At 43.6% G+C, this 129,964-nt stretch overlaps 2 protein-coding genes and 1 long non-coding RNA gene across 3 annotated transcripts; 2 read left to right on the top strand and 1 right to left on the bottom strand.

Annotated features, from left to right (window-relative positions):
* The first annotated feature begins 1,989 nt into the window (after positions 1-1,989).
* Positions 1,990-3,261, top strand: LOC116356649 (uncharacterized). The gene is made up of 2 exons (XR_004205076.1): positions 1,990-2,101; positions 2,403-3,261. It is a non-coding gene; the product is annotated as an uncharacterized LOC116356649 (long non-coding RNA).
* Positions 3,262-18,007: 14,746 nt separating this feature from the next.
* Positions 18,008-87,656, top strand: st6gal2a (ST6 beta-galactosamide alpha-2,6-sialyltranferase 2a). The gene is made up of 6 exons (XM_020460942.2): positions 18,008-18,245; positions 60,501-61,588; positions 66,671-66,768; positions 68,299-68,400; positions 78,887-79,061; positions 84,952-87,656. The coding sequence occupies exons 2-6, from the start codon at positions 60,595-60,597 to the stop codon at positions 85,197-85,199; spliced, it is 1,617 nt and encodes a 538-aa protein (XP_020316531.1). The 5' UTR covers positions 18,008-18,245; positions 60,501-60,594; the 3' UTR covers positions 85,200-87,656.
* On the bottom strand, positions 80,261-129,712 carry tmtops2b (teleost multiple tissue opsin 2b). Its single transcript, XM_031800336.1, has 4 exons — positions 128,440-129,712; positions 94,922-95,247; positions 91,218-91,451; positions 80,261-82,125 (listed from the first exon to the last, which is right to left on the bottom strand). The coding sequence occupies exons 1-4, from the start codon at positions 128,804-128,806 to the stop codon at positions 81,910-81,912; spliced, it is 1,143 nt and encodes a 380-aa protein (XP_031656196.1). The 5' UTR covers positions 128,807-129,712; the 3' UTR covers positions 80,261-81,909.
* Between the last annotated feature and the right edge of the window lie 252 nt (positions 129,713-129,964).

The following is a 129,964-nucleotide window of genomic DNA, read 5'->3' as shown; positions in this document are numbered from 1 at the left end:
GTGTGTTGTTGTTTTTGTCGCATTGCTTTGCTTGATCTTGGCCAGGTCGCAGTTTGTAAATGAGAACTTGTTTCTCAACTGGCCTACCTGGGTTAAATAAAGGTGTTCTCAACTGCCTACCTGGTTAAATAAAGGTTTCTCAACTGGTCTACCTGGTTAAATAAAGGTGGTACAAATAAAATAAAAACTATAAGTGGCCTGGAACCTCCGCCATCATATCCCCCCCCTCTCCCAACCTTTATTAACCCCCCACTATCCTCCCCCAGTCCCCCCATGCATCTGGGCCAGTCAGACCAGTCAGGCCAGTCAGGCATGGGGTGGGTTGTATAAATGTTATCTCAAGGTCTGCCAGTCTTTTAAAGGCATGCTGCCAAGGCAACACCATGGTTGCCAGCTCTGAATGGGTCTGTGCTGACTCCCATTCTCGCTGCCGTCACACTCGGGTGAGCACGCAGAATGACTCTCTCATTCCACAGCCTTAATGGCCACCCCCAGGCAGCCCTTGGCATCATTTCACAGAGATGCACTATGGGTAGAGATGAGAGGAGGAGAAAGGCAGAAGGCATGATTTCAGTGGTTTGGATTTATGTTCTGACTGTATGTTACCGTGTGTGTGTGTACGTATGTGAGTGAGTGAGTGTGTGTGTGCATGAGTGTGTGCATGTGTGTGTGTGTGTGTGTGTGTGTGTGTGTGGTGTGTGTGTGTGTACAGTACGCCTAGAGATTGTGGTTCCATCGTCCTTCCCAGTTTTAAGGCGTGCTCACACACACACACACACACCACACACACACACACACACACACACACACACACACACACACACACACACACACCACACACACACACACACACACACACACACAGTTAAAAGGCTTAATTAAGATCTGTAAAGGGTTGTGGGGATCAGGCTTGATTTCCAATGATGACATCATCATTATTCAGGATCAGGGGCTGATCTAGAGGGCTTTGAGGTTTAGAAGACCAGGTCAGAGATCAGATCACAGAGGAACACAAAGAGGATATTGAGGTTCAGGACAGAGCTAGTTTGTTAAGAACCTGGATTTATTTGTAAGACCTTTCAAATCCTTTGACTGGGGAACACTCTTCAACAGAGTATGATGGGTGGGAGGGGGGTTCTTCAAAAACTCCCAAGCAGTTTCTGTGATGCATATGAGAGAAACAGAAAGACCAAAGCCACAGTAGGGGTAGACCCATCATCCAGAAATGTAGCTCAATAAACTTTCAAAAACTGAGATGTGTTTAACAGGGGAATCCTTTAAATGTTGTATTGGTTGTATACATCTTCTGTATCCCAGTACACAGCAGTATATGTCCACACAGCTTTTTCCTATAGCTCCTCAGAGTGTGAAAAGGATCTGTGCTGAGCAGGAAGCAGTGCACTGTGATGAAATGCTGAGGTGTGTGAGTGTGAGTATGAGTGTGAGTGTGTGCGTGAGTGTGAGTATGAGTGTGAGTGTGAGTGTGTGTGTGCGTGTGTGTGTGTGTGAGTGTGAGTATGAGTGTGAGTGTGTGCATGCGTGTGCTTCCAGACTTCAGTGGACATTCAGCATGTAGCCCATACCCTATGAAAGTCCCGCCTACTTCCTGGTGCAAGACCCATACTGTTTTTTGAATTTGCTATCAAGATTATATCATCATATTCATGAAAATGGGGTCATTTAAGAGATATGTAAAATTATATTTGTATTTAACTTTACCCAATGCCTTTTATGAAGGTTTTCGATTATGAAAAAATAAACGCAATCGAAAACCTTCATGAAAGGTATCAGCTAGAAAGAAGTAAATTAATCCACAAATGCAATTATAATTTTACATATATTTTAAATGAACATGTTCTCATTAATTTGATAATGTAAGCTTGAATCCCATTCAAAAACAGCATTAGACATGTACCAGGAAGTGCTGGGTTTCAGGCTGGGTTTCTGTACAGCACTTTGTGACATCAGCTGATGTAAATTTGATTGATTGATTGAAGTAGGCGGGACTTTCATAGGGTGTTATGCCAGCTGGTGGAGGGTCAGTGAACTGAGCTGCTTAGCTAGAGATAATTGTTGGTTAAGAATTATAAGGAACAGACAAGTAAGTAATTCATAGGTTTTTGCTGTGTACATTCATACCATTTCACTATATATTTTCATAACAAATACCAGGTCATTTAAAGTCAAGTGCGACCTTAATTAAGATTACACAATTGTTTTCCAAGTTGGCAGACATGGTCATGGGAACCATTGTGCTTAAAATATGAATTAACTACTTGTAGTATTAATAGTGTTACTAAATTCACAGTACACCACAGTTAAATATATGACCTCATCTAAATGTGCTCCTGTCCATTCCCCTCTCCTTTCTACTCCTTTCTAATTCTGCCATGCTATTTCAGTTTCTCCTGTCTCCCAGTAACATGGACGCCTAGTCAGTACTTCCCCAGCTTGGTGAGACTGGTGACCATTTTGGCTCATTATTGTCTGAAGGAGGGCCAGCCCTGGCAGTCTGGAACTCGGGAACACACAGCGGTTTGAAGCCACCAGAGGACAAGTCAAATTACATGGTGGTGTTCCCACACCCACTAAGCAAAACTGGTGGCTTCTCTGGCTGACACCGAGTGCGAACAGGCCTCCTTTGAGTGTTTTTGTGTGTGTGTGTGTGTGTGTGTGTGTGTGTGTGTGTGTGTGTGTGTGTGTGTGAGTGAGTACATTATCAGGTGTGTGTTTTGAGTGTAAACTGTATTTGTACAGATACCCTCCACTGTGTTGTGGTGCTGTTGTTTTCAAAGTGTGTTTAGTGACCCTAATCATTTGTTTCAAGTGTGAATGTCATGATATACACTGTGTACTTATGATCATGTACAGCATGTGGAGGTGTGTTGTTGCCTTGAATTCTGCAGAGCATTGCGATGGGATGGTGGGTTTATAATGCTCCCTTCTGATTCCAAATACAACTATTTCTACTATTTCCAGCGTACCTAATATTGTTCAGACCCAAGCAGTGAATCAGAATGCTGTATGTTAGGTAACCTTGAGATTCCAGAAAGGCATCTAAAATGTATTATACTGTAACTATAATGTGGTATATTTACTTGACCTTGGTTGATGTTATCAATGGTATTTAATGAAAGACCTCTGCACCTTGCAACAGTATAATAACTTGGCCCAAACTCTCCATGCTTTCAGCTCTGTGGAACTGAAGGTCATACGATTGAGGCAGAATTCTTGTCCTCTCAAAATACATATTTTCCTCCATCCCTCTGTTGATGTCTGTTACCTTATCTCTTGTCCCTTTTGCATACCGATATCAAGAAGCCCTCGTCCACGGAGCGTCAGACTGAAAGTCAAATTCCTGTAAATTCCATTACTATCTGGCCCTTCTGCATTCTGATGCTCATTGTGATGTTTTCTCCTCACACTCAAGTGTTTAAAGTTCCCTGCTGCCCCCTCCTTTGGTAATTGGACCAGTACAGTGAAAATACTTGTACAAATGTCTCTAGGTAACTCAACAATGCGTTGTATGTGTAGCACATGAGGATGTGTGAAACCTACTCCTCAACGCGAAGTGTCACCTACTACTTACGCCACTGAATAGCTAGCTTTTTGGATGGCGCTGCCTGGGAAGATGCTTCAGGAGGGTGGTCACCTGTACTGGCAAGGAAGAGGTCCTGGGTGTGAGCTGAATTAGGAGGAAGTTGTACTCACTAAGCAAGCAGCTTGACATCCTTTAAATCAAATCAAATGTTATTGGTCACATACACATGGTTAGCAGGTATTATTGTGAGGGTAGTGAAATGCTTGGTTTCAAAAGTAACACTGTTGGAGAACATGTTTTTACACTTTTAATTGTATTTATTTCAACTTTATTTAACTAAGCAAGTCACTTAAGAACAAATTCTTATTTACAATGACGGTCTACTCTGGCCAAACTCTAACCCGGACAATGCTGGCAGGTTGATGTTGTGCTAGGGAAGTGTCATCCACGTCATGGGGTGGTACTGTAGCAGATGTGTTGTGTGCCACACTCAAAAAAGGGTTCCATAAGGGTTCTTTGGCTGTCCTCATAGGACAGAACACTTTGAATAACCTTTTTTGGTTCCATGTAGAACCCTTTTGGGTTGCATGTAGAACCCCCTTTAGAAAGGGTTCTAACTGGAACCAAAAGGGTTCTAAGGTTCTAGATATAACCTTTTTTCCAAGAGTGTAGTGATTGTATTGGGAGCTGACCAGGGTGAATTTCATCCTTGGAGGGTTAGGGGAGTTGGCACTTGTGTTTGGAGCTGACAAGGGTGAATATCCTCCTGGAGGGTTAGGGTAGTTGGCACGTGTGTTGGGAGCTGACCAGGGTGAATATCCTCCTGGAGGGTTAGGGTAGTTGGCACGTGTGTTGGGAGCTGACAAGGGTGAATATCCTCCTGGAGGGTTAGGGTAGTTGGCCAGGGTGAATTTCCTCCTGGGGGGGTTAGGGGAGTTGGCGAGTGTGTTTGAAGCTACTGTTTGAAGCTAGCAAGTTTGATTGATTGGCTCTGAGGAGTATATTCTCCTCTCATGAGTGAGCTTCTCCACGCTCTCCGCTACTCTGCAATCAGCCTCCATTGTTTTTGTGACCTGCAGGTGCTGATAGGCTCTGAGGGGAGCCAGGCATGACGAGTGGCACAGTGCTCACTTAGGGTAAGGAGTTCCAGGAATAGCAAGTTGAAAAATTAAAATTCATATTTTCAAAATCAAGTGCAAAAAAATGCTCACACTCCACAATCTAACTCTAACACCTTCTATCCAGCCATGTGCATGTATACTGTTCTGTGTGCCTGGAGTTTATGGTCAGCCTAATCAAGAAAATTCTGTCATAACAAACTAGTGACCAGATGAGAGGTTGGTGGTGGCTTCTCTATTAAAGCTGCAATATATCCCTTTGTGGGGTGACCAGACCACATTCACATAATGTGTGCTATAGATATCATTCTGATTAAAAGCAAGTTTAAAAAGTGGTAGATCTGTTCTACATGCGCTATTTCTATGCTTCCCGTACTTAAATGTTTTTTGTTGTTGCATCTTTTACCTTCAGTTTTGTACACCTGCTTCAAACAGCTGACAATACAATATTTTTGGATATGGAACATATATTTCACTGTGGTTTAGATGGTAAAATGATTCCATACACTATACATGCTTGTTTTTGTCACAAACTGAAATTAGGCGAACTATTACGTCACGGCTGTTGAAAGAAGAGGACCAAGGTGCAGCGTGGTCAGCGTACATATTCCCTTTTATTAGGTGATGGCGCCGACAAAACAATACCAAACAACCGTGAAGGTTAAGTGCCATAAACAAAGTTACTTCCCACAAAGACAGGTGGGAAAGGGCTACCTAAGTATGGTTCTCAATCAGAGACAACGATAGACAGCTGTCCCTGATTGAGAACCATACCTGGGCAAAACATAGAAATACAAAATCATAGATAACAAAACATAGAATGCCCACCCCAAATCACACCATGACCAAACCAAATAGAGACATTAAAAGGCTCTAAGGTCAGGGCGTGACATATTAGAATTGTACCAACCAGGAATTGGCAATTTCTGCACGGCTGATCTTTAAATATCTGCATTAAATGAAGGATGTACGGTCAAACGAGATGTAAGAGGGCAGCAGTCCCCTGACAACTGGGTATTTATGTTTGAGGCGAGAAAGAAGATAAAGAGGGAGGGATGAGTGAAAAAAGGAGAGCGAGAAATCAAGTCTTAATGCGCTCAACACACACTAATCCTCTAAGGAAGGATTTGCATTAGTCCACTGCCAAACGCTCTGATGTGTCCTTCCAAAGAACGACAGAAATATAAAGGGATGAAAACAATAAGAGGGAAATATTAGGAAGGACTAGGAGTGCAGGATGGGAGAGAGCGATAAAAGAGAGGGATATGAAAATTGTCATCAACTTTATTTGAAGTCAGAAAAGGCTGCCATGAGACTAACATCACCTGTCACAACTAGTGAAAGTGCACTGCAGTGTTATGGCAAATAATACAGAAAACAACTTGGGTCTAACTTTTAACTTTTGTCATAAAAGGATTTTGTTGTTAGAAGTTCTGTATGAGTGATGCTATATGATTTATTTGACAGCATCATGTTTCCTTTATGATGGATCCACCCCCCTGTAAAGTGCTAATGTTCTTACCCAGGCTGTTTGCATTAACTGACTGTGTTATAATCTCTTTGACATGTTGCTCTGAGAGCAACTTCTACTCTGCTCTGCCTAGTGGCTACAGTAGGAGTTCTGGGGATGAAAGAGACCAGATCTGCCTAGATAATACCTCAGCAATAGGACAAGTAGTGCCAAATAATCAAAGTTGCCTGTAACATATTCTTGAAAAATATAAATCCTATTTGAATAATCTCAACTCTCTTGTTTTGATTGTGGACTAGTGATGGAACTATTGTGTTGTAAATCAGAATACTTGACTTCACACAAAGACTTGCACATCAGATTAGGGCTGCAGAGCCATGACAACTGTGTCACAACAGCAGAGAGAACACGGTGTGTTATATATAGATCTGAGAGGGCCTGGCTGTTGGTTTGTTTGTTTGGAGTTTGGACGTGTGTGTGTGTGTGTGTGTGTGTGTGTGTGTGTGTGTGTGTGTGTGTGTGTGTGTGCTGTTGTACAGCAGATGAAAAATAATCTGATATGCTGAGAAAAACAGAGTGTGTGTGACTGTGTAATATGCGGTCTGTGAGGTGTGTGACTGCTTCTGTTTGTACAGGATGTGACTGCATTGCTGTTGTTGTATAAGTCAAGTGTTTGTATTGAGTCTAGGCGTTTGTGCGTACGTGTGAATGTATGTCTTGACTATTGATGTATATGTGTGTGTGTGAATAGCTGTTTGTGTGTGTGTGTGTGTGTGTGTTTCGTGTGGCGTGACAGAGCTGCTAATTGCTTAGCGTCTCGCTGGTGGAGCTGTAGCAACCGATGGAGACATTCCTCACTGAGGGCCAGTGCACACACACAGACCTATCCGTCAAGCGCTCTGTCACCATGGCAACAACCTACTTCCCAGCGAGCGGCGGGCCAGCGTAACGAAGCCCTTGTCGGAGGAGTATGAGAATGACAGAGCTCTGCCAGGGGAAGGTGTCGTGGTTATTACCATCCCCACCATGTCTGGTTGTGTTAAAAGGAGTGAGGGGGAGGAGAGAAAGAGACATGAGAGAGACGCCAGTAACTGTGAAACAACTAGAAGTGAACTGGAACCATTTCTCCATTATTGTTCCTGGGTATAAGTGTGTTGTGCTTGTGTGTGAGCAAGCCTGTTTGTGTAGATAGAAGTGGACGTGTCCCTGTGTGCGTGTGATTATGTGTGTGTATGTAAGTGTATTCGTGTCTGTGCTTTCAGGAATCAACCTTTTCCCAACTGGTTGTCAGATTGGACTGATTCTGACAGTCCTGACAGTGAGCCCGGAGCCTTATCTGTCAAACACCATGTAACCATTACAGACATTACATCCAGCTTACATCTCACCACCAGCCTGATAATGAGCAAATTACTGAGAGGGATCAGGAGAGAGAGTGTATGACACATTTGACATGTATGTGTGTGTGTGTGCATATGTGTGTGTGTGTATGTGTGTGTGTGCATATGTGTGTGTGCGTGTGTGTGTGTGTGTATATGTGTGTGTGCATATGTGTGTGTGCGTGTGTATATGTGTGTGTGCATATGTGTGTGTGCGTGTGTGTGTGTGTATATGTGTGTGTGCATATGTGTGTGTCTGTAAAAGAGAAAAAAAGATGAAAAACGTGCCAAGCTTAGCCGACTATATCCCACAGATGATGTGATGACATAATAAGTCATTTGTGTAAGACATTAAGATCTAAATGTGTTTATCCTATTGAAATACAGAACTGTATTAGCACCTTGCCTTGATGGATATGAAGAGGAGACTGTTTAATTAGATGGGTATGATGAGTGATTGTGTGTTAGTGTGTGTGTTTGTGTGTTTGTGTCAGTGTGCATATGTATGCATACTGGTGGGGGCCTTGGTAAGGAACACCATTTTCTAATTCAGAGAGAGTAAGCGGGTAAACGACAGATGAACGGAGGTAGAGACGGTGTGAAGAAAAGAGAGCTAGAGAGAACATTTTGGAGGGAAAAGAGAAGGTGACAGAGTAACTGAGGTGGCGATGACAGGAGGAAAGTCCCTAACATTCTGTGAATTGAGAAGGGGTTATATTTCAAATATGTATTTGTTGATTTATTTTTATTTAACCTTTATTTAACAAGGCAAGTCAGTTAAGAGCAAATTCTTAGTTACAATGACGGCCTACACCGGCCAAACCCGGACGACGCCAAAAAAAGAGATTCTGAGAAAGTGTAAAGGATGCTGGGAAACCCCAGAGGGTTCAAATTTGTTGTGTGAAAATTGAGAGCGAGAACAGAATGCAAAGTGCGAATGACGTCGAGAGAAAAAGAAGGGAAAGGGGGAGAGAAGGGGACAGGAGTTGAAGATAAGAGAGAGAAAGTAAAGGGAGAGGGAGAGAGAAGGGGACAGGAGTTGAAGATAAGAGAGAGAAAGTAAAGGGAGAGGGAGAGAGAAGGGGACAGGAGTTGAAGATAAGAGAGAGAAAGTAAAGGGAGAGGGAGAGAGAAGGGGACAGGAGTTGAAGATAAGAGAGAGAAAGTAAAGGGAGAGGGGGAGAGAAGGGGACAGGAGTTGAAGATAAGAGAGAGAAAGTAAAGGGAGAGGGGGAGAGAAGGGGACAGGAGTTGAAGATAAGAGAGAGAAAGTAAAGGGAGAGGGGGAGAGAATGGGACAGGAGTTGAAGATAAGAGAGAGAAAGTAAAGGGAGAGGGGGGTGGGTACTAATTGGTCTTTGGAGAGAGGTGAGAGAGCTAGCCACACACACAGAGGTGTAGCGTTGTGTTTACAGTCATAGCTAGTTTCCAAAGGGTTCTCGTGGCCTGAAGGTTGGGGTGTTTTCACTCTGTAATGACCGACAAAGCATTTGGCTCATTCTCTCTGTCTCTCTGATCTGTGGGAAATATGTGTCTCTAATGTGGTCATACATTTGGCAGGAGGTTAGAAAGTGCAGCTCAGTTGTCCATTTTGTGGACAGTGGGCACGACACATTTGACAACTATAGTTACTTTGTGGAAAGCAACAATTGTTTTTAGCGGAACAGATAGTTACATTGGAGGTGACTACAACTATTTGAATACAGATCTGAGAAAGCAACTACTTAAAAAAAAGATTTGAATACAGATCTAAGGAAGTGACTACTCTTCAGAAACTTTTGGATTTGCTACCTTCAACTAATGGAGCACACACACAATGTCCTATAATATTTCAATCTATCTGAAAGTAGATCATGTTTGATCTACACAAAATGTTTCTATCCGAAAAATCTGGGAATTTCCATTCTCCTGAACAGGCCCCAGGGGTAGATAGATAATCAAGTCAAACCAATCAACCAATGATATTGTGTACAGATAAGTATAAACAGGTTGTGACACTATAGAGGGCTTGTAGTTTCTTCACAGATCACCTACTGTAGCAACCAGACCAGGCGCCATGCTGGAAGACCAGTCAGTCTGTTGGAAGTCCTCCAATCATCCACATGACTTTTTGCTATCACCAGAAACTTTGAAGGTTACCCAGAAAACGGCGGCAGTGGGAGAACCTATTGAAGTAAGTAAATGTATTTAGAAAATGATAGCTACAGGAACTTTGTGTGCAGGCTAACTCAAATGAGCTGCTGATATAATGTAAGATGTAGAGAAATTCGGAAAAATAAATGTTAAACAATAAAACAAACAATCTGTCTGGTTTATATTAGTTTTGCTTTCCGTTATTTAGATCGATAAATGTTAATGTTTGAATTATTAAGTATTTCGTTCTAGGCTATTAAGTTTCATATCTGACTAATTAAACTAACTGTTCTAGTTTTTGGTTCCCGAGTGCCCCGCCTCAGGCTGATGCATCAGCTGAGATGGCATCAATTAGAGGTTAGTAACAATCACGCCTACCTTATTGGCGGTCTATTCAAGCTGACCAGGTCTCCTCACTCATTTAGCTACTGCTTTCTGTTACTGCTACTGCAGCCACCACCTGTTAGGTTCTATGTTCCTGTCGGGGGGATTGGTATAGCTTACCGGGCTCAGGCCTTTTTGAGTTTGAGAAAATGGTATTTTGGAGGATATTTTGTCCTAAAGCTCATCCAATGTAATTGGAGAATTCAATGGGTCTTTAATAGCTGGTTCTAAGTTTAGTAAATGATCATGTATATTTTTTACTATTTTCTACATCATAGAATAATAGTGAAGACATCAAAACTATGAAATGACACATATGGAATCATGTAGTAACCAATAAAGATTTTAGAATCTTCAAAGTAGCCACCCTTCACCTTGATGACCTTAATACCTTCTAGCCTTGGCCACCCCAATCCATTTCTATTCTCTGATTGGCTCAGACATTTGGGCATAGATTTTATTGGTGGCGTGACACACAGACATACACACTCCTACTGCAGGTCCAATGGTGCCTATAACTGATTAGCTAATGTTTCTGTCCAAAGGTCTTCACAAGTTCAGGCCGATGTTGTCTATGTATGATTGGACCCATGTGCATGTCCAGTAGCCTTCACAAGATCAAATATGGCCCAGACCAGTCAAGTCTGTGTTGGTCTACCTTGCCTCATCCACATGGATTCTGCTTACATTTTTTTCCTGTTTTTGCATGTCTAATGGTTAACTTGATGTTGATCCAGCATTGTATATTCACATGGGTTCAGCCTTCATTTTGCTTACACATGTCTAATAATTAACCTTATATTGACTTTACTTTATACTTCAAAGAAAGCAGTATAGGTACTGTAAAATTACCAGAGGACTGGAGATTCTCCAACATAATCCCCCCCTGTGGAACTTTCACAGTTTTGACTGGTACTCTGAACCAGCTTCATGAATAATGAGGAAGTTGAGGTGACTAAACTGCTTGGAGTATCCCTGGATTGTAAACTGTCATTGTGAAAACATGTTGATACAACAGTAGCTAAGATGAGAAGTCTGTCCATAATAAAGCCCTGCTCTGCCTTATTAAAAACACTATCAACAAGGCAGGTCCCACAGGCCATAGTTGTCACACCTGGACTACTGTTCAGTTGTGTGGTCAGGTGTCAAAAAGAGGGACTTTTACAATTAGCTCAGAACAGGGCAGCCCGGCAGGCCCTTAAATGTAAATGGAAAGCTAACATTAATGATATGTATGTCAATCTCTCATGGCTCAAAGTGGAGGAGAGATTGACTTCATCACTACATGTTTTTGTAAGAAGTATTGACATGCTGAATGCACCGAACTGTCTGTTTAAAATACTAGCACACAGCTCAGACACCCATGCATATCCCAGAAGACATACCACCAGAGGTCTCTTCGCAATCTCCAAATCCAGAACAAACTATGAGAGGTGCACAGTATTACATAGAGCCATGACTACATGGAACTCCATTCCACATCAGGTAACTGATGCAGCAGTAGAATCAGACAAAAAACAAACAAATTAAAGTCCACCTTATGGAACAGTGTGGACTGTGAAGAGACACACACACAGGTACAGAAACACGTATACGCACACGGGCGCTATCACACTCACTTTGCAAACACATACATTGTGGTATTGTTGTATGGGCTATCGATGGGCTATCGAACATTTTGTGTTGTGGGTTTCTAGTGGTGTACCTTTCTCTTTGTGTCAAAGTGTTTGTGGAGAAGGTCCATGTAGTTGGTGGAATAACGCTTTAATTCATGTCCATTTGCGTGGCTGGGCCAGAGCACTTTAATTAGGTTTGGTGGAAATGTCCGACAGATCTCAACTCATTAAAAGGACGAAATCGCCACCGCTCGACCTCGCTGCTTTCTCTCCCCCAACTGTGTCTTATCCAGACATTGTGTGCATCCACAAATCAACGTGAATCCATCATATCTCTCATCTGAACTATTTATTTGGGCTCCCGAGTGGCGCAGTGGTCTAAAGCACTGCATCTCAGTGCAAGAGGTGTCACTACAGTCCCTGGTTTGAATCTGGACTGTATAACATCTGGCCATGATTGGGAGTCCCATAGGACAATTAGCCCAGTGTCATCCAGGTTTAGCCGGGGTAGGCAGTCATTGTAAATAATAATTTGTTCTTAACTAACTTGCCTAGTTAAATGTAAAATATATATATATTGCGCTCGGGAGAGCGGGCCATCAGTTATTGTTTATAGTTATTACTGCAGAGCGCGACTTGGAGTTCTCGCTTCAAACCAATTATGTTACATTAATGTTCAATGGTCCATCAAACTGACTGAGATTATAGATTGAATAATTGATAGCTGATCGATTTATTTGCATTATCGTTATCAGGATTATGATGAATGGTTATGATCCTAAATGACTCAATCATACTTTGTATTGGTCCTCCCAAGTGGCTCAGTGGTCTAAGGCACTGCATCGCAGTCCTTGAGGTGTCACTGCAAACGCGGGTTTGATCCATAACCGGGAGTCCCATAGGGCGGTGCATAATTGGCCCAGCTTTGTCCGGGTTAGGGGAGGGTTTGGCCCAGCATCGTCCGGGTTAGGGGAGGGTTTGGCCCAGCATCGTCCGGGTTAGGGGAGGGTTTGGCCGGGAGGGCTCTAGCGACTTATGTTTTGGAGGACTTTTGACTCGACCTTTGCCTCTCCCGAGCCCTTTGGGGAGTTGCAGCGATGAGACAAGATCGTAATTGGATATCATGAAATTGGGGAGAAAAAGGGGGGTAAAATACCAACCAAAAACTAAAATAATCAATGCTTCATATTGAACTGAATTGCTGCATTAATTTATTATGTTAATGATGAGAATAATTAGTGTTATGCTTTGGCTTTTGTGATTATGGATTTGATTGGATACATGTCATTCTGTTTCCTTTGTTATGCTGCACACGAAGAAACTATTCAGTAAATAGATCACTTTGTGGTTAAAGCAATTCCTGCCTCAGTCTCCTCCATTCCACACAGTCACCTGACCCGCGACCACCTGTTCACCCTCACTACTGTCAGTCATCCTACCTGTCCTGCTACGCCCACAGATTCCAATAATCTTTCAGTTTTATTGTTATTCGTCAAGTCAAATGCTGCATGTGCCGCAGAACATGTCTACAGATCCACGTCACTCACTGTATTTAATCAATTTGAAACGGTCATCAAATCTTGCCAGCAGTGGTCAGAGATTGGCTCAACCTATTAAGCATGCCTGCTGTTGCCCATGCATCAGGGTTGGGGTCAATTCCGATTCAATCCCGAAACCAAATTCTAATTCAAAATGTTCCTTAATTGAAAAGCATTGAAAACCCCAACCCTTCCATGTTGACCCCATGCCATGTTGACCCCAACCCTTCCATGTTGACCCCATGCCATGTTGACCCCAACCCTGCCATGTTCTATCTCAAAGCTATCAGACTGCTAAACAGCAATCACTAACTCAGAGAGGCTGCTGCCTACATAGACTAGCTAGTCACTTTAAACAATGCCACTTTAATAATGTTTACATATCTTACATTACTCATCTCATATGTACAGTATATACTGTATCTTATACCATCTATTGCATCGTGCCTATGCCGCTCGGCCATTGCTCATCCATATATTTATATGTAGATATTCTTATTCCATCCCTTTAGATTTGTGTGTATTAGGTAGTTGTTGGGGAATTGTTAGATTACTTGTTAGATATTACTGCACTGTCGGAACTAGAAGCACAAGCTACACTCGCATTAACATCTGCTAACCCTGTGTATGTGACTAATAGAATTTGACTTGATGTTGACCCCAACCCTGACTACTAGATGGCCGGCCATGCATTACTTTTAGATGGCCATGCTACCAAGGACATGATTGGCTATGTCATCACAACTATTCAATCAAGGACAACTACAACTTGTGGGTTAGAGGTGAGGTTAATAATGGAGTCACCTCTCAATGCACAGAAGTTTAAAACCCATGGAGAACATTATAAAGAATGCTATAATCCAAGTCAAAATGCTGTTCCTGGTGTCCCTGCCTTCAGCCCATCTTCTAAGAGCCAAACCAGTTGTACCCAGACGGGTGTTTTGCTTTGTGACATGTTGACTTAATCAGTGGCGACACGCTAAGCAGTGGAAACAGATGGGATAAAATGACCAGGATGACCGCGGAGATAAGATGGCTCCATCGCTATGGAAACGGCTATGCTCCTTTGCGTCGCTAACAGCCCTGATTACAGTGATGGCTGGATGGATCCGAGCAATGACCAGATGTTCAGAGGATGTTTAGAAACCAAAAATGAAGAAGATTATACACTCCCTGACTCCATTATATGAGTAATCTCCAATGGTGAGGAGGAGAGTAATCTAAAATGAGTAGAGTAATATAAAATGAGGAGAGTAATCTATAATGGTGAGTAGGAGAGTAATCTACGATGGTGAGGAGGAGAGTAATCTAAGATTGTGAGGAGGATGAGAGTCATCTAAGATTGTGAGGAGGATGAGAGTCATCTAAGATTGTGAGGAGGATGAGAGTCATCTACGATGGTGAGGATAAGGGTAATATGGAGATGAGGAGAGTAAATCTAAGTATTCCAATAGGAGGCCAGATGCAGGTTCACATGCAGATTCTTAAAGTATTTAAAGCAGCTGGGCCTGGTAAACTTCTATGTTCAAACAAAAGTCTCAGAGGAGTTACTGCATGTTGACGCAGCCACTGCTGTAGCACACTGCAATTACAACAGAACACAGACATATTACCGTGAATAATAAATCACTACACAGAGAGAAGCTGGCCCAGGTACAAAGACAGGGATATGAAGTCTTGATGATTGACACTCTGTACTGTACATATATGGACACTGGCATACCTGGATAAGATGATGAGCACCTGGTTCAGAGCTCAGCTACCTCACCTGACCTAGGGGTACAGGAGGGGGGAGGAGGAGAAAGAGATGAGAGGTTTCAGGATAGCCTGAGGCAACTTAATATGATTTATATCCTGAAACTGCTTAGGCCATACAGACAATTTACACAGACACGCGCTCACACCCAACCCTTATACATTATGTAATTTGAGGTGGGAGAGAATTCACACAGTGACAGCTCAACAGCTCAACTGTGACAGTCTGAGTCATATGCTCTGTGAGTGTTTCTCTGTGGACATCTATGAGTGTTTGTGTGTACGTCTGTCTGTCTGTGCATATGTGTGTGTGTGTGTGGGGGGGGTATTTTATTTAACCTTTATTTAACTAGGCAAGTCAGTTTAGAACAAATTCTTATTTTCAATGACGGCCTAGGAACTGTCTGTTCAGGGGCAGAACGACAGATTTGTACCTTGTCAGCTCAGGGATTTGAACTTGCAACCTTCCGGTTACTAGTCCAACGCTCTAACCACTAGGCTACCCTGCCGCCCCAAGTGGTGAAATCTATGTGTGAGTGTGTGCAACTAATCACGCATTCATTTTCAGTAAATAGATCTGTAAGTGTGTGTATAAATGGATGTTTCTGTGTAAAGGTTGTATTGGTGTATTAGTGAGTTTTGGTGGTGTTCTGTGATTTTGTGTGTCAGTCTTATAGTGCAGCACATCCTCTGTTAGTCTAAGCTGCATGGGTCATCTCTGCTGCTACTATTTATTCATCTACAACGTTTTTCCTATAGGTCATTGCTGTACGACAATATATTTATTTTTATTTAACCTTTATTTAACTAGGCAAGTCAGTTAAGAATAAATTCTTATTTACAATGACGGCCAACCCCGGCCAAACCCAAATATGCTGTAAGCCAGTATACAGTATCTAGTAGGCCCTATACCTGCTAAAAAAAACAGTATTGCTCTCTCTATAAGTCCGTTCTCTCTAAGTACATGGCCAACTGGCTGGCCAGCTTCTCTCTGTATAGCTGTGACACTACATGGCCATCCGGCTAGCCAGCTTCTCTCTGTGTAACTGTGACAGTACATGGCCCAGTACATGGCCATCTGGCTGGACAACTTCTACATGGCCATCTGGCTGGACAGCTTCTCTCTGTGAGCTGTGACAATACATGGCCATCTGGCTGGCCAGCTTCTCTCTGTGTAACTGTGACAGTACATGGCCATCTGGCTGGCCAGCTTCTCTCTGTAACTGTGACAGTACATGGCCATCTGGCTGGCCCGCTTCTACATGGCCATCTGGCTGGACAGCTTCTCTCTGTGTAGCTGTGACAGTACATGGCCATCCGCCTGGCCAGCTTCTCTCTGTGTAACTGTGACAGTACATGGCCATCTGGCTGGCCAGCTTCTCTCTGTGTAACTGTGACAGTACATGGCCATCTGGCTGGCCAGCTTCTCTCTGTGTAGTGATTTATTATTCACGGTAATATGTCTGTGTTCTGTTGTAATTGCAGTGTGCTACAGCAGTGTCTGCGTCTGATGGAGCACAAATGAATAAATAAATCGGGACGTGGAGCCATTTGGACGTTTGACATTTACTGATGAGACAATAAAGTGAGCAGCGCACAAACACACAGGCAGCGGCGCAGGAAAACACACGCCCACAGACAGTTTATATATACACACACACACACACACACACACACACACACACACACACACACACACACACACACACACACGCCCACAGACAGTTTATACACACACACACACACACACACACACACACACACACACACACACACACACACACACACACACACACAAATGAAAGACGAACACACAAACCATAAGTGGAGCTCAAACAAACACACAGGCAGCGGCGCAGGAAAACACACACACACAGACAGTTTATACACACACACACACACACACACGAGAGACGAACACACACAAACCAAAAGTGGAGCTCAAACAAACACACACACAATATACTCAGAAAAAAGTGCACATACACGATATACACACAAAAGCACACACACGATACACACACAAAAGCACACACACGATACACACACAAAGGCGCCAGGTGATGTAGGGGCACCAGTTAAGGTAAGTCTAGGAAAAGTCAGTAAGATACACACACACACACACACACAGGGAAATATTTAAGTTTCCATTTTCTACATCAAAGCGTATTATTATACACTGAATGTACAAAACATTACGAACACCTGCTCTTTCCATGACCTAGACCAGTGCTTCCTAACCACAGGGGTACTAGGACCCCTGGGGTGTTCTTGGCCTACCCACTGGGGGTACTTGAGAAGAGTCATGAGACGTGTCTATAAGGTAGTAGTTTTGGAATTGTTAGCTAGATTACTTGTTGGTTATTACTGCATTGTCGGAACTAGAAGCACAAGCATTTCGCTACACTCACATTAACATCTGCTAACCATGTGTATGTGACACATAAAATTGTATTTTATTTTATTTGACCGTAGGCCTACTGGTAAAATAAACTATGAGGGGGTACTAGGGGCAGAGTAACATTCAGTTGGTAGTACAGTAACTGAAAAAGGTTGGGAACCACTGACGTAGACTGACCAGGTGAATCTAGGTTATCTGCCCTTATTGATGTCACTTGTTAAATCCACTTCAATCAGTGTAGAGGAAGGTGAGAAGACAGGTTAGAGAAGTTTTTTTTAAAGCCTTGAGACAATTGAGATGTATGTGTGCCATTCAGATGGTGAATGGACAAGACAAAATATTTAAGCGCCTTTGAACGTTCCTTTGAACGTGGTATGGTAGTACGTGGCAAGCGGCCTAGTTTGTATCAAGAATTTCAACGCTGCTGAGTTTTTCACCCTCAACAGTTTCCCGTGTGTATCAAGAATGGTCCACCACCCAAAGGACATCCAGCCAATTTGACACAACTGTGGGAAGCATTGGAGTCAACATGGGCCAGCATCCCTGTGGAACGCTTTGGACACCTTGTAGAGTCCATGCGCTACGAACTGGGCGCAAGGTATTATTCATTGTTTAGGAAGGCTTCAAATAAACTCGTGGTTGATCCCAAACACTCAAAGGCGATATATTTCACGCTAGGTTACAACCTCAAAGCAAAAGAGACATCGTGGCTCCGCCCACCACTCTCATGCTGAGGGTGCACGAAAAAGGCTTGCGACAATGTGAGACGACACCGAATGTGCAGCTTTCATGAATCTGATTTCAAACAGCGCTGTGAAACCGGACCACTGCCCGCACAGCTCGGTTAACGGAGGAAAAAACGGACACTAGCCTGCCTTCTAAAACAATGAAGACAAACATATTTCCTAGGTAAGGCTTTAATGGCTCCCCGCAGGATTTGCAGGCAGTTGCTCCTCACGCTTCAGAGCGCGTTGTGCTAACAGCCCCGCCGTAGACTACATTGTAATGACGAGCAGTCAATTGGCAAAATATGTGGCTACAAGAGATTCAGCCAGCGGTCGATTTGGTTTCTAGAATGGACATATAAATGAAACATAATTAAGCAAGAATATTCAGTAGCAAATAAATAGCCTGAACGGTTTAGGTGAACGTTTTTTTTTGGGCACCGTCAGACTGATGAAAGAACCATAGCCAACTGCACCGTTAAAATAGTTTATTTATTTATCCTAGGCTATCAACATCATTCATGAGCCTACTACTTGATAGATTTAGGATCCTTTGGATCCTAATTAAAGCATGCAATACCTCGTGCGGCAACATTGTAGCCAAATCACACATTTAACAGCCTACTTTCCTACTTTGTATGGAATCTTTATGTAAATATTTGCCTGTTCATAGCTGTCCAATTGTATTACGCCTTCCTGTGTTTGACTCATTTGAGTTTAACACAGTACTGTTAGCTCATGAAATTAGACAATTTCATTTATTTAGACTGCATGTTAAATTAGCAATATAAGGTCATAAGTTCCACGCGTGTGTGTGTGTGTGTGTGGTGAAACCCTGTCTGTGGCACAAGAAGTACGTTTGATTAAGGAGGACCATGCCTTTCTATAATGTGAGATTGGAGGTGTCCTGTCCTCCATCCAACTAACGTTACTAAAATCAAATCAAATTGTATTTGCCACATACAGATGGTTAGTAGATGTTAGTGCAAGTGTAGCGAAATGCTTGTGCTTCTAGTTCTGACTGCAGTAATATCTAACAATTAATCTAACAATTCCCCAACAACGACCTAATACACACATCTAAAGGGGTGAATGAGAATATGTACATGTAAGTATATGGATGAGCAATGGCTGAGCGGCATAGGCAAGGTGCAGTAGATGGTATAAAATACAGTATATACATGTGATATGAGTAATGTAAAATATGTAAACATTATTAAAGTGGCATTATTTAGAGTGTATTGTATGAAGTGACTAGTGATCCATTTATTAAAGTTGCCAGTGATTGGGTCTCAATGTAAGCAGCAGCCTCTCTATGTTAGTGATTGCTGTTTAACAGTCTGATGGCCTTGAGATAGAAGCTGTTTTTCAGTCTCTCTGTCCCAGCTTTGATGCACCTGTACTGACCTCACCTTCTGGATGATAGCGGGGTGAACAGGCAGTGGCTCGGGTGGTTGTTGTCCTTGATGATATTTTTGGCCTTCCTGTGACATTGGGTGCTGTAGGTGTCATGGAGGGCAGGTAGTTTGCCCCCGGTGATGCGTTGTGAAGACCTCACCACCCTCTGGAGAGCCTTGCGGTTGAGGGCGGGACAGTTGCCATACCAGGCTGTGATACGGCCCGACATGATGCGCTCGATTGTGCATCGGTAAAAGTTTGTCAGGGTTTTGGGTGACAAGCCAAATTTCTTCAGCCTCCTGAGGTTGAAGAGGCGCTGTTGCAACTAGTGTTGGAGTGTGCCCCTCGCTATCTGTAAAAAAAAATGTTTTTAAACATTGCCGTCTGTTTTTTTTAATAAGGAATTTGAAATGATTTATACTTTTTACTTTTGATACTTATATGTATTTTAGAAATTACACGTACTTTTGATACTTAAGTATATTTAAAAGCAAATACTTTTCCTCTAGTATTTTACCGGGTATTTTACCGGGTGACTTTTACTTGAGTTTTAATTGAGTTTACTTGAGGGCTAACTTCAAGTTGGCTACCGTGACTGGTTCAAATCAAATTGGATTTGATCTCCTTCATTCAGTTACGTTCAACACAGTGGCCATGCCAGTCCTGTGGACATTCAATGGTAGTTTGGCAGGCGGTCGTTGGCAGCTCGCTGTCCGGACCATTTAAACCGTATCATTATTGGCTTTAATAGCTGTTTGAATAAAACCCAACAGTGTTATGGTCCATTGTATTAGACAAATTGAACGAAGTGCCGGTAGTTACGCCATTTTGAGAGAAATTATGAGAAATGAAAAGACACAAGTGCCAAGGACGAAGAGTTTTAGGAATGATCCCCATAAGCTAGCTAACAGTTTTGGTTTGGGAGTGTATGTGGTAGAGGCTTTGAAGTGGTCAGATTCCTTCTTTCTTTGTCTGGGATCTACAGACAGGGCTACGTTTGTTTTAGAACAGTGAGCCATTTTTATTCCATCAACTAACAAATCAAAACCAAGACTCATCTGACGGAAAAAGAGGTGAGGAATGAAAGAAACATGATTTCTGTGTAATATATTCAGCAGCATACACCAATCTATTTTTGGATCAACCTACAGTCCTTGAACCAACAGCATTTCTAAGGTGATGTGTGATGAATGCAAAAAACAACGAGTAAAATCCCAATACCAAAACAAAGTGTGAGTCACAGTTTCACTCTTTTGAAATGGTGTCCTTCTGCAGCATGGGGAAGGTGAAACCCAGAGGGCTTTTACTGATTGGGGTTGCTGAGGGAACTCTGCTACCTTGGTAGTGTGTTCTTTGTAGTGATGGGGCAAAAAAAATCACCAATAGTTCTGTGTCACAATGTTATTTTAGACGATACTATATAAATACTTGTTTTTCATGGCTCTCTCTTGTCCCTCTGCTGCAGACATAACAGTGAGCAATATGTTTGGAACATTGAATCGCATGAAAATCTTAGTATCGGATCACAATACATATTTGTAGAATCGTGATACATATAGAATTGCAGTACAAATGTTATCGACAACTAAGTATCATGGTAATATCGTATCGTGAGGTCCCTGGCAATTCTCAGCCCTAGTTATTTGTTTGCAGCAGGACAGTTTAATGGGTGTGTCTTTGTATTGTTGATGAATGACCACAGGGGTGTGTGTCTGTGTTAAATTATAACACGGGTTGGTATTTATAGGTTGAGTTATAGCAGCAATGGGTGTTTGTATTGTTGAGTTTTAACAGTGGTGTGTGTTTGTATTGTTGACTTATAAAAGTGGTGGGTGTTTGTATTCTTGACTTATAACAGTGGTGGGTGTTTGTATTGTTGACTTATAACAGTGGTTTGTATTGGTGACTTATAACAGTGGTGGTTGTTTGTATTGTTGAGTTATAACAGTGGTGTGTGTTTGTATTGTTGAGTTATGGCATTGGTGTGTGTTTGTATTGAGTTATGGCATTGGTGGGTGTTTGTATTGTTGAGTTATGGCATTGGTGGGTGTTTGTATTGTTGAGTTATAACAGTGGTGGGTGTTTGTATTGTTGAGTTGTAACAGTGGTGGGTGTTTGTATTGTTGAGTTGTAACAGTGGTGGGTGTTTGTATTGGTGAGTTATAACTAGAGGTTGACCGATTATTGGAGGACCAAAAAAGCAGATACCAATTAATCGGACAATTTAAAAATATATATATTTATTTGTAATAATGACAATTACAACAATACTGAATGAACACTTACTTTAACTTAATATAATACATCAATCAAATCAATTTAGCCTCAAATAAATTATGAAACATGTTCAATTTGGTTTAAATAATGCAAAAAAAGTGTTGGAGAAGAAAGTAAAAGTGCAATATGTGCTATGTAAGAAAGCTAACGTTTAAGTTCCTTGCTCAGAACATGAGAACATGTGAAAGCTGGTGGTTCCATTTAACATGACTATTTCTCTCTATACCATTTGTATTTCATATACCTTTGACTATTGGATGTTCTTATAAGCACTTTGGCACTCGGGAGTTGATAGGCTTGAAGTCATAAACAGCGCTGTGCTTTAAGCATTGCTAAGAGCTGCTGGCAAACGCAGTAAAGTGCTGTTTGAATGAATGCTTACGAGCCTGCTGCTGCTTACCACCGCTCAGTCAGACTGCTCTATCAAATATCAAATCATATACTCAATTATAATAAAAACACACAGAAATATGATCCTTTGGTGACTAATATGGTCAAATCCGGAAACTATAATTTCGAAAACAAAACGTTGATTCTTTCAGTAAAATACGGAACCGTTCCGTTTCGCAACGAGCCAGGCGGACCAAACTGTTGCATATACCCTGACTCTGATATGCCCTGACTCTGATTGCCCTGAACGCAACAGAAGTGACACGATTTCCCCTGGTTAATATTGCCTGCTAAAATGAATTTCATTTAACTACATATGCAGGTTAAAAATATATACTTGTGTAGTGATTTAAGAAAGGCATTGTTGTTTACGGTTAGGTACACTTGCACAACAATTGTGCTTTTTCGCATATGCGCATTTGTTAAATCATTACCCTTTTGGCGAAGTTGAGGTAGGCTGTGATTCGATGATAAATTAACAGGCACTGCATTGATTATACACAATGCAGAACAAGCTAGTTAACGTAGTAATATCATCAACCATGTGTAGTTAACTAATGATTATGTGGAGATTGTTTTTATAAGAAAAGTTTAATGCTAGCTAGAAACTTACCTTGGCTCCTTGCAGGTCCCTTTGATGCTGAATTCGCGTAACAGCCTGCCATGCAGGCTGTTACGCGAACATATAAAAGCTGGTGGTTCCTTTTAAAATGAGTCATGTATAGGACTATTTCCCTCTATCCCTCTATACCATTTGTATTTCATTAACCTTTGACTATTAGATGTTCTTATAGGAACTTTAGTTTTGCCAGTGTAACAGTATAGCTTCCATCCCTCTCCTCGCTCTTCCCTGGGCTCGAACCAGCAACACAATGACAACAGCCACCCTCGAAGCAGCGTTACCCATGCAGAGCAAGGGGAACAACTACTAGAAGCCTCAGAGCGAGTGACGTTTGAAACGCTATTAGCGCGCGTTCACTAGCTAGCCATTTCACTTTGGTTACACCAGCTTCATCTCGGGAGTTGATAGGCTTGAAGTCATAAACAGAGCAATGCTTGACGCACAACGCATGAAAGTGCGTTTTGAATGAATGTTTACGCTCCTACTTCTGCCTACCACCGCTCAGTCAGATACTTGGATGCTTGTATGCTCAGTCAGATTATATGCAACACAGGACACACTAGATAATATCTAGTAATATCATCAACCATGTGTAGTTAACTAGTGATTATGATTGATTGTTTTTTTTATAAGATAAATTTAATGCTGGCTAGCAACTTACCTTTGTCACGCCTTGGTCTTAGTATTTTGTGTTTTCTTTAATTATTTGTTCAGGCCAGGGTGTGACATGGGTTATTGTGTTGTCGTATTGTTTTTTTTGTAGGCATTGGGATTGTGGTTGATTAGGGGTGTGTCGAGTGTAGGCTTGGCTGCCTGAGGCGGTTCTCGATCAGAGTCAGGTGCTTCTCATTGCCTCTGATTGGGAACCGTATTTAGGTAGCCTGAGTTCGCTTTGTATTTCGTGGGTGATTGTTCCTGTCTCTGTGTAGTGTTCACCAGATAGGCTGTAATAAGTTTCAAGTTCCGTTTGTTGTTTTTGTATTTATTTAGTTATTTCATGTATCGTCACTTTTTCCATTAAAGACATGAGTAACCACCACGCTGCATTTCGGTCCGACTCTCTTTCGACAAACGAAGAACGCCGTTACAGAATCACCCACCACACACGGACCGAGCGGCGTGGTTACAGGCAGCGACCGCAGGAAAAGCGAAAGGAGGAATGGACATGGGAAGACGTATTGGATGGCAAAGGTTGTTACACTTGGGAGGAGATACTGGCTGGAAGAGATCGCCTCCCATGGGAACAGGTGGAGGCACTGAGGAGAGCAGAGGCAGCCGGAGATAAGAGCCGACGATACGAGGGAACACGGTTGGCAAGGAAACCCGAAAAGCAGCCCCAAAAATGTATTGGGGGGGGGCTCAGAGGGAGAGTGGCTGAGTCGGGTGTCAGACCTGAGCCAACTCTCCCTGCTAATCGTGAAGAGCAGTTGCAGTGGGAGAGGCTGCATCACTTGGAGAATTGGACATGGGAGGAGGAACTGGACGGAAAAGGACCCTGGGCTCAGCCTGGAGAATATCGCCGTCCCAAGGAAGAACTAGAGGCGGCTAAAGCAGCGAGGCGCTGGTATGAAGAGGCAGCACGGCGACGCGGATGGAAGCCTGAGAGTCGGCCCCAAAAATGTATTGGGGGGGGGCTTACAGGGAGTATGGCTATGCCAGGTAGGAGACCTGCGCAAACTCCCTGTGCTTACCGGGGGGCTAAAGAGACCGGGCAGGCACCGTGTTATGCTAGTGAGCGCACGGTGTCTCCAGTGCGGGTGCATAGCCCGGTACGGTTCATACCAGCCCTTTGTATTGGCCGGGCTAGAGTGGGCATCGAGCCAGGTAAGCTTGGGCAGGCTCGGTGCTCAAGAGCTCCAGTGCGCCTGCACGGTCCGGTCTATCCAGAGCCACCTCTACACACCAGTCCTCCGGTAGCAGCTCCCCGCACCAGGCTTCCTGTGCGTGTCCTCCCTCCAGTGCCCGCACCACGCATCAGGCCTACAGTGCGCCTCGCCTCTCCTGCTCTGTCGGAGTCTCCCGCCTGTTCAGCACAGCCAGAGCCTTCCTTCCCTCCTGCGCTGTCGGAGTCTCCCGCCTGTTCAGCGCAGACAGCGTTTTCCTCCTCTCCTGCGCTGTCGGAGTCTCCCGCCTGTTCAGCGCAGCCAGCGTTTTCATCCTCTCCTGCGCTGCCGGAGCCTCCTGCCTGTTTGAAGCAGCCTGAGCTGCCAGTCTGCAGGGTGCTGTCAGTCTGCAAGGAGCTGCCAGTCTGCAAGGAGCTGTCAGTCTGCAAGGAGCTGCCAGTCTGCAAGGAGCTGTCAGCCTGCATGGAGCAGTCAGAGCTGTCAGTCTGCATGAAGCAGCCAGAGCTGTCAGTCTGCAAGGAGCTGCCAGTCTGCAAGGAGCTGCCAGTCTGCAGGGAGCTGTCAGTCTGCAAGGAGCTGCCAGTCTGCAAGGAGCTGCCAGTCTGCAAGGAGCTGTCAGTCTGCAAGGAGCTGTCAGCCTGCATGGAGCAGTCAGAGCTGTCAGTCTGCAAGGAGCTGCCAGTCTGCAGGGAGCTGTCAGTCTGCAAGGAGCGGTCAGTCTGCAAGGAGCTGTCAGCCTGCATGGAGCAGTCAGAGCTGTCAGTCTGCAAAGAGCTGCCAGTCTGCAAGGAGCTGTCAGCCTGCATGGAGCAGTCAGAGCTGTCAGTCTGCATAGAGCAGCTAGATCCGCCAGTCAACCAGAATCTTCCAGATCTGCTAGTCAACCAGAATCTTCCAGATCTGCTAGTCAACCTGAATCTTCCAGATCCGCCAGCCAGCCAGGATCTACCGGAGCCTACTACCTACCTGAGCTTCATCTCAGTACTGGGCTTCCTCTCAGTACTGGGCTTCCCCTCAGTTCCGGGCTGCCCCTCAGTTCCGGGCTGCCCCTCAGTTCCGGGCTGCCCCTCAGTCCCGAGCTGCCCCTCAGTCCCGAGCTGCCCCTCAGTCCCGAGCTGCCCCTCAGTCCCGAGCTGCCCCTCAGTCCCGAGCTGCCCCTCAGTCCCGAGCTGTCCCTCAGTCCCGAGCTGTCCCTCAGTCACGAGATGCCCCTCAGTCACGAGCTGCTCCTCAGTTCTGTGGGGTTCTGGGTGAGGACTATTAGGCCATGGTCGGCGGCGAGGGTGGATTATCCCAGGACGCGAAGGGGAGGAGCTATGACATTTATGGAGTGGGGTCCACGTCCCGAGCCGGAGCCGCCACCATGGACAGACGCCCACCCGGACACTCCCTATGGTTTTGAGGTGCGTCCGGGAGTCCGCACCTTGGGGGGGGGGGGGGTTCTGTCACGCCTTGGTCTTAGTATTTTGTGTTTTCTTTAATTATTTGTTCAGGCCAGGGTGTGACATGGGTTATTGTGTTGTCGTATTGGGGGTTTTTGTAGGCATTGGGATTGTGGTTGATTAGGGGTGTGTCGAGTGTAGGCTTGGCTGCCTGAGGCGGTTCTCGATCAGAGTCAGGTGCTTCTCGTTGCCTCTGATTGGGAACCGTATTTAGGTAGCCTGAGTTCGCTTTGTATTTCGTGGGTGATTGTTCCTGTCTCTGTGTAGTGTTCACCAGATAGGCTGTAATAAGTTTCACCTTCCGTTGGTTGTTTTTGTATTTATTTAGTTATTTCATGTATCGTCACTTTTTCCATTAAAGACATGAGTAACCACCACGCTGCATTTCGGTCCGACTCTCTTTCGACAAACGAAGAACGCCGTTACAACCTTGGCTTACTGCATTCGCGTAACAGGCAGTCTCCTTGTGGAGTGCAACGAGAGAGAGGCAGGTCATTATTGCATTGGACTAGTTAACTGTAAGGTTGCAAGTTTGGGTCCCCCGAGCTGACAAGGTGAAAGTCTGTCGTTCTGCCCCTGAACGAGGCAGTTAACCCACCGTTCCTAGGCCATCATTGAAAATAAGAATGTGTTCTTAATTAACTGACTTGCCTAGTTAAATAAAGGTATAAAAAAACTAATAAATCGGCACCTAAAAATACCGATTTCCGATTGTTATGAAAACTTAAATTCATCCCTAATTAATCGGCCATTCCGATTAATCGGTCGACCTCTAGTTATAACAGTGGTGGGTGTTTGTATTGTTGAGTTATAACAGTGGTGGGTGTTTGTATTGGTGAGTTATAACAGTGGTGGGTGTTTGTATTGGTGAGTTATAGCAGTGGTGGGTGTTTGTATTGTTGAGTTATAGCAGTGGTGGGTTTTTGTAGGTTGTTGAGTTATAAGTGGTGGGTGTTTGTATTGTTGAGTTATAACAGTGGTGGGTGTTTGTATTGGTGAGTTATAGCAGTGGTGGGTGTTTGTATTGTTGAGTTATAGCAGTGGTGGGTTTTTGTAGGTTGTTGAGTTATAAGTGGTGGGTGTTTATTGTTGAGTTATAGCAGTGGTGGGTGTTTGTATTGTTGAGTTATAGCAGTGGTGGGTGTTTGTAGGTTGTTGAGTTATAACAGTGGTGGGTGTTTATATTGTTGAGTTATAGCAGTGGTGGGTTTTTGTAGGTTGTTGAGTTATAGCAGTGGTGTGTGTTTGTATCGTTGAGTTATAACAGTGGTGGGTGTTTGTATTGTTGAGTTATAGTAGTGGTGGGTGTTTGTATTGTTGAGTTATAACAGTGGTGGGTGTTTGTATTGTTGAGTTATAACAGTGGTGGGTGTTTGTATCGTTGACTTATAACAGTGGTGGGTGTTTGTATTGTTGAGTTATAGCAGTGGTGGGTGTTTGTATTGGTGAGTTATAGCAGTGGTGGGTGTTTGTATTGGTGAGTTATAACAGTGGTGGGTGTTTGTATTGGTGAGTTATAACAGTGGTGGGTGTTTGTATTGGTGACTTATAACAGTGGTGGGTGTTTGTATTGGTGACTTATAACAGTGGTGGGTGTTTGTATTGTTGAATTGTAACAGTGGTGTGTTTGCATTGTTGAGTTTTAACTAGAGGTCGACTGATTAAATTGGCCTCGTGATGATTTCAAGTTTTCTTAACAATCGGTAATCGGCCTTATGGCCGAGGGAGACTGCATGGCAGGCTGTTACGCGAATTCAGCATCAAAGGGACCTGCAAGGAGCCAAGGTAAGTTTCTAGCTAGCATTAAACTTTTCTTATAAAAACAATCTCCACATAATCATTAGTTAACTACACATGGTTGATGATATTACTACGTTAACTAGCTTGTTCTGCATTGTGTATAATCAATGCAGTGCCTGTTAATTTATCATCGAATCACAGCCTACCTCAACTTCGCCAAAAGGGTAATGATTTAACAAATGCGCATATGCGAAAAAGCACAATTGTTGTGCAAGTGTACCTAACCGTAAACAACAATGCCTTTCTTAAATCACTACACAAGTATATATTTTTAACCTGCATATCTAGTTAAATGAAATTCATTTTAGCAGGCAATATTAACCAGGGGAAATCGTGTCACTTCTGTTGCGTTCAGGGCAATCAGAGTCAGGGCATATCAGAGTCAGGGTATATGCAACAGTTTGGTCCGCCTGGCTCGTTGCGAAACGGAACGGTTCCGTATTTTACTGAAAGAATCAACGTTTTGTTTTCGAAATTATAGTTTCCGGATTTGACCATATTAGTCACCAAAGGATCATATTTCTGTGTGTTTTTATTATAATTGAGTATATGATTTGATATTTGATAGAGCAGTCTGACTGAGCGGTGGTAAGCAGCAGCAGGCTCGTAAGCATTCATTCAAACAGCACTTTACTGCGTTTGCCAGCAGCTCTTAGCAATGCTTAAAGCACAGCGCTGTTTATGACTTCAAGCCTATCAACTCCCGAGATTAGGCTGGCAATACTAAAGTGCTTATAAGAACATCCAATAGTCAAAGGTATATGGAATACAAATGGTATAGAGAGAAATAGTCATGTTAAATGGAACCACCAGCTTTCACATGTTCTCATGTTCTGAGCAAGGAACTTAAACGTTCGCTTTTTTACACGGCACATATTGCACTTTGCACATACTTTCTTCTCCAACACTTTTTTTGCATTATTTAAACCAAATTGAACATGTTTCATTATTTGAGGCTAAATTGATTTTATTGATGTATTATATTAAGTTAATATAAAAGTGTTCATTGTTCATTCAGTATTGTTGTAATTGTCATACAGTGTGTATATATATATATATATACACACTGTATGACAATTACAACAATACTGAATGAACAATGAACACTTTTATATTAAAAGTGTATATATATATATATATATATATATGGTATATATAAATGGTCCGATTAATCAGTAGTGGCCTTTTTTGGTCCTCCAATAATCGGAATCGTTATCGACGTTGAAAAATCATAATCGGTCGACCTCTAGTTATGACTTATTACTGTTATGATATTAATGTCATGGTTGTTATTACTGAGATGTAATAACTTATGTTATAACTGTTATGACTTATATTAGTTATTCCTGTTATGATATTACTGTTATGGCTATTATGTTACTGTTATTATGGTTATTATGTTACTGTTATAATGGTTATTATGTTAGTACTGTTAATATGTCATTATGTTATGACTGTTATGGTTATTACTGGATTATGGTCTCTGTCTAAATATCCTCCCCCTGTAGCAATCTCTTACTAAACCATCACATTGTTATTGAAAAGAAAACGAGGTGAGTTGTTCCCATACTGTACCATGGAAAGAACTTTGAACACCTGGAAAGTGTAATATTAATGATGATCATCTTTATAATGGCAGTGTCTGCATTTGTAGTGCTAAAATGCTCTCAAACAGGTACCATTGTGCTAGTACTGTAATTGGTATTATTTTCACATGTTTGTTATTGAATGAGTTACACCCTAGATAAGATGTACCATAGGGGACCAGAACCCTCTCCAACAACACACATACACCCCATTCACACATCTGTGATTGTATCACCTTCCATCTGTTCCACAGGATTCACACCTGACCTGTGGCTCAGAACGGGGTGGGCCTATGTCAGGCCGAAAGCCAGCCAGCCCCCCCGCCCGCCCACACACACACACACACACACACACACACACACACACACACACACACACACACACACACACACACACACACACAGTGTCAGTGCTCCACCTGGTTGTTAGATCATAAGGCTTATAACAAACAATCCCCAACAGCACCAAACTGTGTCCCTCTACCTCTGTAACTATGCTTATATTTAGCAGCCACCTGGACGGACACCCACACACACACAGCACCAATTTAGTCCTCCACCACCCACCAGTGCACCATGGGAAGGGTAAAGACTTCCTGTAAGTATGAGAGTGGAGGACATTTAATTTAAAATGGAGAGAGAGAGATAAATAAGGAGGGAGAAAGGAAAATAGAGAGTGACAGGGAGAGAGAGGAGAGACATGAAAATAGAGGGAGAGAGAAAGTGAGAGGGAAGGGGAGACAGTGATCCCTCCAAAATACATGACCAATGAGTTAATCATGCAGTGTGCATGATCTCTTGCTTAACATTCACGAAAACACATTTGTTAGTCAGCAGATGTCCAGTTTGCCAGGTTTTTTTCACAGCCAGACAGTTGAGTTGAGTTTATTTTTATTTTTACAGGGACAGTGCACATTAATCAACATTTCAGTAAAAGTGCCGGTTTTAGCCAACCGGCTAATTTTCAACCGCAGTCCCTGGGCAGGTTAATAAAACCAATTACAATATAGACAATAGCAACATAGAACAAGCAAGACATAGCATACAGACAGAGCAACATAGGACAAGCAAGACGTAGCATACAGACAGAGCAGCATAAAACAAAAAGCAGCAAGACAAAATTCATAAAAGCAACAAAGAGTTTCCACACCTCACAAGCTACAGACAACAGACAACATGGAGTGGCAACACACAGCTAGGGACCATGTTCACAAATCTGATTGACCTTTAGCCATGTCTTCAAGCATTTTGTGAAAGTGTGATATGTGGTGCAGTTATGTGTGTCTGATGGCAGTGTATTCCAGACATGGGAAGCTCTCACAGAGAATGCAGATTTACTAAAGGTGCTTTTCCTTAGGGGAACTATACAGTCACCTCTCATGGCAGACCTTGTGGATCTGCTGCCATATGTCTGGGTTTTCTGTTTAACAAAAATATTGAGTGGAGGGGGAGCCAGGCCATTGAGGATCTTGAATACAAGACATGCGTCGGTGTATTGCACAAGATTTTCCCAACTCAAGAGCTCATGCTTTCTAAGGATGTGACAATGATGATGGCTATTGGGCTTCCTATCAAGCACTTTGAGAGCCTGTTTGTAGACAGACTGAATAGGTTTTAATGTTGTACAGCAAGCTTGGGCCCAACTAGTCAAGCAGTATGTTAAGTGGGGGAGTATCATAGATTTGAAGTACAGTTTTGCTACCTCTGTAGTCAAACAATTTCGTATAAATCGGAAATTAGCTAGGTTGAATTTGGTTATTTGAATTACCTTTTTCACATGCTTTATAAAAGAGATGTTGGAATCAAGTATGATGCCAAGGTACTTAAAATCGGATACCACCTGGAGCTTCTCCCCTGACACATAGACATCTGGCTCAGTAGCATCTGTTGCCCTCTTTGTGAAGAACATGCAAACAGTTTTTTTCACATTGAGATGCAAACACGAGTCACTGAGCCACTTTGTAACCTGGACCATTACAGTAGTGAGTTCTTGTGCAGCTTGTTGTTTGCTCTTTGCATGCACATATAGTAGCACTGCTTTGACTCATTGATTGATTAACAAGCCTTGTTCAAGATAAGTTTTTTTAATCTTAAATGGACAAGCACAGACATTACACCCTATGCGTGCTAATAGACACAGCTCCTGATTCATGTTCTTTTAAACCCACAATGTGAGGCTGTGGATCCCTCCACAGCCTCAGAAGATCTAGGTCATTTTTCAAACCTCTCTGGATCACAAAAAATATATATATTTTCCATTACCGTGCAGTTTAATGGTCTGACGGTAATCATATCCCGAACAAAAGAAATATATTTAAATAGAAAGTTATCAGAAATAGATAAGATCTTGCTAGATGGAAAGGAAAATACCTGTCTATTTGTGGAAAAATCCCAGATTTGTCTTTAGTTATTTCCCAGTTTAGCTATTTCCTTATGGCCCTATCTACACCTAACAACTTGTTTTTTAAATTATACGAACAAAAAAGATCAAATGTTATTCGGAACGGCAAGCAAGACTAAATTAAACGGCCCTATTTATATAATGAATATTCATTCGGAGGGCAGAAATGATGAAATATTAAAGCATTAGACCTCTCACTAAAGGCTTCAGTCATACAAAAGCTATACCTAAATCCAAACTGGTTCTCTAGCAGATTAGTAATGACCAATGCCATGTTCAAGAATGATCTTTTTCCCCTTTATTCAGATTACAACCTCTCACTTTCCATTATTTGAAAATGAAATAATCTCCAAAATATCGCTATTTTTAAAACAAGCCTTAGAAAGTTGGTTACTATTTCAGTTTCATCCACCAGAAAAGACAGAACAAATATTATAGTAACACTCAAATATACTAATTGATTAAATAAAATATATATATATTTTTTGTGAAAAATGTAAAAACTGCAATCTTTTAAAAATTAAATCATAAATAGGACTGGTGGAGTTGTCACACATGCACCTAACAAAAATATATGGAAATGTCTCCTCTATCCAAAATTACAACCAACTAATTACAGAATTTCTGCAAAAATGGACGAGGAAAGTGGAAGGGGGAAGGAACTTGTTTGTCGGTGCTGTATTAAAGGCCAAAACTGGTCAAAGAAATTTGTCATGAATAAAAAAAGTATACCAGTTTCACTTGAGGTCCAAAAAATGGACGGCTGTGCCATACAGGTTGCAAAATAGTTCACAATATGTCACGGCTGATTTCCTCCTCTTCGTCTGAAGAGGTGTAGCAGGGATCGTACCAAAATGCAGCGTAGTTCGTGTTCAACATATTTTAATGAAAGACCAAAACGTGAACACTGCACAAAATAACAAACGTGGCAAAACCGAAACTGTCCTATCTGGTGCAGAGAACACAGAGACAGGAAACAATCACCCACAAAGTACCCACAGAATATGGCTGCCTAAATATGGTTCCCAATCAGAGACAACGATAGACAGCTGCCTCTATTGAGAACCAATCTAGGCAACCATAGACATACAAAATACCTAGAACGGGGACAGCCCCATAAACATACAAATAACCCTAGGCAAGACAAAAACACAACACCCATGTCACACCCTGACCTAACCAAAATAACAAGGAAAACAAAGAATACTAAGGTCAGGGTGTGACACGTTATTCACGTTTCAATCAGAACTATCCCTAATCATGGTAGTATCCTCATTAATGTAGAACAGTTTATAAACATATTCTATTCTTATTTACAACAAAAGTGACTCCAACATTACACAATACATTATTTACCATTAATTTCTATTGGGGAAAAAAATATCTGAAACACAACCAAAAACAAACAGCATTTGCCTTGTCAAAATGCACAAAATTGCAGGAAATTAGCTTTAACACTGCACAATGTTTTCTCAGCTCCATGTCAAATCGCAGGAAAGGTTTTTAAAACCAGAACATTTTCTGTCAGCTCCAAGGCAAAATGTGTAGAATTTCATAAAATGTGCTTTAAAAATGCAAACAATTCTCCACAAGGTCAAAATGGGGGGCCTCTAAAATTCAGTCGTTCTGACCGTGCCCATTGCCACGCCCCCTGCCGCACCCACCACCTAAGCCCCTTTTTGATCCAGAGAAAACCCTGGAAGGGAAGAGAACAGAGGACAGACAAGACAAGAGTCCAGGCAGTGCATGGTCTCTTGTGTAATTGCGACCTTCACAGCGCATCCTCTCTCTGATAAATCACACGTCTTTTAATGACAGCCTTTGGGCTGTGGAGACAGACCGCTGAGTGCTCTGAAACGCAGCCTGGCCAGGAACAAGGTCCTGTGAAAGGATCCCAGCTCTACAGCAGCACTACATCTCCCATTCTGGCCCATAAATACAGGGTCTGGCAGTGGCACAGACATTTGAAGAAGTGGACTGAGTCAACTCACAGGGACACTTAAAGGACACTTCCCCCTGGCCGCTATACGCCGTTCTCATCACCCTCTGGAGGGCCATTTGGGAGTAATGTCCATAGGAAATGATGACCGTCTGTAAACGCCGTTCTCATCACCCGCTGGAGGGCCATTTGGGAGTAATGTCCATAGGAAATGATGACCGTCTGTAAACGCCGTTCTCATCACCCTCTGGAGGGCCATTTGGGAGTAATGTCCATAGGAAATGATGACCGTCTGTAAACGCCGTTCTCATCACCCTCTGGAGGGCCATTTGGGAGTAATGTCCATAGGAAATGATGACCGTCTGTAAACGCACTGGGGGACCAGAATATCTCAGGTGACCTCACCCAGGGGAGTGGACTGTCTGGAGGCGAGGACAGAGAAAAAAAAACATGTTTGTGCAGTAGGAAAATAATGTTATGCCTCCCGAGTGGCGCAGCGGTCTGAGGCACTGCCTCGCAGTGAGGTTTGAAATTATGTTTTGAATAGAAAATGTTTTCAAATTCTGCAACACCGCAGGACAAGACGTCGAAGAAGCTGTCTTAGCCTGGAAGGCTGGAAAACTGACAAGAGACAGTCAATTACATAAGGGGCTTAGACAGGCTCGGATAACCTCTGATAGCCCCGGAGGTGAAGTGCGTGCACACACACACACAGGTGCTAAAACATTATGTTCCAGCGAGAAGTTAACAGGATTTGAGCTGATTACATCACAGGCTTTCACATGTTAGGGTTGGTGGACTATACGAGGGTGTGTGGTTTCACTAAACTACGACCACAGAACACGACCGCTGAACTAGGATGCACATCTCTTCTGACAGCTTGACCTCTCTCTGCCAACTAGGTGCATCTAGAAAAATGAGTTTTTCCTGCTCTAGTTGCATTGCCCAAACTGGTCTTTACATAGACAGTATTACCACACTGAAAAACAGATGACTTATAGAAAGACACAACAGCTAAACAAACATCCCACTAAAGCTCCTATACGACTTCTCAGGGTGTTTATAACCAATTATTACTGTCTAATTACCTCTCCCACGTGTTTCTCATTGGCCCTCATGTCCTCATCCTCCTCCCCTCTCACACACACACACAGACAGAGACAGACAGAGTGAGGGCCCCAGCTGGTCTTGATGACTGCAACCCTTCTCCTTTGAAGGCTGGGCTCATAACCCTCCAGTTGAGGACAGATATCTCTGCCTATGTACTTGCTCAAATCTTCAGACAACATAGCCGATTCTTTCCTTGTCTACTGTGGTGGGGAGGGGAAAGTCATGATAAGGTAGTGTACTGTACTGCATGTTCTATGCTGCGCTGAATATCCTAGTATCACACATCTGTCCTTCAGAGGACATCAGCAGATGTCACAAGAGTGTCCTTCTGTAGTTATACCGGGGGGGGGGGGGGGGGGGTTGTGGGGTGTGTGTGCAGTTCTTGGTGTGTTTGTAGGTGGTGTGGGGGTTCAGAGGAGAGGTAGCACTGCACACCTGTGGGCTTTACAACACCCCCCCCCAGGGGGAGCGTGGCCCAGCCAGTTCACCCCCATAAATAGCCAGCTACAAAGAGAAAGAGGTGCCAGCCTGCATGCCACTATAACGAGCTAGAACATATGTTCTGTAACACTAATGCAGATGTTCTGTTGTGGAGATCACAGCCCTTCAGGGATTCTACAAACCCTCATAACATTCTATAATGAATTGCATTCATTCTGACACCATGTGATCCATTAGCAGTTGTAAACATGTATTATTCTTCTCTATGGTGAATGAAGCATGATCTTAGCATGAACAATACAAACACCCACCACTGTTATAACTCAACAATACAAACACCCACCACTGCTATAACTCACCAATACAAACACCCACCACTGTTATAACTCAACAATACAAACACCCACCACTTATAACTCAACAATACAAACACCCACCACTGTTATAACTCAACAATACAAACACCCACCACTGTTATAACTCAACAATACAAACACCCACCACTGCTATAACTCACCAATACAAACACCCACCACTTATAACTCACCAATACAAACACCCACCACTGTTATAACTCACCAATACAAACACCCACCACTGTTATAACTCAATAATACAAACACCCACCACTGTTATAACTCACCAATACAAACACCCACCACTGTTATAACTCACCAATACAAACACCCACCACTTATAACTCACCAATACAAACACCCACCACTGTTATAACTCAACAATACAAACACCCACCACTTATAACTCACCAATACAAACACCCACCACTGTTATAACTCACCAATACAAACACCCACCACTGTTATAACTCAACAATACAAACACCCACCACTGTTATAACTCACCAATACAAACACCCACCACTGTTATAACTCAACAATACAAACACCCACCACTTATAACTCACCAATACAAACACCCACCACTGTTATAACTCACCAATACAAACACCCACCACTGTTATAACTCAATAATACAAACACCCACCACTGTTATAACTCACCAATACAAACACCCACCACTGTTATAACTCACCAATACAAACACCCACCACTTATAACTCACCAATACAAACACCCACCACTGTTATAACTCAACAATACAAACACACCACTGTTATAACTTAATGTCAATAATACCGTAAGTCACTACATAACAGTAATATCATAACAATACTGACATAATACCATAAGAGTAATAAATCATAACATAATAACAGTAATAACATCTAACTTTAATAACCATAACAGTACTAACACAATACCAGTAATAACATAACCATAACAGTACCTTCACAATACCAGGAATAACATAACCATAACAGTACTAACACAATACCAGTAATAACATAACCATAACAGTACTAACACAATACCAGTAATAACATAACCATAACAGTACTAACACAATACCAGTAATAACATAACCATAACATAACCATAACAGTACTAACACAATAACAGTACTAACACAATACCAGTAATAACATAACCATAACAGTACCTTCACAATACCAGGAATAACATAACCATAACAGTACCTTCACAATACCAGTAATAACATAACCATAACAGTACTAACACAATACCAGTAATAACATAACCATAACAGTACTAACACAATACCAGTAATAACACAATACCAGTAATAACATAATACCAGGAATAACATAACCATAACAGTACTAACACAATACCAGTAATAACACAATACCAGTAATAACATAACCATAACAGTACTAACACAATAACAGTACTAACACAATACCAGTAATAACATAACCATAACAGTACTAACACAATACCAGTAATAACATAACCATAACAGTACTAACACAATACCAGTAATAACACAATACCAGTAATAACATAACCATAACAGTAATAACACAATACCAGTACTAACACAATACCAGTAATAACATAACCATAACAGTACTAACACAATAACAGTACTAACACAATACCAGTAATAACATAATACTAACATAATAACTATAATGACATTAACTGTCACGCCCTGACCTTATTATTCTTTGTTTTCTTTATTGTTTTGGTTAGGTCAGGGTGGGACATGGGTGATGTATGTGTTTTTCTACTGTCTAGGGGTTTTGTAGGTTTATGGGGTCGTTACTATCTAGGTGTTATGTATGGCTATGGTTGCCTAGATTGGTTCTCAATTAGAGGCAGCTGTTTATCGTTGTCTCTGATTGGGAACCATATTTAGGCTGTTATCTTCTTTGAGGATTTCGTGGGTTATTGTCTATGTCTATGTCTAGTTGCCTGTGTCTGCACTAGTGTTATTATAGCTTCACGGTCGGTTTGTTGTTTGGTATAGTTAAGTGTTCTTCGTCTTCATTAATATATAATGTATTCACATCACGCTGCGCTTTGGTCCGCTTCTTACGACGAACGTGACATTAACATCATAACAGTACTAAAATACAACTGTAATAATTATAATATAAATAACGGAATTACTATAAATACAGTACTAAGCATAATAACAATATCATATCAGTACTAACAGTAATATCATAACCATAATAACAGTAAAGACATGATAACCCTATTGACATGATAACCATAATAATAGTAAAGACATGATAACCCTATTGACATGATAACCATAATAATAGTAAAGACATGATAACCCTAATGACATGATAACCATAATAGCGCATTATTAGGCTGTATTATACAGCCTAGTGCACATACAGCCTAGTGCACATACAGTCTAGTGCACATACAGCCTAGTGCACATACAGCCTAGTGCACTTACAGCCTAGTGCACTTACAGCCTAGTGCACATACAGCCTAGTGCACATACAGCCTAGTGCACATACAGCCTAGTGCACAGCACATACAGCCTAGTGCACATACAGCCTAGTGCACAGCACTTACAGCCTAGTAGACAGAACTTACAGCCTAGTAGACATCACTTACAGCATAGTGCACATACAGCCTAGTGCACAGCACATACAGCCTAGTACACATACAGCCTAGTGCACAGCACATACAGCCTAGTGCACATAGTCTAGTGCACATACAGCCTAGTGCACAGCACATACAGCCTAGTGCACATACAGCCTAGTGCACAGCACATACAGCCTAGTGCACAGCACATACAACCTAGTACACATACAGCCTAGTAGACAGCGCATACAGCCTGGTAGACAGCACATACAGCCTAGTAGACAGCACATACAGCCTAGTAGACAGCACATACAGCCTAGTGCACATACAGCCTAGTAGACAGCACTTGCAGCCTAGTAGACAGCACTTACAGCCTAGTGCACATACAGCCTAGTAGACAGCACTTACAGCCTAGTAGACAGCACTTACAGCCTAGTGCACATACAGCCTAGTAGACAGCACTTACAGCCCAGTGCACATACATCCTAGTAGACAGCACTTACAGCCTAGTAGACAGCACTTACAGCCTAGTAGACAGCACTTACAGCCTAGTGCACATACAGCCTAGTGCACATACAGCCTAGTGCACATACAGCCTAGTGCACATACAGCCTAGTGCACAGCACATACAGTGCCTTCAGAAAGTATAGACTTATTCCACATTTTGTTAAGTTAAGCTTATTATAATATATATTAAATAGTTTTTCCCCTCGTCAATCTACACACAATACCCCATAATGACAAAGCGAAATCATGTATTTAGACATTTTTGCAAATCTGTTGAACATAAAATAGAGAAATCTAATTTATGTAGTGTATTCAGAAAGTATTCAGACCTCTTCCTTTTCCCCACATTTTGTTAAGTTAAGCTTATTATAATATATATTAAATCGTTTTTTCCCCTCGTCAATCTACACACAATACCCCATAATGACAACGAGAAAACACGTTTTTAGAAATGTTTGCACATTTATTAAAACAAAAAAACAGATACCTTATTTACATAAGTATTCAGACCCTTTGCTGTGAGACTCCAAATTAAGCTCAGGTGCATCCTGTTACAATTGATCATCCTTGAGCTGTTTCTACAACTTGATTGGATTCCACCTGTGGTAAATTCAATTGAGTGTACATTATTTGGTTAGGCACACACCTGTCTATATAAGGTCCCACAGTTGACAGTGCATGACAGAGCAAAAACCAAGCCATGAGATCGAAGGAATTGTCCGTAGAGATCCAAGACAGGATTGTGTCGAGGCACGGATCTGGGAAAGGGTACCAAAAAATGGCTGTAGCATTGAAGGTCCCCAAGAACACAGTGGCCTCTTAAATGGAAGAAGTTTGGAACCACCAAGACGCTTCCTAGAGCTGGCCATCCGGCCGAACTGAGCATTCGCGTGAGAAGGACTTGGTCAGGGAGGTGACCAAGAACCTGATGGTCACTCTGACAGAGCTCTAGAGTTCCTCTGTGGAGATGGAAGAACATTTTAGAAGGATGACCATCTCTGCAGCACTCCACCAATTGGGTGTTTATGGTAGAGTGACCAGACAGAAGCCACTCCTTAGTTAAAGGTACATGACAGCCCACTTGGAGTTTGCCATAAGGCACCTTGTCACGCCCTGACCTTAGATATCTCTGTTTTATATATATTTTGGTTAGGTCAGGGTGTGACTAGGGTGGGTACTCTAGTGTTGTATGTCTAGGGTTTTGTATGTCTAGGGTTGTTGTAGGTCTAGGGGTTTTTGTATTTCTATGTTGGCCAGATATGGTTCCCAATCAGAGACAGCTGTTTATCGTTGTCTCTGATTGGGGATCATGTTTCGGCAGCCCTGTTTCCCACTTTCTGTTGTGTGATCTTGTCTACAGTTAGGTGCCTGTGTGCACACTAGTAGCTTCACGGTTGGTTGGTTGGTTGGTTGGTTGGTTGGTTGTTTGGTTGTTTGTTTTGTTTTTGGTGAGTTTCAGTTCATAAAAAATATGTGGAACTCTTCACGCTGCGCCTTGGTCTCCTTCATACGACGAACATGACACACCTAACGGACTCTCAGACCATGAGGAACAAGATTCTCTGGTCTGATGAAACCAAGATTGAACTCTTTGGCTTGAATGCCAAGCGTCACGGAAACCTGGCACCATGTTTTTCAGCGGCAGGGACTGGGAGACTAGTCAGGATCGAGGGAAAGATGAATAGAGCGAAGTACAGAGAGATCCTTTATGTAAGCCTGTTCCAGAGCGCTCAGGACCTCAGACTGGGGTGAAGGTTCACCTTCCAACAGGACCACGACCCTAAGCACACAGCCGAGACAATGCAGGAGTGGTTTCGGGACAAGTTTCTGAATGTCCTTGAGTGGCCCAGCCAGAGCCCGGACTTGAACCCGATCGAACATCTCTGGAGAGACCTGAAAATAGCTGTGCAGCGAAACTACCCATCCAACCTGACAGATCTTGAGAGGATCTGCAGAGAAGAATGGGAGAAACTCCCCAAATACAGGTGTGCCAAGCTTGTAGCATCATACTCAAGAAGACTTGAGGCTGTAATCACTGCCAAAGGTGCCAAAACAAATGACTGAGTAAAGGGTTTGAAAACTTATGTAAATATGATATCATTGTCATTTTTTTATACATTTGCAGTAAAATCTTACCTGTTTTTGCTTTGTCATTAAAAAAATACAATTGAATCAATTTTAGAATAAGTCTGTAACGTAACAAAATGTGTAGAATGTCAAGGGGTCTGAATGCAGTAAGTATTCACACCACTGAGTCAATACATGATAGAATCACATTTGGCAGCAATCACAGCTGTAAATCTTTCTGGGTAAGTCTCTAAGAGCTTTGCACACCTGGTACAATATTTGCCCATTATTATTTTAATAATTCTTCAAGCTCTGTCAAATTGTTTGTTGATCGTTACTAGACAGCCATTTTAAAGTCTTGCCATAGATTTTCAAGCAGACTTAAATCAAAACTGTAACTCTGCCACTCTGGAACATTTACTGTCTTCTAGGTAAGTAATTCCAGTGTAGATTTGGCCTTGTGTTTTAGGTTATTGTCCTGCTGAAAGGTGAATCCCGGGTTTTCTCGGATTTTGCCTGTGCTTAGCTTAGTTTCTTTTTTTTTATATCCTGAAACACTCCCTTGTCCTTAATTATTACAAACATACCCATAACACAATGCATCCACCAATATAGAGGGTGGTACTCAGTAATGTGTTGTATTGGATTTGCCCCAAACATAACTTTGTACACATTTTTGCAATATTACTTATATATATTTTTTTTTTTTACTTTTCACTGTGTCAATTAGGTTAGTATTGTGGAGTAACTGCAATGTTGTTGATCCATCCTCAGTTTTCTCCTATCACAGCCATTAAACTCTGTAACTGTTTTAAAGTCACCATTGGCCTCATGCTGAAATCGCTGAGTGATTTCCTTCCTCTCCGGCAACTGAGTTAGGAAGGATGCCTGTATCTTTGTGACTGGGTCTATTGATGCACCATCCAAAGTGTAATTAAAAGCTTCACCATGCTCAAAGGGATATTCAATGTCTGCTTTTCTTATTCTGTTTACCCTTCTATCAATAGGTGCCCTTCATTGTGAGGCATTGGAAAACCTCCCTGGCCTTTGTTGTTGAATCTGTTTGAAATTCACTGCTTGACTGAGGGACCTTAGAGATAATTGTATGTGTGGGGTACAGAGATGAGGTAGTCATAGAAAAAATCATGTTAAACCCTATTACTCCACACAGTGAGCCCATGCAACTTATTATGTGACTTGTTTAGCAAATATTTACTCCTGAACTTATTTAGGCTTGTCATAACCAAGGGGTTGAATACTTATTAACTCGACATTTCAGCTTTGAATTTTTTATTCATTTGTAATTTAAAAAACTAAAACAATTCCACTTTGATATTACGGGGTGTTGTGTTAATCAATTTTAAATTCAGGCTCTAACACAACAAAATGTGGAAGAGTTTAAGGGGTATGAATACTTTCTGAAGGCACTATATACACACACACACAGAGGCTGTTGAAGGCATAGGCCTAATCGGCTCTCCACAGCCGCTTCGTCCCACAAGACCCAATAATAAAAGGTACTCTGCTGACCTGTTCCTGTCCTAGCTCGAACCCAGCAGGCTCCCCCAGCCTGAACCTCCCCTCAGCTAAAGCTATGTCTCGCTCTCTCTCTCCAGCCCCAACCCCAACAAGCTGAGAGCTGCTTCAACTGGTGATATGAAAATTTGTTTCAAGGAACTGTTAGGCTATATATTTGACCTATACAGTGTAGCTCTGCAATGAATAAAGAGGATACAAACATACATGCTCACATAAAAACACACCTTTTCCCCAGCTTTTCTCTTTGGAATCTAGCATTAGACCAGGGTTTCCCCAACCCCCCTGGGTGCACATTTGGGTTTTTTCTCTAGCACTACACAGCTGATTCAATTAACCAACTCATCAAGCTTTTATTATTTGAATCAACTGTGTAGTGCTAGGACAAAAACCCAAATGTGCACCCAGGGGGGGCCCCAGGACCGAGTTGGGGAAACCCTGTGTTATTTTTAGTATTATTTTACCTTTATTTAACTAGGAAAGTCAGTTAAGAACAAATTCTTATTTACAGTGACGGTCTACCCCCGGCCAAATCCTAACCCGGACAATGCTGGGCTAATTGTGTGCTGCCCTATGGGACTCGCAATCACCGCTGGTTTGGATACAGCCTGGAATCGAACCGGGGTCTGTAGTGACGCCTCTAGCACTGAGATGCAGTGCCTTAGACTGCTGCGCCACTCGGGAGCAGAAGAAGACTGCATGACAATGGGAGTGAGCAGGGCAGGGCAGGACAGGACAGGACAGGACAGGACAGGACAGGATAGGACAGGACAGGACAGGGCAGGACAGGACAGGGCAGGAAAGGACAGGGCAGGACAGGGCAGGACAGGGCAGGACAGGACAGGGCAGGACAGGGCAGGATAGGACAGGGCAGGACAGGACAGGGCAGGATAGGACAGGGCAGGGCAGGACAGGACAGGACAGGATAGGACAGGGCAGGATAGGACAGGGCAGGACAGTGCAGGATAGGCCAGGGCAGGATAGGACAGGGCAGGATATGACAGGGCTGGACAGGGCAGGATAGGACAGGGCAGGATAGGACAGGGCAGGATAGGACAGGGCAGGATAGGACAGGGCAGGATAGGACAGGACAGGGCAGGATAGGGCAGGACAGGGCAGGACAGGACAGGACAGGACAGGACAGGACATGGCAGGACAGGGCAGGACAGGATAGGGCAGGGCAGGACAGGGCAGGATAGGACAGGACAGGGCAGGATAGGACAGGGCAGGATAGGACAGGGCAGGATAGGGCAGGGCAGGGCAGGGCAGGATAGGACAGGGCAGGATAGGACAGGATAGGGCAGGATAGGACAGGGCAGGACAGGGCAGGACAGGGCAGGATAGGACAGGGCAGGACAGGACAGGGCAGGATAGGACAGGACAGGACAGGACAGGGCAGGATAGGACAGGGCAGGATAGGACCGGACAGGACAGGGCAGGATAGGACAGGGCAGGACAGGGCAGGACAGGACAGGGCAGGATAGGACAGGGCAGGGCATTGCAGGGCAGGACAGGGCAGGATAGGACAGGGCAGGACAGGACAGGACATTGCAGGGCAGGACAGGACAGGGCAGGATAGGACAGGGCAGGGCAGGGAATTGCAGGGCAGGACAGGACATTGCAGGGCAGGACAGGGCAGGATAGGACAGGGCAGGATAGGACAGGGCAGTGCAGGATAGGACAGGGCAGGGCATTGCAGGGCAGGACAGGACATTGCAGGGCAGGACAGGGCAGGATAGGACAGGGCATTGCAGGGCAGGACAGGACAGGACAGGGCAGGGCAGGGCATTGCATTGCAGGGCAGGGCATTGCAGGGCAGGATAGGACAGGGCATTGCATTGCAGGGCAGGATAGGACAGGGCAGGGCATTGCAGGGCAGGATAGGACAGGGCATTGCAGGGCAGGACAGGGCAGGATAGGACAGGGCATTGCAGGACAGGACAGGACAGGGCAGGGCATTGCATTGCAGGGCAGGGCATTGCAGGGCAGGATAGGACAGGGTATTGCATTGCAGGGCAGGATAGGACAGGGCAGGGCATTGCAGGGCAGGATAGGACAGGGCATTGCATTGCAGGGCAGGATAAGACAGGGCAGGGCATTGCAAGGCAGGGCATTGCAGGGCAGAACAGGACAGGGCATTGCAGGGCAGGACAGGGCAGGGCCAATGGCCTAGATCTCTCCTGATTTCACAGGGCTTTTTTCAGGGACTGGCCTGGCTGTTATTGTCTGCTTCTAAGAGGGGTTCTCTTTCTCACCCCCATATCTTTCCCTCTCTCTCCCTTTTTTTACCCTTCTGACTGAAACATCAGAAATGTCACTTGTTCAGACCGTTGATGAGATGTGGGAGTTCTACTGTCTCAGTTAAGCCCTTCATTAACTCTTCTCCTCTCAGGTTCATATTGTTGTTCTTCCTTCAAGTTTATCTTCAGTTTGGACACACACACACACGCACATGCACGCGCGCACACACCCACACCTGTACACACAAAGTATCAGGGTAGTAAGGGTGAAGGCAGGAAAGTTATAAGGAAAGGGAGGAAGGAAGGAAGAGAAGAGAAGAAGTGTTTTTATTCTGAAATAATGCTATTGTTGGCCGATGGATTAAGGTTTTGGCTGAGTGTGTGGGACGGATTTACCCTCCAATATTTAGCTCATAGGCAGAGGAGGAGGAGATATGAACAACAGATTATCCCTCTCTCCAACTGAGATCTGCTGCTCTGCTTCCCTCCATCTCCATCCCTCAGCATCCCTCTCTTCCTCCATCTCTCTCTTTCTTTCTATCTTCCTTAGTCTCTCTCTTGTTTTGTTGTATTATTTCCCATAACTCTGCCATCCTAATTGGAGTAAACTAATGGACATCAATACTTCTACTTCCAATTTATACATGTGCATATTACGGGCACGGTGCATTTGACCTTTTAGTTATCCCTCTTTTTCTTTAGTACCACCCTCAACCCCTCCCATCTATCCCTGAAAACCATCCAGTTTTAATTTCTATTTGCCATCTATTTTTCAACTGTGCTGTGATGTTTCACAGAAGTTCAGAACCTTTTATTCTCATAGTGTCTACAGATTGTAAATGAAAGATGAACATTTTTGCTAAGAGTATTATTAATCAAACGACTATAACTTTTCAGATCACCCAGCACTGCTATTTGCACAGTTAGTTGTAGGTAAATGTTTAGCTTTTTCAGCCATTCCTGAACCTGTGACTAAAAACAAGCTACTTAGCGAACGAGAGGCAGAGCGGGAGAGAGAATGAGAGGGAGTGGGCGTGAGCAGGAGATCCATGCACCCTTTTTTTTTTACCCAACGGTTCACTTCACCACTCTACCTTATCCTATCCTCTACTAGGAGTATCCTATTGTATAACATACTGCTGCTCAATCCAGCCCTAATCCAATGGAACAGTCCTACTTTACTATAACCCTTTACATCACTGTAATCTGATCCAGTCCTATGCTATCCCGTGGCAGCTATAGGCAACTTGATGGTAATAGGATAAAGCAAGGTTGCCAACTCAGACCACCCTCAAACCTGGGGATTATGGGATTTCTTTAACATTGTTTACATTTCAGTTATTTTATATTTAATTCAGGAAAATTCCTGAATATCTCCAGGCCAAACTAGGGGGGTTAGCATAGCAACCTTCTGAGCTGGCATTTCCCTCCACTAGCACTCGAGCTGGGAGATCCAATATGCCCTTTCAGCAAAACAAACTAAAACGCTTGCAGTTATTAGATACAGTATTGGATATGAGAGTAATATCACCTCTCTGGCCCCTGCAAGTGGTGTAGGGTGAACCTGTAGGTGAGGAGCAGGGAGCGAGTGAAGACGGATGCACTGTTTATGTAGTCTGGCAGGCAGGATATGACCTCATTGATTTATATTCTTCCTGTGCATCTTACCCTTCCTGTGTGACATCTACATTTCTACCTCTTTCTTTCCTTTCCTCTATCTTTGCCTACTCCCTCTCTCCACCACCCTTTTTTCTCTCTTTCTTTATCCCTCTCACCCTCTCGTAATTTATCTCTCCTCTTCCTCTAAAGACGATTAATTACATTTATTCCATGCCATCCTTTGCTCGCTGTGATTTGTTAATTTAAATGTTCTAATATCCGAGCGAGTCGGGTGTCTGCTCTGCTGTCATATACTGTGAGAGAATCGATACTCGTAAAAATGCCTTTGGTCTAAGGAAAGTCTAATGTAATCTGAACTCTTAATGTGAATGGATTCCAATATTGCATTATAGTTTTAGTACAAGGCTGCGATGGGTCATAGAACACTTTGGTTTCAATAGCAATCTTATGACAGTGGCTGTTCCAAAGTGATGACTGGCAAACCTGAGTAGAAATAGTGTTACATTTTATCTAGCCCTGCTGGCCCGACCTAATAGCACAAATAGAATAGTCCCGAAAGTGCGAATCTGTGAGTTCAATCAAGTACACACGGGGTCAATTCATGTCTTGTCACCCTTATCTAAGTGACAAAAATGCTGAGGCACAGTGCGTTCAGAAAGTATTCAGACCCCTTGACTTTTTCCACATTTTGTTACCTTACAGTCTTATTTTAAAATGGATGAATAAAACATTTTCCTCATCAATCTACACACAATACCCCATAATGACATCACAATACCCCATAATGACATCACAATACCCCATAATGACATCACAATACCCCATAATGACATCACAATACCCCATAATGACATCACAATACCCCATAATGACATCACAATACCCCATAATGACAAAGCCAAAACCTATACAAAATGTATTCAGACCCTTTTGCTATGAGACTCGAAATTGAGCTCAGGTGCATCCTGTTCCAATTGATCAACCTTGAGCTGTTTCTACAACTTTATTGGATTCCACCTGTGGTAAATTAAATTGATTGTACATGATTTGGTTAGGCACACACCTGTCTATATAAGGTCCCACAGTTGACAGTGCATGTCAGAGCAAAAACCAAGTCATTGCCTCCCAAATGGCTCAGCGGTCTCAGTGTTGCGGCGTCACTACAGCCTGGGGTTTTATCCCAGGCCATGACCGGGAGTCCCATATGGTGGCGCCCAGCATCGTCCGGGTTAGGGGATGGTTTGGCCGGGGGGGCTTTACTTGGCTCATTGCACTCTAGCGTCACTTTGTTGTGGGCCGGGCGCCTGCAGGCTGACTTCATTCGTCAGTTGAACGGTGTTTCCTCTGACACATTGGTTGCAGCAGGTTAAGCGAGTGGATGTTAAGAAGCGTGGCCTGGCCGGTCATGTTTCGGAGGACGCATGACTCGACCTTCGCATCTCCCAAGCCTGTTGGGATTTGCAGCGATGAGACAAGATCTAATCACAAAATTGCGTAGAAAAAGTGGGTAAAAAATAAAACCATGAGGTTGAAGGACTAAAAGCTCTGAGACAGGATTGTGCAGAAGCACAGATCTGGGGAAGGGTACCAAAACATTTCCGCAGCATTGAAGGTCCCCAAGAACACAGTGGCCTCCATCTTTCTTTATTGGAAGAAGTTTGGAACCACCAAGACTCTTCCTAGAGTTGGCCGCTCAGCCAAACTGAGCAATCGGTGGAGAATGGCCTTGAACCCACACTGACAGAGCTCCAGAGTTCCTCTGTGGAGATGGGAGAACCTTACAGAAAGACAACAATCTCTGCAGCACTCCACTAATCAGGCCTTTATGGTAGAGTAGCCAGACGGAAGCCACTCCTCAGTAAAAGGCACATGATAGCCCGCTTGGGAAAAAAAGGAACCTAAAGGAACCTTAGACCATGAGATACAAGATTCTGTGGTCTGATGAAACCAAGATTGAACTTGAGGCGGTAATCACTACATAAATGTATGCAGTTCTGTCCTTGAGCTGCTCTTGTCTATTGATGTTCTGTATTCAGTTTCATGTTTTGTGTGGACCCCGGGAAGAGTAGCTGCTGCTTTTGCAACAGCTAATGGGGATCCTAATAAAATACCAAATACCTATACCAAAGGTGCTTCAACAAAGTACTGAGTAAAGGGTCTGCATATTTATGTAAATGTCATATTTCCGTTTTTATGTTTAATACATTTGCAAACATTTCTAAAAACCTGTTTTTTGCTTTGTCATTATGGGGTATTGTGCGTAGATTTGATGAGGGAAAACATGTATATAAAAGGATGTGTAAAGAGAAAGTGAAAGAGTGTCTCTAGTCAGTTACACAACTGAATGCATTTAGAAGAAATGCGTCTTCCACATTTAACCGAATCCCTCTGAGGAGTTGTTGCACAATTGGCCCAGCGTCATCCGGGTTTGGCCAGTGTAGGCCGTCATTGTAAATAAGAATTTGTTTTTAACTGACTTGCCTAGTGAAATAAGAAAACTGAGAGCCTCGTCCGTCTGTACTTCTCTTTGACAGATTTGTATGGGTATATTTGTAGTTCTCGGTTGTATATTTGTTTCTCTTTTATTCCCTGTCATGCTGCCTTTGTCTTTTGTCTCTCCTCTTTCATTCCCTTCCTCTCCCACACCATAATCCCCCTTTCTCATCCTAGTTCCTCTTTCTTTCTTTCTTTCACACACTCTCTCACTCTCTCTCTCTTGCTCACCCTTACATACAATAGTTTCTCATTGTATCTCCCTTTGTTTTTCTAGCCCCCCTCTCCCTCTCTCTCTATTTCTATTTCAGTATGTGGTTTTGTCTGCCATGTAAAGTAATTACCATGAACCTCCTTGGGGTAAAGGGCCTGCTAACGTTTAGGCGAACAGTCTTAGCTCTCTCTTTTTTTTACTCAATGAGAGATTTTATAGAGTGTTAAAAAGATGGTGATGAGTGTATAGCCCTATAGGGATTGTGTGAATGGTGAGAATGCTTCTGTAGATCTGAAACAAAGATGCAGTCCAGAACCCGAGTGGTGCAGAGGTCCGGCACCATTACAGCCTGTGGTTCGATCCCAGGCTGTTTCACAGCCGGCTGTGACTGGGTTAGGGGAGGGTTTGGCCGGGGGGGATTTCCTTGGCTCATTGCACTCAAGCGACTCCTTGTGGCTGGCCGGGCGACTGCAAGCTGACTTCGGTCATCAGTTGAACTGTGTTTCCTCCGATATGTTGGTGTGGCTGGCTTCTGGGTTAAGGGAGCAGTGTGTTAAGAAGCAGCGCGGCTTGGCGGGTCATGTTTCGGAGGACGCATAACTCGACCGTCGCTTCTCCGGAGCCCGTTGGGGAGTTGCAGCAATGAGACAAGATCGTGACTACCAATTGGATACCACAAAATTGGGGAGAAAAAAATGCACTATGGGATCTTATTTAGCACAATAAATTCAAAACATATGGTATGAATTAGAGTCTTAACATATTGCAAACAAATAATCTCAACTAAAAACTCCACACATGGAATTTCTGTGCGTCCCTAACAATCACTAAATCAATATCCAAAAGTTTTTCCGCGAACCTCCAAATCATCGTCTCTGTTTTGTGGCACCAATGTGAGGGTATATGGCAGAGGAAACGGTGTTGCAGTAGTCAGTGGTGGGAAAAAGTACTCAATACTCATACTTGACTAAAAGTAAAGATACCTTAATAGAAAAGTGAAAGTCACCATGTAAAATACTACTTGAGTAAAAGTCTAAAAGTATTTGGTTTTAAATATACTTAAGTATCAGAAGTAAAAGTACAAATAAATAAAAAATCCTTATATTAAGCAAACCAGAAGGCACAATTTCTTAAATTTTTTTTATTTCACCTTTATATAACCAGGTAGGCTAGTTGAGAACAAGTTCTCATTTACAACTGTGACCTGGCCAAGATAAATCATAGCAGTGTGAACAGACAACAACACAGAGTTACACATGGAGTAAACAATTAACAAGTCAATAACACAGTAGGAAAAAAAGAGTCTATATACATTGTGTGCAAAAGGCATGAGGAGGTAGGCGAATAATTACAATTTTGCAGATTAACACTGGAGTGATAACTGATCAGATGATCATGTGCAGGTAGAGATACTGGTGGCAAAAGAGCAGAAAAGTAAATGAATAAAAACAGTATGGGGATGAGGTAGGTAAATTGGGTGGGCTATTTACCGATGCACTATGTACAGCTGCAGCGATCGTTTAGCTGCTCAGATAGCAGATGTTTAAAGTTGGTGAGGGAAATAAAAGTCTCCAACTTCAGCGATTTTTGCAATTCGTTCCAGTCACAGGCAGCAGAGACCTGGAAGGAAAGGCGGCCAAATGAGGTGTTGGCTTTAGGGATGATCAGTGAGATACACCTGCTGGAGCGCGTGCTACGGGTGGGTGTTGCCATCGTGACCAGTGAACTGAGATAAGGCGGAGCTTTACCTAGCATGGACTTGTAGATGACCTGGAGCCAGTGGGTCTGGCGATGAATATGTAGCGAGGGCCAGCCAACTAGAGCATACAGGTCGCAGTGGTGGGTGGTATAAGGTGCGTTAGTAACAAAACAGATGGCACTGTGATAAACTGCATTTAGTTTGCTGAGTAGAGTACTGGAAGCTATTTTGTAGATGACATCGCCGAAGTCGAGGATCGGTAGGATAGTCAGTTTTACTAGGGTATGTTTGGCAGCATGAGTGAAGGAGGCTTTGTGCGAAATAGAAAGCCGACTCTAGATTTGATTTTGGATTGGAGATGTTTGATATGAGTCTGGAAGGAGAGTTTACAGTCTAGCCAGACACCTAGGTACTTATAGATGTCCACATATTCTCTAGGTCGAACCATCCAGGGTGGTGATGCTAGTCGGGCGTGCGGGTGCAGGCAGCGAACGGTTGAAAAGCATGCATTTGGTTTTACTAGCGTTTAAGAGCAGTTGGAGGCCACAGAAGGAGTGTTGTATGGCATTGAAGCTCGTTTGGAGGTTAGATAGCACATTGTCCAAGGAAGGGCCAGAAGTATACAGAATGGTGTCGTCTGCGTAGAGGTGGATCAGGGAATCGCCCGCAGCAAGAGCAACACCATTGGTATATACAGAGAAAAGAGTCGGCCCGAGAATTGAACCCTGTGGTACCCCCATAGAGACTGCCAGAGGACCGGACAACATGCCCTCCGATTTGACACACTGAACTCATTCTGCAAAATAGTTGGTGAACCAGGCAAGGCAGTCATTAGAAAAACCGAGGCTACTGAGTCTGCCGATAAGAATATGGTGATTGACAGAGTCGAAAGCCTTGGCCAGGTCGATGAAGACGGCTGCACAGTACTGTCTTTTATCGATGGCGGTTATGATATTGTTTAGTACCTTGAGCGTGGCTGTGGTGCACCCGTGACCGGCTCGGAACCCGGATTGCACCACGGAGAAGGTACGGTGGGATTCGAGATGGTCAGTGATCTGTTTGTTGACTTGGCTTTCGAAGACCTTAGATAGGCAGGGCAGGATGGATATAGGTCTGTAACAGTTTGGGTCCAGGGTGTCTCCCCCTTTGACCGCAGCAGCTTTCCAATCCTTGGGGATCTCAGACGATACGAAAGAGAGGTTAAACAGGCTGATAATATGGGTTGCGAATTTTAAAAAACATTTTTTTTTACACATAGCCAGGGTAACACTCCAACAGTCAGACATAATTTAAAAACAAAGCATTTGTGTTTAGTGAGTCCGCCAGATCAGTGGCAGTAGGGATGACCAAAGTACAGAATTTTCTTTAGGAATGTAGTGAAGTAAAAGTAAAAAACATAATTGTTAAAGTACAGTTTCCCCCAAAAAACGACCTAAGTTGCACTTGAAAGTATTTTTACTTCAGTTCTTTACACCAATGCAATTAGATGACGTAGTACGAAAAAAACAGGGAACCGTATATTTCTTTTTTTCTACTGTATTATTGACTGTATGTTTTGTTTACTCCATGTGTAACTCTGTGTTGTTGTATGCGTCGAACTGCTATGCTTTATCTTGGCCAGGTCGCAGTGGCAAATGAGAACTTGTTCTCAACTATCCTACCTGGGTAAATAAAGGTGAAATAAAAATAAACAATGAAATAAACTGGGCTAGCTGATAGGGGCTAGAAGTGGATTTGAAGTTGAGGATCCAACAGCATGCTTCCAGCATGGACTGTTAACAGATAAATATTAAAGGAGAAGGGCTTGGTGTTTTGGACAGAACAAAATGTACACCTTCACTTTAGAACACTCAAATAATGTATGAGGAACAAAATGCTTAGCCTGTGCTTTACCTGTGTGTAGTACCTGTCACACCCTGACCTTAGTTATCTTTGTTTTCTTTATGATTTTGGTTAGGTCAGGGTGGGACCAGGGTGGTTTGTGTAGTTTTTGCATTGTCTAGGGTTTTTTGTATGTCATGGGGTTGTTGTATAGCTAGGTGTTTATAGGTCTATGCTTGTCTAGATTGGTTCTCAATCAGAGGCAGCTGTTTATCGTTGTCTCTGATTGGGGACCATATTTAGGTAGCCATATACCACAAGTATTTTGTATGTTATTGTCTGTGTAGTTGCCTGTCAGCTTCACGTTTGTTTTGTTGTTTTGTATAGTTTGTACAGTGTTTATTCTTCATTAAAAGAAGTATGTATTCTTATCACGCTGCGCCTTGGTCTCCTCGTTATGATGAACGTGACAGTACCATTTGTGTGTGTGTATATATATACACAGTAGAAGGAATTATAAACTGAGTGGTTCCAGCTCTGAATGCTGATTGGCTGACAGCCGTGGTATATCAGATCGTATACCACTGGTATGACAAAACATGTATTTGTACTGCTCTAATTACATTAGTAACCAGTTTCTAATATCAATAAGGCACATCAGGGGTTTGTGATCCGCGTTGTGTTGTGCGAAAGAACATCCCTTAGCCGTGGTATATTGGCCATATTGCTTAATTATACTCTACTCTCAAATGTTGGTTTCTCTTTAACCCTCTACTACAGAACTCAATCATACATTATACTCTTCAACACTCTTCGTCTTTCTTCCTCTCCTTCCTTCCTGTCTGCTTGAAGTCAGTGTTTTTAATGAGAAACCCAAATCTCCTGAGACTTAATTATTCTCTTTTCACTCATTTACAAACCACCACACATCTCTCTTCCGCTTCCCACTTAGCGTGGGATACACAGACTCACGGCTGAGGGAGGGTTGGTACTCAGAGAAGATGCTGTAATCCATGTTAGACTTTTGGAAATGTTTTCCTCATACAGTAGCAAACGACAACCCTTTATATATATTCATGCTTATATACAGAAAAGATGCTTCAGAAATCATTCATACACATAATATATAGCATACATCATACTATATAAAGGCTGGCAAAATGATTATTTGATGATTATACAATATTTGGTAAAGACCACATTTATGGACCTTTTATATCACCCTTGATGACTTTGCTCATAAATGAATTGTGAAACATCTATGTAGGGCACATGAATGCCCTATGAAGCATTTGTACCTTGGTTTGTTTGAAGTGTGACCCAATTTGGTCAATTATTTCCCCCCTTTCTCATTCTTCACATACGGTAAAACACAGTTATTTGTGTTTGACAACGGTGACGGAATTGTGTGCTTTGCATGTCGGTGGAAGTTCCAACGGAATAATTTACAGCGATGTAATTCACAGTTTCCCTTCATTGTGTTTGCCTGCTAGAGCAGTAGCAGCATGATCTTCCACACAACACGGCTGCCGATAGTAACAGATTCTGGCTAATCATTGAGCAAATTCATCAGTCCAAAAATAATAATATTTCTAGAGCAGAGACAGAGTTCTACTCTGTAGGTTCTACTCTGTAGGTTCTACTCCGTATGTGTGAAGTTGACCTGACTGCTAGGGTCAGTCAATCAGTCCACTGCAGTGATGTGCTGCAGCAGTATTGGCAGGCCAGACAGTGACGTGTGGAGTTGTAGCAGTTAGGTTGGTGGAATACCATGGTGGCTTCATAACACCCAGCAAGGTACAACCCTAGGACTCTGGCCCGCTCTGGGGTGAGGGGATGTGGTGAGGCGGGGTGGTACAGCAGAAGTGAAAGTTGTGTGTGTGACCATGCTTGAGTGGGTTTAGCAGCAGAATGTGTCCTTGTAAATACACAAAATGAGTATATTTGAGTTAATTCGGCTATTTCAGCCACACCCGTTGCTGACAGCTGTATAAAATCAAACACACAGCCATGCGATCTCCATAGACAAAACATTGACAGTAGAATGGCCCGTCCTGAAGACCTCAGTGACTTTCAACCTGGCACCGTCATAGGATGCCACCTTTCCAACAAGTCAGTTCGTCAAATTTCTGCCCAGCTAGAGCTGTCCCGGTCAACTGTAAGTGCTGTTATTGTGAAGTGGAAACAACAACAGCTCCTGGTAGGCCACACAAGCTCATAGAACGGGGTGCTGAAGCGTGTAAGCGTGTAAAAATCTGAATGCCAAGCATCGGCTGGAGTGGTGTAAAACTTGCCGCCATTGGAATCTGGAGCAGTGGAAAAGTGTTCTCTTGAGTGATGAATCACCATATTGCAGTCCGAAGGACAAATCTGGGATTGGCAGATGCAAGGAAAACGGTACCTGCCCGAATGCATAAGGTTTGGTGGAGGAGGAAAAACTTGACTGGCTTTGCACAGAGCCCTGACCTCAACCCCATCGAACACCTTTGGGATGATTTGGAACGCCGACTGCGAGCCAGGCCTAATCGCCCAACATCAGCGTCCTTTTCTCATTGCGCACTAGCGCCTCCTGTGGCGGGCCGGGCACAGTGCACGCTAACCAGGTCACCTGGCTTCCGGGTAGGAGGCGCCCTGTGTTAAGAAGCAGTGCGGCTTGGTTGGGTTGTGTTTCAGAGGACGCATGACTTTCGACCTTCGTCTCTCCCGAGCCCGTACGGAAATTTTTAGCGATGAGACAAGATAGTAATTACTAACAATTGGATACCACGATAGTTTGGACACACCTACTCATTCCAGGATAATTTGTACTATTTTCTGCATTATAAAATAATAGTGAAGACATCAAAACTATGAAATAACACATGGAATCATGTAGTAACCAAAAAAGTGTTAAACAAATCAAAATATATTTATTATTTGAGATTCTTCAAATAACCATCCTTTGTCTTGACAGCTTTGCATAATCTTTATTTAACTAATTATGTGACTTCTGAAGGTAATTGGTTGCACCAGTAGTGGTTGAAGTCTTGCGTTGCAAGAAAGTAACAGTAGACTAGTATCAGCCGTGTGCAGGAATATATGATGTCACTCTTATTCATAACAAAAGAACAAATAGCTAACTATAATAATTTGCCATTAGTGAGAAGAGCAAAAATCTATTTATTTTATCTTTGCATTGTAAAATAGTTTTAGTAATAGGCATCTATTTCCTATTATTTATTTAGGTCAATTCCTCACCTTTTCTGACTGTTGGTTTCATACTTGTAAAATAGTCTATAGTGTCACAGGCCGGCTCATAGCCTGTGGCAAAAATGAGGGGACACGAACAACAGGTATCGGCCAATCAAAAAGGTTCTTTATTATAAACCAAAAACTATTAACTTTAAACAAAGAAAAAGGAATGAGGTGTGAAAGTATCATAATGTAAAGTGCAGGGATGCATGAATCTGTGTGTGAATGACTGAGTGAAAACTATGTAAAACTACAAAGGAACAAACAAAACAGGATCATACTTGGAGCAGAGAGAGAGAGACGTAATTAGTGAAGCAGCAGTTTAAATGCCCTGAGCCCAGGTGACTCCAATCACTAACGACCCTCCTCTGCCTGCAGGAGGAACTGCCCCTGCACTGTAGAGGAGGAGCCGTGACAATAGGCCTACAACAAGTTAGGATAGGCTACCATTCGTCCCATCTCTCATTTAACTGGACCCACTTCACAGTAGCACAGTAAATAGATTAGCTATTTCAGGTATGTTGCTCTGTGCTAATCCAATCCGAAACGCATTTTATGCATCACCTGTCAGGTGGATGGATTGTCTTGGCAAAAGAGAAATGCTCACTAACAGGGATGTAAAACAATATTTGAGAGAAATAAGATTTGTGTGTATGGCACATTTCTGGGATCTTTTATTTCATGTCAAAAAACATGGGACCAACACTTCAGATGTTGTGTTTATCTTTCTGTTCAGTGCATTTCCTTTAGATACTATTGGCCTAATTCCAATACTTCTAAAGTACACAGCAAATAAGGACGTTATTGCCATCATAAAAGGTGAATGATTTTTTTTTTTCAGGCAGATTTAAAATACTTGTTCACAGGTCTGATTTAAAACGGCTGCTATACATTGTAACGGTTTTGACTTGAGGTTATTATTTATAGGGGTGCCAGGTAGGTTGTGCCTCCCAGAGAAAACATTGGTTTCTCCTTTTGGTTTGGGAGGGAATGAGTCCCATCTGGTCCGTCAAGTCTACACCAATACAAAGGACTTATGTAAAAGTCAGGATGGAAATAAACTTTTCATAAACCCTTAAAACATTGGAAAGAACTTCAAAAACAACTATTCTTTTGCGTGGGTTGTATTACCAACATAAATGATTACACACATATATAATAATATGACACAATGAGTTCTGGTTCCTCCGGAAATGTCCTGTACCTCGGGCCTAAAAAGAGTCCAGCCCGGTAAAGGAGTTCAGGGAACTCAAGTGACCTTTGTCACGCAATGTTTGTCCGTTCATTCAAGTGTAGTGTAAACCCAGTATTAATCATACAATCAATATAACAATTATTTTACCACAGAACTTTAAAGCATATAAACTCTTACTAAGTCCTCAACTACAACTAACTACATAAATCATCACAGTATACCTCACATCAAAACAAATGAAATACCGTATACAAAAAGGTTGTAGTCGGTCAGTCAGACAATCCATTCCGCTGAGAGGTGTAGTCCACGGACGCAAAGAGTGGATCCGATCCTGGGTAAAACTCTATTACAAAACACATGTTTAAAGGCAACAAAACAAATGGAATAGAGAAGCTTCGGAACTGAGGGTTGAACACATCCTCATTCACGTCTCCATCACAACACCACTTTTGCGCAGCTGATGCTGGCTATTTAATTGGTAATTAAAGGGAAAGCACCCTATTGGAAGGAGAAGCACTGAGACGGTTCAGAAAAATTCAGGGCCGTCACAACGTATGTATGGAGTGCTCCAAGTTGAAAAATAATGTATATTAATATTTAGTTCAAATTTAAGCAACGGTTATGAATGAATGTCCCTAATGACCAGCCTTTATAGGTGATTGATCTACAAGGACTGTCACGACTCCCGCCAAAGTTGGCTCCTCTCCTTGTTTGGGCGGTGCTCGACGTCACCGGTCCTCTAGCCATCGCCGCTCCTGTAGATGGTTTTTGCATTGGATATATTTACCATATCATATGGAGACAGAAACATAAACATTTGACCTTATAAGTAGACATAATTGCAAATGATTAAATCCTTCTAATAGAAATGTAAAAAACAATTTAGTTATGAACTTTAATTAAATGAGTTGACTCTTCACATGGGATGATTTCACTGAACCACAAAAGAAAGGGAGAATTGAATGATCCCCAATGATCCATCGCATCTCCCAAAAACGTTTTCAACATGCATCTGTAAAATTATAGTCTAGAACGCCTGTCTTATCTGTTATGGGACCAGAGGCTGTCATACCCTGCTGGGGTAATGAGGGGGTGGAGTTTTGTTTCAGAGATTTGACTCCCTTCCAGAAGGCAGCTGGATTCCCAAAATTCTCAGATACACAGTTCAAGAAGAATATTGATTTAGATTTTCAAATCAAATGTTATTTGTCACATGCGCTGACTACAACAGGTGTAGCGCTTACTATTAAATGCTTACTTAAAAGCCCTTAACCAACAATGCAGTTTTAAGAAAAATAAGAGTTAAGAAAATATTTACTAAATAAAATAAAGTGACTTTGCATAGAAAATAAACAGCGAGTAGCAGCAGCAGTGTAAAAAAGGGGGGTCAATGCAAATAGTACTGTTCAGCAGTCTTATGGCTTGAGGGTAGAAGCTGTTAAGGAGCATTTTGGACATAGACTTGGCACTCTGGTACCACTTGCCGTGCAGTAGCAGAGAGAACACTATTTGACTAAGGTGGCTGGAGTCTTTGGCAATTTTGTTGGCCTTCTTCTGACATCGCCTGGTATAGAGGTTCTGGATGGTAGGAAGTTTGCCCCCAGTGATGTACTGGGCTGTATGCACTACCCTCTGTAGTGCCGTGCGGGCGGATGCCGAGCATTTGCCATACCAGGCAGTGATGCAACCAGATGCTCTAGATGGTGCAGCTGTAGAACATTTTGAAGATATAAGGACCCATGCCAAAGCTTTTCAGTCTCTTGAGGGCAAATAGGCGTTGTCTTGCCCTCTTTATGACTGTCTGTCATTGGTGTGTTTGTAACATGATAGTTTGTTGGTGATGTGGACACCAAGAAAGTTGGAGCTCTCGACCTGCTCCACTACAGTCTCATCGATGTGAATGGTGGTTTGCTTGGCCCTCCTTTTCCTCTAGTCCACGATCATCTCCTTTGTCTTAATCACATTGTGGGAGAGGTTGTTGTCCTGGCACCACACGGCCAGGTCTCTGACCTTCTCCCTATCGGCTGTCTCGACGTTGCCTAGCACCATTGTTGTTGGCAAACTCAATGATGGTGTTGGAGTTGTGCTTGGTCACGCAGTTGTGGGTGAACAGGGAGTACAGGAGGGGACTAAGCATGCACCCCTGAGGGGCCTCTGTGTTGAGGATCAGCGTGGAAGATGTTGCTGCCTACCCTTACCACCTGGGGCCGGCCATCAGAAAATCCAGGATCCAGTTGCAGAGGGAGGTGTTTAGTCCCAGGGTCCTTAGCTTAGTGATGAGTTTAGTGATGAGCTTTGAGCACACTATGGTGCTGAAAGCTGAGCTGTAGTCAATGAACAGCATTCTCACATAAGTGTTCCTTTTGTCCAGGTGGGAAAGGGCAGTGTGGAGTGCAATAGAGATTGTGTCATCTGTGGATCTATTGGGGCGGTATGCGAACTGGAGTGGGTCTAGGATTTCTGGGATGATGGTGTTGATGTAAGCCATGACCAGCCTTTCAAAGCGCTTCATTGCTACAGACGTGAGATCTACGGGTCGATAGTCATTTCAGCAGTTTACCATGGCATTCTTGGGCACATTGACTATGGTGGCCTGCTTGAAACATGTAGGTATTACAGACTCGGTCAGGGTCTGGTGGAAAATGTCAGTGAAAAATCAAATCAAATCAAATTTATTTGTCACATAGCAGATGTTAATGCGAGAGTAGCGAAATGCTTGTGCTTCTAGTTCCGACAATGCAGTGAAGTGAAGACACTTGCAAAATGTCCTGGTAATCTGTCTGGCCCTGCGGCCTTGTGAATGTTGACCTGTTTAAAGGTCTTACTCATCTGGTATGAAGAGCATGATCACACAGTCATCCAGAACAGTTGGTGCTCTCATGCATGCCTCAGTGTTGCTTGCCTCGAAGCGCGCATAAAGTCATTTATCACGTCTGGAATCGTTGTGTCACTGGGAAGCTCGCGGCTGGTCTTCCCTTTGTAGTCCATAATAGTCTGTCCCTTACCCTAAGTTTCTTGAACGGAGCATGCTTATCTGCAATAGAGTGTAGCAAATAAGTAAAACAATTTAGGGCCTGATCCAAGTCAGAGATATCTGACACAATCCCCCCATTCATACATTCCCAGATCAGACAAGAATTGTTGCTCATTGAAATTCCTATAATTTCTCTTTGTAATAATGTGAGGCCAAGATTTAGGTAGCTTTCCATCTCTTATGCAGGCAACGGACAATGGTGGCTAAACTCATTAACAAAAATTCCATTGGCTGTATACTTATAAAGGGCATTTGTCAAAATAATATGTACAGTGGCATGTGAAAGTATTCACCCCCCCTTGGCATTTTTCCTATTCTGTTGCCTTTACAACCGGGAATAAAAATAGATTTTTGGGAGGTTTGTAACATTTGATTTACACAACATGCCTACCACTTTGAAGATGCAAAATATTTTTAAATGTGAAACAAACACCATATAAGACAAAAAAACAGAACTTGATCGTGCATAACTATTCACCCCCCCAAAGTCAATACCTTGTTGAGCCACCTTTTGCAGAATTTATTTTAATCAAAGTCAAAACATTCAGGTCCACTTAAGGTGAAGACTAACTGTCACCTTTGACCTCTCACCTCTGCAGGCCCTCCAGCTGTCCGCTCTGCTGTGTCCTGGCTTCTGACTGCTGATTGGAGCTGGCCTGGTGTGCTTATAGGTGTGTGAGAGATTTTAAGGAGATGAAGTCCAGTATGCGTCAGTGGCGGAGGCTGCTGTTGGTGGGCATGTTGGCATGGGCCCTCCTCTTCCTGGCTCTGCTCTCCTACTTCCTGGATACCCCTGTGCACAACGAGCCCCTGACCTCCGCCAGCTCCTCGCTCTCCCAGCACCCAGACACACGGCGCCTGGCCTCCATCCAAGGCGCCTCCCACCAGCAGCACCGCTCCATCATGGGCTCCCAGCCCGAACCCACCTACAATACCTTTACCACAGAATATCCCTACCAAGACCCTAACAATTACCCAGACTCCGAGCCTAGCTCCTCCTCCACCACCCCTGAGCCTGGCCTGGAGCTGAGCTACGGGACCAGCCAAGAGACTGAGGGGGGCAGCCGCCAGCAGCAGGACTACCTGGACGCCCAGACCCTGGCTGCCTGGTCCTCCTCTAGCACGGAGAACGTGGGTTCCCACTCCGACCAGACAGTAACTCGAAACAGTGAGAGACCTGCCTGGACCGCTGGCCGGGGGCCCAACCGAACCACACGCCGGTCCTCACGTGAGGATGAAGAGGATGAGGAGGGGGTAGAGACGAACAAAAGCCACAAGAGGTGGCGGGGAAAAGAAGAGGAGGGTTTAGAGGAGGACTACTCCTCCAAGTCTGCCTCACTGGTGCAGCGACTCTGGCGGGGAAAAGTGTCCTCTGGGATGCTGTCCCCGCGACTGCAGCGCGCCAAGCGGGACTACCTGGGTGCCAACAAGCACCATGTATCCTATAAAGGAGGCCGGCGAGCTGCTCAGAGCTCCAGGGAACTACTGTGTGAGCTGAAGGACCAGGCCCGGCTGAGGACGCTGGACGGGTCTGAGCAGCCTTTCTCTTCACTGGGGTGGGCCCGCTTGGTACCGCGCCTGGCCCTGGAGCAGCTCTACAGACAAGGGGGCCAGAGAGGCTTTAGGAGCTGTGCTGTGGTGACCTCTGCTGGGGCTATTTTGCACTCAGGCCTGGGGAAGGAGATCGGTGAGTGGAAGGTAGAGGGGTCAGGGAGGGGAGGGAAAAGAGGCAGAGGAGGGGGAGAGAGAAGGGAGGGAAAGAGATCGAAGGCAGGGTGATGGAGGGATGCAGGTTAAATGGGATTAAGGGCTTAAAGAGAGAACTGGGAAACTTTTATCGGTACAGTAGATTAAAAAACAACAACTCTGTTTTCCCTTTACCCAATAGTTAAATAAAGGTTAAATAAAATGTTTTAAAGTAATACCCTAATGAATAATACCCTATGTGTTGTGACTGTGTTGTGACTGTGTTGTGACTGTGTTGTGACTGTGCTGTGACTGTGTGTCAGTGTGAAATACATCATTGATCCTGATCAACTTTCTCTGTGACAACCCTGTCTCTGTGGCAGTCTGTCTGCGCGAGGGGAGAATGATGACTCTTTACGCCGTGACATCCACAGCATTGATTGGAAAGTCAAATTGTCATGTCACTCTCTCGACTTCCCCATTCGCCTCTAGCATAGTATTAGTTTATTGTAGCAGAGAGAGAGACGTTTTGGCTTGGGCTCTATACTGTCTCTCACACACTGAGTAGCAGACATCTGTCACCCTGTAGTAACAATCTCTGTGATTGGCTGAAAGGGCTTTGGCATAAGTAATTCAAAGCCAATCAGATCCCCAGAAGGGTCTTCATGAGTTAGTTTGGAGATCCTCTATAGACTTTTAGAATACTTTGGCCGACTGCATTGCATTATCTGTGTGTGTTTGTGTGTTCTGTTCTCTGTGTTGGAGGCTGTATGGTGTACGGGGAGTGTGAACTCAGGGACAGATGGCTCACTTTTGGGAGGAAAAGCAACTGGTAACAAATCAAGTTCGTTCACATCACCCATGTAGATTAGGGATGCAAATGTTGGTAAATTTTGCTGCAGACTAACTGACCCTCATTAACCAGTCAACAAACTGTATTATTTTTTTCAAAAAGTAAAATGACATGACCAACATTAAATACTATCAGAGATCTGTATATAATGACGAGATGCTTATGTTTCCGCCATTACAATGGAAGCCGGCCCAAGGCGAGAAGGCCGAAAATAAGCCCATAGAAACGCATTGGACTTATTTAGGACAGATTTTGGCGAGAGTGTAACCTCTCGCTTTGCCTTTTCCTCTTTGATACTATGCATGCTTACAAGGACAGGACATTTTTCATTAAGAGCTAGTGACTCCCCATCCCGCATGAGGGAGCGTAATCATCGACTGACACTAATTAGCATAACGCAACGGACATAAATATTCCTAGAAAATATTCCTATTCATGAAAATCACAAGTGAAACATATCGAGACACAGCTTAGCCTTTTGTTAATCACCCTGTCATCTCAGAATTTCAAAATATGCTTTACAGCCAAAGCTAGACAAGAATTTTGTGTAAGTTTATCGATAGCCTAGCATAGCATTTTGTCCAGCTAGCAGCAGGTAACTTGGTCACGGAAATCAGAAAAGCAATCAAATTAAATTGTTTACCTTTGATGAGCTTCGGATATTTTCACTCACGAGACTCCCTGTTAGATAGCCAATGTTCCTTTTTTCCAAAAATATTATTATTGTAGGGGAAATAGCTCCGTTTGTTCTTCACGTTTGGCTGAGAAATCCCCCGGAAATTGCAGTCACGAAAACGCCGAAAAATATTCAAAATTAGCTCCATAATATCGACAGAAACATGGCAAACGTTGTTTATAATCAATCCTCAAGGTGTTTTTCAAATATCTATTCGATAATATATCCACCGGGACGATTGTTTTTTCAGTAGGACCGATTGGAATAATGGCTACCTCTGTATTTTACTCGAGAATCACTCTGGGAGCCATCAGGTGACCAGTTGCGCAATGTAGCCGCTTACGGGTATTCTTCAACATAAATGCGTAAAACTATGTCACAATGCTGTAGACACCTTGGGGAATACGGAGAAAAAGTAATCTGGTTGATAGCCCATTCACTGCTCAATAGGGACGCATTGGAACGCAGCGCTTTCAAAACATGAGGCACTTCCGGATTGTATTTTTCTCAGGCTTTCGCCTGCAATATCAGTTCTGTTATACTCACAGACAATATTTTTACAGTTTTGGAAACGTTAGAGTGTTTTCTATCCTAAGCTGTCAATTATATGCATATTCTAGCATTTTGTCCTGACAAAATATCCCGTTTACTACGGGAACGTTATTTTTCTAAAAATGAAAATACTGCCCCCTAGTCACAAAAGGTTAATGGAAACATTCAACAATGGCAAGCCTATTGACTCACAGTCAAAAGGCTTTATTGAACATGCAACTCCTGTAATGAAGCTGCTAATAAAACTTATTTTCAAATATTTTCCCAAATGCAATTCACTGAAAATATCCAGTTCTAAACTGCGGTCCTAATGCGAGCAGTTCCATATGTGACAGAGATTAAAATATCCCACCTTTCCAACAAGTCAGTTTGTCAAATGTCTACCCTACTAGAGCTGCCCCCGCCAACTGTAAGTGCTGTTATTGTGAAGTGGAAACATCTAGAAGCAACAACGGCCACTCACCAACCGACTGACCAAACAACCATCCGACCGGCCTAGGGGGAACTCCTGCATGATAAAGGCCTTTGTGATGAGCCACATAATAAACTCATTCAGTATTGAACCTCTGTGAGGTTAGAAGAGACAAATCTAGTTTAATTAACTGTATAGATTGGCGAACAGGAAATAAAACCACATTGATCACACTTAGTTACGCCAAATTCAGAGCTTGGAACTATAAGGTTCTATCTGCTAAAAGAAAATTCTGAGATAGTTGACTTTAAAGTTCAGAACATTGGTTTGAACAGTGTCAGCTATTTAAAAAAATAATCTTATTCTTTTCAACTTAACAACATGAATTATGGTATTTATAATACTATTTAGGTAGAGAACACTGAACGGAATAAGGCTATGTCAATAACTACATTTTGACCAAAATCTAGATAGAACCTTATAGTCCCAGTAGGTGTTTCTGAACTCCTGAGGTGGAAATGCCTTCCTGTCTTCCCATCCTTTCCTTCCTTCATGGCTGTGTGTGTGTGTGTATGTGTGTGTACAAGCGTGTGTGTGTCTGTGTACAAGCATGTGAGCGTGTGTTTGGGATTATAGTCCGTAAAGTGAGAGGTCTTTTGAATCTGTTGTCATCTGTACTGTTTTGCTGCCACCATGTTGTGAATTGACTGAATAACACCCTCAACGGCCTTTTATGTTCAAGTCCTTTCACCACCTCACCGCTCTCTCCCTCCACATCTTTCCACCTCCACCCCCTATCACACACCGTCCTTCCGAATTCCAAATAGACCCCCATTCCTTGGCTATCACTTACCTTAGTCACTCTTAGAGCCATGACCATGTGGCTTGTACGTGGCTGTTTATTTGAAATCTAAGAAGTACCTTTTGAGATGAAGACTGTGTATGCAGTAACATTACTCTATCAGGTATAGTCCTGGGACAAAGAAATGGGCCGTACGAGCTAGAGGCATGGAGACCAAAACCTACTCTTTGAATGTCAGTGAGAACTTGGAGTCTGTCCACAGGGGTTAAGCTAAGTGTTGATCTACTGAATGCCAATAGCTTCCACATGTTTTACTGGTGTCATTGAGGAAGTGGAGGATAGCTTTGCTGTGGAAGCCCATCCTTTGAAGTGTCAGCTCAACTATACATGATCGTTCATCCTAGTGTCATGTAGCCCTGCTGAAGTCACAATGGACTGCTCGACCAGCGGAGAGAGACTGATTAAAAGTGGCTGAGTTTAGCCATGACCATCAATCATAACTGTGTGTGCGTGCGTGGAGGCCTATGTGTGTATCTGTGTCCGTTCATGTGTGTGCAGGCCAGTAGGACACACTCCCTGTCTCTATGCTGTGTACTAGCCTGTTTATAGCCTCTAGACTAGACTAGGTTCAGCCTGAAAATGTTGTTTCCTGGTGGTGATTGATGATGGGTCATACAGTTGATACTGGAAGAGCAGACCAGTGCCTGTCAAAGTCCCTTCAGTTACACACGTTGACCACAAGGCTGCGCTCTTTCTGTGTCTATGAGTAGTGATACTGTCATGTACAAATAACAGAGCTGAATCCTGCACCAGATCGTTCATGTACCGGATTGTTCATGTCAAATGGCTATTCACGCTTACCAGTCATTCCGCTCAAGTGTTTTGACCATGGCTGAAAGCAGAGGGCTTTTTCTGTCTCTATGGATGGAGGGAGGGAGGTCACTTCTTTCAGGCCAGGGAGACTTGCTAGTGAAGTGCTTCAGCTTAACTGCAGTGTCTCAGGAGGTAAATAAGATGCAGGTACTCATGCTCTCTCTCTCACGCTCTCTTTCTCTCTATGTTGTGCTCTTTGTGGATATAACCCTCTTTGTCTGTTTGAGCCGTAGGTTAACGTGTGTGTGTGTGTGTGTGTGTGTGTGTGTGTGTGTGAATCCTGTTTGTTCTAATTCCCCTGAGCCACCACCTTAACCTGCTAAATCATAGTATTTGACAAGAGTAAACCGTCTGGACCAGCTATATCATAGTATTTGACCAGAGTGACCAGTCTGGACCAGCTAAATCATAGTATTTGACCAGAGTAAACCGTCTGGACCAACTAAATCATAGTATTTGACCAGAGTAAACAGAAGACAGACTGTTGGATGCCATCTAGGAGCTGGTCCTTTATGAGCACTTGATTGATTGGCCTTCCATATTTCTCTTTGACTTAGTTTAATGACACTTGATTGTCTAAATTGAATGATGCTTGATTTTCCTAGCTGAGTGGCATTTGATTTTCCTAGCTGAGTGGCATTTGATTTTCCTAGCTGAGTGGCATTTGATTTTCTTAGCTGAGTGGCATTTGATTTTCCTAGCTGAGTGGCATTTGATTTTCCTAGCTGAGTGGCATTTGATTTTCTTAGCTGAGTGGCATTTGATTTTCCTAGCTGAGTGGCATTTGATTTTCCTAGCTGAGTGGCATTTGATTTTCTTAGCTGAGTGGCATTTGATTTTCTTAGTTGAGTGACATTTGATTTTCTTTGTTCAGTGACATTAAATTGACTTATGTTGTCTTTGCCTAACCCCCAGATTCCCATGATGCAGTTCTGCGGTTCAACACAGCACCTACAGAGGGCTATGAGAGGGACGTGGGGAACAAGACCACCATCCGCATCATTAACTCGCAGGTGTGTGTGTGTGTGTGTGTGTGTGTGTGTGTGTGTGTGTGTGTGTGTGTGTGTGTGTGTGTGTGTGTGTGTGTGTCAGTCAGGGATGAAGGAAGGATTTTTCACATGGGGTGCTTATTATAAAATGATTTAAGCCCAATTGAGATTTTTCTAGTTATAATTTCTGACATTTGGTAGGCTATTTGTCAACTCGTCTATAATAAGATACATGAAGCTTCTCTTCGGTCATAACTTCTTGCTCTAGAAGACTAAACAAAGCGCTGCTCACCAGAATGTCAGAAATCGTCCAGTTTTCTCTTTCATTTCTGCTTCTCTCGTGCAGCGAGGATATTTAGGGGCCAGGGAGAAAACATACCATTCTTCCCATTTACAAATGACATCAGTTTGACCGGTTGTAAAGAAATGAAACACTGTGAAAACGATCAAACATATTTCTGATGAGATTTCAGTTCGACTTGGATGCATTTATGTGTTTGAAATACTGTCAGTTTTATGTGATTGAGTTCCTAACCGCACATTCCCATTCTCTCAAGAGATGCTGAAAGAAAGAAATCCAATTTCTTCTCTCCTGTTCCAGAGACAAAATTAACATTTGATGTAGCTACTATATTACTATATTACTATATTACATAGTTATGCAGGAGTTAATATTATATTACTCTACAGGTTAGGGGTTATAGACCTAGAGTTAATATTATATTACTCTACAGGTTAGGGGTTATAGACCTAGAGTTAATATTATATTACTCTATAGGTTAGGGGTTATAGACCTAGAGTTAATATTATATTACTCTACAGGTTAGGGGTTATAGACCTAGAGTTAATATTATATTACTCTACAGGTTAGGGGTTATAGACCTAGAGTTAATATTATATTACTCTACAGGTTAGGGGTTATAGACCTTGAGTTAATATTATATTACTCTACAGGTTAGGGGTTATAGACCTAGAGTTAATATTATATTACTCTACAGGTTAGGGGTTATAGACCTAGAGTTAATATTATATTACTCTACAGGTTAGGGGTTATAGACCTAGAGTTAATATTATATTACTCTACAGGTTAGGGGTTATAGACCTAGAGTTAATATTATATTACTCTACAGGTTAGGGGTATTAGACCTAGAGTTAATATTATATTACTCTACAGGTTAGGGGTTATAGACCTAGAGTTAATATTATATTACTCTACAGGTTAGGGGTTATAGACCTAGAGTTAATATTATATTACTCTACAGGTTAGGGGTTATAGACCTAGAGTTAATATTATATTACTCTACAGGTTAGGGGTTATAGACCTAGAGTTAATATTATATTACTCTACAGGTTAGGGGTTATAGACCTAGAGTTAATATTATATTACTCTACAGGTTAGGGGTTATAGACCTAGAGTTAATATTATATTACTCTACAGGTTAGGGGTTATAGACCTATAGTCAGTTTCCAGATTTCAGTTTCTATTCCATTTGTATGGGCACTGCAATGCTGCATCTAGTTTCCTGTGTCAACTTTGACTCCTCCCCTTAACAGATCCTGGCCAATCCTGATCACCGCTTCAACACCAGCTCCCTGTATAAGAACGTGACTCTGGTGGCCTGGGACCCTGCTCCGTATGCTGTCAACCTACACAAGGTGTGTGTGGCATCTAGAAGGCAATATGTAAAGAACATCACCCAACAGAGCCCCAAAGTCCTGTTGAATGGGTGGAGGAGGGGCCAAGGTTACGATCAAATCAAATCAAATGTTATTGGTCACATACACATGGTTAGCAGATGTTAATGCGAGTGTAGCGAAATGATTGTGCTTATAGATCTGACAATGCAGAAATAACCAATGAATTATCTAACCTAACAATTCCACAACAACTACCTTATACACACAAGTGTAAAGGGATGAAGAATATGTACATAAAAATATATGAATGAGTGAATGTACAGTACGGCATAGGCAAGATGCAGTAGATGGTATAGAGTACAGTATATACATATGAGATGAGTAATGTAGGGAATGTAAACATAAAAGTGGCATTATTTAAAGTTGCTAGTGATACATTTTTACATCAATTTTTGCATGATTAAAGTGGCTGTTTAACAGTCTGATGGCCTTGAGATAGAAGCTGTTTTTCAGTCTCTCGGTCCCTGCTTTGATGCACCTGTACTGACCTCGCCTTCTGGATGGTAGCGGGGTGAACAGGCAGTGGCACGGGTGGTTGTTGTCCTTGATAATCTTTTTGACCTTCCTGTGACATCGGGTGCTGTAGGTGTCCTGGAGGGCAGGTAGTGATGCGTTGTACAGACCTCACTACCCTCTGGAGAGCCTTACGGTTGTGGACGGAGCAGTTGCCATACCAGGCGGTGATACAGCCCGATAGGATGCTCTCGATTGTGCATCTGTAGAAGTTTGTGATTGCTTTTGGTGACAAACCAAATTTCTCCAGCCTCCTGAGGTTGAAGAGGCGCTGCTGCGCCTTCTTCACCACGCTGTCTGTGTGGGTGGACCAATTCAGTTTGTCCGTGATGTGTACGCCGAGGAACTTAAAACTTACTACCCTCTCCACTACTGTCCCGTCGATGTGGATAGGGGGGTGCTCCCACTGCTGTTTCCTGAAGCCCACGATCATCTCCTTTGTTTTAGTTGAAGTTGAGTGTGAGGTTATTTTCCTAACACCACGCTCCGAGGGCCCTCACCTACTCCCTGTAGGCCGTCTCGTCATCGTTGGTAATCAAGCCTACCACTGTAGTGTCGTCTGCAAACTTGATGATTGAGTTGGAGGCGTGCATGGCCACGCAGTCGTGGGTGACCAGGGAGTACAGGAGAAGGCTCAGAACGCACCCCTGTGGGGCCCCAGTGTTGAGGATCAGCGGGGTGGAGATGTTGTTACCTACCCTCACCACCTGGGGGCGGCCCGTCAGGAAGTTCAGTACCCAGTTGCACAGGGCGGGGTCGAGACCCAGGGTCTCGAGCTTGATGATGAGTTTGGAGGGTACTATGGTGTTAAATGCTGAGCTGTAGGCGATGAACAGCATTCTCACATAGGTATTCCTCTTGTCCAGATGGGTTAGGGCAGTGTGCAGTGTGGTTGCGATTGCGTTGTCTGTGGACCTATTGGGGCGGTAAGCAAATTGGAGTGGGTCTAGTATGTCGGGTAGGGTGGAGGTGATATTGTCCTTGACTAGTCTCTCAAAGCACTTCATGATGACGGAAGTGAGTGCTACGGGGCGGTAGTCGTTTAGCTCAGTTACCTTAGCTTTCTTGGGAACAGGAACAATGGTGGCCCTCTTGAAGCATGTGGGAACAGCAGACTGGGATAAGGACACACCAGCCAGTTCTGAGGATGCGGCTGGGGATGCCGTCTGGGCCTGCAGCCTTGCGAGGGTTAACACATTTAAATGTTTTACTCACGTCGGCTGCAGTGAAGGAGAGTCTGTATTGTCCTCAAAGCGAGCAAAGAAGTTGTTTAGTCTGTCTGGGAGAAAGACATCCTGGTCCGCGACGGGGCTGGTTTTCTTTTTGAAATCCATATTTGACTGTAGGCCCTGCCACATACCTCTTGTGTCTGAGCCGTTGAATTGCGACTCTACTTTGTCTCTATACTGACGCTTAGCTTGTTTGATTGCCTTGCGGAGGGAATAGCTACACTGTTTATATTCGGTTATGTTTCGGGTCATCTTGCCCTGGTTGAAAGCAGTGGTTCGCACTTTCAGTTTCGTGCGAATGCTGCCATCAATCCACGGTTTCTGGTTTGGGAATGTTTTAATAGTTTCTGTGGGTACGACATCGCTGATGCACTTGCTAATAAACTCGCTCACCGAATCAGCGTATTTCTGTTGTTGTTTGACGCAGTGCGGAACATATCCCAATCCACATGATCGAAGCAATCACGGGTTCTTCTTTATCGCCACCTACATGTATGTTGACAGTCATAAGGCTGCTAGTTTTAGGTTTCCCCCTTCTCTCTCTCCCCTCCCTTTCCCTACCCTCCTTCTCTCTCCCCTCCTTCTTTCTCTCTCCCCTCCTTCTCTTTCCCTCTCCCCTCCTTCTCTCTCCCTACCTTCTCTTTCTCTCTCCCCTCCTTCTTTGTCTCTCCCCTCCTTCTCTGTCTCCCTTTCCTCATTTCCCCCTCCTCCTGTCACCTCCTCTCTTTATTCCATGATTATTATGCCGCAGGACAAATCAGCCTCTCTGTCTGATCCTCCTCTTTCTTCATGTACCCCCCCTCACTTTATCCCTACCTCTCTCTGAGCTGAGGTGCATGCTCAGTAATACGTCCTGGGGTAAAGGACAAGGCTATGATGATTATTGTGAATCACTGATTAATAGACTTCATGGGACTCCTGGGTCCAGCAGGTTAATCACCCCCCCCCCCCCATTTCTCCACTCTCCTCTCTTTTCTAATAGATTCGAATTATTTAGTCCTTAGCTCTTGTTTGTTATGTCATCACTTCAGGAGACATGCTCTCTCTCTCTCTCTCTCTCTCTCTCTCTCTCTCTCTCTCTCTCTCTCTCTCTCTCCCCCCCCCCCCCCTCTCTCTCTCCCCCCCTCTCTCTCTCCTCTCTCTCTCTCTCTCTCTCCCCCCTCTCTCTCTCCTCCCCCCCTCTCTCTCTCTCTCTCTCTCTCTCTCCCCCCTCTCTCTCTCCTCTATCTCTCTCTCCCCCCCCCCTCTCTCTCTCTGGTGAATACATTTCTACAATGGCTGTTAGCCTAATACGCTGTTTAATTAAACAGGTGGGAACATAAGTGGAGACGGTTAGCAGGTGTTGCCTGAAATGTTGCAAAACACAGATCTACACACACTACCTACAAGGCAGTGTGTGTGTTTAATAGTTTTACCTCAGTAGAGCCCAGACGTCAAGCTGTTAACTTGCTGACCCAGTCTCTCTCCATCGCTGTGCTGTCTCTCTCCTTCTCTCTGTCTCTGAGAGCTGCCTGCCATTCACCACTCAGCCCTTCTTAATTTAATGAACACTTATCAGCCCACAATTTGTTTAAACATGTATTCACACCACTAAAGTCCTCGTAACAATAGTTTTTTCACCCTGCTCCAAATTGGGCTAATTGATAGCCTTTTAAAATGATAAACTTGTATTAGCTAACACAACGTGCCATTGGAACACAGGAGTGATGGTTGCTGATAATGGGCAACTGTACGCCTATGTAGATATTCCATTAAAAATCAGCCAATAGAAAACCCTTTTGCAATTATGTTAGCACAGCTGAAAACGGTTGTTTTTATTAAAGAAGCAATAAAGCTGCCTTTCTTTAGACTAGTTGAGTATCTGGAGCATCAGCATTTGTGGGTATGATTTCTTCTGAAACTCGTCAGTCTATTCTTGTTCTGAGAAATTAAGGCTATTCAATGCGAGAAATTGCCAAGAAACTGAAGCTCTCATACAACGCTGTGTACTACTCCCTTCACTGGCTCTAATCAGAATAGAAAGAGGAGTGGGAGGCCCCGGTGCACAACTGAGCAAGAGGACAAGTACAATTAGACTGTCTAGTTTGAGAAACCAATGCCTCACAAGTCCTCAACTGGCAGCTTCATTAAATAGTACCCGCAAAACACCAGTTTCAACTTCAACAGTGAAGAGGCGACTCCGGGATGCTCAGAGTTCCTCTGTCCAGTGTCTGTGTTCTTTTGCCCATCTTAATCTTACATTTTTATTGGCTAGTCTGAGATATGGCTTTTTCTTTGCAACTCTGCCAAGAAGGCCAGCATCCCGGAGTCACCTCTTCAATGTTGACGTTGAGGACACGTTTAAATGTCTTACTCACATCGGCCATGTCTTACTCACGTAGTCCTTGTTAGCAGGCCGTGACGGTGGCACTGTGCTATCCTCAGAGCGGGCAATTTTCTTTTGGTTGGTTTTCTTTTTGTAATCCCTGATTGTCTGTAGACCCTGCCACATACGTCTCGTATCTGAGCCGTTGAATTGCGACTCCACTTTGTCCTTATGCTGACATTTCGATTGTTTGATTGCCTTGCGGAGAGAATAACTACACTGTTATATTTGGATGTGACAATCCCAGATGTCTCTCTGGAAAGCAACCCTTGCTCTAATTTCATCTACCTTGTTATCTAGAGACTGGGCGTTAGCAAGTAATATACTCGGAAGCGGTGGGTGGTGTGCGTGCCTCCGAAGTCTGACCAGAAGGCCACTCCGTCTACCTCTTCTGCGGAGACGTTGTTTTGGGTCAGACCCTGAAATCAGTTCAAATTCCTTGGATCGTTTGAACTAAGGATCTGCCTAGGGAAGGTCGTATTCCTGGTCGTAGTGCTGGTAAGTTGACGTCGCTCTGATATCCAATACTCCATCACTCTCCTTCTTGGTCAAATAGCCCTTACACAGCCTGGAGGTGTGTTTTGGGTCATTGTCCTGTTGAAAAACTAATTATAGTCCCACTAAGCACAAACCAAAAGTGACGGCGTATCGCTGCAGAATGCTGTGTAGCCATGCTGGTTAAGTGTGCCTTGAATTCTAAAATAAATCACTGACAGTGTTCCTAGCAAAGCACAACCAAACCTTAACTCCTCCTCCTTCATGCTTCATGGTGGGAACCACACATGCAGAGATCATCCATTCATCTACTCTGCGTCTCACAAAGACACGGAGGTTGGAACCAAACATCTCACATTTAGACTCATCAGACCAAAGGACAGATTTCCAGCGTACTAATGTCCATTCCTCGTGTTTCTTGCCCCAAGCATATCTCTTCTTCTTATTGGTGTCCTTTAGTAGGTTTTTTTGCAGCAATTTGACCATGAAGGCCTGATTCACGTAGTGTCCTATGAACAGTTGATGTTGAGATGTGTCTGTTACTTGAACTCTGAAGTATTTATTTGGGCTGCAATTTCTGAGGCTGGTAACTCTAATGAATGTATCCTCTGCAGCAGAGGTAACTCTAGGTCTTCCTTTCCTGTGTTGGTCCTCATGAGAGCCAGTTTCATCATAGCGCTTGATGGTTTTGTGACTGCATTTGAAGAAACTTTCACAATTCTTGAAAAGTTCCAGATTTACTGACCTTCATGTCTTAAAGTAATGATGGACTGTCGTTTCTCTTTGCTTATTTTAGCTGTTCTTGCCATAAAATACTTTTACCAAATAGGGCTGTCTTCTGTATACCACCCCTACCTTGTCACAACACAACTGATTGGCTCAAATGCATTAAGAATGAAAGAAATTCCACAAATTAACTTTTAACAAGGCACACCTGATAATTTAAATGGATTCCAGGTGTCTACCTCATGTAGCTGGTTGAGAGAATGCCAAGAGTGTGCAAAGCTGTCATCAAGGCAAAGAGTGGCTACTTTGAAGAGTCTCAAATAAATGTTGATTTGTTTAACACTTTTTTGGTTACTACATGATTCCATATGTGTTATTTCATAGTTTTGATGTCTTCACTATTATTCTACAATGTAGAAAATACAAAAAATAAAGAATACCCCTTGAATGAGTAGGTGTGTCCAAACTTGTTGACTGGTCCTATATATATATATATGTGTGTGTGTGTGTGTGTGTGTGTGTGTGTGTGTGTGTGTGTGTGTGTGTGTGTGTGTGTGTGTGTGTGTGTGTGTGTATAGTTGAAGTCGGTAGTGTACATACACCTTAGCCAAATACATTTAAACTCAGTTGTCACAATTTCTGACATTTAATCTGAGTAAAAATGCCCTGTCTTAGATCAGTTAGGATCACCACTTTATTTTAAGAATGTGAAATGTCAGAATAATAGTAGAGAGAATGATTTATTTCAGCTTTTATTTCTTTCATTACATTGCCAGTGGTTCAGAAGTTTACATACACTCAATTAGTATTTGGTAGCATTGCCTTTAAATTGTTTCACTTGGGTCAAATGTTTTGTGTAGCCTACCACAAGCTTCCCACAATAAGTTGGGTGACTTTTGGCCCATTCCTCCTGACAGAGCTGGTGTAACTGAGTCAGGATTGTAGGCCTCCATGCTCGCACAGGCTTTTTCAGTTCTGCCCACAAATTTTCTATAGAATTGAGGTCAGGGCTTTGTGATGGCCACTCCAATACCTTGATTTTGTTACCATAAGCCATTTTGCCACAACTTTGGAAGTATGCTTGGGGTCATTGTCCATTTGGAAGACCCATTTGCGACCAAGCTTTAACTTCCTGACTGATGTCTTAAGATGTTGCTTTAATATGTCCACATAATTTTCCCGCCTCATGATGCCTTCTATTTTGTGATGTGCAGCAGTCCCTCCTGCAGCAAAGCATCCCCACAACATGATGCTGCCACCCCCGTGCTTCAAGGTTGGGATGGTGTTCTTCGGCTTGCAAGCCTCCCACTTTTTCCTCCAAACATAACGATGGTCATTATGGCCAAACAGTTCTATTTTTGTTTCATCAGAGCAGGGGACATTTCTCCAAAAAGTAAGATCTTTGTCCCCATGTGCAGTTGCAAACCGTAGTCTGGCTTTTATATGGAGGTTTTGGAGCAGTGGCTTCTTCCTTGCTGAGCGGCCTTTCAGTTTATGTCGATATAGGACTCGTTTTACTGTGGATATAGATACTTTTGTACTTGTTTCCTCCAGCATCTTCACAAAGTAATTTGCTGTTGTTCTGGGATTGATTTGCACTTTTCACACCAAAGTACGCTCATCTCTAGGAGAGAGAACGCATCTCCTTCCTGAGCGGTATGATGGCTGCGTGGTCCCATGGTGTTTATACTTGCATACAATTGTTTGTACAGATGACCGTAGTACCTTCAGGCATTTTGAAACTGCTCCCAAGGATGAACCAGACTTGTGGATGTCCCCAATTTTTTTCTGAGGTCTTGGCTGATTTCTTCTGATTTTCTCATGATGTCTAGCAAAGAGGCACTGAGTTTGAAGGTAGGCCTTGACATACATTCACAGGTACACCTCCAATTGACTCAAATGATGTCAATTAGCCTATCAGAAGTAGAGGTCGACCGATTGTGATTTTTCAACTCCGATACCGATTATTGGAGGACCAAAAAAGCAGATGCCGATTTAAAACATAAAATAAAAGAAATCAAAAACACACCCAGCTAACTAGCTAGCCATTTCACATCGGTTACACCAGCCATTAGACTGATAGGCTTGAAGTCAAAACAGCGCTGTGCTTGTGAAGTGCTGCTGGCAAAACGCACGAAAGTGCTGTTTGAATGAATGCTTACGAGCCTGCTGCTGCCTACCATCGCTCAGTCAGACTTCTCTATCAAATCATAGACTTAATTATAACATAATAACACACATACATACGAGCCTTTGGTCATTAATATGGTCGAATCCCAATTATTATTTCAGTGAAATAAGGACCCGTTCTGTATTTTATCTAATGGGGGACATCACTAAGTCGAAATATTCTTGTTACATTGCACAACCTTCAATGTTATGTCATAATTATGTAAAATTCTGTCAAATTAGTTCGCAACGAGCCAGGCTGCCCAAACTGTTGCATATACCCTGACTCTGCGTGCAATGAACGCAAGAGAAGTGACACAATTTCCCCTGGTTAATATTGCCTGCTAACCTGGATTTCTTTTAGCTAAATATGCAGGTTTAAAAATATATACTTTTGTGTATTGATTTTAAGAAAGGCATTGGTGTTTATGGTTAGGTACAGTCGTCCCAACGATTGTGCTTTTTTTGCAAATGCGCTTTTGTTAAATCATCCCCCAACGTTGCATTGATTATATGCAATGCAGGACACGCTAGATAAACTAGTAATATCATCAACCATGTGTAGTTATAACTAGTGATTATGATTGATTGATTGTTTTTAATAGTATAACTTTAATGCTAGCTAGCAACTTACCTTGGCTTCTACAGCATTCGCGTAACAGGCAGGCTCCTCGTGGAGTGCAATGAGAGGCAGGTGGTTAGAGCATTGGACTATTTAACTGTACGTTTGCAGGATTGGATCCCACGAGCTGACAAGGTGAAAATCTGTCGTTCTGCCCCTGAACAAGGCAGTTAACCTGTTATGGCTGCAATCCCGATATCGGGATCGATATGACAACTAAATCTCATAATTACAATTCCTAAAACATACATATAATTTTAAAGCTATTCTCGTTGTAAATCCCACCAAAGTGTCCGATTTCAAATAGGCTTTTCAGCGAAAGCACTACTTTTTAATTTATTTTACCTTTATTTAACTAGGCAAGTCAGTTAAGAACAAATTCTTATTTTCAGTGACGGCCTCGGAACAGTGGGTTAACTGCCTGTTCAGGGGCAGAACGACAGATTTGTACCTTGTCAGCTTGGGCTACCCTGCCGCCACTAGGCTACCCTGCCGCCCTACAAACGATTAGGTTAGGTCTCCACCAAACCACAATAAGCACAGCCATTTTCCAGCAAAATATAGCATTCACAAAAACCAGAAATAAAGATAAAATGAATCACTATCCTTGAATTATCTTCATCAGATGACACTCATAGGACTTCATGTTACACAATACATGCATGTTTTGTTTGATAAAGTTCATATTTATATAAAAAAAATCTGAGTTTACATTGGCGCGTTAGATTCACTAGTTCCAAAAACATCAAGTAATTTTGCATAGCCACATCGTTTCTACAGAAATACTCATCATAAATGTAGATGATAATACAAGTTATATACATGGACTTATCGATATACCACTCCTTAATGCAGATTTCAAAAAAGTTTTACGGAAAAAGCAACCCATGCAATAATCTGAGACGGAGCTCAGAACAGTAGCCAAATTAGCCGTCATGTTGGAGTCAACAGAAACCAGAAAATACATGATAAATGTTTCCTTACCTTTGATGAACTTCATCAGAATGCAGTCCTAGGAATCCCAGGTCCACAATAAATGCTTGATTTGTTCGAAAATGTCCGTTATTTATGTCCAATTAGCTACTTTGGTTAGCGCGTTTGGTAAACAATTCCAAAGTCACAAAGCGCGTCCACTATAATGTGACAAAATGTCCAAAGGTTCTGTAACAGTCAGTAGAAACTACTGACTGTTACAGAACCTTTGGACATTTTGTTTTACGTTATAGTGGACACGCTTTGTGACTTCAGAATGTTGTTTACATATATCTTGAATAACGTTCCAACCGGAGAATTAGAATGACTTCAGATGAGCGATGGAACGCAGGTCCTTCCCCTGTGAATGCGCCTGGTGAAAGCATGGTCCACTCATGGCTGTGGTGACTATTTCCTGTGTCAATCGACCCCCCTTCACATTAGAGTCATCAGACAAAGTTCTATTGACTGCTGACATCTAGTGGAAGGCGTAGGAAGTGAAAACTCATCCATATCTTGCTGTAATTTCAATGAGACCATGGTTGAAAATCTGCCACCTCCAGAAAAGAAAACAGGAAGTGGAATTTCTCTTTTTTAATGAATCGGCAAAATCGGTGCCCATAAATACCGATTTCCGATTGTTAATGAAAACTTTAAATCAGCCCTAATTAATCGGTCGACCTCTAATCAGAAGCTTCTAAAGCCATGACATCCTTTTCTGGAATTTTCCAAGCTGTTTTTAAAGGCACAGTCAACTTAGTGTATTTAAACTTCTGACCCACTGGAATTGTGATACAGTGAATTATAAGTGAAATAAACATAAGTTTATAAGTCTGTAAACAATTGTTGGAAAAATGACTTGTGTCATGCACAAAGTAGATGTCCTAACCGACCTGCCAAAACTTTAGTTTGTTAACAAGAAATTTGTGGAGTGGTTGAAAAACTAGTTTTAATAACTCAAAACCGTAGTTTCTTACCTCTAAATTTATGGAGTGGTTGGAAAAACTAGGTTTAATGACTCCAACCTAAGTGTATGTAAACTTCCGACTTCCAACACACACACACACACCTGCAAATGACTGGAGAAGGAAAAGTACTATCTGTCTCTGTATGTTTGTCTGTCAGTCTCTGCCTCTCTCACTGTCTGTCTGTCTGTCTGTGTCAGTCTGTCTCTTTTTTTTCTTAGGCATGTCAGTCTAGAGTAGACTATAACTATTACCCTCCTCTCTCTCTCTCTCAAACCTCTCTCTTTCTCCCTCCCTCTCTCTTTCCCCCGTCTCTCTCTCTCCCCCTCTCAAACCTCTTTCCTTTCTCTTTCTCTCTTTCCCCTCTCTCTCTCGTGCTCTCAAACAGTGGTATGCCAGTCCAGACTATAACCTGTTCAGTCCGTACGTGGAGCACCGGAGGCTCCACCCCACCCAGCCCTTCTACGTCCTACACCCGAAATATGTGTGGCATCTCTGGGACGTGATCCAGGGCAACACCCAGGAGACCATCCAGCCCAATCCACCCTCCTCTGGGTTTATAGGTGAGACTATTGCATACACACATTACGCTCACACACAAAATCACACACTTACACAAGGGTTCTATAAAGCCGTCTCTGTGGTTCTAATGTTAACGTTAGAGAGTGTGAGATGCGGCCAGTCGACCTCTCTATGTTGTGTAATAGAGTGCTTGGAGCCATGTTATTATTATAAAACAGCCATACAGGACCCGTCCTATAGCACCACTCATTGGCCTATTAAAATCGAAAAGCGAAAAGCGAATGTCATCATCAGAACAATGTAATTATTATAATATATTACAGTCCTCCTGTCACCTCGGGGTCCAGTCGCCATGCCAACGACATAAGTGTGTGTGTGTGTGGGTGGGGGAGTTGGCATTATGTGCAATTTTCTATGCCCTAGATACAGCAATTATGACAATAGGTAGGTGTGTGTGTGTGTGTGTGTGTGTGTGTGTGTGTGTGTGTGTGTGTGTGTGTGTGTGTGAATCCTGTTTGTTCTAATTCTCCTGAGCCACCACCTTAACCTGCTAAATTATAGTATTTGACCAGAGTAAACCGTCTGGACCAGCTAAATCATAGTATTTGAACAGAGTAAACCGCCTGGACCAGCTAAATCATAGTATTTGACCAGAGTAAACCGTCTGGACCAACTAAATCATAGTATTTGACCAGAGTAAACAGTTTGGACCAACTAAATCATAGTATTTGACCAGAGTAAACAGAAGACAGACTGTTGGATGCCATCTAGGAGCTGGTCCTTTATGAGCACTTGATTGATTGGCCTTCCATATTTCTCTTTGACTTAGTTTAATGACACTTGATTGTCTAAATTTAATGGTGTGTGTGTGTGTGTGTGTGTGGAGTAGATAATGCAGACTCCAGTGGGTTTTTAATAGCCACAGGAAGTTGACGTGTCTTCTGCTGTAACTCCCCAGACTCCCCTTCTCCCGACCTCTTAAGACAAGTTATTTCTGAATAGATTATGCATGCATTACTGTTACAGGGCGGTATTTTGTGCTGCGGTGGGATTTGGGTGTTGTTTAGTTATACGGTAGTCGTTTAGACCCATTTGGGGGGAATGATGTCTCAAAGATGTTATTGTCCCCAGTGATGTGGTGGTATATTGCAGTGTGATATTACATATTGTTTAGGTCATTTAGTCAGTTTGGATTGCTCAGTAGACCAGTGAAACAACAAATCACACAAACACAGAGAGACTGAATTCAGCACTTTCTTTGTACAGGTTTGCATGAAGGGGGCGGGAGGGGGGGGGCACAAGATGTGGAGAAGGGGGGCACCCCAAACGTCACACATTAATTCATGAATTGAAGGCCAATTCTTCCCAATCAAAATGCTGGCAGGTCCGGCAAAGTCCCGTTCCCCGTATTTGAAATCCATGTAGTTCCTCAATAGAAAAGTTCAAGATCACCCACAGTCACCAGATCGCCCACAGTCACCATAGCCCACCAGATCTCCCGCAGCTGCCAGATCACCCACAGCCACCAGATCACCCATAGTCACCAGATCACCCACAGCCACCAGATCACCCATAGTCACCAGATCACCCACAGCCACCAGATCACCCACAGCCACCAGTGTAGCAGTCACCAGTATCCTTCTGAGCTGAACTCATCTATTTGCTGTAGAAAGTAGTCTTTGTTCTCTTGATAAACTTCCAGTCTTTGTAGCCTTTACCATCTCTTTACTGGATATCCCAATATAACATACCTAATATATCCCATAGCTTATTGCACTTTAGTCCGTGGCTGCATCTTATTCCACTTCTTTCCAGAGCCTTATGTGGTCACTACTTTTGGGGAATAGGGTGCAATTTGAGGCACAGCCTCAAACGCTTTCATCAGTCTTCACAGTTCGGACAGCACTGAGGCTGGGAGTGGGATACGCACTGTGTGTGTGTGTGTGTGTGTGTTTGAGGCGTAGGGTCGGAGTGTGTGTGTGTGTTCGAGGCTTGGGGTCGGAGTGTGTCTGCGTTATCGAGATGTGGGGTCGGAGTGTGTGTGTGTGTTCGAGGCGTGGGTGTGTTTTGTGGTTTGCCAGTGTGTTGAGCGATGGTATTTACAGCAAGACAAGCAGACTGTCAATAGAGCAGAGTGACATCAAATGGTACACACACATAATTCATACACACACACATAATTCATACACACACACATAATTCATACACATACACAGAGTCCATACACACACACACAGAGAATCCATACACACACACATAATTCATACACACACACACACACACTCATAATTCACACACACACACAATTCATACTCACACACATACAATTCATACACACACACATCATTCACACACATACAGTACATAGAATTCATACATACACACAGAATTCATACATACACACACAGAATTGACACACACACAATTCATACACACACATACACAGAATTCACAGCCACACACAGACACAAATTTCATACACACATACACAGAATTCCTACACACACACAGAATTCATACACACACACATGCACACACATACACAGAGATACACACAATTCCTCTTATGCATGCAGGACACATGCTCACTATATTACACCCTCCTCCCCATACACTCACATAAACGTACTTTCTCTTGCACACACATGGACAATTTCTCTCCCACATCCACACACATGCACAGGTAAACACAGCGATCAGTAAACAAATCGAAGTGGCTGGGCACGAGCAGAGGAGAGACCCCCGAGGGTATTTATGCATGGGGCTCGGAGCGTTCACGTTGTGATGGTCTATTGGTTTGCACAGTACACCGCTCAGCTAGCTAGCTACTGTATCATCATCCAACGGTCATCATTCACTCTTCCCCGTTGGTCATCCCGGCGTGCCTGCTCAGGAAGTGACCTCGGGAGGGTTGTTGCGCTCAGTGGCCGGGGTGCTGCAGCCATGGTTGTGGATACCAGTGGAGACCTGGGCGGTGCACGCCACCGTGTTGCTGTAGACACGCCGGTTGAGCTGGATGACGGTGGTCTTGGAGGGCATGGAGGAGAGGCCGTTCTCCGTAGAGCGCCGTTCACACCGGAACAGGATCAGGAAACACCTGTAGAACTGAGGAAGGGAGGAGATATTAGTGGGGAGGGAGAGATTTGAGGGGGGGACAGGTAGGGCAGATATGGCAGAAGGGGGTGAGGTGAGCAGGACAGAAGGAAGAGGTGGAGGGGAAGGCTGTTGCTACAGCAATGAGAAGCAAAAAAATATCATTATTCATCTTCTCGTTTTGCTCATTTTGGTTGCATGAACCAACCAGGACTCGTACATGGAGATCCTTTATCATTGTCTATGTGCTCCATGTTTCTATTGTTCCATGTTACCATGGCAGCTGATGGTTCTATGGCCTGTATCATGCAATTTCTCTGGGTTGTAGGAACAGAGTGCTGATATGTCACTTCTATTCTTGGCAAATAACACTTCATTTGCACTTTGATTATTTGGTGACCTTCTCCATTTTGTGTCTATAGCAACAACACACACACACACAACAGGAAATGAGGTAGGCGGAGAGGAAAAGCCCCTCTATGGACCTCACTGCATCAGCAGTATAGCATCAAAGACAGTACAGTGTGAAGATAGGCAGAAACTCCTTCTCCAACAGAATTCCCAGATCACACTTGTAGGCGACGTCATGGCGACTTTAGCTAGCTAAGCTCATGCACAGAAACACCTCATTGAGTCCAACGGTTGTGTGGCGCCGAACTCGAATGTGCAGGCCATCAAATCAAAGACACTCCTTTGCTATTACGTTGGTTTTGATGATAATTAAAATGTCAGATTACTACAAATCTTGTGAAAGTGACAATGACAGTTTCGCCTACTTAAAACATTGGCTGGAATCTTTGCATTTAGATTTAGAGAAAATGATCAACTAAGGAGTGTGAAAACGGGGATGGATTTGGGGGTATCCAGACTCTAGTCTCTGTATATATATATATATACACACACTACCGGTCAAAAGTTTTAGAAAACCCCTTGAATAAGTAGGTGTTCTTATTTTTCCTACATTGTAGAATAATAGTGAAGGCATCAAAACTACGAAATAACACATATGGAATCATGTAGTAACCAAAAAAGTGTTAAAACAAATCAAAATAGATTTTATATTTGAGATTCTTCAAATATCCACCCTTTGCCTTGATGACAGCTTTGCACAATCTTGGCATTCTCTCAACCAGCTTCATTAGGTAGTCTGGAATGCATTTCAATTAACCTTGTTAAAAGTGGAATTCCTTTCCTTCTTAATGCATTTGAGCTAATCAGTTGGCTCAGTGATTAGTGGTATACAGAAGATAGCCCTATTTGGTAAAAGACCAAGTCCATATTATGGCAAGAACAGCTCAAATAAGCAAAGAAAACAAGAGTCCATCATTACTTTAAGACATGAAGGTCAATCAATACGGAAAATGTCAAGAACTTTGAACATTTTTTCAAGTGCCGTCGACCCAGAGTTACTGCTGCTGCAATGTAGAGAATAGTAAAACAATAAAGAAAACCCCTTGAATGAGTAGGTGTGTCCAAACCTTTGACTTAATTCCTATCATTTCTAATCTACAATGTTTGTTTGGTTACAGTCATTTCTGTTAATGCATTCAATATATTATTATTCCAGTATTTTACTGTTCTTGTTGTCCAAGGGGACACATTGTTTTTCAGAGTGCACAACCTATGCTACACTTGTGAGAAACACGTTTTGGTTTATTTCATTCCATTTACAAGCTTTGTCAATTTAGTCATTGTCTTTTGTTTGAAGCGCTTCTGTCGAGTAAGGACACGCCCCTGATTACGCATAGAAGTAAACCTATAGTGTCCATTTGAGGATCTGATGATGTTTCTGATTGGCTTAACGCACCACCACTAATGAGCTGTGGTGCTTCTCAAAGTCTGTTTTTACATCCATTGAGAATTACAACAGTTCCTCAATGTATTTGAAACATCATTCCAGCTCCCTCCCTTTCAATAACCACTCAGCATGAAAGAGAATAATGTCATGCTCTGATCCAGTGGAAACATCATAAAACAGGCCCCTGATGACCTCTTATCCCTTGCGCAAATAGCCTACAGCTGTGTCTGTAACGAGCTCACTGGCTCAGGAAACTCTTGAGGGCCCAGAATATAAATTAGCTAGCACCAGCTTTAGGCCAGACCCAAGTTAATAGTTGATACAATGTTCGTTGCAGACAGGCCATGTGTAGCCAATGTGATTTTAGAGGATATTTATTTTTATCAGGATATTTTCTATCTGCAGTCTGCAATGTTTTTATTTGTTGGCTTTATTGGCTATTTATACATAGTTGGTAATGGCAATACGTTACTTTTTAGGTTTGTATCATTTTCATTCATTTTCATGACAATGAATTTGAGTTACGAAGGCATTATTATAAATTAAATGAAACTGTTCCATGAAAATGTGCCACAACTGGCACGCAGGAAGGTAGAAATGGTAAGATAAATTGGCATTCCAGGTGAGAAAGGTTGCTGACTCCTCATGCAGCCTATAACCGACAACTTCAGGAGAGTGAAGGCAGAATCTGTGAAAGCCAATAGGAGCGGGAGAAGAATAGTCTGGTTAGGTTTTTTTCTTCTGCTTATCTTGATCTTTGGCTCCCTCTTGAGTCATTTGTCTTATTTCATCTAACAGTGCGCTTAAAGCATCAAACAAGCTCAATACATATATAGTTGATTTTATTAATGTCTATGTATGTAAAAATGCACATTTTAAAATTCCTACCAATCGATTCGTCTAAAGAACAGATGACTTTTAGTCGATCAAAAAAAAAATTCGGGGAAAGCTTAATGGATCGTGTGTTTTGTGGAATTTGTAACTGTGTGTATGCTAGAATATCTAACCCCTCATGCGTTGCCCTGTCATTGTAATTACAGGCATCCTCCTGATGATGGCGCTGTGCGAAGAGGTCCATGTGTACGAGTACATCCCCTCGCTGCGGCAGACAGACCTGTGCCACTACCACGAGCGCTACTACGACGCTGCATGCACCCTGGGGGCGTACCACCCGCTGCTCTATGAGAAGAGTCTGGTGCAGCGCATCAACACAGGCCCTGTGAGAGACCTGAAGAGGAAGGGCCGTGTCACCCTCCCCGGCTTCAACACCGTCAACTGTGAACTCTGAACTAGGAAGCCACACATGGAACCACCATGACTCCACACGTCTGAGGGAAAACGGTGCAATAAGAACCCTCTGGACTCTGACCTTAGGGGGAATCCAGAGGCAACCATGTAGAACAATGGAGAACCTAAGCCATAGCCCCTCTGTGTGGGATGGGATCAAACTGAAGGGTACAGCCTAACTAGCCTAACTACACAAGTCAGGATTTATCAACAGAACCCACATCGGTCAAAACCTTGCCTTCCTCAGAGGCAGGGTTGGGTAGGTTACATTCTAAATGTAATCAACTACAGTTACTAGTTAGCTGTCTAAAATTGTAATCGGTAATGTAATTTTTGGATTACCCAAACTCCGTAACGTAATCTGATTACTCTCAGTTACTTTTGGATTACGTAGAAGAAGACAAAAAGATCCATCAAATGCATTTGGTGTGTCATCATAGTGGTCTTTGATTGGTGGTCATCATTTGGTGTGCCATCATAGTGGTCTCTGACTTGTGGTCAGACTCGCTCAGGTGGAACAAACTTAACCTTGCCCCTTTTTTTCAATGCTTAATTGAATGTCACTGAGAAAACAGAAAGGTATCATAATGTATTTTTTCGCAAACATCCTTTCTAAATTAAAAAGTAATCCAAAAAGTAATGAGCTAGTTTTTCAAAAGTATCTGTAATCTGATGATAATATTTTTGCTGGTAACGTAACTGATTACAGTTACCAGTTGTTGTAATCAGATTACATTCAATCAGCTACTTTTCAACCCTCCTCAGAGGGTTAACAAGCCCAAGACATGCCCAATATGACCACCTCTATCTCTGCCATTGCTGAGCCGGAAGAGAGAAGAGCTGTCTAGGGTAGCAATAGAAAAGTGTTTTTAGATAGAGAAACGTTTTTGATATATTTGGATGTTTTTTGCTGTTGTGAAGCGTTGTTTCTCCAGAGCTCTGGTTGCTCTTCTTTCTTAAAAGGACAGTCCACGTTTTTTTTAATGGTGGTTGTTTGTTTTTTAATGGTGGGTTATGGCTCTCATGGGGTGGTAAATTAATGTTTAAGAAAATTAGCAGTGGTCCGCACTGAATGTCTCACACACGTCCATATCGAACACACACTTTTGAAAAGGTACAAACTCTGCGTCCACCAGCCACAATCCCGACAACATGTAACACACCTGAAGTTGTATTGGAAATGTACCTTAAAACAATACATACACAACACACACCTGTACATACAGGCACACTGGAACTACACCAAACCCTCTTCGCCTTTTAAGTATTATCTAACCAAGATGGAGGTACATTGTTTTTGATCTACAACTGTCACATTTTGCTGTATTTGACATTCCTTAAATGTTATTTTCTATTCTTATTTGTTGTTGTCAATGATTTTGAGTGTTGTTTGCTGCTACTGCGCTTTATGTTACTCTCCTGTCCAATCCCCAAGCTTGACTACACCGGACCAGTTGCCAATAAACAGATTGTCACACTCCCCACTTAGCACTTTAAGACTGGCTAATGACAGGCTGCCACTTCAAGGCTGCCACTTCAAAGGCATGTCTGGTGGGTAGTTGGGTACCAAACCCTGGAAAAAACATTGGTTGCCCATTCTTAGTTTTAATCCAGTATACCAAATGATGAGAGGCTAGTGGAAAGGACCTAGGGGGTAAGAGAAGGGACTTACAAAAGGTTCTCAAAACAGCTATAACCCTGTGCCTAGTGGCCAAAAGAACACTGGGTTGCCTTTCAAAACACCCTCAGACTGATTATTCACATATGCCACCCATTTAGCTGCAGTGTCATTGTTGAACTTTTTGTTGCTTATTTCATTGTTTAATAGCTGAGATTTAAAGAAGCCTGCTAATCCGCCCATAGCTCAAACCGCCCTGTGGTCTGTTAGTGGCGAGTAGGAGAGATCTCTAGTCAAACTCCCATACTGTCCAGTGTCCACCCTATGCCAAAAGGCAATCTGTCTCTTTAAAAGCAGCTGTAGCTACTGCGCTGATTGACCTGTCACTTTGAATGTAATCAAACCTCTCCTTAGGGCATTTCTCTCTACGAGCACTACCCTGACTGTGTGCCATTTGATGGAGTCAAGAGAATGAGAGTTTCAGTCTGCAGGGTTCAGTAGCTAGACTGCCTCCCAGGCATACAGCATAGCGTAGTCTAGTTCTACCTTGAGACTATCGTTCATTATGTCTTTACCGTCGTCATTTTGACTCAATACTCCAATATTGGTCTGAAATGACTATTTTGCCTGAGCTTGCAGCAGCCTGCCCTGGTGCGCTGCCGGAGGACATTTCTTATCATGGCAGGGATTTCAAGCAGTAATATCTCCAGACTCACTTTGTGTTTTAATGGCTTTGTTATTTACGCTGACTCTGTGCCAGACTTGCCTACAGTACATTTCAGCTTGTGTGTGTGTGTGTGTGTGTGTGTGTGTGTGTGTGTGTGTGTGTGTGTGTGTGTGTGTGTGTGTGTGTGTGTGTGTGTGTGTGTGTGTGTGTGTGTGTAAGGAAAGGAAAGGAAAGGAAAGGAAAGGAAAGGAAAGGAAAGGAAAGGAAAGGAAAGGAAAGGAAAGGAAAGGAAAGGAAAGGAAAGGAAAGGAAAGGAAAGGAAAGGAAAGGAGATGGGGGTTTTCTCAGAGACCTAGTCTAATAGTTTGTTCTGTAGGATCAATATCTGGCCATGCTGGAATGGACAATGGAGGCTCAGTTGTTTCCAACCACAAATCCGCTTACAACTACTAAGCCTCACCTTTATCCCCAGCTGACCCAATGAAAACAAACAGATCACGTACTTGTCCATCTAACCTATTTGTCACTGTAGTTCTCTCTGTAGCAGCCAGCTAGTGACCATTCCCTGGCCAGGGAAAACATGGAAGGGGTTGATATTGGCAGTCAGTGACAGAAATAAGAGATGTGTGTCAGCGTTTGTTATTCTGTGCCGTGTTGCTATGCCCTTGCTCCAGGAACCATATGCTTAACCAGGGTTGCATAAAGGAATTTATTCAGTTCTACACATGGCAAACAAACGCTGCTTGTGATAAACCGAGGCAACTGTTGTTGTATTCAGGTGATAGAAGAGAGACCGAACAGGAATACCATTTAGAGGTAGAGCTGTTTTAAATCTGTGATGTGAAGGCTGTGTCGGTATGAGGGGAACTCTGATGGTTCTTTGCAATTTTTTGAATTTCTTGTAGTATTGTATGTTCTTATTACATTGAATGTTGTACATTTTTTATAAATTGTGTTCATGCAGGGCTCCCTTGGATAGAGTCCTTTGTATTCAATGGAACTCCCTGTAGAAATAAAGGTTCAATAGTTCGGGGAGCTAATGCAAGTTCAGGTCTCAGGCAAGGTTACTCAGCACGCAAGCGTGGTTCCAAATAACTGTTACACCGGCACCCCAGGCAAGCAAAATATCACACCTGATGGAAAGAAAATGTTGTCTTTGAGGAGCCAGACGCACCGCTGTGTCGTATGATCGCCTAGGGCCAACCTCTCACTGAGAGATCTAACTGAGGGAAACAAGGCTGTTGTGAAGCTGTCTGGAAGTGTCTCTTACACACAGTATATCAGAAGTATGCGTTGTTTATTATTGATGTTTACAAATCATCAACTGTAACTAAGGTTACAAGGGGAGGGTGCATTACTGAAATCTTTTGAAGTTTTCCAGTAAAATACCAGAATTTGGTATCTTAAAAAGATTTTATGTACTCTTTCACAAGATATCTAGTGGCCCATTTGGGTACTTCAGAAAATCATGGGTGTCTGTAATTATCTCTGGCCCTCTGTGTGTCCTTATCACATGTCAAATATCTAAAATAATGAAATAAGATATTTTTCAAAATGATGACAGCTGTAAAATATGATCCTAATTATAAACCATCAACATGGTGAATATCACTGGTGTTTTAATATGAGGCTTTTAGCATGAACTTTGTATTTGTTCATGTTTTGGTGTCAAACTGGTGGCAGTTGTGTAAAAAGTCAATAAATGGAAGAGTTGCAGTTAATTGAAGATAATTCCCTTGTTGCTTAGATGCTTTTTTTCATTAATTGGGCTATTTTCTCTTGAACCATCTGGTCTATCTACTAGAACCTCATGGATGATATGGACACAGATATAATAAATTAATGCTATATATGAATACATTTTTACATGGTATAAACTACCAAAGTTACGATTGCCATATTTTCTGTTAATTACCAAAATGACTAAAGATCCAGTAAGTTTGGTAAATTACCGGTAGCATTGCAACCCTAACTAATTGTAACTGTTACGCTTGTGATTGTGACACAGTGATGGTGCAAAAAAAAAATGAAATTCATTTGTAATAACTTTGTTTATATTCCAATGGACAGAGCATGCAAGTCTAACCGGAGCAGGGCTATGAGGTTTAAATTGTCCATGTATACTGTACTTTACTGTTCTGTAATTGACTGTACTTAACTGTAATTTAGTCTTTAGAGCTCCAAGTCAAACAAAAAAGACCATGCTGGAAAAATGTCCAATATTTCTACTGGCGCTGTGTATATTGTGTGCGTAGGGAAATTCCATGCAGCTGGAAACGAGAGCAGCTATTATTAGCATCTTCATATGTTCTGTAGAAGCACTCCTTGATCAAATGCAACGCCTTTGGCAACGGTAGTGGAATCTTGATACTGTTCCCAATTATTTATTTATTTAACGTTTACTTGCTGATGCAGGTAGGTGGTTGGGTGGAAGGGGGCTATGTTTGTCTTCTAGCAGGTGTTTAGGGGGATAAAGACAATGTCTGGCATGCCAGACATCTCTGTATGGACTGGCATGCCAGACATCTCTGTATGGACTGGCATGCCAGACATCTCTGTATGGACTGGCATGCCAGACAACTCTGTATGGACTGACATGCCAGACAACTCTGTATGGACTGACATGCCAGACATCTCTGTATGGACTGGCATGCCAGACATCCCTGTATGAACTGGCATGCCAGACAACAAAGAGAAATAGTTTGTTTTGGAGGTCACTGCTTAACTTGATTCCTCCTCCACAGTATGTTTTTTGATATCTCTCTCACTCGCATCCTTTTCTGTAGGGTGGAGATTCACAGCGCCACAACACTGCCTTTAAAATGGAAACATTTCACGGTTTTTAAGTTGGACGACTTGTAAGTTGTCCTCAGAGAGAGCGAGAGAGCGAGCGAGAGAGAGAGCGAGAGAGCGAGAGAGCGAGCGAGCGAGAGAGAGCGAGAGAGAGAGCGAGAGAGAGAGCGAGAGAGAGAGAGAGAGAGCGAGAGAGCGAGAGAGAGAGAGAGAGCGAGAGAGAGAGAGAGAGAGCGAGAGAGCGAGAGAGCGAGCGAGAGAGAGCGAGAGAGAGAGCGAGAGAGCGAGAGAGAGAGCGAGAGAGCGAGAGAGAGAGAGCGAGAGAGAGAGAGAGAGAGAGCGAGAGAGAGAGCGAGAGAGAGAGCGAGAGAGAGAGAGAGAGAGCGAGCGAGAGAGAGAGCGAGAGAGCGAGAGAGCGAGAGAGAGCGAGAGAGCGAGAGAGAGAGCGAGAGAGAGAGAGAGAGAGAGAGAGAGAGATTCATCATGACCAAAGTGTTATTGAAAAGCACATTTCATTTTCAGCCTTTTGGGATAAAAAAATGTTATGACTAAAACGTTCCTTTTGATTTGTCATTACAGGTTTTTTACACAAAGGTATTTAAGTTGACTGTTGGTATAAAATTCAATTGTTGTTAATTCATTGTTATTTTTTACCATGTAAATAAAGACATTTTACATGTACAAAGGGTTAGTCTGGAGTTATAAAGACGTAGGCCAGGATTCAATCCTTGGAGTGCTGTCACAACACAACGTTTGAGCCGGCATCTCAGTGTTTAGCGTAAATGCATTCAGGAACCTTGCCTTTAAAAGACACATTCTCAACAACGAGAGATCGGATTGAATCTCGGCCTTAGATTACCGACAAAACACACACATTACCAAGCACCATCCAATACACACTACACCCCCCCCCCTCCACAAACACCCCCCTGCTGCCTCACCTGTTTGTTCATGAGGATGTAGATGATAGGGTTGATGACGGTGCTACTCTTGGCCAGGAGGGAGGGTACCACGGCGGCCACGGGGGTGATGATGCCGGGCCGGCCGAATGTGGCCATCATGGCCACCACGCCATAGGGCATCCAGCACAGTATATAACACACCACTGTGGTGAGCACCATAAACAGGATGTGGTGCTCTCTCCGCCGTGCCGCAGTCTTACGGATCTTACCCACCTAGAGACAGGAGAGATGAAAGGACAGTGTGAGTGAGGAGAGAAGGAGAGAGTGAGTGGGGAGGGGAGAGGAGGAGGAAAGGATGGAGGAAGGAAAAGGGGAGAGAGGAGTGGAGAAGAGGGGGGGAAGAGGAGAGAGGAGAAGAGGAGGGGGGAGGGGAGAGAGGAGAGGAGAAGAGGAGGGGGAAGGGGAGAGAGGAGAGGAGGGGGAAGGGGAGAGAGGAGTGGAGAAGAGGAGGGTAGAGACGGAGAGGAGAGAGAAGGAGAGGGAGGAGGAGGAGAGAGAACAGCAGAAGACGAGAGAGAAGAGGAGGAGAGAAAAGGAGGAGGGAGAATGGGAAAAGGAGAGAGGAGAAGGAGGAGAGAAGAGAAGGAGAAAGAACAGCAGAGAAGAGGAGGAGATAATGTGTTTTCACCCCAGGGAGAGGCTAAAATAGTATTTTGTCCAAATATATATTTGTTTTCTGTTTTCTGTATTTGTTATTGTCAATCCTCTGGACACCACACACACACACCTAATGTAAGGTTCTGGACTCTAATACGTTTGATAAATGTGTAAATATTTGGGAGGGAATAGTATGATGATAGGGAGGGAAGAGGGCGCGTGCGTGTGTGTGTGTGTGCTGAAACAGCTTGGTGGTGATAGAGGTTAAGAGTTTAATAGATGTCCCTTTAGACACGACAGAGTCCCCGGGGGATAAACACACAATCTGTTCAGAGCTAATATCTCTTTAACTATCTCACACTGACAGCTCCCCTCCCTCCTACTCTCCCTCTCTCTGGTTGTGCTCTGTCCCTGCACTATGCTCATTGTTCTGTATTGGTCACATACATGAGACTGGGCGTAATAGGCTACTGTCCCAATAATCTCCATTAGGCCTAAACAGTAGCAAAGGTAAAAAGGTGACATGATGGGAGAACGACTATGGTTTAGTTTCCTCCAAATCATTGATCAGTGATGCTTCGCTAACGGAACCTCAAAATGATAACCAATAGCTAGACTTGATTTGCTCTCCTCCCTGACTCTTTGAGAATTCAAACACATTCTGACCGTTCTGATTGGTGCCAGAAACCGATGGGTTGGGCCAGAGCTGGCCTACAGAAATCATGAAACACGTCCTTTTGACGTCAGCTCAAAATACTTATAGGCTGGCAGGTTCAGATTTATGTAGGGAACGATCGATAAAGCAGCGAAAGTCAATTCAGGATGAGTGGCCAGGGGCAATGTAAACACAGCTCTAATACCAGAACAGCTGTATCGGCATCGATTGGTCAGTTCTTCACACCATGCGGTGACCATGACCCTGGCGCTCCATAGGGATGCTGTTAAGTAATGCTGTGGACTCAAATTCATTTGTCCATTGAGCCCCACAGTGCAGTAATTGCGTGAGCAAGACGCATTTAGAGCTTTGTGAAAGCTGCTGGTTGTGAGTCCGGGACTCTGAGTCCCACTAAAAACAGATTGGTATTGGGTAATCCAGACAGCACTCAGCTAACCCCCTCATTCACTCATTCCTGGCCCTGGCTCTATCTGAGGGCATTAAAGTGTGATGGATTGACATCAGGATCGCATACACAGACGCTTCAGCTTAACAGTCTTCTTCAGTACAAACCTCCACTGAGAAAGGTCCCTTAATCCAAACCCAAACACTCACACGTCAACTACAGACAATGTCTGAGGCTGGGGCAATATTTACAAACCGCAGCAGCTATACTTTAACACTTGTTTAGGCAGCATTAATCCCCCAGAAATGTGATGTTGGAGGATAATGGAGTATAAAATAACAAGGTTGAAATTAGTGATGGGGAAAAATCGATACAGTTACATATCATATATTATTTTGAATGATATTATATCGATAGTTCGATTCCAAGTATTGATTTGTATAAAAAAATGTATTTGTGTTTTTTTCTCACTGCCGCGGAAAGTAGGGGTTCTGAGGTTGCTGCAGCAACCCTGACAAATCTGAATAAAAAAATGATGTATTAATAAAATATTTATATTTATATTTATAATAAATATTTAAAAAATGTAATACTAAATTCACAAAAAATAGTGCACTGGGCCTTTAATGGCGCTGTATTAGCAGCCCAATATAGCGTCTGTAGAGAGGGCAAACATATTTTTTCAGCACCCCCCTTGAAAATACTATAAAAATCTATAAAATATAAAGCACCCCCAAACCCCTCCTGCAGCTATGGGTAGCGTTAGTTAGCACTAGTTGGCTGCACCTGTGCCAAATCTGTTTAAATAGCGAGCAACAAGTTTTCACCACTTTATTTCCATTACTGATCAAACTCATTTTCTCGTGCTTTCTCTTGTCTCTCTACAGAAGACATATAATGAACAATGTTCTGGTAACATAAAATTGCAATAAAATCCCAGTATCGAATCTCAATACATATAGAATCGGGAGAATCTCAATACATATAGAATCGTAAGAATCTCAATACATATAGAATCGGGAGAATCTCAATACATATAGAATCGTAAGAATCTCAATACATATAGAATCGGGAGAATCTCAATACATATAGAATCGTAAGAATCGCAATACATATAGAATCTGGAGAATCTCAATACATATAGAATCGTAAGAATCTCAATACATATAGAATCGGGAGAATCTCAATACATATAGAATCGTAAGAATCTCAATACATATAGAATCGTAAGAATCTCAATACATATAGAATCGTAAGTATCTCAATACATATAGAATCGTAAGTATCTCAATACATATAGAATCGGGAGAATCTCAATACATATAGAATCGGGAGAATCTCAATACATATAGAATCGTAAGTATCTCAATACATATAGAATCGGGAGAATCTCAATACATATAGAATCGGGAGAATCTCAATACATATAGAATCGTAAGAATCTCAATACATATAGAATCGTAAGAATCTCAATACATAATCGGATCAGCACCTAGTATTATGATAATATCGTATCATGAGGTTCCTGGCAATTCCCAGCCCTAATTCCCACGACCTCCTTCTCCAGACTCACTAGGTGTTCTAGCAGGGTGATCTTGGAGTTAATTGACCCACAGAATAAATTGAATGGGTAGGCGCATGGATCACACCAATCTTGATTGAAACACAATAAGAGTTTAGTTTAGTTGTGAGTATAGTGCTGAAATTGATCTCAATAGTGAGCCAGATTCAATTCAATTTGGAGGGCTCTCTAACACACACACACACACACACACACACACACACACGCATTACTCACTCTTTCACAACTCAGCATTTCGCTACACTCGCAATAATCTGCTAACCATGTGTATGTGACCAATAAATTCGATTTGATTTATTTATCTACAAACACCCATTATTTTGTTTTCTCTCAGTCTCTCTTTTAGTACATTGTGCATCTCTCAATGTCAATACTTTACTCTCTCCGTATCTGTCTCTCTCCCTCCCTCCCTCCCATCAGTCAATAGTATCTGTCCCCCCCACCTGTTTGACTGCCCACAGTAGCCGACAGTAGCAGTAGACCATGATGGCGATGGGCAGGCCCAGGCAGAAGACGAACAGACAGATGATGTAGGCGTGGGACTGAGCCGTCCTCAGGGTCCAGGACACGGAGCAGCTGGTGCCGGCCCCCTCCAGGTCGTAGCTACTCCAGCCTAGCAGGGGGGGCACCGTCCAGATCAGGGAGTACAGCCAGGAGCCCCCCACGGCCAGCAGGGGCTTGCGGTAGTCAGGACCACGCTTGTTGTACACAGTCAGGGTACTGTAGCGGTCATATGAAAGGACCACCAGGGAGATCAACGACACGATACCTGGGGAGGGGAGGGAGAGGAGTGGGGGAGAGGAGAGAAGAAGGGGAGCAGGAGAAAGAGTGGTAAGAGCAGCGGGAGAGAGAAAGAGAAGGAGAGAGACATTGGGTGGAAGTGAGGAAGGGAAGAAGGAGAGAGACATTGGGTGGTTGTGAGGAAGGGAAGAAGGAGAGAGACATTGGGTGGAAGTGAGGAAGGGAAGAAGGAGAGAGACATTGTGTGGAAGTGAGGAAGGGAAGAAGGAGAGAGACATTGGGTGGTTGTGAGGAAGGGAAGAAGGAGAGAGACATTGGGTGGTTGTGAGGGAGGGAAGAAGGAGAGAGACATTGGGTGGTAGTGAGGAAGGGAAGAAGGAGAGAGACATTGGGTGGTAGTGAGGAAGGGAAGAAGGAGAGAAGACAGAAGGACAGAGTGAGGAAGGGAGGAAGGGGGAGAAAGAGAGATTCATTGACCAATTATTGGCTGACTAAATGAGAAAACAGATTGAGTTGAAGAGTTCCACCGATTGATCTATTGGGAGATCAATACCCTCATAAAGGGTTAGTAATAAACAGGGCCTTGGGGAGACATGGGCTGCGGTCCAAACACTTAAAAGACGAATTGAAAAAAGACGTCACGAATTGAATTATGGGGAGTTTCAGGTCCTGGAGTGAACATAACTGTACACTCGCAAAGCCGACGAAAAACGAGGGCTGAGGGACTTATGTTGTAAACTTCCCTTGTTTGGCTAATCATTTGGACCACCCTCCAAGATGGCGACAAGGATTCCCCCAAGGGCATAAGGCGAGGGTAAGTAGACGAGGGTGTGTCTTTTAAGTGTTTGGACCGCAGCCATGGTGACCCTCTAAAGTCAGTGTGTGCACTAAACATAGGAGCTGGATGAGACGACAGATACCTAGATGTCTGCTCGTTGATCCCTCTGGTGATATTTTAACAGCACAGTGATCCCCTAGCATTTGTATTAGCCGCTTTGATAAATCTTAACTGACATGTCTGAGGGCTTGCAAATTTGTGAGGGCTTGCACATTTTTTAAATCCCCACACTATTTCTGCATAAAATTGTCAAATCATTGCAATATTTATTGCATAAAACTGACCCACCACCACTGTACAAAACAGAGGGCTTGTATTTTCAACCAATCACACCACATCAATACATTTTCACAACAAATTCATTGCAAATTGCCTTGCAAATTGTCAGACTTGTCACACCAAAATCAATCGTTTTTGCCCGCAAATGTCACTAGAAATCCCCACTAAATCCTGGAGGGTCTGAATACATCATTTCGTAGTACTTGGTGAAAAAAATGTGTTGTTTATTCCTGTCTCGATACGTGGAGGTTCTGCTCTGAATACCAACACCCACAGCTTGAGCTAGACTTTTTAATGAGAAACAAGTGGAAAGGATCACAAGAAGCAACACATTGGGGACATTGACTATTGCTGTGACACAACTTTATTGGTGGGAGTCTTATGATCAACTTTTTTGATAATGAGCCAATGCTTCCTACATTGTACTGGTGTATTCAAGGTACAGATAAAGTACATTATAACACTGTCTCCTCCAAACAAAGGTGAAGCAATTTCATCAACATTTGATGTAAGCAGGTGTGTGTGTGTGTGTGTGTGTGTGTGTGTGTGTGTGTGTGTGTGTGTGTGTGTGTGTGTGTGTGTGTGTGTGTGTGTGTGTGTGTGTGTGTGTGTGTGTGTGGGTGTGTGTGTGTGTGTGTTTGAATCAAGGGAAAGAATGAAAATCTGCAATACTGCTGCTGTCCCTCAGGAGTTGAGTTTACCACCCCAGCTTTCCCTCTACAGAGGTGGGATTGTCTATAAACTCCATCTAACCTTGGCCTTGGAGGCAGATTCTGACCTACAGCGAGTGAGGAAGTCTTTCTCTCCCTCTTTTCGTATCAGAGAGCTGCCAAATTCACAAATAGTTTCTCTAAGAGGCTTTGATCTCAGCCACAGTCTAATCTAGCACAACATTGTGTATTATTGTAACATCTGAACGTGAAACAACATATAGAGAACACATGTAAATGTACTGAATATAAACATGAACAAAATAGCCTATCTCCATAGTTATGTAACAGTGCTTCTAGGAAGTTTCTGAACTGATTTAATAACGCATAAAGTCTCACATCAACAGAACACAATGGGATTCTATTAGGCACATCACTGACTAAACACACGTTTGTACACACACATACCACAAGCACACACACACCCTCTTTCTTTCTTTCTCTCTCTCTCTCTCTCTCTCTCTCTCTCTCTCTCTCTCTCTCTCTCTCTCTCTCTCTCTCTCTCTCTCTCTCTCTCTCTCTTTCTCTCTCTCTCTCTCTCTCTTTCTCTGTCTGTCTGTCTCTCTCTCTCTCTCTCTTTCTCTCTCTCTCTCTCTCTCTATCTTTCTATCTCTCTCTCTTTCTCTGTCTCTCTCTCTCTTTCCATCTGTCTCTATCGCTCTGTCTCTCTCTCTCTCTCTCTCTCTATCTATCTTTCTTTCTTTCTCTCTCTCTCTCTTTCTCTGTCTCTATCTTTCTTTCTTTCTTTCTCTTTCCATCTGTCTCTATCGCTCTGTCTCTCTCTCTATCTATCTTTCTTTCTTTCTCTCTCTGTCTCTCTCTTTCTTTCTCTCTATCTCTTTCCATCTGTCTCTATTGCTCTCTCTCTCTCTATCTATCTATCTTTCTTTCTCTGTCACTCTTTCTCTGTCTCTCTCAAATCAAATCACATTTTATTTGTCGAATGCGCTAAATACAACAGGTGTAGTAGACCTTACAGTGAAATGCTTACTTACAAGCTCTTAACCAACAATGCAGTTTTAAGAAAATACCCCCCCAAAAAGTAAGAGATAAGAATAACAAATATTTAAAGAGCAGCAGTAAATAACAATAGAGGTGCTATATATATATTTTTTTTTTTCACCTTTATTTAACCAGGTAGGAAAGTTGAGAACAAGTTCTCATTTACAATTGTGACCTGGCCAAGATAAAGCAAAGCAGTTTGACACATACAACAACACAGAGTTACACATGGAGTAAAACAAACATACAGTCAATAATACAGTAGAAACAAGTCTATATACGATGTGAGCAAATGAGGTGAGATAAGGGAGGTAAAGGCAAAAAAAGGCCATGGTGGCAAAGTAAATACAATATAGCAAGTAAAACACTGGAATGGTAGATTTGCAGTATACAGTGAGGCAAAAAAGTATTTAGTCAGCCACCAATTGTGCAAGTTCTCCCCCTTAAAAAGATGAGAGAGGCCTATACTTTTCATCATAGGTACACTTCAATTACGACAGATAAAATGAGAAGAAAAAATCCAGAAAATCACATTGTAGGATTTCTTTATGAATTTATTTGCAAATTATGGTGGAAAATAAGTATTTGGTCAATAACAAAAGTTTATCTCAATACTTTGTCCAGCAATTGCTGACATGTCAACAGAGAATGAGTGCACAACTGGTAAATAGTCGCTTATATATCAGTCATTTAGGTGGCTAGCTGCCAGCAGAGACTTCTATTGCATTAACATTGGCTAGTATTACTTAGCCAGCTAGAAGAATGAAGTAAAAAGCTAACATTAAACGAAGCCTACCTCACCAGGGGCAAAAAATAGGCTACTAAGTTCTCATAATAACTTTGCTTTATGGGGGTAGGCTATTAAGACAGACACAGATGTGGTGCTCAGTGGTGAGGCTGAGGCAGGCTGCAATGCACCGTGGAGCAGGAGCCAGGTGGAGCTCTTCAACATTTTTAGCACAATATTTATTTGTTATTTTTTCATTAAACATTTTTTGGGTGGGGGGTTTGTCTGTTTTGCATTTTATTTTGGCATTCATACATGTCACATATCAGTTTGCAAACAATATACAATATATATCATTGAGTTAATAAAGCTGCATACAAACATTGTCTCTTTGTTGTTTTCTTGAGAAGGCAGCTCCAAAATGCAGGTGTTGCAGTTTAGCTCAGTGCTTTCTGTGGTGGTGGGGCAAGGCAGCAGAAAATACAGAGCATTGCGCAGTGATTGGCTCAGTGTTCTGTCACTCATGGGGACACTACGTCACCGCCAAGTATAAGGGTAGAGCTAGAAAATCCTAGCCTCTTAGGTGTTACATAGAGTTACATTAGTAGCACCCATCAAAGAAGGCTCAAGGTCATTGGCCACAGATAAAATGTAGTCAAATCACGTTATATGTACAGTAGCTTTGATTGGACTGATCATGTCAACATCATACTTTCAAAATTTTAACTAGCAGTCATCATCATGAATCATGTCGACAATCTACTAGCGAATCCTTTTTAATCCTTGTCATATGAAGAGAAATAATGAAGAGAAATTATAAATAAAATGTATCGGTGCTCATCTGCCATTGGACTTAAACATTACACAACAAGTTGGAAATTGTAAATTCAACAATGAGTGGTTTGGAAGGGATCAGTGACAGTGAGTAACTGCAAGCATTGCAAAGCAATCACTAGCCTGCTATTCAGTAGAGTGGCTGTGTGGTCCCACATCTGGGATTAAGGGGCTCTTTTCCAAGTTTAAAATGATAAACATTCAACATTGGCCATGCTGTCAATGAAGCATGATTTGTGCAGCGCTCAAAACAACTGTTAACTCGGAATTGTGAAAACTGTTTTGGAAAATACGTTTTGAACGGACATCCAACTCCGGCCTATTTCTAGAGCTACGACCTGAAGATCAATGAAGAAGATCAATGACGTCATCATGATTCGCCCTTGTTTTATTTTTTAGAATCAAAATTACGGATTGCCTCTTATCCGCTCATCGTTCCCTGATGCCATAGTTTGTACATCTCAATTGTCAGTAGAAACCACATTTGTTTAAGTTAGTCAGCCATATCAGCTATGTTTTTTTTAAAGGCAGTAAATGAGGCTGAATGAACTGTGTGGCTGCCAGACAAGGCTCTGCTGATAGCCAGGTGAAGCGGCGGTACGGTGTTGGTATGGCTGTTGGGACAGATTTACGAAGGCCGTTTGTGGGCACTGTTTGTCACCGTTATAGTGCAATTCATGTAATGTTTAGTGTTGTGTTGTGTAATGGCTTTGCTGGCATGCATCCCACTTTTTATTTATTTTTTGCCCCACAAATCTCCACTGCCGAGGAGGAAGAAGAGGAGACAGAGAGAGAGAGAGGAAGCAAGTAGAGAGAGGTTAGTACAGTGGTTCCCAAACTTGGGGTCGGAGCCCATGTTAGGACCCCTGAGAAAATCTGTACTACTCTTATCAAACAAGTAAGGACATCACTGATATTAATACAGAATAGTAAGTAATATTCTAATAATTCATATTAATGTGATAATACGATCATCTGTGTGCTCCATTAATGTCTGTTTGTGCAGTGCTTGATTAGTAATGCCTGGTAATACAAATGTGAACGCTATGTCATTTGAGAAAGGAGAGATCTATGTAAAGAGTTGATGAGCAATTCATCATTACAGCTGCTCTTTAATTATTTGTTATTCTTATCTCTTACTTTTTGGGGGGTATTTTGTTAAAACTGCATTGTTGGTTAAAGGGCTTGTAAGTAAGCATTTCACTGTAAGGTCTACTACACCTGTTGTATTTTGCCCATTTCATGACGGGGCTAGTAGCCATGTGCTAGCTAGCTACCGACCATATCATTAACCAAGACCAACAACACAAACACATCGACTATACAGCTACAAGTGGTGAGTGCAGTTACAAATGGACTATCCTAAACAAATTAAATGTCTTACCTGTGGTGAAATGTTTTCTACACACATAGACGTGTAGCCTACTTGGCCACTGTGTCCCCACATTTCCCACTCCGAATAGCCTGAAGCCACAGGGCTCATCTCCCAGGCGCTATTTCCTTACGTGGAAGCATTACGATCCGTACATTGGGATGTTTGACCTGGTTACATGTACATTGAACAACACAGCAGCTTTTCGGCATGTTTTGTTCTTTCTGTATAACAAAAACATCTATGACCCCCAATTTGTGGGCGTGGTCAAGGGAATTCCTTATTATTACGCCAACAAACATACGATGCAAATAATCTTCCAATTCATTGTTTTACACAATATCTTATCACAGCATTGGTGATCCATGGTTGACCAATTCCCTGACCAACATGGCTGACCTGTTATCCCATCATAAGAAAGTTGGTGTCCATTCTAATATTCCAATTCCTAATTCTATGATTAGGATATGATGATATCATAAAGACTGATGTGATGATTTAAAGACTCTCTGAAATTTATCAGCAAGCTAAGTGAACTTCCTCAGGTGTTTGGATGTTGTTCGGTTTAAATACTGACACCTGTTTGTTATTCGCCAGAGGCTGTCATTTATTGAGATACACATTTTGAATAATGAAATAAGATTCCCTACCCTGCAAACACACAGCCACCCACCCAACTGCCAGCCCACACACATGCCCACACTGTGTCCTCTCCTGCAACAGCAATGACTGTCCTCATGACTGTCCTCATGTAACTGCCATTACATGGGCTGCTGTGTATCCCCAGGAGCAGTAAGGACTGTCCTCATTAAAATGCCATTAGCTGGACTGTTCTGTATCACTAGGCTCAGTGAGGAGTGTCCAAATGAAAAGGCCCTTACCTGGGGTGTTGTGACTGTATCTCCAGGCTAGGTGATGCATGACAACACTTAAACCTGCCTGAAGACAATTGGAGCGTTTGTGTCAAACAGCAAATAAAAATAATTTTAGTGGCTGACACAGATAATTCCCATTCTCCATAAACCTCCATCATTCCCTCACTCTCTCCCCTCTTCTCTCCTTCCTTCAACTGCCAGGAGAACCACTGCCAGGAGAACCACTGCCAGGAGAACCACTGCCAGGAGAACCACTGCCAGGAGAACCACTGCCAGGAGAACCACTGCCAGTACCTGGAAAGTGTCATATGTACACTGGCCTACACACAATACCACATAATGTAAAAGTGGAATTATGTAAAAAAAAATATATAAATATATTCAAATGAATAAAACATTTAAAACTGAAATATCTTGAGTCAATAAGTATTAGTGCTGAGCGATCAACACTGGAATACGTTTCTGAGTGATAGAGGGAGGTGTTTCAGGAGGAGGGGGAGGGACAGGCAGGCACTAGAATATGTTTCTGAGTGACAGAGGGAGGTGCCTCAGGAGGAGGGGGAGGGACAGGCAGGCACTAGAATATGTTCTTGAGTGACAGAGGGAGGTGCCTCAGGAGGAGGGGGAGGGACAGGCAGGCACTAGAATATGTTTCTGAGTGACAGAGGGAGGTGCTTCAGGAGGAGGGGGAGGGACAGGCAGGCACTAGAATACGTTTCTGAGTGACAGAGGGAGGGGCTTCAGGAGGAGGGGGAGGGGCAGGCAGGCACTAGAATATGTTTCTGAGTGACAGAGGGAGGTGCTTCAGGAGGAGGGGGAGGGACAGGCAGGCACTAGAATACGTTTCTGAGTGACAGAGAGAGGGGCTTCAGGAGGAGGGGGAGGGGCTTCACATAGCCTCTTTGTTGTGTTATTTTTTTTCTTTGGTTGTTAAACAACAAAGTGACGACGTCTGTTCAATTACTTGAATTCCATTTAATTCCGTTTTTTTGTGAGCCCACCGTGTTGTTTCTCTGTAGAGAAATCTAATTATTCACAACAGGAATCAAGTCAACCATGTGGGACGCTAGGCTGAAGGGAGTTGTAGTTTTCATTAAGCAAATATTCAACTTTGTTCAGCTCAGAAACGTGGTAATTAACTGCAATACCATAATCCATTGACCCATTTTTCCTGGCTTGGATGGAAATGGATCAGAGAGGAAGAGGCGAAGCAAGACGTTTTACTCTCGCCAAAATCTGTCCAAACTAAGCCCAATGCGTTTATATGGGTTTATTTTTGACCTAAGATTGCCTCCTGCCTTCCCGACTTTGGGACAACAACTCCCATTGTTAGGGCGGAGACGTGAGAATCTTGTCATTATATACAGATATCTGGACGGATACTTTTATGCCTGCTACTAAAGATTTTTTACAACTAAACCAAGATAGACCACAGCCAGTTTTTTCCAATGGGAACAAATGAGTCATAGTGGGCAGAACAAGCAAGGAGGTGGGCAGAGCCAAGCACGAGCTAGTGAGATCCTATTGGCGAGTTCTAGCATGCATCTGCATATTTCCGCCTGCTCTGTGAAGTGCGCGTTTTGCAATAACTCAATTCACCTTTGCACTCCTAAACAACACCATTTTTTTTTTACTTCTGCAAAGAGTGAAGTCTACAAAACATAGTCCACTCTGTTCATAACATATTCTAATTTTGAGAACAGAAAACTGTATTGAAATCAAATATTTCATCGATGAGAAAATTAGCAGAATGTTGGCCAAAATGAATCTTGTTCCATCTTCTTCCACTACCAGCCAGTGTGCTTACTCTCACTAAGCCAAGTGGATGCTTTTCATTTATGCATCCGGTTAAATATCTGTTCTGTCTGTGCTGCTACGTTAAGTTATATGCACACAGACCGCATGAGAGAGGAATGTGCACAACACGATGAGAGGGACAGATACAGTTTGTGAAAGTACGCTTGATCTACTTTGAATAAATAGTAAAAGGATTTTGTCAAACAACTCTGCAGCACAGGCTACTTAGGCAGGTTAGATAACTAGGATGACTACAGACAGTACAGCATGGGGAGCACATACTGTAGATAACGTTAGGTTTGACTGGCAGACTGCTACAGTCTGAGCAGAGACGAAACAGATGATGACTTTACAGAATGAAAAATAATGAAGTCATCAAATAAAAACGAAGTAATATACACAACTTAAATATTTTATTATTTCAGAGTAATAATGGTTATAAAAAGACCAAATTAGAGTTTTGACTTAAATATACTTGGAAATATATGGGCAAGACCTGTAAATGGTTGCCTAGTGATGATCAACACCAATTTGAGAGAGTTTGTAGAACTTTGAAAAGAATAATGGGCAAATATGTCTTGTGCAAAGCTCTTAGAGATTTACCCAGAAAGATTCACAGCTGTAATCGCTGCCAAAAGTGATTCTACAAAGTATTGACTCAGGGGTGTGAATACTTGTGTCAATGAGATATGTCTATATTTCCTTTTCAATACATTTGCAAACATTTCTGAAAACATATTGTCACCTTGTCATTATGGGGTATTGAGAACAAAATCGAATTAATCCATTTTGAATTCAGGCTGTAACACATCAAAATGTGGAATAAATTAAGGGGTATTATCACTTTCTGAAGGCATTGTATTACTCCTACCATAAGGTAGCATGCAGTAGTTGTTAAATTATGTCGTCATATACATTATATATACAAAAGTATGTGAACACCGCTTCAAGTTAGTGGATTTGGCTACTTCAGACACACCCATTGCTGACAGGTGTATAAAATTGAGAACACAGCCATGTAATCTCCATAGGAGAGCTCGGTGACTTTCAACGTGGCACTGTCATAAGATGTGACCTTTCCAACAAGTCAGTTCATCACATTTCAGCCCTGCTAGAGCTGCCCCAGTCAACTGTAATTGCTGTTGTTGTGAAGTGGAAGAGTCAAGGAGCAACAACGGTTCAGCCGTGAAGTGGTAGGCCACACAAGCTCATAGAATGGGACCATGGAATGCTGAAGCGCGTAGCATGTAAAACTCGTCTGTCCTCGGTTGCAACGCTCACTACCCGGTTCCAAACTGCTTCTGGAAGCAACGTATAGGAGCTTCATGAAATGGGTTTCCAAGGCCGAGCAGCCGCACACAAGCCTAAGATCACACTGCTCAATGCCAAGCGTAGGCTGGAGTTATGTAAAGCTCGCAGCCATTGCACTCTGGGGCAGTGGAAACAATTTTTCTGGAGTGATGAAACCCTAATTAGTGCTAAGGTACAGTAATTTATGGTGAGGATCAAGTCTAATCTTAGCTTCATCCAAAACAGAGACAAATGGCTCATGGTTATGTACACTGGAACTCAGATAGCACTGCAAACCTGGGTTGTCTGCATTAGCTAAAGCCTAGGCATTAGCTCAGGGAGCTAACACAAACCTTCTGCTGTTCTAATTTCATTCTCCTGCTAATAGTGTACTTTCATATCTGCATTTTCTTCGTAAAAGGAGCGATGTGGATAATGTTTTTAGCAGCAACTCTTATCCAGTAGTGAGTGTATACATTTTTGTACTGGTCCCCCATCAGAATTGAAACCTTAACCCTGGTATTGCAAGTGCTATGCTCTACCAACTGAGCCACACAGGAGCACAGGATAAAGAGTAACATCATTATGAACATTATAATGAGCGGGACAGCAAATTTAATTTGAACTCCTGTCATTGACAGCTACAAATGGGTCCTGCATGAGTACACCAGAACAAGTTGACATGAAGGACATTATTTAAAGTAGTCGTGTTACGCTTTCTCCCTTTGCCTTTTCTCCTACGTCTTCTCCTCCTCCCCTCCCTACCTCCTCTCCTCCCCTCCCTATTCCACTCTCCCTTCCCTACCTTCTCTCCACCTCCCTACTCCCTCCTCCCTTCCCTACCTCCTCTCCTCTCCTCCTCCCCTCCCCTCCCTACCTCCTCTCCTCCCCTCCCTACTCCCTCCTCCCTTCCCTACCTCCTCTCCCCCTCCCCTCCCCTCCCTACCTCCTCTCCCCCTCCCCTCCCTACCTCCTCTCCTCCCCTCCCTACTCCCTCCTCCCTTCCCTACCTCCTCTCCCCCTCCCCTCCCCTCCCTACCTCCTCTCCCCCTCCCCTCCCTACCTCCTCTCCTCCCCTCCCTACTCCCTCCTCCCTTCCCTACCTCCTCTCCCCCTCCCCTCCCCTCCCTACCTCCTCTCCCCCTCCCCTCCCTACCTCCTCAACACTGTCAAATACAGCATAAGGCTTCATGAACTCTGGGCACCTACACAAACCCAGTTGATATTATTGATACAGAGCTGCATTTATCATGGGGTCTGTGACTGCTCCCTTCCGTTCTCATCAGCTGTTTCTACATCAACAGGGATAACAACAGTGTGATGGAATCTGTTTAGAGCAACATTCCACACAGCCCTCCAACCATGCATGCTTGTGTAAAAAGAGTCCGGGTCCACTGCTCTGATAGAGTCGTCCAAACCGAGTCGGAATCTAGAGGCCTTTGCAATGAACAACTGCATGCACGCACATACACAACCAAACACATCAACACACAAGTGCAACCCCCTCCCATTCACACACACTTTTCCTACACATCAATTTTTTTAAGAGAAAGTTTCCCTTTGTCTCTTTTGACATTTGTGATGTTGACATGTCAGTCGTCCTGGGAGGTGTTAGTATTCGCTCAGTGCTCTGCTGAGAGCTCATTCTCAATCTGAGCACAGACAACCCACATACAACCCACAGAGAACCCCTGGGATGCCTGTTACACATGAAGAGTGATAGCAGCAGTTGTAGTGACTCTACATTCTGATGAGCAGATCAAGCCATGTGTATTCCAGGCAGTTTCTCCTGTTATTTACTCATCTGCTATGTGCTAACAGCCTTAACCGCTAACAGACTTAACCGATAGGCTACCTGCCGTCCACTATATGCTAACAGATTTAACCGCTAACAGACTCAACTGCTAGGCTACCTGCCATCCACTACATGCTAACAGACCTAACCGCTAACAGACTTAACCACTAGACTACCTGCCACCCACCAAACGCTAACAGACTCAAACGCTAACAGACATAACCGCTAACAGACTTAACCACTAGGCTAACTGCCACCCACCAAATGCTAACAGACATAACCGCTAACAGACTTAACCACTAGGCTACCTGCCACCCACTTTATGTTAACAGACTGCTGTTCTCAGGAAACCTGCCTCTATAGGGGTTGCGTTAAGAAAGCAGCAGCTATGACATTGGTTAGAATGTAAAAGCAGCACGCTAAGTCTACGATTTGTTTGTACTTCTGTCGATTACCTACATCGACTATTGTTGACAATCCACTGTTTACCTTAACAGTGAACAGCAAAACACAAGTCACCTGTACAACCAAGAGCCCCAAATCGTCAATCAAAGCTTATTCGTTGCAGTGTTTCGTGCTTCCTTCCCGATTGCAGGACTAAGATAGGGTTTCAGTAAATCAAAGCCTAAAAATAAACATTCCATGGGTGATATAATCATTATGTATTGGAGCTTCTATCGATTGTGTTATGGGGCACGTAAAGTTTACAGACAAAAACAATCTACGTTGGACAACTAAGGTTATTCCAAGGACTCTGCAGGAGAGCTGAAGACAGAGAGTGTGTTTGATGATCTGAACAATGAGCTTAATCTTGGTGAAACTGCCACAGTCAGCCAAAGCCATGGACTGACCCTCAGTCGGCCAACTCATCAGGGGGAGCTTCCCTTCCAAGACAGGGTCAGTGATGATGATAATGCTAATAATAATAATGCCGCTAGATGCATCATCATCATCATGCCTACTTTATAAATGTAGGCATGACGGTGGGGCGGCAGTGCCAAGTGGTTAGAGTTTTGGGTCAGTAACCGAAAGGTTGCTTCATCAAATCCCTGAACTGACAAGGTAAAAATCTGTTATTCTGCTCCTGAACAAGGCAGTAAACCGTCCCCAGTAGGCTGTTATTGAAAATAAGAATTTGTTCTTAACTGACTTGTCTAGTTAAATAAAGGTTAACTAAAGGGGGGCATCAAACAGGCATATTCTACGAGTGAGTACAGAGAATGCCCCTGTAATGCTCCGGGTGTCGTGGGTGTGGAGTCAGACGCAGGAGACAGAGAGTGCAATGCTGTGCTCTTTAATGCACCAACGCACCACAGGGTGCTCACAATAATAACGGCCCCATACACGGGGAATGAAAAATGTACAACTGAGAAATGCACGACCAGGAACTAACACGTTCCTCTACTACAGAGCCGAAGGTTACAATAATTAATCCCCCACAACAAACAGGCGGGCCGGCTGTCTAAAGAAGCCCAACTAATCATCACAAACAGGTGCTACCAATAAACATACAAGGAGGGGGAGGAAAGACAATCAGTGGCAGCTAATAGGCTGGTGACGACGACCGCCAAGCGCCACCCGACCGGGAAGGGAAGCCACCCTCGGTCGGACTCGTGACAGCCCCCCAAAAATGTATCCGCTCAGTCAATTTTATCCTGCCTATCCTGCTCCCTTTTTTTTCTAGCGTTCCATCTGATATCCATTTTAAGAATAAAGGCTGGTGGTGGTGGAGGAGGAACTGCTGGCCATTCAAAACCTAAATACTGGTTATATTTGATTATAAAGTTAGTGAAACAGTAAATTAATAAAGATAAAAGATACAGGGAAACAGAGAGAATGTGAGTGTCCATAGAGCCACACTGTACTTGTTCTTAACTGGCCTACCTGGTTAAATAAAGGTCCAATCAAAAAATGTCAAATTAACAGTAGAGGTGTTATAATACCCATAAAACCTAGCAGTCAAACGGGGAAATGGAACTCTATTACAGAGGAGTCATTAGTCTGTGTGTAATACTACATAATACAGAGTACTCCTGTCCAATACTTCAGGAAGCTTTTAAATACTTTTAAATACTTAACAAAACTACATATGAATGTATGATAGTGCTTAATTGTGTCATTCCATGACATAGACTGACCAAGTGAAAGCTAGGATCCCTTATTGATGTCACTTGTTAAATCCACTTCAATCAGTATAGATATAGGCAATTGAGACATGGACTGTGTATGTGTGCCATTCAGGGTGAATGGGCAAGACAACATATTTATGTACCTTTAATAACGGGGTATGCTAGTAGTAGGTGCCAGGCACACTGGTTTGTGTCAAGAACTGCAACGCTGCTGGAGTTTTCACACTCAATAGTTTCCCGTGTGTAACAAGAATTGTCCACCACCCAAAGGACATCCAGCCAACTTGACACAACTATGTTAAGCATTGGAGTCAACATGGGCCAGCATCCTTGTTGCAACGCAATATTAGGAAGGTGTTCCTAATGTTTGGTATACTCTGTGTATTTTCAAATAACTTCCCTTTTTCTGGCCTGAAAACTGATTTTGACTAACAACTCGATAAAGAAAAATGACATGCTGCCCTCTGTTTCTAAATCCCGATGTGGCCCTCGAGCCAAACACTTTGCCCACCACTGGAACACTGCACCAACTATGCAGCACTGAACTGAAGCCATAGCATCTCTCCCTAAATAGTAATGATGGGTGACACTACAATTGTGGCCAAAAGTTTTGACAGAAATATTAATTTTCTCAAAGTCTGCTGCCTCAGTTTGTAATGATGACAATTTGCATATACTCCAGAATGTTATGTGATCAGATAAATAGCAATTAATTGCAAAGTCCCTCTTTGCTATGCAACTGAACTGAATCCCCCAAAAACATTTCCACTGTGTCACACCCTGGCCTTAGTATTTGGTGTTTTCTTTATTATTGTGGTTAGGCAGGGTGTGACATGGGTGATTATGTGTTTGTCTTGTCTAGGGGTTTTTGTAGATTGATGGGGTTGTGTTCAGTGTAGTATTCTAGGTAAGTCTATGGTTGCCTAGAGTGGTTCTCAATCAGAGGCAGGTGTTTATCGTTGTCTCTGATTGGGAACCATATTTAGGCAGCCATATTCTTTGGGTATTTCGTGGGTGATTGTTTCCTGTCTCTGTGTTTTGCACCAGTTAAGACAGTTAGGACTTATTTTGTATATGTATATTGTTCACGTTATCATCTTTATTAAAGATGTTCAACCAAAACCACGCTGCCTTTTGGTCCTCCTCTCCTTCCCAGGAAGAAAACCGTAACAGAATCACCCACCAACCAAGGACCAAGCAACGTGGTAACGGGCAGCAGCAACAGCGGCAGAGGAATCAAGACTCCTGGACATGGGAGGAGATCCTAGACGGGAAAGGACCCTGGATTGAGCCAGGTGCCATGAAGCTGGCTCTACGCATCTGGTCTCCAGTGCGTCTCCTTGGGCCGGCATACATGGCACCAGCCTTACGCATGGTGTCCCCGGTTCGCCTGCACAGCCCAGTGCGGGCTATTCCACCTCGCCGCACTGGCAGGGCGACCGGGAGCATTCAAGCAGGTAAGGTTGGGCAGGCTCGGTGCTCAAGAGCTCCAGTGCGCCTGCACGGTCCGGTCTATCCAGTACCACCTCCATGCATCAGCCCTCCGGTGGCAGCTCCCCGCACCAGGCCTACAGTGCGCTTCGCCTGTCCAGCGCTGCCAGAGCCTTTCTCCTCTCCAGCGTCGCCTGAGCTGCTCATCTGCCCAGCGCTGCCTGAGCTGCCTATCTGTCATGAGCCGCCAGAGTCTCCCGTCTGTCATGAGCCGCCAGAGTCTCCCGTCTGTCATGAGCCGCCAGAGCCGCCAGTCAGCATGGAGCAGCCAGAGCCGCCAGTCAGCCAGGATCTGCCAGAGCCGCCGGTCAGCCAGGATCTGCCAGAGCCGCCAGTCAGCCAGGATCTGCCAGAGCCGCCAGTCAGCCAGGATCTGCCAGAGCCGCCAGTCAGCCAGGATCTGCCAGAGCCGCCAGTCAGCCAGGATCTGCCAGAGCCGCCAGTCAGCCAGGATCAGCCAGAGCCGCCAGTCAGCCAGGATCTGCCAGAGCCGCCAGTCAGCCAGGATCTGTCAGAGCCGCCAGTCAGCCAGGATCTGCCAGAGCCGCCAGTCAGCCAGGATCCGCCAGTCAGCCAGGATCCGCCAGTCAGCCAGGAGCCGCCAGTCAGCCAGGATCCGCCAGTCAGCCAGGATCTGCCAGAGCCGCCAGTCAGCCAGGATCTGCCAGAACCGCCATTCAGCCAGAGCTGCCAGTCGGCCAGGATCTTCCAGAGCCGCCAGTCAGCCAGGATCCGCCATTCAGCCAGGAGCCACCAGTCAGCCAGGATCCACCAGTCAGCCAGGATCTGCCAGAACCGCCATTCAGCCAGGATCAGCCAGAGCTGCCAGTCAGCCAGGATCTTCCAGAGCCGCCAGTCAGCCAGGATCCGCCAGTCAGCCAGGAGCCGCCAGTCAGCCAGGATCCACCAGTCAGCCAGGATCTGCCAGAGCCGCCAGTCAGCCAGGATCTGCCAGAACCGCCATTCAGCCAGGATCCACCATTCAGCCAGGATCCGCCAGTCAGCCAGGATCCGCCAGAGCCGCCAGGATGTGCCAGAACCGCCATTCAGCCAGGATCTGCCAGAGCCGCCAGTCAGCCAGGATCTGCCAGAGCCGCCAGTCAGCCAGGATCTGCCAGAGCCGCCAGTCAGCCAGGATCTGCCAGAGCCGCCATTCAGCCAGGATCCGCCATTCAGCCAGGATCCGCCATTCAGCCAGGATCCGCCAGTCAGCCAGGATCTGCCAGAGCCGCCAGTCAGCCAGGATCTGCCAGAACCGCCATTCAGCCAGGATCTGCCAGAGCCGCCATTCAGCCAGGATCCGCCATTCAGCCAGGATCCGCCATTCAGCCAGGATCCGCCAGTCAGCCAGGATCTGCCAGAGCCGCCAGTCAGCCAGGATCTGCCAGAACCGCCATTCAGCCAGGATCTGCCAGAGCCGTCAACCTGCCTGAGCTATCTCTTAGTCCTGAGCTTCCGCTCAGTCCTGAGCTTCCTCTCAGTCCTGAGCTTCCTCTCAGTCCTGAGCTTCCACTCAGTCCTGAGCTTCCACTCAGTCCTGAGCTACCTCTCAGTCCTGAGCTACCGCTCAGGCCTGAGCTACCCCTCAGGCCTGAGCTACCCCTCAGGCCTGAGCTTCCTCAGTAATGAGGCACCCTCAGTCCAGGTGGGCCCTTTGTTAAGGTTACTAGGCCAAGGTCGGCGGCGAGGGTCGCCACTCAAGGGACGCTAAGTAAGCTGACTAAGACTGTGTTTGAGTGGGGTCCACGTCCCGTGCCAGAGCCGCCACCGTGGACAGACGCCCACCCAGACCCTCCCCTATGGGTTTAGGTGTGCGGCCGGGAGTCCGCACCTTTGAGGGGGGGTACTGTCACACCCTGGCCTTAGTATTTGGTGTTTTCTTTATTATTGTGGTTAGGCAGGGTGTGACATGGGTGATTATGTGTTTGTCTTGTCTAGGGTTTTTTGTAGATTGATGGGGTTGTGTTCAGTGTAGTATTCTAGGTAAGTCTATGGTTGCCTAGAGTGGTTCTCAATCAGAGGCAGGTGTTTATCGTTGTCTCTGATTGGGAACCATATTTAGGCAGCCATATTCTTTGGGTATTTTGTGGGTGATTGTTTCCTGTCTCTGTGTTTTGCACCAGTTAGGACTGTTTCGGTTTTCCACGTTTTCTTATTTTGTATATACGTTATCATCTGTATTAAAGATGTTCAACCATAACCACGCTGCATTTTGGTCCTCCTCTCCTTCCCAGGAAGAAAACCGTAACACACTGCATTTCAGCCCTGCCATAAAAGGACCAGCTGACATCATGTCAGTGATTCTCTTGTTAACACAGGTGTGAGTGTTGACGAGGACAGGGCTGGAGATCACTCTGTCATGCTGATTGAGTTCGAATAACAGACTGGAAGCTTCAAAAGAGGGTGGTTCTTGGAATCATTGTTCTTCCTCTGTCAAACACGATTAACTGCAAGGAAACACATGCCGTCATCATGGCTTTGCACAAAAAGGGCTTCAGAGGTAAGGATATTGCTGCCAGTAAGATTGCACCTAAATCAACCATTTATCAGATCATCAAGAACTTCAAGGAGAGCGGTTCAATTGCTGTGAAGAAGGCTTCAGGGTGCCCAAGAAAGTCCAGCAAGCGCCAGGACCGTCTCCTAAAGTTGATTCAGCTGCGGGATCGGGTCACCATCAGTACAGAGCTTGCTCAGGAATGGCAGCAGGCAGGTGTGAGTGCATCTGCACGCACAGTGAGGAGAAGACTTTTGGAGGATGGTCTGGTGTCAAGAAGGGCAGCAAAGAAGCCACTTCTCTCCAGGAAAAATATCAGGGACAGACTGATATTCTGCAAAAGGTACAGCGATTGGACTGCTGAGGACTGGGGTAAAGTCGTTTTCTCTGATGAATCCCCTTACCGATTTGTTTGGGGCATCCAGAAAAAAGCTTGTCCGGAGAAGACGAGGTGAGCGCTACCATCAGTCCTGTGTCATGCCAACAGTAAAGCATCCTGAGACCATTCATGTGTGGGGTTGCTTCTCAGCCAAGGGAGTGGGTTCACTCACAATTTTGACTAAGAACACAGCCATGAATTTTAACGCTCGTCGGAAGAAGTGGACCAAGGTGCAGCGCGGTACGTGTTCATGATTCTTTATTTAATCCGAACACCAAACAAAAGAACCATGAACGTCACATTCTGAAGGCGACACAGAGCTAACAAAAAACAACATCCCACAACCTAAGGTGGTAAAACAGGCTGCCTAAGTATGATTCCCAGTCAGAGACAACGATAGACACCTGTCCCTGATTGAGAACCATACCCGGGCCAAAACATAGAAACACAAAACCTAGAAATAAACAACATAGAATGCACACCCAAATCACACCCTGACCAAACCAAATAGAAACATAAAAAGGCTCTCTAAGGTCAGGGGCGTGACATGAATAAAGAATGGTACCAACACATCCTCCGAGAGCAACTTCTCCCACCATCCAGGACCAGTTTGATGTCGAACAATGAATTTTCTAGCATGATGGAGCACCTTGCCATAAGGCAAAAGTGATAACTAAGTGGCTCGGGAACAAAAACATCGATATTTTGGGTCCATGGCCAGGAAACTCCCCAAACCTTAATCCCATTGAGAACTTGTGGTCAATCCTTAAGAGGTGGGTGGACAAACAAAACCCCACAAATTCCGACAAACTCCAAGCATTGATTATGCTATAATGGGCTTCAGTCAGGATGTGGTTCAGAAGTTAATTGACAGCATGCCAGGGTGGATTGCAGAGGTCTTGAAAAAGAAGGGTCAACACTGCAAATATTGACTCTTTGCATCAACTTCATGTAATTGTCAATAAAAGCCTTTGACACTTATGAAATGCTTGTAATTATACTTCAGTATTCCATAGTAACATCTGACAAAATTATCTCAAGACACTGAAGCAGCAAACTTTGTGAAAATTAATATTTGTGTCATTCTCAAAACTTTTGGCCACGACTGTACATGTCAACTTTTATTACTGTTTATTTAACTTTGTTTGTGTTTATTTGTCCTTGTTCAATGTTCATTCCTCCTGACTACTTAACTCTGTTTTAAGGAGTGATGAGGAGTTTTTTTGTTCTCTGAGTTTTTCTCTGCAGAGTTTTACCACAACACATCCTCCAGCACTGTGGGGTTCTGTTGGGTTACCAGTGGTTCAAAGGGTTCTTAATTAACATTCTATGGGCATCTAAGCAGTTATTTAGCCTGCACCTTAAATGTGGTATATATAGCCTGAAATAAACAACCAGGATGTATATCTGCTACTCTTTGATGGGAAGGTCTCTGTCCCACCATCTGGCTATTAAAACCTATGCCTCCGCCTGGCTCGCTCTGATTACTAAAAATGCACTTTGATGTTGGGCAGGCAATAATGTGATTTGTTTGGCAGTGCCAGGTCTCCCACTATGCAAATTGAATTGAATTCCAGCAAATCAGAATCTGAAAAAAATCTGTTTTTCTGCCACAGCTGGATGGAAGAGGTTTAGTGTAAATATCTGAGGCAATAAAATTGATCATCATAGAGATTTATCTGGCCTCCCTTGCAGCTGAGACCTATTCTGCCTATAATCTGGATTTAAAAAACAGAGATTACCCTGCCGCACGTGTCTCTGTGTGTTTTTGTGTGTCTGTGTGTGCTTGCAAGCATGCATGTGTGTTGTACAAAGGGCATTGTACTAGGCTCTCTCCTCTGTCTTACCCTGTAGAGTGCAGTGTGTAGGAGAGATGAACAATCTAAGGTCTTCACCTTTTGCTGTTTGTATCAACAGCCATTTGTATCCTCTAACCACCCCCTCTAACCAACCTTCTCTTCTAACCACCCATGTCTCTTTCTGCCAGCCATCTCCTCCTACCAGCCATCTCCTCCAATCACCTGTCTCCTCTATCCACCCATCTTCTCTAACCACCTATTCCCTCTATCCACCCATTTCCTCTAACAATCCCTATCCCTTCCTGCCACCCATATCCTCAAACCACCCATCTCCTCTCACCACCCATCTCCTCTAATCTCCAATCTACCTTTCTGCCATCCATCTACTCTTACCACCCCTCTCCTCTAACCACCCATCTCCTCGAACCACCCATCACCTCGAACCACCCATCTCCTCTAACCACCCATCTCCTCTAACCACCCATCTACTCTATCTACCCATCTCCTCGAACCACCCATCTCCTCTAACCACCCATCTTCTCTATCCACACCTCCTCTATCCACCCATCTCCTCTAATAACCCATCTCCTCTAACCCCCTGTCTACCTTTCTGTCACCCATCTCCTCTATCCACCCTTCTCCTCAAACCACCCATCTCCTCTAATAACCCATCTCCTCTAAACCCCCGTCTACCTTTCTGTCACCCATCTCCTCTAACCACTCCTCTCCCTGTCTGCCACCAATCTCCTCTAACCACACACCTCCTCTATCCAACCCTCTCTTCTAACCACCCATCTCCTCGAACCACCCATCTCCTCTAACCACCCATCTCCTCTAACCACCCATCTCCTCTAACCACCCATCTACTCTATCTACCCATCTCCTCGAACCACCCATCTCCTCTAACCACCCATCTTCTCTATCCACACCTCCTCTATCCACCCATCTCCTCTAATAACCCATCTCCTCTAACCCCCTGTCTACCTTTCTGTCACCCATCTCCTCTATCCACCCTTCTCCTCAAACCACCCATCTCCTCTAATAACCCATCTCCTCTAAACCCCCGTCTACCTTTCTGTCACCCATCTCCTCTAACCACTCATCTCCCTGTCTGCCACCAATCTCCTCTAACCACACACCTCCTCTATCCAACCCTCTCTTCTAACCACCCATCTCCTCCAACCTCCCATCTCCTCTATCCACCCTTCTCCACCAACCACCCTCTCCTCTAACCACCCATCTCCTCTATCCACCCTTCTCCAACCACCCACCTCCTCTATCCAACCATCTCATCTAACCACCCATCTCCTCTATCCACCCCTTTCCTCTAAAAACCCATCTAATCCAACCACCCATCTCCTCAACCACCCATGTCCTCTAACCACCCATGTCGTCCAAACACCCCTCTCCTCCAACCACCCCTCTCCTCTAACCACCCATGTCCTCCAAACTCCCATATACTCCAACCACCCCACTCCTCTAACCACCCCTCTCCCTTTCTGCCACCCATCTCCACTTACCACCCCTCTCCTCTAACCACCCCTCTCCTCTATCCACCCCTCTCCTCTAACCACACCTCTTCTCTAACCACCAATCTCCACCAACCACCAATCTCCTCTAACCACCCATCTCCTCGAACCACCCATCTCCTCCAACAACCCATCTCCTCTAACCACCCATCTCCTCCATCCACCCATTTCATCCAACCACCCATATCCTCAAACCACCCATCTCCTCTATCCACCCTTCTCCTCAAACCACCCATCTCCTCTAACCACCCATCTCCTCTATCCACCCTTCTCCTCAAACCACCCATCTCCTCTAATAACCCATCTCCTCTAAACCCCTGTCTACCTTTCTGTCACCCATCTCCTCTAACCACTCCTCTCCCTGTCTGCCACCCATCTCCTCTAACCACCCATCTCCTCTAACCACCCATCTCCTCCATCCACCCATTTCCTCCAACCACCCATGTCCTCTAACCACCCATGTCCCCCAAACTCCCATATACTCCAACCACCCAACTCCTCTAACCACCCCTCCCCCTTTCTGCCACCCATCTCCACTTACCTCCCCTCTCCTCTATCCACCCCTCTCCTCTAACCACACCTCTTCTCTAACCACCAATCTCCACCAACCACCAATCACCTCTATCCACCCATCACCTCGAACCAAATCAAAATCAAATCAAATTTATTTATATAGCCCTTCGTACATCAGCTGATATCTCAAAGTGCTGTACAGAAACCCAGCCTAAAACCCCAAACAGCAAGCAATGCAGGTGTAGAAGCACCCATCTCCTCTAACCACCCATCTCCTCTAACCACCCATCTACTCTATCTACCCATCTCCTCGAACCACCCATCTCCTCTATCCACCCTTCTCCTCAAACCACCCATCTCATCTAATAACCCATCTCCTCTAAACCCCTGTCTACCTTTCTGTCACCCATCTCCTCTAACCACTCCTCTCCCTGTCTGCCACCCATCTCCTCTAACCACACACCTCCTCTATCCAACCCTCTCTTCTAACCACCCATCTCCTCCAACCACCCATCTCCTCCAACCACCCTTCTCCAACCACCCACCTCCTCTATCCAACCATCTCATCTAACCACCCATCTCCTCTATCCACCGCTCCCCGCTAAAAACCCATCTAATCCAACCACCCATCTCCTCAACCACCCAAGTCCTCTAACCACCCATGTCATCCAAACACCCCTCTCCTCCAACCACCCATGTCCTCCAAATTCCCATATACTCCAACCACCCCACTCCTCTAGCCACCCCTCTCCCTTTCTGCCACCCATCTCCACTTACCTCCCTCTCCTCTAACCACCCCTCTCCTCCATCCACCCCTCTCCTCTAACCACACCTCTTCTCTAACCACCAATCTCCACCAACCACCCATCACCTCAAACCACCCATCTCCTCGAACCACCCATTTCATCCAACCACCCATCTCCTCCAACCACCCATCACCTCTAACCACCCATATCCTCGAACCACCCATCTCCTCTAACCACCCATCTACTCTATCTACCCATCTCCGCGAATCACCCATCTCCTCTAATAACCCATCTCCTCTAACCCCCCGTCTACCTTTCTGTCACCCATCTCCTCTAACCACTCCTCTCCCTGTCTGCCACCCATCTCCTCTAACCACACACCTCCTCTATCCAACCCTCTCTTCTAACCACCCATCTCCTCCAACCTCCCATCTCCTCTGTCCACCCTTCTCCACCAGCCACCCTCTCCTCTAATAACCCCTTTCCTCTAACCACCCACCTCCTCTATCCAACCATCTCATCTAACCACCCATCTCCTCTATCCACCCCTCCCCTCTAAAAACCCATCAATTCCAACCACCCATGTCCTCCAACCACCCATGTCCTCCAAACTCCCATATACTCCAACCACCCCACTCCTCTAACCACCCCTCTCCATTTCTGCCACCCATCTCCACTTACCTCCCCTCTCCTCCAACCACCCCTCTTCTTTAACCACCCATCTCCTCTATCCACCCATTACCTCTAACCACCCATCTCATCTTTCCACCCATCTCTTCTAACCACCCATCTCCTCCAACCACCCCTTTTCTCTATCCACCCATCTCCTCTATCCACCCATTACCTCTAACCACCCATCTCCTCTAACACCCCTCTCCCTTTCTGCCACCAATCTCCTCTTACCACCCATCTCCTCTTTCCACCCATCTCTTCTAACCACTCCTCTCCTCCAACCACCCATCTCCTCCAACCACCCATCTCCTCCAACCACTCCTCTCCTCCAACCACCCATCTCCTCTAACCACCCATCTCTCCCAACCACCCCTCTCCTCTAACCACCCATCTCCTCTAACCACCCATCTCCCTTTCTGCCACCCATCTCCTCTTTCCACCCCTCTCCTCTAACCACCCATCTCCTTTAACCACCCATCTCCCTTTCTGCCAACCATCTCCTCTTTCCACCCATCTCCTCCAACCACCCGTCTCCTCCAACCACCCGTCTCCTCCAACCACCCTCTCCTCCAACCACCCCTCTTCTCTAACCACCCATCTCCTCTAACCACCCATCTCCTCCAACCACCCGTCTCCTCCAACCACCCTCTCCTCCAACCACCCCTCTTCTCTAACCACCCTCTCCTCCAACCACCCCTCTTCTCTAACCACCCATCTCCTCTATCCACCCATCTCTTCCTACCACCCATTTCCTCCAACCATCCATCTCTTCCAACCATCCATCTCTTCCAACCACCCCTCTCTTCCAACCACCCCTCTCCTCCAACCACCCGTCTCCTCCAACCACCCTCTCCTCCAACCACCCCTCTTCTCTAACCACCCTCTCCTCCAAACACCCCTCTTCTCTAACCACCCATCTCTTCTTACCACCCATTTCCTCCAACCATCCATCTCTTCCAACCACCCCTCTCCTCCAACCACCCCTCTCCTCTTACCACCCATCTCCCTTTCTGCCACCCATCTCCTCTTACCATCCATTTCCTCCAACCATCCATCTCTTCCAACCACCCCTCTCCTCTTACCACCCCTCTCCTCTTACCACCCCTCTCCTCTATCCACCCGTTTCCTCTATCCACTCCTCTACCTTTCTCACCCCTTCTCTTTTCATTTTCTTCTCCATCTCTTTCTTCTCCATCTCTCCCACCCACTTCAGTCAATCCCCATCCAAAACTCTGTGTGTGTGTGTGTGTGTGTGTGTGTGTCACATGAAGAAATGAACAGTAAATGAAATGTGGAGTGGTAAAGAGCCAAGAGTGAGGGAGGGGAGAGTATGGAGTGATGAAGTGAGAAATGTTTTAATTGGTGGGAAAAGACAGTGTGAGAGACAAACATTGGATAAGTCATACATAGATATGAACTTGGCCAACTTCAGATATGAATGCCATATTTCTGCTTCTGAACAAGCAATAACGTTCAGAGTCATTCCTAAGAAGCATGTGGATTCTGTTTTGGTTTAAGCTTTTAAAATACGGTAATTGGCCAATAGACTGTAATAGACTTCCAAAGTCTGTAATTGGTCAATATTGACCAGAGGCGCGATTATATCTGACATAAAATTGTGGGAAGTCATTAAGTATTTACAAGTCATTAAGTAATTAGAAGTCATTAACCCTTTAACTCTTGGCCTATATGGATAAGGGCTATATTTAAATGTTTCTTACAGAAGAAATATGAAAAGCATATGCATAACCATGGTAATAATTGAAAGGCAACAGTTTAGAGATAATGGGAAAATGACTAGACCAAAGGTGAGTACACAACAGTTCACCTGACACACGACTGAATCCAACCTTTACACTGTTGATTTTACATGCATTTTGCATTTACTGTACTTTTTGCCGCATATGATGATAAGGAAATGTGAAAATACTTTGGATGCATTCAGTAACATGATAACAATAACCTGCAACATGTGGGGTGGGTGTAACATAAGACAAAACAATTACGAGGGTTTGAGTGATGGTTTGAGGACTAAGTGGCCACACCCCTATAAAGATGCATGCTGACACTAGGGAAGGAAGTTCAGGAAGTGAATACATTTAATATATAAATGAACATGAACAAACCACGAACAACGCACCGACATGAAACAGATACAGAAACCATAACACCTGGGGAAGGAACCAAAGGGTGTGACATAAAGAGGACCGGTAATACAAGGTGATGAAGTCAAGGTGAGTGTCAATAAGTGCTGGTTGGCGTGACGATGGTGACAGGTGTGTGTAACAATCAGCAGTCTGGTGACCTAGAGGTCAGAGAGGGAGTATACGTGACAACCCCTCTCCAAAGTGTGCAGCTCCTAAGTCATTTGAATGCACTTTTATGACTCAAATAAGTCTTCAACTCTCTCTATATATTTGTTTCTCTCCTAGCTGTGTTGTTGAGGAACTAGAGCACGTACACTTATAGTTGTTTTGTTTGGAACACAAACCTACATCAAAGCGGTATTTATTATAATCATCAATGTCTCATCTTTCAAAATACATTGAATTATCTTGATTTATAGCTCACACGCAAGCCTGCACACACATCTTCTTACAATTTCACGACACTATTTCATACTATTTTCATTTTAGCAAGACACAGCTCGTTGGGTGTTTGAGCCGTTTCCCCCTGGAGGAACCTGTCAAACACAGACAGACGTGTCAGTGAGAGACCGTCAAACACAGACAGACGTGTTAGTGAGAGACCGTCAAACACAGACAGACATGTCAGTGAGAGACCGTCAAACACAGACAGACGTGTCAGTGAGAGACCGTCAAACACAGACAGACGTGTTAGTGAGAGACCGTCAAACACAGACAGACATGTCAGTGAGAGACCGTCAAACACAGACAGACGTGTCAGTGAGAGACCGTCAAACACAGACAGACGTGTCAGTGAGAGACAGTCAAACCCAGACAGACGTGTCAGTGAGAGACAGTCAAACACAGACAGACATGTCAGTGAGAGACAGTCAAACACAGACAGACATGTCAGTGAGAGACCGTCAAACACAGACAGACATGTCAGTGAGAGACCGTCAAACACAGACAGACGTGTCAGTGAGAGACAGTCAAACACATGTTTGTGAGAGTAGAAGCAGCAGCCAAACCCAAAGACATGTTCCCTGAGTTCAGAGAAAGTCCAATCCGGTCACAGTGGAAGTGAGAATAATGAGAAAGGAGGATATAACCGAGAATATCTTCAAATATTCCTTTTTAAAGCCTTGGGGTTGGCCTTATGGAAAGAATTAGATATTCCCTGCTTGTCTGAGTTAGATAGCGGAGTGGAAACGAATAGGGAAGGATTTTTTTTTATTCACTTCAAACCTTTCCTCACTCTTCATGAAGACATCCACCTGCTGTTTCTTCACGGTTGCAATTTCAGGGATGTACAAAAGCCAAAGGTATGTGGACACCTGCTCGTCGAACCTCTCATTCCAAAATCATGAGCATTAATAGGGAGTTGGTCCCCCCGTTGCTGCTTCAACAGCCTCCAATCTTCTGGGAAGGCTTTCTACTAGATGTTGGAACATTGCTTAGGGGACTTGCTTCCATTCAGCCACAAGAGCATTAGTGAGGTTAGGCACTGATGTTGGGCGATTAGGCCTGTCTCGCAGTCGGCGTTCCAATTCATCCCAAAGATCTTAGATGGGATTGAGGGCAGGGCTCTGTGCAAGCCAGTCAAGTTCTTCCACACCGATCTCGACAAACTATTTCTGTATGGACCTCGCTTTGTGCACGGGGGCATTGTCATTCCTAAACATGAAAGGGCCTTCCGCAAACTGTTACCACAAAGTTGGAAGCATTGTCTAGAATGTCACTGTAAGCTCTAATGTTACGATTTCCCTTCACTGGAACTAAGGGGCCAAACCCGAACCATGAAAAACAGCCCCGGACCATTATTCTTCCTCCTGTGTGTGTGTGTGTAGTTGAGATGCGAATCAATTTCACTGAAGGACAGAAAATTCACTGGTACACTGCATTTGTCACGTATAATCCCTCTCCGGCCTCTAGGTCATCAGGCTGCTGAATATCCTGCACACCTGTCACCATCGTCTCGCACACCTGCGCCTCATGACACTTACCTGGACTCCTTCACCTCCTTGATTATCTTCCCTATATCTGTCACTCCCCTTGGTTCTTTCCTCAGGTGTTATTGACTCTGTTTTCATGTCGGTGCGTTGTTTGTTTCTTGTTCATTGTTTCTTTTATTTAATAAAACACTCACTCCCTGAACTTGCTTCCTGACTCTCAGCACACTCGTTATCGCCTTGAATGATTTTAAAATACATACAACCTTAAAAGATTTTCCAAGCTCACTTATGTAGTTCTCTCTCCACTTTTGTGTTAAAACAATATCTGACACATATTTAGTGACTGTAGATCAAGAATTCAAGTCCACAGAAACATGAAAATCTGAGGCAGCGGGAAGATCTATACACTGGCCTGAGATGAGCTGAGCAAGAAGAAAATAAATCTTTATAATAATGTTAACTGCCTCCTAGATTGAATCCTACTACGCCGGCTCTGACACTCGTCGGATGTGGCAGGGCGTAAAAACGATTAGGTACTACAAAGGGAAGCCCAGCCATGAGCTGCCCAGTCACTCGCACCTACGGGATGTGCAAAATGCCTTTTATGCTCGCTTTGAGGCAAGGAACACTGACACATGTATGAGAGCACCAGCTGTTCTGGATAACTGTGTGATCACACTCTACGTAGCCAATGTGAGCAAGACCTTTAAACAGGTCAACATTCACCAAAAATATGCGGGGCCAGATGGGTTACCAGGACGTGTACTCAAAGCATGCGCAGACCAACTGACATGTTCAATCTCTCCCTGACTGAGTCTGTAATACCTACATGTTTCAAACAGACCACCATAGTCCCTGTGCCCAAGACAGAAAAGGTAGCCTGCCTAAATGATTACCGCCCGTAGCACTCACGTCGGTAGCCATGAAGTGCTTTGGAAGGCTGGTCATGGCTCACATTAACATCATCATGCCAGAAACCCTAGACCCACCCCAATTCGCATACCGCCCCAACAGATCCACAGATGACGCAATTTCAACTGCACTCCACACTGCCCTTTCCCACCTGTAAAAAATAACACCTATGTGAGAATGCTGTTCATTGACTACAGCTCAGCGTTCAACACCATAGTGCCCAAAAATCTCATCACTAAGCTAAGGACCCTGGGACTAAACACCTCCCTCTGCAACTGGATCCTGGACTTCCTGATGGGCCACCCCCAGGTGGTAATTGTAGGCAACAACACATCTGCCACGCCGATCCTCAACACTGGGGCAATCAGAGGTGCCTGCTTAGTGTTTGGTGTTTGGCCTTGTAGTCGTGGGTGACCAGGGAGCACAGGAGGGGTGCCAGGTCAACAACCTCTCTCTTAATGTGAGAAAGACAAAGGAGCTGATTGTGGAATATAGAAAAAGGACATTGACTCGGTACCGGTACCCCTGCACATTGGCTCGGTACCGGTACCCCTGCACATTGACTCGGTACCGGTACCCCTGCACATTGACTCGGTACCGGTACCCCTGTATATTGTTATGTGCAGTTCTTGTGTTGCCTTTTGACTGATTCGATTTTTTAAACTTTTGTTTATTTAGTAAATATTTTCTTCATGCTACTTCTTAAACTGCACTGTTGGTTGATGGCGCATGTGACAAATACATTTTGATTTGATTTAATAACTCTATTTAATATGACAGAAATGCCTTTTTACTCTAGTGAGAATTTCCTTTTCCAAGTACTTCTCCTACTCCAATACTGTGCATTCAAATTGCTATATTCTACGCTATGCTCCAGAACATAATTTTTTCCCAATCTCTCATTCAGACCTTCTTCACTTCACTCTGCCACCTCCTACCAAGGATCTCTGCACTCTGTTTGAGACAGAAGGACCCTTTCCACTGGGCACAGGCGTCAATTCAATGTATATTCCACATTAGTTCAACATCATTTCATTGAAATGACGTGGAAATAACGTTGATTCAACCAGTGTGTGCCCAGTGGTTTGGCTTCCCCAGCAACCCTCCTCAGAGTAACGGATGTCGTTACAAATAGCTATTCCTTTGATTAGCCTGTTTGCTAATTTGGATGACCCAAAGCAAATGGTTTTACTTCAAAGCCTAGATGGAGTTGAACACATCACACGGAAGAGAGGATGGGTTTTTCTGCATAACATTACCGAAATAAATGAAATCAAAGAGTCAGTAGTCCACTTGAAAAGCATGACCATGTGGAGTTTCTTTCTTCACGCCACACTCCTCAAAAAGCTCATAGCATTTGTGTATATAAACGGACCATGGCCATGTTACTGCCAATCTCAGTTCAGGAAATGGCCGGGATGGTTAGCACAGAATTCAGATAACTCGTTGTGACATTTGCCAAATCTCAGCCAGAACCACGTGTCTTGTTATAGCAAGGGAGTCATCTCAGACATCCCAGACCTATAGCAACAGCACTAGGTCTGGGAATAATTTCGGATTTTCTTGGCCACTTCAAAAGGGGAGAAAATACATCTGTCCAAAGAGACTTAAGAGTCTGCAGACTGCAGCCCACATGGCTAAAAGCTCCTCAGCAGGAAATATAATGTCTTATGTTGGAGCTCTAACCTCAGTCCACATGGCACTTTTGTGTTGTTGTGGTCCCTGGGAGAATAAGGACAGCAACCTCTGTTCTGCTGACTCTGACTATTAAATTAAATGTTTACTTAATATGTAAATATCAATCCGAACAATATAAATTATTAGATAAATGATTGGACTATATATAAATTCACACACATATATATATATATATTTATACTACCGGTCAAAAGTTTTCGCCCCAGTCTGAGGTTCTGAGCTCTCTGGAACAGGTTTTCATCAAGGATCTCTCTGCACTTTGCGCTGTTCATCTTTGCCTCGATCCTGACTAGTCTCCCAGTCCCTGCCGCTGAAAAACATCCCCACAGCATGATGCTGCCACCACCATGCTTCACCGTAGGGATGGTGCCAGGTTTCCTCGAGACGTGACGCTTGGCATTCAGGCCAAAGACTTCAATCTTGGTTTCATCAGACCAGAGAATCTTGTTTCTCATGGTCTGAGAGTCTTTAGGTGCCTTTTGGCAAACTCCAAGTGGGCTGTCATGTGCCTTTTACTGAGGAGTGGCTTCCATCTGGCCACTCTATCATAAAGGCCTGATTGGTGGAGTGCTGCATAGATGGTTGTCCTTCTGGAAGGTTCTCCCATCTCCACAGAGGATCTCTAGAGCTCTGTCAGAGTGATCATCGGGTTCTTGGTCACCTCCCTGACCAAGACCCTTCTCCCCCGATTGCTCAGTTTGGCTGGGTGGCAAACTCTAGGAAGAGTCTTGGTGGTTACAAACTTCTTCCATTTAAGAACGATGGAGGCCACTGTGTTCTTGGGGATCTTCAATGCTGCAAATATTTTTTCGTACACTTCCCCAGATCTGTGCTTCGACACAATCTTGTCTCGGAGCTCTATGGACAATTCCTTTGACCTCATGGCTCGGTTTTTGCTCTGACATGCACTGTCAACTGTGGGACCTTATATAGAAAGGTGTGTGCCTTTCCAAATCATGTCCAATCAACGGAATTTACCACAGGTGGACTCCAAGTTGTAGAAACATCTCAAGGATAATCAATGGAAACAGAATGCACCTGAGATAAAGTCTCATAACAAAGGGTCTGAATACTTATGTAAATAAGGTATTTCAGTTGTTGTTTTTTATACATTTGCAAACATTTCTAAAAACCTGTTTTCACTTTGTCATTATATGGTGTTGTGTGTAAATTGCTCAGGTGTCACGCCCTGGTCAAAGTATTTTGTGTTTATCTTTATGTATTTGGTCAGGCCAGGGTGTGGCATGGGGTTTTTGTATTGGGGTGTGTTTTGTCTTGGGGTTTTGGTGTTAGTATTGGGATTGTAGCGTAGTGGGTTATCTAGCAAAGTCTATGGCTGTCTGGAGTGGTTCTCAATTAGAGGCAGGTGTTTATCGTTGTCTCTGATTGGGAACCATATTTAGGCAGCCATATTCTTTGAGTTTGTCGTGGGTGATTGTCCTATTTGTCCTGATGTCCTTGTTTGATGTTAGTTGACACAAGTATAGGCTGTTTTCGGTTTTCGTTTCGTTTATTGTTTTTGTAGTGTTCGTGTTTAGTCGTGTTTACGTTTGTTTAAATAAATATGGATTGCAATCGACACGCTGCAGTTTGGTCCGACTCTCCTTCACCACTAGAAAGCCGTTACATCAGGACATTTGTTTTATTTAAACCATTTTAGAATAAGGCTGTAAAGTAACAAGATGTTGAAAAAAGTCAAGAGGTCTGAGTACCTTCCAAAGGCACTGCAAATATACTATATATAATACAATAATTATATGGATTTATATATAATCCAAACATTTATCCACATAATGTATAATGTATCTAACCGTTACTGTATATATACTATATATAAGTCCAATAAATAATCATTATTATGCCTTAGTGTATGTAGCCTTTGCCTTCTATGTTTTATTACACAATGCATTGTGTGCTTACAGTACAGTGTGTTGATGATATTGGATGCTTGATGTAGACTATGCCTTCTTCACTACTCCGTGCATTGTAACCTATGCTCTGCTTTAGCGCATTTCAAAAACCACTAGCCGACACCCCGTCTCACCGTCAGAATTTAGTCAGCTAAGTGGGTAGGCTATTACGCACATTGCGCATCTGGACATCAACACAGAGACAAACTCGAAATGCTCCATTGGCATTATTGTGACAAGTTGGGGACACATTTAGAAAACAACTTTTAGCTATTCATTTTTGTGAAAATAACTAATTTGAAGACATTTAGAATAATATTCCAAAAAACTGGGCGGCAAGTAGCCTAGTGGTTAGAGGCAGGTAGCCTAGTGTTTAGAGGCAGTGGTTAGAGGCAGGTAGCCTAGTGGTTAGAGGCAGGTAGCCTAGTGGTTAGAGGCAGGTAGCCTAGTGGTTAGAGGCAGGTAGCCTAGTGGTTAGAGGCAGTGGTTAGAGGCAGGTAGCCTAGTGGTTAGAGGCAGGTAGCCTAGTGGTTAGAGCGTTGGATTAGTATCCTGAAAGTTTCCAAGATCGAATCCCCGAGCTGACAAGGTACAAATCTGTCATTCTGCCCCTGAACGAGGCAGTTAACCCACTGTTCCTAGGCCGTCATAGAAAATAAGATTTTGTTCTTAACTGACTTGCCTAGTTTAACAAATAAAACTTGATTTGAGTATAAGAAGCTGCTACCCAGTGATTTAGTTGCCAGAGCGGTTGAAATTCTTGCAGTAAGACCAGATAAAACGAACCTACATGAATAGGGCATGCTAAACCATCTGAAGGTTTTAGTTCAGGCTAAACATTTAATAAGGACTATGGAATTACTTTTTAAAGATGATACAAGTTTAAAGTTCCATTAACTGAGTAAATATACAGCAACCCTACAACACTGTAAAAAAATATTTGTTGAGTCAACTTTAAAAAGTTTGTTACCCTGCTGCCTTAAAAGTTAAATAATATCTGAATGTCATGTTGCGTTAACTTCATCTAAAGTATTTTCAACCTAGTATAGTAAGTGAAACTGACAAATGTGTTTTAAATGACATGTTGAGTGAATTTGATACTTTTAGTCAAAAGTAACATTCTTGTAAAATGATTCACCATGAGCAAGCCCAATTGGGACTAAACCTCATCTGTTTGAAAATGTGAACCTTTCTTGGTGAAAGCCACTGGAAAATCCTGCTATGCCACTAGGTCTGTGGCCAAGGAATAAATTGGTAACAGATTTACTGCCAATATACATGAATCAATTTGCTCTAATTTCTCACTAACAGCCTTTATTAGGCTGTAGAGCCGCATCTCGGGTCGACTCACCGAAGCAGGAGTTGATGAAGCCATACCACAAGCAGCCGTGGCGGCCCAGGAGCCACTTTCCCTTGATACTGGAGGTGAAGCTGAGCGTGGTGCCGAACGTGCACACCAGCATGTCGCTCACGCTGATGTTGAGTAGGAGCATGTTGACCGGAGTACGCAGAGTTTTAAACTTGCAGAAGAGAAGCAGTACGACGAAGTTGTTTAGGAAGCCGAAGGTCATGATCAAGCCCAGGAACACAGAGAGCACGATGAAGCCAGTCCTGGACAGAGTCTCTTTCGGCGCGTCGCGCCACTCCCGGTCCAGGAAACTGAACGGGTCGTCGCTCACGTTGTAGGTGTAGTTGAGGCCAGCCAGATCAGAAAACATCCTGGATGATGTTCACGAACGCTCATATTACTCAGGCTGGGAGACGTTTGGCTGAGTTGGGGCAAGCAGTGCGCGCGGAGCTCATACCATCATTACCTGGCCATGTGTCTCTCTATCTCTCGCCCCCATGTCAGCCCTTCACATAATGTCCAGACCTCCGTTTAATAGACTAGTCTACAGCTTGTCGCGTTAATCCACGCCGTTAATCACGGTGAAATATTACTCTTTCCATCAGTACAGTTTTGTTACGTCAAAAACACATCCACTAGACTACTGCGCGGCGGTAGTTTTCTCTAGCTTTGAGTTTCACTGGGGAAAAAATGTGTTTTTCAAATAACGTTCTTACAAGTGCAAGCTAACAACATACTTGTGGTGATACTGTGTCCCAGCAAGTCTACTGAAGATTGGAGGAGGTGATATCTCAACTGCGTGGCGATGGTGCAAGGCAATCCCGGGGTGTGCAGCGAGGCTTGTCCCGGGTGTCCATCGCCGTTACGCGCGGGCTTCACCGTTCATTCACAAATCTCGAATGTCACAGGGTGGGTGCGTAACGTGTTTCACACACTGTTCCCAATTGCTAGGAAATTACTAAAATACATTATTAATTATTTTTCATTATATTATCGCTGACCGACATACATTAAGAGCGCATTAACCATTTATCTTAATTTGGCAGATTTCTTGCCAAATACTTTTAGATTTAGCCTACAGTTTTATGTTTTTGTTCAAGATAGCATACAATTTCTATTTTTTGATTCAATGGCCAGGCGACTGTAAAAATTGGCTCTCTTTTGTCTTTGTGATCTAAATCCCATCTTCAGTTCTTGTGTACCTCGCTCCTTTGCTACTGTTGAATTTAGTGATCAGTGAGGGCGCGCGAGCCTGAGAGTCCTCCGTTCCATGTACAGTGCAGATTATTATAGCCAGATTTTACGTCACGATAGAGAGAGAATCGTCCTGCTCGAGTAATCGACTGGCATCGAACCCTAGCCGTCAGCGCTCTGCAATACAAAGCATAAATGGACACTTTACCTTCAAATCCAAATTATCCATGGTTAAATGTTGTAAACATAGGAAAGTCAGTTTAATTATGTGACAATAATAACCCACCGGGCACAGCCGTCAGTCAATTCAACATCTATTCCAAATTGGTTCAAC

This window comes from Oncorhynchus kisutch, linkage group LG2, assembly GCF_002021735.2.
Source record: "Oncorhynchus kisutch isolate 150728-3 linkage group LG2, Okis_V2, whole genome shotgun sequence".
Lineage (NCBI taxonomy): Eukaryota > Metazoa > Chordata > Actinopteri > Salmoniformes > Salmonidae > Oncorhynchus > Oncorhynchus kisutch.
The sequence above is the reverse complement of the archived record's forward strand: the minus strand, read 5'-3'. Positions and strand labels throughout refer to the sequence as shown.

Excerpts from the sequence above, each read along its gene's own strand:
- tmtops2b (XM_031800336.1), bottom strand. The coding sequence starts at position 128,806 with ATGTTTTCTGATCTGGCTGGCCTCAACTACACCTACAACGTGAGCGAC. Across the intron at positions 95,248-128,439 it reads CTTCATCAACTCCTGCTTCG|GTATCGTGTCGTTGATCTCC; the intron begins GTGAGTCGACCC and ends TCCCCTCCCCAG. Across the intron at positions 91,452-94,921 it reads TACTGTGGGCAGTCAAACAG|GTGGGTAAGATCCGTAAGAC; the intron begins GTGGGGGGGACA and ends TCCTGTCTCTAG.
- st6gal2a (XM_020460942.2), top strand. The coding sequence starts at position 60,595 with ATGAAGTCCAGTATGCGTCAGTGGCGGAGGCTGCTGTTGGTGGGCATG. Across the intron at positions 61,589-66,670 it reads AGGCCTGGGGAAGGAGATCG|ATTCCCATGATGCAGTTCTG; the intron begins GTGAGTGGAAGG and ends CCTAACCCCCAG. Across the intron at positions 66,769-68,298 it reads TCCGCATCATTAACTCGCAG|ATCCTGGCCAATCCTGATCA; the intron begins GTGTGTGTGTGT and ends TCCCCTTAACAG.